The sequence below is a fragment of the Hyperolius riggenbachi genome, chromosome 2, assembly GCF_040937935.1.
Source record: "Hyperolius riggenbachi isolate aHypRig1 chromosome 2, aHypRig1.pri, whole genome shotgun sequence".
Lineage (NCBI taxonomy): Eukaryota > Metazoa > Chordata > Amphibia > Anura > Hyperoliidae > Hyperolius > Hyperolius riggenbachi.
In genome coordinates this window covers 300,834,594-300,978,772 of record NC_090647.1, presented here as the reverse complement: position 1 = coordinate 300,978,772, position 144,179 = coordinate 300,834,594, and the positions used below count along the sequence as shown (strand labels likewise).

Here is a 144,179-nt window from a genome sequence, read left to right as displayed (position 1 = left end):
GGTCTCCACGTGATAAGCACAATAGAGACAAGCACGCCTAACTAACCATTGACAGACAAACATGTAACAGAGGACACGAGCGCTTGCTTAACGGTTACCTCACCGAGCCTCCAGCAAGCGTTCGTAGCAGACAAGACAGACACACGAAAACAGGGACAAGCGAGAGATAGGATCCACAGCACTAGCGAAAGTGGCTAGCGCGATCCAGGAAGACAGAACAGAAGGATCCACAGCACTAGCGCTAGGCGAGTGCGATCCAGGCAGACAGAGTAGTAGAACAGAAGGATCCACAGCACTAGTGAAAGTGGCTAGTGCGATCCAGGTACACAGTAGCAGAACAGAAGCATCCACAGCACTAGCAGAAAGTGGCTAGTGCGATCCAAGGAGACAGAACAGAAGGATCCACAGCGCTAGCGCAAGATGCTAGTGCGATCCAAGTGAGACAGATCACAAGAGATAGCTGGTAGCAACCGCTGCACCAGCTATACTCCAAGAACAGAGATCAGAACCATTTCCTGTCGACCACCGCTGGGACAGGACAATAGCAACAGAACAAACAAACAGATAAGCAATCCTAACTGCACTAAGGAAACCTGCCTAGTGCAGTTTTCCAGGAATTACTCTAAGCTGATCTTCAAACAGAGAGTAAGGCTGACACCCCTCCAGGAGTGTTACACAGGACTAAATCCTTATGACCAGCCAAACATTGTGGGAAACACATAGTACCTATAGTACACGCCTCCAATGAATGTAGCCAGGCAATTTGCATGACAACGTATGCAAATTCCTTAGCAAGCACAAGCTGCAAAACTGACAGAAGCTCTCCTTTCCAGAGTCCTGCAGCATGCAAACCTAAACAATGGTCAAAAAGCTGCCTGCCTGCACAGGCAGCTGAGCAGATCATTACACCTGAGTAAATAAATCGTCTATCAAAGGCAATGGATAGCGATTTTTTTTTTACTGTGATTTTATTCAGGCCCCGGTAATCAATACACGGCCGAAGGCCTCCATCTTTTTTCTTAACAAAAAAGAAACCTGCTCCTGCAGGTGACCGGGAAGGGCGAATGAACCCCTTAGCTAAGTTCTCGCGGATATACTCCTGCATGGCCAATTTTTCCAGCCCAGATAAATTGTAGAGGTGACCTCTAGGGGGCATACAACCAGACCGGAGATCGATGGGACAATCAAAAGGGCGATGTGGAGGAAGTTTATCGGCTGATCTAGGACAAAACACGTCTGAGAATTCTGAATACTGAACTGGTACTCCCTCCACGTGAATCTTGGTCTGGCCCAAGGTTACCTTCGCCAAACAGTGATAAAAGCAATGGGACGACCAGCTCGTTAGCTGACCAGTGGCCCAATTTATCTGAGGTGAGTGGAGTTGTAACCAAGGCATGCCCAGAATGATCGTAGAGGTTGTCATGTGTAACACAAAAAAATGCAAATCTTCTCTATGCAACACCCCAATAGCGACTCCTACCTCTGGAGTCTGCGACAGTGGACTGTTACCCTGCAGTGGGGAGTCATCCACTGCAGTAACTTGAATCGGTGGTTTAACCGGTGTGAGTGGAATTCCCAATTTCTTATCAAATTCGTAATCCATAAAATTAGCCGCTGAGCCTGAGTCAATGAAGGCTTCAGTGACTTCAGACTTATCTTCCCATGAAATAGTACAAGGAAGAAGCAAACGTTTCTCATCTAGGGGTAAAAATTGTACGCCTAGGGTATTACCCCCAACTACACCTAGGCAGTAGCGTTTCCCGATTTCTTAGGGCAGTTCTGCACTCTATGACCCCTTTCTGCACAATACAGACAGAGCTGCTCTGATATTCTGCGTTTCCGCTCCACCTGAGACAATTTAGACCAACCAATCTGCATTGGTTCGCTGGGAGGTGATGCGGGGGGAATAGGAGTTACTGGGGGCACAGCATGGGACACCATTTTCACGTGGTTTTTTTTCCCCGGGTCTGCCTCTGATAGCACAGCCGACGATCTATTCTAATGGCTGATGAAATGGCCTCATCGATGGATTTGGGTTCAGGCTGACTTAACATAAGATCAGAGACCTCGTCTGACAACCCTGATAAAAAACAATCTAACAGGGCAAAAGTATCCCACCTGGCCGATACCGACCATCTCCTAAATTCAGCAGCATAATCTTCTACCAGACCCTTGCCTTGACGCAAAAGTTTGAGCTTCCGCTCAGAAGTCTAGGCAATGTCTGGGTCGTCGTAAATTACAGCCATAGCTTGAAAAAATTCTTCCACAGAGGCCAGGGCTGGGTGACCGATGGGTAGACTGTATGCCCAGGTCTGGGAATCGCCAGATAATAAAGTTTTGATAAATGTAACCCTTTGGGCCATAGTGCCTGAAGACTTAGGTCTTAACTCAAAGTATGATAACACTCTACTTCTAAAATTTCGGAAGTCAGATCTGTGACCAGAAAATCTTTCGGGTACAGGCATACGTATGTCTGTGGTAGGAGGAGATCGCACTTCATCCACAGCCGTCTGGAGGGTTTGTACAGATCCAGATAAGGCGTATATTAACGTCCGGTGGCTACCCAGCACTTGCTTGATGTTATCTAGTGTTGGGCGAACACCTAGATGTTCGGGTTCGACTAATGGAAGTCAATGGGGACCCGAACTTTCGTGCTTTGTAAAGCTTCCTTACATGCTACATACCCCAAATTAGCAGGGTATGTGCACCTTGGGAGTGGGTACAAGAGGAAAAAAAATATTTGAAAAAGAGCTTATAGTTTTTGAGAAAATTGATTGTAAAGTTTCAAAGGAAAAACTGTCTTTTAAATGTGGAAAATGTCATGTTTCTTTGCACAGGTAACATGCTTTTTTTCGCCATGCAGTCATAAATGTAATACAGAGAAGAGGTTCCAGGAAAAGGGACCGGTAACACTAACCCAGCACCAGCAGCAGCACACGTGATGGAACAGGAGGAGGCGCAGGAGGAGAAGGCCACGCTTTGAGACACAACAACCCAGGCCTTGCATGAGGACAAGAAGCGTGCGGATAGCATGCTTTGTACCGCCATGCAGTCATAAATGTAATAAAGATAAGTGGTTCAATAAACAGGGACCACGCGGCAACGCTAACCCAGCAGCAGCAGACGTGATGGAACAGGAGGAGGCGCAGGAGGAGAAGGCCACGCTTTGTGAGACACAACAACCCAGGCCTTGCATGAGGACAAGAAGCGTGCGGATAGCATGCTTTGTACCGCCATGCAGTCATAAATGTAATAAAGATAAGAGGTTCCATAAACAGGGACCGGCAACGCTAACCCAGCAGCAGCACACGTGATGGAACAGGAGGAGGCGCAGGAGGAGAAGGCCACACTTTGAGACACAACAACCCAGGCCTTGCATGAGGACAAGAAGCGTGCGGATAGCATGCTTTGTACCGCCATGCAGTCATAAATGTAATAAATATAAGTGGTTCAATAAACAGGGACCACGCGGCAACGCTAACCCAGCAGCAGCAGACGTGATGGAACAGGAGGAGGCGCAGGAGGAGAAGGCCACGCTTTGTGAGACACAACAACCCAGGCCTTGCATGAGGACAAGAAGCGTGCGGATAGCATGCTTTGTACCGCCATGCAGTCATAAATGTAATAAAGATAAGTGGTTCAATAAACAGGGACCACGCGGCAACGCTAACCCAGCAGCAGCAGACGTGATGGAACAGGAGAAGGCGCAGGAGGAGAAGGCCACGCTTTGTGAGACACAACAACCCAGGCCTTGCATGAGGACAAGAAGCGTGCGGATAGCATGCTTTGTACCGCCATGCAGTCATAAATGTAATAAAGATAAGTGGTTCAATAAACAGGGACCACGCGGCAACGCTAACCCAGCAGCAGCAGACGTGATGGAACAGGAGCAGGCGCAGGAGGAGAAGGCCATGCTTTTTGAGACACAACAACCCAGGCCTTGCATGAGGACAAAAAGCGTGCGGATATAGCAGCAATGCTTTTTGCCGCCATGCAGTCATAAATGTAATACAGATGAGAGGTTCAATAAACAGGGACCAGAAACGCTAAACCATCCCAGATGTTCATTGGTCATGTTACTTGGTTGGGGTCCTGGAGTGTTGCGTAGTCGTTTCCAATCCAGGATTGATTCATTTTAATTTGAGTCAGACGGTCTGCATTTTCTGTGGAGAGGCGGATACGCCGATCTGTGACGATGCCTCCGGCAGCACTGAAACAGCGTTCCGACATAACGCTGGCTGCCGGGCAAGCCAGCACCTCTATTGCGTACATTGCCAGTTCGTGCCAGGTGTCTAGCTTCATGCCCGGTTTCAGGTCCAGCGGTGCCAGCCACAAATCCGTCTGTTCCTTTATTCCCCTCCAAATTTCCTCCCCTGTGTGCTGCTTATCCCCAAGGCAGATCAGCTTCAGCAACGCTTGCTGACGCATGCCAACAGCTGTGCTGCACTGCTTCCACGATCCTACTGCTGCTGGTGCTGGGTTAGCGTTTCCGGATGAGGTACAGCTTTGAGATGCGTTGGAGGAGAAGGAGTCAGAGAGGTAGGTGCTGCTGTTGTTATCCAGTGGGAGGGACGGCGGTGCAGCTGTTTGCGGCATGGGCAACACCCACGCCGTAGCAGGTGAGGTATCACTGCCAGGCTCCACAAGGTTCACCCAGTGCGCGGTAAGGGAGATGTATCGACCCTGGCCGAACGCACTCGTCCAGGTGTCAGTGGTGAGGTGAACCTTGCAGGCAACGGCATTCTTCAAGCTTCGGGTTATTTTGCTGACCACGTGCTCATGCAACTCAGGCACTGCAGAGCGCGCAAAGTGGTAGCGGCTGGGAACCACGTAACGTGGGATGGCCACTGACATCATGCCCTTGAAGCTGTTTGTCTCCACCACTCGATATGGCAGCATTTCGCAGGCCAGAAGCTTGGCTATGCTGGCTGTTACTGCCACGGCCCGGGGGTCATTTGCTGGCAATTTCCTCTTGCGCTCAAACATCTCCGAGACAGACAACTGAACCGTAGGGCTGCACACCGAAGGGCTGTTGGTTGTTGTGTTTGATGAACACTGGGAGACCTCAAGAGCACTACTCCGGAAAGTGACAGTGTCAGCGTCGTCTGATGTTTGTGAATGTTGTGAACCACGCAATGTCTGGGCTACTGCTGCTGCTGAGGCGGGTCTGGTGGTGAGTCTGGTGAACCCAAGGGAGGCAGTGTTGCTGGTGGTACCCTGTCCTGCCGCGTTTGCCCACAGAGTGGGATGTTTGGATAGCATGTGGCGGCTCATGCTGGTGGTGGAGAGGTTGTTAATACTTTTCCCCCTGCTCACGCGGGTCTTGCACACCTTGCAAATCGCCATGGTAACATCCTCAGTGCAGTCTTCAAAGAAAGCCCAGACTTTGGAGCACCTGCCTTGCTGGCGATTTCTGTTTGCGCCTCTTTTGCCTCTCACTTGAACTTCCACGCTTGTGGTGCCTGAAATTGCGCGCCGCCTACCTTGTGGCACAAGGTGAACTCGTGCAGCAGTGGGTTCTTCAACAGACTCATCTGTGCTGCTGCTACGACGGCGATGTTCTCGTTCACAAACAAAATCTGGGTCTATGTCCACATTGTCCATACCCTCCTCTTCCATCTCCTCAAACTCGTCATATGTCATTGTGGGGGGCCGCCGCCGTGGAGTAGAGCTCCCCAGAACAACCTCTGCGCAGCTCACTCCAACGTCGTCTGGTTATCTGGCAGTTGTGTGCGTGGTGTCGCTGCCGGTTGTGTCAGCTTTGTGCCCACTGGCTCCTTGTAACTGGCTGAGGACTCGGACCTCGTGCGTGATGTGCTGGTGCTGCTTAACCCACTGCTGGACGCTTGAGAGGTCATCCAAGTAATTATCTGGTCCTGTTCTTTTGGATCTGTGAGGGTGGTTGTCCTGGACAACATGGGTGGTATTGAGTGGGTTTTCTTGGGTGCTCCCCTGTGGCCTGTACGTGAACCGTCAGGGGAAACACCTCTTCCCTTGCCCCTCCCTCTTTCACCGGATTTCTTCCTCATTTCACTTATCCTTAAAGTACACGCTGACTGGCAGCAGTACAGTGGCAGTACAGAAATGCTATACAGTGGTGGGTGAGCGGTGTACCACTATTGCCAGCAGTGACACAGAGCACAATGCTATACAGTGGCGGGTGAGCGCTGTACTACTGTTCCCAGCAGACACAGAGTGGCAGTAAACACAATGCTATATAGTGTGGCTGAGCCGTGTACACAGAGTGGCAGTAAACACAATGCTATATATGAAGGATAAGGAGTACCAGAGGCGCCAGATTAGTATAAAATGTTTAAAAACCGCTTAAAAGGAGGGGGGTTGGTAGTTACCGCCCTCAGGTAAAAAGTGACCAGCCAATGAGTCATGTATAAACGAAATTTATTTTAAAATCTCCAGGCAAGCAACGCGTTTCACGGGTACATCGCCCGCTTCATCAGGCAATTAATTTGGAGACATACAAAATCAGGTCATGAACCAGGTAGAGCGCCTCTGTGAAGCGGGCGATGTACCCGTGAAACGCGTTGCTTGCCTGGAGATTTTAAAATAAATTTCGTTTATACATGACTCATTGGCTGGTCACTTTTTACCTGAGGGCGGTAACTACCAACCCCCCTCCTTTTAAGCGGTTTTTAAACATTTTATACTAATCTGGCGCCTCTGGTACTCCTTATCCTTCATTGATCTAGTCCACCCTTGGTGGAGGGGTGTATCCCCGTTTTTCCTGTCTACAGAGAGCGACTTCTTAAACCTGAGTGGGGTCAGGTCATAATTCTCCCCACCTGCACCATCAGTGGTTGCCTTAGTGGTAACCCAGACTTGTGAGTATATCTCTTATTGTTACTCCAACTCTTTCCATTTAACAAAACATACTACACTATATTTGGCTCTCGGTTTTCTCCCTTGCATTTTTCAAACAATGCTATATAGTCTGCTATATAGTCACCCCGAACGGGGTGATGTTCTGCAGAACCCGAACAGTGGCGAACACTGTTCGCCCAACACTACTGGGAACGCAGATTTTAGTACCTAAACACACGATACAACATGTTTTCCGGGGTCGGACTCTGAGGCACATACAGATGGTCCCGATCATCATCCTCATCATACAACTCTTCTCCTGAGTCTGACCCACCCACCACCTCTGCCACCCCAACATCCCCAGACACAGACCCCTCATCGTCCTCAACATTAACTTGGGATGCTGGCCTGAGCCAGACCTCCTCCTCCACATCAGGCCCCATCATCTCCTCAATGGCAGCCCTCATTAATCGCTCTGGCGGCGGACCGATGGACACAACGTTCTCCTCCGGGGAGGGCTGCTGCTGACCACTGGCTGCTGGGGTGGATGTTATAGCTTGCGTGGGGCGTTGGCTGTTGCTGTTGTTGGGAGTGCTGCTCACAGCGGAGGTCTCTGAGGAACTCATGGTGAGCTCATATAGTGGTTGGCGGTGAGTGGAGTATTACTGATCCCAGCAATATACACACTGACTGGCAGAGTACGCAATGCTATATAGTGTGGCTGAGCGGTGTACACAGAGTGGCAGTAAACACAATGCTATATAGTCTGGCTGAGCGGTGTACACAGAGTGGCAGTACACACAATGCTATATAGTCTGGCTGAGCCGTGTACACAGAGTGGCAGTACACACAATGCTATATAGTGTGGCTGAGCGGTGTACACAGAGTGGCAGTAAACAATGCTATATAGTGTGGCTGAGCAGTGTACACAGAGTGGCAGTAAACAATGCTATATAGTGTGGCTGAGCGGTGTACACAGAGTGGCAGTAAACAATGCTATATAGTCTGGCTGAGCGGTGTACACAGAGTGGCAGTACACACAATGCTATATAGTCTGGCTGAGCGGTGTACACAGAGTGGCAGTAAACACAATGCTACATATAGCGTGGCTGAGCGAGGTACACAGTGGCAGTACACACAATGCTATATAGTCTGGCTGAGCGGTGTACACAGAGTGGCAGTAAACAATGCTATATATAGTGTGGCTGAGCGAGGTACACAGACACACAATGACTGGGGGGGACCCTGGCTAGCGTGGCTGGAGAGCGAACTACCCTGCCTGCCTACCCAAAGCTAAACCCACAGAGAAATGGCGGAGATATGACGTGGTTCGGGTATTTATTTACCCGAACCACGTGACCGTTCGGCCAATCAGAGCGCGTTCGGGTCCGTACCACGTGACCCGTTCGGCCAATCACAGCGCTAGCCGAACGTTCGGGGAACGTTCGGCCATGCGCTCTTAGTTCGGCCATGCGGCCGAACGGTGTGGCCGAGCACCATCAGGTGTTCGGCCGAACTCGAACATCACCCGAACAGGGTGATGTTCTGCAGAACCCGAACAGTGGCGAACACTGTTCGCCCAACACTAATGTTATCCACCGAGGTGGTAAGTGTGCCCAGACGGCTGGTGAGTGCGTCCATTTGTGTTTGGGTCTGCCGTTCGATCGGTGTAACACAGAGAGGATCTGATTACCGGTGATCTGCAGTATCACCGAGAATACAGATATATACCCGATTATTGATGATCTGCAGTATCACCGATAATCAGATATATCTCTACCCTCTGGACACCTGAGTAATATGAGTGTTTGGTGCAACAGTAATACTTTGAGGAGGGTCTCCGTAAAGGGGATACAAGGCAGTATGGGATACTGCCTGAAGGACAGGCTCCTTCCTCGGCCTGATGCTCCCAAAGGGGGGGAGTCAGGCTGAGTGAAGGAAGGACCAGAGTGTGAGTGTGTAATGATCCGCCCAGCTGGATGCACTGGCAGACAGCTGTTTGACCATTCCCCTAGTCTGTGGGCTGCAGGTCTCTGCAAGAGAGACCTGTTTTTCCATTACAAGTTTCTGGTCTGTTCTGCTGCTGGGGAATTTGCATACACTCATTATGCAAATCTCCTACCTGCCTCCTTTGATGACTGGCAGTATAAAGAGCTATGTGTCCCAGAGTCCTTTGCTGGTCATAAGAGTTAGTTCCTGTGTAACACTCGCCTGAAGTGTCAGCCTTGCTCTTTGTTGAAGATTAGCCTAGAGTAATTCCTGGAACTGCACTGGGCAGTTTCCCTAGTGCAGTTAGGATTGCATATCTGTTTTGTTTGTCTGTTGCGATTGTCCTGTCCCAGCGGTGGTCGACAGGAAATAGTTCGGTGTGTCTGGGTGCTAAACGGAACAGCGGTTGTTAGTGGTAGCCCCTTCTGATCTGTCTTCCTGGATCGCACTAGCCACTTTCGCTAGTGCTGTGGATCCTATCTCTCGCTTGTTCATGTTTTCGTGTATCTGTCTTTGTCTGCTACGAACGCTTGCTGAAGGCTCGGTGAGGTAACCGTTAAGCAAGCGCTCGCGTCCTCTGTTTTATGTTTGTCTGTCCGTGGTTAGTTAGGCGTGCTTGTCTCTGTTGTGATTAACACGTGGAGACCGCGCATAAACACGTGCACTGTTGCGAATGAGTGCGGTGTTCGCGTTTAGCTAGCGTTTGTTATTTTCCTTATCTCCTTATTGTATGATTTGCTGTGCCTTTGCTACACTCGTGCTCTGCCTTGCTGTAGCCTTGTGTCACCTCTGGCAATCGCCTCTCTCGCGATTGCGTTCCTGTTTCATGTCTGCTGCTGTGTGTGCACAGTCATGGGTGGGCGACTAGTTTGGTGCACACACATACAATCTGTCCCTGTGCTCTTTCTCTTCTGCAGTCGCTTCTCTTGCGATTGCGTTCTCACTTGGTTTCTTCTGTTGTGTGTCCACCGTCGCAGGTTGGCGGCTAGATTGGTGGACATATTCGGTCTTGTGTCACTGTTAGCAATCGCCATCCCTGGCGATTGCCTTCTCACTTTGTCTTCATGGTTGTGTGTTCATCGTCGCAGGGTGGCGACTAGTTTGGTGGACACACATACCCTCTGTCACTTTGATCTCTCTCTTTCAGGGCTATCTTGCCCTGCGTTTCTTCCCTTCGTGCAATTCCTGTCTGGCGTGTATGGTAGGGCAGAGGAGCAGTTCCTCTGCACTCCACAGCTCCATCTGTCGACAGGAATTTCCCTCTACAGGTGCATTGCACCTTTTGCTGGGTTCCCGCAAATTACACGCTTGTGGAGGATTTCCGCAGTATCAGCGCACGTCTTGTGCGCTGATCACGGAGAGAGTTCCACAATCGTTACAGAGTGACACCAAGGGTGGGGTGTCACTGACAGATCTGTGAACTATCTCTAAACAGAGGAGATAGTTCTCGAGGTCGGACTAGCCAGGTCGGCAACAGACAGACAGATAAGGTACAAAGACAGAAGGCTGATTCGGTATCCAAGACAGGCAGGGTTTGGCAACGTGATATAAGATATGCGTGGTACCGAATCAGAAAGCAGAGGGATGGTGAGGAAAGCAGAAGGTCATAACAGATAATATACAATGCCTAGTCTCGGTGTGAGCTCCGTGATCATCAACACCCTGGAACTAGTCTGATGTATAACAGGTTGGGAACACAAGTCCCTAATCTGGGTGTGAGGTCCGTGATCATCAACACCCTGGAACTAGTCTGAAGTATAACAGAGATATAACACAAGTCCCTAATCTGGGTGTGAGGCCCGTGATCATCAACACCCTGGAACTAGTCTGAAGTATAACAGAGATATAACACAGAATCTGACAAAAGGTCTGAGTGCTTCCACGTAATGATCGCAACGGCAGACAACCAGAGAATGACCAACACCCAATATATATAGCAAAGCGCTCTCCAGCGCCTCCCCTAAGTGCTGGACCAATGGGAACTGGTTGAATCGTCAGCTGACCGGCTTGGTCAGCTGACTCCCTTCTGGCTGTCATAAAAGTTCTGCCTCTCTGCGCGCGCATCTTTCTGAACCTGTGTGGACTATCAGTCCCAGCCACACCAGACATGTGTTGCAAATCGACTGCCGTGCTGGACGCGGAATCCACCGCACCGCTATCACGGCATGCGGTGGTTCCTCCGGGTTCGGCCATCTTACTGGATGTAGGCCTATGCGTGCAAACCGCCGCGTTGGACGCGGAATCAGCCGCCCCGTTCTGAGTACATGCGGCGGCTTTTCCACGTTTCCTCAGTTTTCTTTTCTTTTGTAATATTTTTTTTTACTTCATTTGTGGAAAAATGGTATTTTAATAACACCATAGTTATATATTTGTGTTGATGGCATAATAGGTAGGTAGTGGCACATTGCAAGCCACAGCGCCTTTTTCTGTGAACCCTGGCGGTGGTAAAACACAGACATCAGCAGGAGGAGGAAGTAGTTTCAGGCTTGCAGCTATTGTAGTGTGGTAATAGCTGCCGGTAGGAGAGTGAGTGGGCAGGTGGCAGCAGAAAATAGTTCTTCTTCTGTTCTCCCTGGCAGTGGTAGCAGCACACAGACAGCAGAAGCTCAATGCAGCTACAGGAGGAGGAGTAGTGCGTGTCAGGCAGTGTGATCTGTGATGTGACTGACATAATAGGCCCTGGTTCCTATCGGTGGTTCCAGGGCCATAAATAAACAGAATGAGGTTCCAGACAGCGGTCGTGAAGCCCACATTGTGTCCAATACACAATTGGGACAGCACAGTTTTCAACCCGGACACCTCTAAATTAATTAATTACAATTTTTTTTATTTTTTTTTCAAATGGATGCAGCTATTTTTGAGCGTAATAGCTGGTGGCGCATGGGCAGCAACACCTTGCAAGTGTAGAGAAGAGCCGGCACCATCTGAAGTAATATGTTCCCTGGCAGTGGAGACACAGACAGCAGGAGGAAATACAGCAGCAGGCAGCATGAGGAGGTTGAGTGTGTGGCAGACTGGCAGCAGGCAGGAGGGCAGGCAGCGCGACATAATAGGCCCTGGTTCCTAGCGGTGGTTCCAGGGCCGTAAATACACAGCATGAGGTTCCAGACAGCGGTCGTGAAGCCCACATTGTGTCCAATACACAATTGGGACAGCACAGTTTTCAACCCGGACACCTCTAAATTAATTAAAAAAAAATTTTTTCAAATTAATGCAGGCAGCTATTTTTGAGCGTAATAGCTGTTGGCGCATGGGCAGCAGCACCTTGTAATGTGTTCCCTGGCAGTGGAGACACAGACAGCAGGAGGAAATACAGCAGCAGGCAGGGTGAGGAGGTTGAGTGTGTGGCAGACTGGCAGCAGGCAGGAGGGCAGGCAGCGAGACATAATAGGCCCTGGTTCCTAGCGGTGGTTCCAGGGCCGTAAATAAACAAAATAATTTAATTTTTTTTTTTCCAAAATAAATAATGCAGGGCAGGCAGCTATTTTTGAGCGTAATAGCTGGTGGCGCATGGGCAGCAGCACCTTGTAATGTGTTCCCTGGCAGTGGAGACACAGACAGCAGGAAGAAATACAGCAGCAGCAGCAGGTGTAATGTGTGTGCGCCACTTCATGTCCCCCTCTCGCCGACAACAGGGGCCAGGAATTCGCCTTCCACCCAAGCCTGGTTCATTTTGAGAAACGTCAGTCTGTCCACAGACTTGTGAGACAGACGAGATCGCTTCTCAGTGACGACTCCACCGGTTGCACTGAAGCAACGCTCTGACAGTACGCTGGAAGGGGGTCAGGAGAGCACTTCCAGGGCGTACTGCGCAAGCTCGCTCCAGATCGGCAGGTGCTTGACCCAATACTCCATGGGATCAACAGGGGCCACGCTGTCAAGCCCGCTGAAGGACCCCATGTAGTCAGCCACCATGCGGGTCAAGCGCTGCCTGTGACTGGAGAAGGATGCTGCTGCAGGCACCTCCTCTCTAGTCCTTGGCAGCTCTACACTCATGTAGAGCTCTTGGGTCAGAGACAGCAAGTCTGTGGTGCGCGTGCGCTTGCTGCTGGTGGATGCAGGCACTTGCTGCTGCCTCTGTGCTGGCTGGACAGAGGGGGTGGATGTCTGAGGGAAGGCTTCCTCCAAGCGCTCAACAAGGGACAGCTGCAAATCCCTCATTTGTTGCGCACGGTCTCCTCCTGCAGGCAGGAACTGGCTGAGCTTCCCCTTCAGACGTGGATCCAGCATCATGCAGATCCAGATGTCCTCCCTCTGCTTCATCTGGATCACCCTTGGGTCCTTGCGCAGGCACCTCAGCATGTGCGCTGCCATTGGGAAGAGTCTGGCCACGTCTGTTGGCACATCATCGGCAGCCCCAGAGCCGACAGTGCTGTCCCCTTCCTCTGCCTCCTCCACCTCATCCTCTCTCCACCCCCGCACCACTCCAGCTGCGCTCTGCTGCTCCCCCTCATCAGCAGCAAGGTCAGGGACCTCCACCAACTCCAAGCCCTCCTCCTCAGAGGTGGCCTGTGAAGCTTCCTGCAGCTCCTGCTGGTCCAAGGCTGATGCTCCCTCTTCCAGCAGTGCATACAGGGCCCTGTCCAGCACACACACCAAGGGTACCCACTCGCACACCATTGCATGGTCCCTGCTTACCATGTTGGTGGCCTGCAGGAAGGGTGCCGGGACTGAGCACACCTGCTGCATGTGCCCCCAGCCCTCCATGGAGATGATGGATGGGAGGTTGGTGGCGGCATGCCCAGTTGCAGTAATGGAGGCAACTGTTGCTCGTGCAAGGTACTGGCTGACAGCCTGCCTCTGTTCAACCAGACGCTCCAACATCGCCAGGGTGGAGTTCCAGCGAGTTGGAACATCGATCATGAGCCGGTGCTGTGGCAGGTGCAGCTCCTTCTGCACCTCTTCCAGGCTCGCTATGGCTGCAGGCGAGAGCCGGAAATGACGCACAACCTTCCTTGCCACCTCAAGGAGTCGGTCCATACCCTGGTAGGTCCACAGGAACTTTTGGACTACCAGGTTCAGGACGTGCGCCAGGCAGGGGATGTGGGTCAGGTCTCCCCTGCTGATTGCAGCAACCAGGTTTGCCCCATTATCGGACACCACCTCTCTGACTCTGAGGCCTCTGGGGGTCAGCCAATTCCTCTCCTGCTCTCGGAGTTTGGCCAGGACATGGTTCGCCGTCAGTTTGGTCTTCCCCAGGCTGACCAATTCCAGCAGCGCTTGGCAGTGGCGGGGCTTCAAGCTGCTGCTGAGGCAGGGGGTTTGGGCTGGTGTGCCGGAGGATGGAAGCGGTTCAGAGGAACCTGCTGCAATTCCACTGACCCTGCATGGTGGCACCACCCACTGCATTGTTGGTGCTGCTGCTGCTCTGACAGTGCCCGATGCTGCTCCCCCATCCTCACCCCCTTCCACCAAGCTGACCCAATGCGCGGTGAAGGACAGATAGCGGCCTGTCCCAAACCGGCTGCTCCACGAGTCCATGGTGACGTGGACCCGTTGACCCACTGCGTGCTCCAGCCCTCTCCCGACATTGGCCATCACAGAGCGGTGAAGTGCAGGGATGGCCGTGTGTGAAAAAAAATGTCGGCTGGGGATTGGCCAATCGGGGGCTGCACACATCAGGAGCGCATGCATGTCACTCCCCTTCTGCACAAGGGAATAAGGCAGGAGTTGGGAGCACATGGCCCGTGCCAGCAAGCCGTTCAGCTGACGCACGCGACGGCTGCTGGGAGGCAGAACCCTGACCACCCCCTGGAAGGTGTCGCTGAGCAGGGTCTGGTGACGCCTTTTGCTGGCACGGGAATAACTGGAGGGAGCAGAGGAGGCCACTGAGGACTGGCTGCCAGAACAGGCCTCAGTGTCGGCGGCAGGAGTTGCAGAGGGAGGAGGAGCAGTGCTTTGCTGACGCACTCCTGCTGGTGCTGCTGGAGGAGGTGGAGGAGGGCGGGTGGCTGCTGCCGATGGCTTCGCAGTGGTGGTGGGTCTGCCACTGCCAGCTTCCTTCAACTTCACGAACTCCTCATGCTCATGAAAGGGTTTCCCTGCAAGATGGTTGACCAGAGAGGTGGTGCCAAACGCAGAGGGCTCCTTCCCTCTGCTGAGCTGCTTGCGGCACTGGTTGCAGGTGGCATACTTGCACTCCACATATGGCAGGGTGAAAAAATTCCATATTGGGAAGGTGCTGCTGCCGCTGGTCTCCCTGTGGTGGTTGGGGGGGGGTTCTTGGTGTGGCTAGTGGTGGCACTGGCAGAACTCGTCTCCGGATCAGCACGCTGTGTGGCCTGCATACCACGCCCACTTGTGATCCTGCCCATGCCTGCGATGCTGATCCTTCTAGCAAGGCCCACAGACGCATCCTCCTCCTCAGAGCTGATAACATCCCCACTCCCAGGACCTGGCACCCAGTCTCTGTCCTTCACCCTGTCATCATCATCCTCCCCCTCCGCAAACATGTCCTGCTGGGATCCCACAAACTCCCCTTCTGCATGCATGGGCGGATGGACAGTCACCACTAGTGGTGCTCGGATACCCCTTTTTATTATTCGCGTTCGGTCGAATATTCGAGTCGAATATTTTTTACTATTCGATTCGACCTCGGACTTCGAGCTCACTATTCGAGTCGGTATTCGAGCTCATTATTCAAGCTGACTATTCGAATTGGCCTTAAATAGCTTCCAACACTTGTTTTGAGGGTGAATGATGCAAGAAACATCTTTTTTTCCAAGCGACAACAGCAAGTGATTATGTGGGGATGTTCCTTTAAAAAAAAAAAGGTGGAAAGAGAAGTTGTGTCCAAAATTCTGTTCAGTACAGTGTAAATACTTCTTCTTCTTCTTCATCATCTTCTATATCTTCTTCTTCTTCTTCTTCTTCTTCTTCTTCTTCTTCTATATCTTCTTCTTCTATATCTTCTTCTTCTTCTTCTTCTATATCTTCTTCTTCTATATCTTCTTCTTCTTCTTCTTCTATATCTTCTTCATCTTCATCTTCATCTTCTTCATCTTCTTCATCATCTTCTTCTTCATCTTCTTCATCATCTTCTTCTTCTTCTATATCTTTTTCTATATCTTCTTCTTTTTCTATATCTTCTTCTATATCTTTTTCTATATCTTCTTCTTCTTTTTCTATATCTTCTCCTTCTTCTTCTTCTCCTTCTTCTTCTTCTTCTTCTTCTCCTTCTCCTTCTTCTTTTTCTATATCTTCTTCTTCTTCTATATCGTCTTCTTCTTCTTCACTTATTTCTCTTTTATTTTTATTTTTTTAAAGAAATGCAGCTATTTTTGAGCGTAATAAATAGCTGGTGGTGCACGCATGTTGGAAGCGCCATTGTGTGTGCTCCCTGGCAGTGGAAACACACAGACAGCAGGAGGTAAATTCAGAAGCAGCAGCAGGAGGAGGAGGATGATTGTGTGGCAGCAGGCAGTCAATGAGGCAGGCAGCGAGACATAATAGGCTGTGGCTAGCGGTGGTACCAGGCCGTAAATACACAGCATGAGGTTCCAGACAGCAGTCGTGAAGCCCACATCATGTCCAATACACAACTGGGACAACACAGTTTTCAACCCAGACACCTCTAAAAATAATATCACAAAGTATTAATAAAAAGTATATATATTTTTATCGTTTTTTTAAAGAAATGCAGCTATTTTTGAGCGTAACAAATAGCTGGTGGCGCATGGTGGAAGTGCCATTGTATGTGCTCCCTGGCAGTGGAAACACACAGACAGCAGGAGGTAAATTCAGCAGCAGGAGGAGGAGGATGAGTGTGTGGCAGCAGGCAGTCAATGAGGCAGGCAGCGTGCCATAATAGCCCTGGTACCTAGCGGTGATACCAGGGCATAAATAAACACAACAGGAGGTCCCAGACAGCGGTCGTGCAGCCCACATCATGTCCAATACACAACTGGGACATCACAGTTTTCAACCCGGGCACCTCAGAAAAATTAAACCTTTTTTTTTTAATGGTTTTTTTGTTTTGTTTTTATAGCAAATTACACAGATATAGCTATTGTTTGACGTAATAGCTGGTGGCAGAGTGGCAGCAGAAGGCAAATCTGTGTACCCTGACAGTGGGAAACACAGACAGACAGCAGCAGCAGCAGGAGGAGGAATGGAGGAGTAATGTGAGTAGCTATTGTTTGACGTAATAGCTGGTGGCAGAGTGGCAGCAGAAGGTAAATCTGTGTACCCTGGCAGTGGGAAACACAGACAGACAGCAGCAGCAGCAGCAGGAGGAATGGAGGAGTAATGTGAGTAGCTATTGTTTGACGTAATAGCTGGTGGCAGAGTGGCAGCAGAAGGTAAATCTGTGTACCCTTGGCAGTGGGAAACTCAGACAGACAGCAGCAGCAGCAGGAGGAATGGAGGAGTAGTGTGAGTGTGGCAGCAGGCAGGCAGCGTGACATAATAGCCCTGGTACCTAGCGGTGATACCAGGGCTGTAAATAAACACAGCAGGAGGTCCCAGACAGCGGTCGTGAAGCCCACATCGTGTCCAATACACAACTGGGACATCACAGTTTTCAACCCGGGCACCTCAGAAAAATTAAACCTTTTTTTTTTTTTTTTTTTTTTTTTTTTTAAAGGTAAATACAGGCAGCAGGGGCAGCTATTGTTTGACGTAATAGCTGGTGGCAGAGCGGCAGCAGAAGGTAAATCTGTGTACCCTGGCAGTGGGAAACACAGACAGACAGCAGAAGGGCAGTACACAGCAGCCCACTGTAGGTGTAAAATGTGTGGCTGCAGGCGACATAATAGTCAAAGTGAACCAGGCTGGCTTAGTGAGCAGGAGCCAGGAGGTGGTAAAGGGTGGTAAGGCACATTAACGATGGTTCTTCCGGCAGCCAGTTCATGTCCCCCTCTCGCAGACAACAGGGGCCAGGAACTCGCCTTCCACCCACGCTTGCTTCATCTTGAGAAACGTCAGTCTGTCCACAGACTTGTGAGACAGACGTGAACGTTTCTCGGTGACCATGCCACCAGCTGCACTGAAGCAGCGCTCGGACAGCACGCTGGAAGGGGGACAGGACAGCACTTCCAGGGCGTACTGCGCCAGCTCGCTCCAGATCTCCAGGCGCTTGACCCAATACTCCATGGGATCAACGGGGCATCGCTGTCAAGCCCGCTGTAAGACCCTATGTAGTCAGCCACCATGCGGGTCAGGCGCTGGCTGTGACCGGAGGAGGATGCTGCTGCATGCACCTCCTCTCTAGTCGCTGCTGCCGGAGCCTCTACAGTCCTGTAGAGCTCGTTGCTGAGAGACAGCAGGTCTGTGGGGCGCTTGCTGCTGGATGCAGGCACCAGTGGTGCTCAGCAGAGCTCGAATATTCGAGTAGCTCGAATATTCGAGCTCTTTTTCAGCTATTCGAGCTCGGTATTCGAGCTCCGAATAGCTGCAGCTATTCGAATGGGCTATTCGAGTAAACGCGAATAGCCCATTCACTATTCGAGCTATTCGAGCAAACGGCGCTATTCGAGCTCGAATACCGAGCTCGAATAGCGTCATAGCCCAGATTGATGTCCTTAGAGCCAATCAGAGGGCTCCCAGGCCCTCTGACGGCAGCCAATCACAGAGGGGGACCCTGGCCAGCCCCTACCCTATAAATAGCGGCCGCCATGTTCCGTTTCTCCGTCCTTGCCTGAGACTTGCATAGAGAGAGAGTTGCTCCTTTGTGCTTTGGCTTAGCAAGAGCTCTATTGTGGTCATTTACCTAGCGTTTTTGCTCACATACACCTCCTATACACACCTATATTGTTGTTAGTTAGATAGACATTGTATTTTAGTTAGTAGCTTTTGTGTTACATAGAGACAGGCCAGCTGCTGCAGGCAAGCTTACAGCTTTAGGCCTCAGGGCCTGCCTGTGTGGGCAGCTGTCCTCCTGTCCTCTGTTAGTTTATTTCTCATTAGTATTAGACAGTATTAGACAGTATTAGATAGTATTAGACAGTATTTCTGCTGTCCTTTACTACTTAGTGATTGTATTTTGTATTGTAGTTATATACTGTAACTGTACTAGGACACTCACTGTCACTGTTCATAGGCTACTAGCTCCTGCGTGTGCTTGTACTCACTGTCTGTGTACACACACTCTATTTCCTTCTGAATAGTTATATACTGTAACTGTACTAGGACACTCACTGACTGTCACTGTTCATAGGCTAGCTCCTGCGTGTGCGTGCACTCACTCACTGTCTGTGTACTGTACACACACTCTATTTCCTTCTGAATAGTTATATACTGTAACTGTACTAGGACACTCACTGACTGTCACTGTTCATAGGCTAGCTCCTGCGTGTGCGTGCACTCACTGTCTGTGTACTGTACACACACTCTATTTCCTTCTGAATAGTTATATACTGTAACTGTACTAGGACACTCACTGACTGTCAGTGTTCATAGGCTACTAGCTCCTGCGTGTGCGTGCACTCACTGTCTGTGTACTGTACACACACTCTATTTCCTTCTGAATAGTTATATACTGTAACTGTACTAGGACACTCACTGTCACTGTTCATAGGCTATTAGCTCCTGCGTGTGCGTGCACTCACTGTCTGTGTACTGTACACACACTCTATTTCCTTCTGAATAGTTATATACTGTAACTGTACTAGGACACTCACTGACTGTCACTGTTCATAGGCTATTAGCTCCTGCGTGTGCGTGCACTCACTGTCTGTGTACTGTACACACACTCTATTTCCTTCTGAATAGTTATATACTGTAACTGTACTAGGACACTCACTGTCACTGTTCATAGGCTACTAGCTCCTGCGTGTGCGTGCACTCACTGTCTGTGTACTGTAGTGTACACACACTCTATTTCCTTCTGAATAGTTATATACTGTAACTGTACTAGGACACTCACTGTCACTGTTCTTAGGCTACTAGCTCCTGCGTGTGTGTGCACTCACTGTCTGTGTACTGTACACACACTCTATTTCCTTCTGAATAGTTATATACTGTAACTGTACTAGGACACTCACTGTCACTGTTCATAGGCTACTAGCTCCTGCGTGTGTGTGTGCACTCACTGTCTGTGTACTGTACACACACTCTATTTCCTTCTGATTACTGATTGATTATTGTAAATTCTACTTCCTGACAGTTACTACTTACTTACTGTAGTAGGGACACTCACTCAGTCACTGTTCATAGGCTAGCTCCTGCACGTGTGTGCGCGTGCGTGCACTCACTGTCTGTAGTGTACACACACTCTATTTCCTTGTGATTACTACTGATTATTGTAACTGCTAGTTGTACTTCCTGACTGTTACTACTTACTTACTGTACTAGGGACACTCACTCCGTCACTGTTCATAGGCTAGCTCCTGCACGTGTGTGCGCGTGCGTGCACTCACTGTCTGTAGTGTACACACACTCTATTTCCTTGTGATTACTACTGATTATTGTAACTTCTAGTTGTACTTCCTGACTGTTACTACTTACTTACTGTACTAGGGACACTCACTCACTCTCTGTTCATAGGCCAGCTCCTGCGCGTGTTTGCGCGTGCGTGCACTCACTGTCTGTAGTGTACACACACTCTATTTCCTTGTGATTACTACTGATTATTGTAACTGCTAGTTGTACTTCCTGACTGTTACTACTTACTTACTGTACTAGGGAGTCGGGACACTCACTCAGTCACCTCACCCACCAACCCACTCCATTAAAGTACCCCACTTTTCACCCGCCCTTTTCAAAAACTTTTGTGTTTACGCCCAAAACATCGAAGATGTCTGGAAGTGGCAGCCAGCGCGGTTTGGGCAAGGGGAAGGGCAGCAAGTGAATCAGGAGGAGAGGGAGCAGCATTGTGGCAAGCCGCGGGCGCGGCCGCGCCACCATGCACAGTTCCGCAGCAGCAGCGTCAGTGGCTAACATTCCTCCACTGGCCGTGGACGCCTTGGGCTCCGCCCAGCAGGAGCATCTGCAACTCACGCTGCAGAGACACAGCAGCAGCAGCAGCGTGTAGCACCTGCTCCGATTTTCCTCCAGCCGGGTCGGAAACGTCCCATTGAGGAAAAGGATGCAGACACTGTGGTGCAACTGATGACGGAGGATGAGCAGCCCGCCATCAGCTCTGCATCCGAGGCCTCCACCCTCACCACCACCACCACCACCCCTGTTCGCAGCAGCCGCCCAGCAGGGCCTGGGGAGGAGGCCAGTTCACCGTCACAAGTTGGCGACCTGTCACTCAGTAGTATTTTTACCCCAGGCACCATCAGGGTATTGTCTGCTGTTGTTGGCGATTTGGAGGATAAGATGCTGATGGGCACTTTGGGGGATGAGGGATTGGACAGCAAGACTGTGGCGACAGTCAAGCAGCCCATCCATGCATCAGGAGAGGAGTTTGGGGGGTCATCATCCCAGCAGGACATGTTTCAGGAGGGGGAGGATGATGATGACACGGTGACAGACAGAGACTGGGTGCCACCAGCTCCAGGGGATGTCGTCATCAGCAGCTCTGAGGAGGAGGAGGAGGAGGATGCGCTTGTGGGCCTTGCAAGGAGGCGCATCATTGCAAGCATTGGCAGCAGTAGGCAGGTCCCACAGCCTGCTGGTGTCTCAGGCTCAGCAGCAGCAGCAGCATCTGCCAGTACCACCACCAGCCGCACCCAAGCCCCCCCCCCCCCAACCACCACAGGGAGACAGGCAGCAGCGGTTCCATGCCGTAGGGGGTTGTTTTTGTCACCAATCTGGCGCTTTTTCACCATGCCCACTGTGTACAGCAAGTACGCCACTTGCAACCACTGTCAGCGGAAGTTGAGCAGAGGTGCAGACCCCTTAAAGTTCAGCACCAGCTCGCTCATCAACCACCTTGCTGCGAAACATTTCCACCAGCATGAGGAGTTCCAGAGGCTGAAGGCATCTGGTGCTGGCAGTGGCACCACACCCATCACTGCACAGCCTTCAGCAGCAGCAGCAACAGCAGCCACCCGCCCTCCTGCTCCTCCAGCAGCACCAGCAGGAGTGCGGAAACGCACTGCTCCTCCCCCCTCTGCAACTCCTGCCGCCGACACTGAGGCCTGTTCTGGCAGCCAGTCCTCAGTGGCCTCCTCTGCTGTGTCTGCTGATTCCCGTGCCAGCAAAAGGCCACTCCAGAGCCTTTTGAGCGAGTCCTTCCAGGGGGTGGTTAGGGCTCTGCCTCCCAGCAGCCGTCGCGTGCGGCAGCTGAACGGCTTGCTGGCACGGGCCATGTGCTCCCAACTCCTGCCGTACACGCTTGTTGCCGAGGGGAGCGACATGCGTGCGCTGCTTGCTTGTGCAGCCCCAGACTGGCAGCTCCCCAGCAGACACTTCTTCGCCCGCAAGGCCATTCCTGCACTGCACCGCTTTGTGATGGCCAATGTGGAGCGAGGGCTGGAGCACACGTCACCATGGACTCCTGGAGCAGCCGCTTCGGGACAGGCCGCTACCTGTCTTTCACTGTCCACTGGGTCAGCTTGGTGGAAGGGGGTGAGGATGGGAGAGCAGCAGCGGGCACAGCAGCAGCAACACAGTGGGTGGTGCCCCCCCGCAGGGTCAGGGGAACTGCAGCAGGTTCCTCCGATCCTCTGCCATCCTCCGGCACACCTGGCCAAACCCCCCGCCTCAGCAGCAGCGTGAAGGCCCGCCACTGCCAAGCGCTGCTGCACTTGGTCAGCCTTGGGAAGACCAAGCTGACGGCAACCCATGTGTTGGCCAAACTCCAGGAGCAGGAGAGGATTTGGCTGACCCCCAGAGGCCTCAGAGTCGGAGAGGTGGTGGCCGACAATGGGGCCAATCTGGTTGCCGCAATAGACAGGGGAAACCTGACCCACATCCCCTGTCTTGCCCACGTGCTGAACCTGGTGGTGCAAAAGTTCTTGCGCACCTACCAGGGGATAGGCAAACTGCTGGAAACGGCAAGGAACGTTGTGCGTCACTTCCGGCGCTCGGCTGCAGCCTGTGCGAGCCTGGAAGACGTGCAAAAGGAGCTGGAGCTGCCACGCCATCGGCTGATCCTTGACGTTCCGACTCGCTGGAACTCCACCCTGGCGATGTTGGAGCGTCTGGTTGAACAGAAGCACGCTGTCAACCAGTACCTTGCCCAGGCCACTGTTTCCGCCGCTCAGAGAAGGGATAAGACTAGCAACATCCCGTCCATCGTCCCCGATGATGACTGGAGGCACATGCAGCAGGTGTGCTTAGTGCTGGCTCCCTTTCTGCAGGCCACTAACATGGTGAGAAGGGACCATGCTATGGTCTGCGAGTGGGTGCCCCTGGTTTGTCTGCTGAACAGGGCCCTCGATGCTTTGCTGGAACAGGGAGCGGCAGCCTTGGCCCAGCAGGAGCGGCAAGCAGCTGCACAGTTCACCTCTGAGGGGGAGGAGGAGGAGGACTTGGTGGAGGTCCCTGACCTTGCTGCTGATGAGGGGGATCAGCACAGCGCAGCTGAGTTGGTGCGGGGGTGGAGAGAGGATGAGGCGGCAGAGGAGGAGAATGAGGAGGACAGCACTGCCGTCGATGTGCCAGCACACGTGATCCACCTCTTCCCAATGGCAGCGCACATGCTGGCGTGCCTGCGCAAGGACCCCAGGGTGATCCAGATGAAGCAGAGGGAGGACATATGGATCAGCATGATGTTGGACCCACGCCTCAAGGGGAAGTTGAGCCAGTTCCTGCCGCCTGCAGGAGGAGACCCAGCGCAACAAATAAGGAGCTTGCAGCAGGCCCTTGTTGAGCGCTTGGAGGAAGCCTTCCCCCAGCCTTCCACCCCCACTGTCCAGCAGCCAGCACAGAGGCAGCAGCAGGTGCCTGCATCCAGCAGCAAGCGCCCCACAGACCTGCTGTCTCTCAGCCACGAGCTCTACAGGACTGTAGAGGCTCCGGCAGCAGTGACTAGAGAGGAGGTGCATGATGCAGCAGCATCCTCCTCCGGTCACAGCCAGCGCCTGACCCGCATGGTGGCTGACTACATGGGGTCCTACAGCGGGCTTGACAGCGATGCCCCTGTTGATCCCATGGAGTATTGGGTCAAGCGCCTGGAGATCTGGAGCGAGCTGGCGCAGTACGCCCTGGAAGTGCTGTCCTTCCCCCCTTCCAGCGTGCTGTCCGAGCGCTGCTTCAGTGCAGCTGGTGGCGTGGTCACCGAGAAACGCTCACGTCTGTCTCACAAGTCTGTGGACAGACTGACGTTTCTCAAGATGAACCAGGCGTGGGTGGAAGGCGAGTTCCTGGCCCCTGTTGTCGGCGAGAGGGGGACATGAACTGGCTAAGAACCATCGTTAATGTGCCTTACCACCCTTTACCACCTCCTGGCTCCTGCTCACTAAGCCAGCCTGGTTCAGTTTGACTATTACGTTGCCTGCAGCCACACATTTTACACCTACAGTGGGCTGCTGTGTACTGCCCTTCTGCTGTCTGTCTGTGTTTCCCACTGCCAGGGTACACAGAATTACATTCTGCTGCCACTCTGCCACCAGCTATTACGTCAAACAATAGCTATATATCTGTGTAATTGGTTTTACAAACAAAACCAAAAAACCATTAAAAAAAAAAAAAAAAAGGTTTAATTTTTCTGAGGTGCCCGGGTTGAAAACTGTGTTGTCCCAGTTGTGTATTGGACACGATGTGGGCTGCACGACCGCTGTCTGGGACCTCCTGTTGTGTTTATTTACAGCCCTGGTATCACCGCTAGGTACCAGGGCTATTATGTCACGCTGCCTGCCTGCTGCCACACTCACACTACTCCTCCATTCCTCCTGCTGCTGCTGTATGTCTGTGTTTCCCACTGCCAGGATACACAGAATTACCTTCTGCTGCCACTCTGCCACCAGCTATTACGTCAAACAATAGCTGCTCACATTACTCCTCCATTCCTCCTGCTGCTGCTGCTGTCGGTCTGTGTTTCCCACTGCCAGGGTACACAGAATTACATTCTGCTGCCACTCTGCCACCAGCTATTACGTCAAACAATAGCTATATATCTGTGTAATTGGTTTTACAAACAAAACCAAAAAACCATTAAAAAAAAAAAAAAGGTTTAATTTTTCTGAGGTGCCCGGGTTGAAAACTGTGTTGTCCCAGTTGTGTATTGGACACGATGTGGGCTGCACGACCACTGTCTGGGACCTCCTGTTGTGTTTATTTACAGCCCTGGTATCACCGCTAGGTACCAGGGCTATTATGTCACGCTGCCTGCCTGCTGCCACACTCACACTACTCCTCCATTCCTCCTGCTGCTGCTGTCTGTCTGTGTTTCCCACTGCCAGGGTACACAGAATTACCTTCTGCTGCCACTCTGCCACCAGCTATTACGTCAAACAATAGCTGCTCACATTACTCCTCCATTCCTCCTGCTGCTGCTGCTGTCGGTCTGTGTTTCCCACTGCCAGGGTACACAGAATTACATTCTGCTGCCACTCTGCCACCAGCTATTACGTCAAACAATAGCTATATATTTGTGTAATTGGTTGTACAAACAAAACCAAAAAACCATTAAAAAAAAAAAGGTTTAATTTTTCTGAGGTGCCCGGGTTGAAAACTGTGTTGTCCCAGTTGTGTATTGGACACGATGTGGGCTGCACGACCGCTGTCTGGGACCTCCTGCCTGCTGTGTTTATTTACAGCCCTGGTATCACCGCTAGGTACCAGGGCTATTATGTCACGCTGCCTGCCTCATTGACTGCCTGCTGCCACACACTCATCCTCCTCCTCCTGCTGCTAAATTTACCTCCTGCTGTCTGTGTGTTTCCACTGCCAGGGAGCACATACAATGGCGCTTTCAACATGCGTGCGCCACCAGCTATTTGTTACGCTCAAAAATAGCTGCATTTCTTTAAAAAAAAAATTGAAAAGAGAAATAAGTGAAGAAGAAGACGATATAGAAGAAGATGAAGAAGATGAAGAAGAAGAAGATGAAGAAGAAGAAGAAGGAGAAGAAGAAGAAGATGAAGAAGAAGAAAATGAAGAAGAAGAAGAACAAGAAGATGAAGAAGATGAAGAAGAAGAAGATGAAGAAGAAAAAGAAGAAGAAGGAGAAGAAGAAGAAGATGAAGAAGAAGAAGAAGAAGATGAAGAAGATGAAGAAGATGAAGAAGAAGATGATGATGAAGATGAAGAAGATTAAGAAGATGATGATGAAGAAGAAGAAGAAGAAGAAGAAGAAGAAGGAAGAAGAAGAAGAAGAAGAAGAAGAAGAAGAAGAAGAAGACAATATAGAAGAAGAAGAAGATATAGAAGAAGATATAGAAGAAGAAGATATAGAAGAAGAAGATATAGAAGAAGAAGAAGATAGAAGATAAAGAAGAAGAAGAAGAAGAAGTATATACAGTACTGAACAAAATTCTGGACACAACTTCTCTTTTCACCTTTTTTTTTTTAAAGGAACATCCCCACATAATCACTTGCTGTTGTTACTTGGAAAAAAAGATGTTTCTTGCATCATTCACCCTCAAAACAAGTGTTGAAAGCTATTTAAGGCCAATTCGAATAGTCAGCTCGAATAATGAGCTCGAATACCGACTCGAATAGTGAGCTCGAAGTCCGAGGTCGAATCGAATAGTAAAAATTATTCGACTCGAATATTCGACTGACCTCGAATAATTTACTATTCGAATTCGACCAAACTCGAATTTTAAAAAGGGGTATTTGAGCACCACTAGCAGGCACCTGCTGCTGCCTCTGTGCTGGCTGGACAGTGAGGGTGGAAGGCTGGGGGAAGGCTTCCTCCAAGCGCTCAACAAGGGCCTGCTGCAAGCTCCTTATTTGTTGCGCTGGGTCTCCTCCAGCAGGCGGCAGGAACTGGCTCAACTTCCCCTTGAGGCATGGGTCCAACATCATGCTGATCCAGATGTCCTCCCTCTGCTTCATCTGGATCACCCTGGGGTCCTTGCGCAGGCATGTCAGCACGTGCGCTGCCATTGGGAAGAGGCGGGCCACGTGTGATGGCACATCGACAGCACTGCTGTCCTCATCCTCCTCCTCTGCCTCCTCAGCCTCATCCTCTCTCCACCCCCGCACCAACTCAGCTGCGCTGTGCTGATCACCCTCATCAGCAGCAAGGTCAGGGACCTCCACCAAGTCCTCCTCCTCCCCCTCAGAGGTGGATTGTGCAGCTGCATGCCGCTCCTGCTGGGCCAAGGCTGCCGCTCCCTGTTCCAGCAAAGCATTGAGGGCCCTGTTCAGCAGACAAACTAGGGGCACCCACTCGCAGACCATAGCATGGTCCCTGCTCACCACGTTAGTGGCCTGCAGAAAGGGAGCCAGCACTAAGCACACCTGCTGCATGTGCCTCCAGTCATCATCGGGGATGATGGACGGGATGTTGCTGGTCTTGTCCCTTTTCTGAGCGGCGGAAACAGTGGCCAGGGCAAGGTACTGGTTGACAGCGTGCTTCTGTTCAACCAGACGCTCCAACATCGCCAGGGTGGAGTCCCAGCGAGTTGGAACGTCAAGGATCAGCCGATGGCGTGGCAGCTCCAGCTCCTTTTGCACGTCTTCCAGGCTCGCACAGGCTGCAGCCGAGCGCCGGAAGTGACGCACAACATTCCTTGCCATTTCCAGCAGTTCGCCCATCCCCTGGTAGGTGCGCAAGAACTTCTGCACCACCAGGTTCAGCACGTGGGCAAGACAGGGGATGTGAGTCAGGTTTCCCCTGTCAATTGCGGCAACCAGATTGGCCCCATTGTCGGCCACCACCTCTCCGACTCTGAGGCCTCTGGGGGTCAGCCAAATCCTCTCCTGCTCCTGGAGTTTGGCCAACACATGGGTTGCCGTCAGTTTGGTCTTCCCAAGGCTGACCAACTGCAGCAGCGCTTGGCAATGGCGGGCCTTCACGCTGCTGCTGAGGCGGGGGGTTTGGCCAGGTGTGCCGGAGGATGGCAGAGGATCGGAGGAACCTGCTGCAGTTCCCCTGACCCTGCGGGGTGGCACCACCCACTGTGTTGCTGCTGCTGCTGTGCCCGCTGCTGCTCTCCCATCCTCACCCCCTTCCACCAAGCTGACCCAGTGGACAGTGAAGGACAGGTAGCGGCCTGTCCCGAAGCGGCTGCTCCAGGAGTCCATGGTGACGTGGACCCTTTCACCAACCGCCTGCTCCAGCCCTCGCTCCACATTGGCCATCACAAAGTGGTGCAGTGCAGGAATGGCCTTGCGGGCAAAGTAGTGTCTGCTAGGGAGCTGCCAGTCTGGGGCTGCACAAGCAAGCAGCGCACGCATGTCGCTCCCCTCCTGCACGAGCGTGTACGGCAGGAGTTGGGAGCATATGGCCCGTGCCAGCAAGCCGTTCAGCTGACACACGCGACGGCTGCTGGGAGGCAGAGCCCTAACCACCCCCTGGAAGGACTCGCTCAAAAGACTCTGGCGTGGCCTTTTGCTAGCACGGGAATGAGCGGACACAGCAGAGGAGGCCACTGAGGACTGGCTGCCAGAACAGGCCTCAGTGTCGGCGGCAGGAGTTGCAGAGGGGGGAGGAGCAGTGCGTTTCCGCACTCCTGCTGGTGGTGCTGGAGGAGCAGGAGGGCGGGTGGCTGCTGTTGCTGCTGCTGCTGCTGAAGGCTATGCAGTCATGGGTGTGGTGCCACTGCCAGCACCAGATGCCTTCACCCTCTGGAACTCCTCATGCTGGTGGAAATGTTTAGCAGCAAGGTGGTTGATGAGCGAGCTGGTGCTGAACTTTAAGGGGTCTGCACCTCTGCTCAACTTCCGCTGACAGTGGTTGCAAGTGGCGTACTTGCTGAAAACTGTGGGCATTGTGAAAAATCGCCAGATTGGTGACAAGAACATCCCCCTACGGCCTGGAGCCGCTGCTGCCTGTCTCCCTGTGGTGGTTGGGGGGGGGGCTTGGGTGCGGCTGGTGGTGGTACTGGCAGATGCTGCTGCTGCTGCTGCTGAGCCTGAGACACCAGCAGGCTGTGGGACCTGCCTACTGCTGCCAATGCTTGCAATGATGCGCCTCCTTGCAAGGCCCACAAGCGCATCCTCCTCCTCCTCAGAGCTGCTGATGATGACATCCCCAGGTGCTGGTGGTGGCGGCACCCAGTCTTTGTCTGTCACCACGTCATCATCATCATCATCATCCTCCCCCTCCTGAAACATGTCCTGCTGGGATGATGACCCCCCAAACTCCTCTCCTGATGCATGGATGGGCTGCTTGACTGTCGCCACCGTCTTGCTGTCCAATCCCTCATCCCCCAAAGTGCCCATCAGCATCTCCTCCTCCAAATCGCCAACAACAGCAGACAATTGGCTCATGATGCCTGGGGTCAAAAGACTGCTGAATGACAGATCGCCAACTGACGGTGAACTGGCCTCCTCCCCAGGCCCTGCTGGGCGGCTGCTGCGAACAGGGGTGGTGGTGGTGGTGGTGAGGGTGGAGGCCTCGGATGCAGAGCTGATGGCGGGCTGCTCATCCTCCGTCATCAGTTGCACCACAGTGGCTGCATCCTTTTCCTCAATGGGACGTTTCCGACCCGGCTGGAGGAAAATAGGAGCAGGTACTACACGCTGCTGCTGCTGTGTCTCTGCAGCGTGAGTTGCTCCTGCTGGGCGGCGCCCAAGGCGTCCACGACCAGTGGCTATAGGCGGAATGTTAGCCACTGACGCAGCTGCGGAACTGTGCATGGTGGCGCGGCCGCGGCTTGCCACAATGCTGCTCCCTCTCCTCCTGATTCCCTTGCTGCCCTTCCCCTTGCCCAAACTGCGCTGGCTGCCACTTCCAGACATCTTAGATGTTTTGGGCGTAAACAAAAAAATTTTTTAAAAGGGCGGGTGAAAAAGTGGGGTACTTTAATGGAGTGGGTTGGTGGGTGAGGTGACACTAATCACTAAGTGATTAGATCGCTAAGTGATTACTAGTACAGTACTAATACAAAATACAATAATTCAGTAATCAGTAAGTGTGAACAGTGAACAGTGAGTGTGTCCCCTAGTACACTAACTAGAAAATACAATAATCAGTAGTAATCAGATTCAGTAGAAGGAAATAGAGTGTGTGTACTGTACAGACAGTGCACGCACCCACACACGCAGGAGCTAGCCTATGAACAGTGACTGAGTGTCCCTAGTACAGTAAGTAGTAACAGTAAGTAGTACAACTAGAAATTACAATAAGTAATCAGAAGGAAATAGAGTGTGTGTACTGTACAGACAGTGCACGCACACACACACGCAGGAGCTAGCCTATGAACAGTGACTGAGTGTCCCTCCCTAGTAGTAAGTAGTAACAGTAAGTACAACTAGAAATTACAATAATCAGTAGTAATCAGAAGGAAATAGAGTGTGTGTACTGCACGCACACACGCAGGAGCTATGAACAAACAGTGACAGTGAGTGTCCTAGTACAGTTACAGACTACAGTATAACTACAAAATACAATCACTCAGTAGTAAAGGACATCAGAAACACTGGTATAGATGAGAAATAAACTAACAGAGGACAGGAGGACAGCTGTGCCCACACAGGCAAGGCCCTGAGGCCTAAAGCTGTGTAAGCTTGCCTGCAGCAGCTGCCTGTCTCTATGTAACACACAAGCTACTAACTAAAATACAATGTCTATCTAACTAACAACAATATAGGTGTGTATAGGAGGTGTATGTGAGCAAAAAACGCTAGGTAATTGACCACTATAGAGCTCTTGCTAAGCCAAAGCACAAAGGAGCAGATCTCTCTCTGTAAAAAGTCAGGCAAGGACGGAAAAACCGAACATGGCGGCCGCTATTTATAGGGTAGGGGCTGGCCAGGGTCCCCCTCTGTGATTGGCTGCCGTCAGAGGGCCTGGGAGCCCTCTGATTGGCTCTAAGGACATCAATCTGGGCTATGACGCTATTCGAGCTCGAATAGCGCTGTTTGCTCGAATAGCTCGAATAGTGAGTGGGCTATTCGAGTTCACTCGAATAGCCAATTCGAATAGCTACAGCTATTCGAGCTCGGTATTCGACCTCGAATAGCTGAAAAAAAGCTCGAATATTCGAGCTCTGCTGAGCACCACTGGTCACCACTGTCTGACTGTCCAAAGCATCATCCCCCAAAGTGGCAATGAGCATTCCTTCCTCCTCCAATTCTGCCGCAACAGCATTCCATAACCCCACTGCGCTTGGGGATAAGAAGGTGCTGAGTGACATGGTGCTGGTGTCGCCCGCTGGGGCTGGAGAACTGCACTCCTCCTCCTCCTCCCCAGGCAGTGCTGGTCAGCTGCTGCTGCTCTTGCGAACAGGAGTGGTGGCGGGGGTGGAGGACTCGGTTCCAGAGCTAATGGTGGCCTGCTCATCCACCATCAGTTCCATCACAGAGTCTGCGTCCTTCTCCTCAATAGGACGGCTATGACCTGGCGGTGGGAGGAACATCTGCGCCACACGCTGCTGCTGTGTCTCTGCAGCGTGACTCCCAGCTGTTGGGCAGCCAAGGGGTCCACGGCCAGTGGCTAATGGCGGAAGAGCCACTGGTGCAGACGCAGAACTGCGCATGGTGGTGGGGGCTCGGCTGCCACGCCCACGACCTCCTCTCTTGGCGATGCCCTTGCTGCCCCTGCCCAAACCGCGGCTGCCAGTGCCAGACATCGTATATGTTTAGTATTATACAAATGAAAAAAAAAACTTTTGTATGTAAAGGCGGGTGGGACAAGTGGGGTACTTTAATGGGGTGGGACTGGTGGTGGTGGGTGTGTGGTGACGGACAGGTGTACTCTACAGCAGAGATCGGTGTAGCGCTAACGAGAGAGTGCACAGTGCGCACACAAAGACCCTAGCTGACGCTGACTGACGGTGTCTATATACTAGGGATGGGACGAATCCACAATTTCTTCGAATCCGAATCCGGATCCGAATCTAAAAAGGTTCTCGAATATCTCGAACCTTTCGAATCCCGAATCTAACGAATCCTGCACATAAAAATTGTGTGATCCGTGGTATAGTTGCCCGCAGTATAGGTACCCAGGCATAGGTAGCGAGGTAAAGGTGCCTTCAGTATAGCTAGCTAGGTATGGGTGCCTTCAATATTGGTAGCTTTCAGTATAGGTAGCATAGTATAGGGGCCTTCAGTATAGGTAGCAGGGTATATGGGCCTTCAGTATAGGTAGCAGGGTATATGGGCCTTCAGTATAGGTAGCAGGGTATATGGGCCTTCAGTATAGGTAGCAGGGTATATGGGCCTTCAGTATAGGTAGCAGGGTATATGGGCCTTCAGTATAGGTAGCAGGGTATATGGGCCTTCAGTATAGGTAGCAGGGTATATGGGCCTTCAGTATAGGTAGCAGGGTACATGTGCCTTCAGTATAGGTAGCAGGGTACATGTGCCTTCAGTATCGGTAGCAAGGTATAGGGGCCTTCAGTATAGATAGCACAGTACATGTGCTTTCAGTATTGGTAGGTAACTAGGTATAGGGGCCTTCAGTATAGGTAGCAGGGTATATGTGCCTTCAGTATAGGTAGGTAGCTAGGTATAGGGGCCTTCAGTATAGGTAGTAAGGTACATGTGCCTTCAGTGTAGGTAGGTAGGTAAAGGGACCTTCAGTATAGGTAGCAGGGTATAGGGCCTTAAGTATAGGTAGGTAGGTATGTAGGTAGGTAGGTATAGGGGCCTTTAGGTAGGTAGGTAAAGGGACCTTCAGTATAGGTAGCAGGGTATAGGGCCTTAAGTATAGGTAGGTAAGTATGTAGGTAGGCAGGTATAGGTGCCTTTAGGTAGGTAGGTACGTATAGGGGGCCTGTAGGTAGGTAGGTAGGTATTGAGGCCTGTAGGTAGGTATAGTGGCCTGTAGGTAGGTATAGGGGCCTTTAGGTAGGTAGGTAGGTATAGGGGCCTTTAGGTAGGTAGGTAGGTACGTATAGGGGGCCTTTAGGTAGGTATAGGGGGGCCTTTAGGTAGGTGGGTATAGCGGCCTGTAGGTAGGTAGGTAGGTAGGTATAGCAGCCTGTAGGTAGGTAAGGATAGTGGCCGGTAGGTAGGTAGGTATAGTGGCCTGTAGGTAGGTAGGTATAGCAGCCTGTAGGTAGGTAGGTAGGTATAGCAGCCTGTAGGTAGGTAAGGATAGTGGCCGGTAGGTAGGTAGGTAGGTAGGTATAGTGGCCTGTAGGTAGGTATAGTGTCCGGTAGGTAGGTATAGGTGCCTTTAGGTAGGTAGGTATGTATAGGGGGCCTGTAGGTAGGTGGGTAGGTAGGTATTGAGGCCTGTAGGTAGGTATAGTGGCCTGTAGGTAGGTAGGTATCTATAGGGGCCATTAGGTAGGTAGGTAGGTAGGTATAGGGGCCTTTAGGTAGGTAGGTATAGGGGCCTTTAGGTAGGCAGGTAGGTGCGTATAGGGGGCCTTTAGGTAGGTATAGGGGCCTGTAGGTAGGTAGGTATAGCGGCCTGTAGGTAGGTAGGGATAGTGGTAGGTAGGTAGGTAGATAGAACCCCCCTCCCCCGCCAACCCCCCCCCCCACAGCCCCCTCCGTCCCCCGTGCCTCCTCCGCTCACCCCTGCATAATCTACTCACCTTTCCCGTGGAGCGCAGAGCGGCAGACCTCTTCGTTACTTCCCTGTTCCCTCTAGTGTCCGGACCGGCTCTTACTAATGACGTCATTGTAAGAGCCGGTCACTAGGGGGAACCAGGAAGTCGGTGAGAGGTCTGCCGCTCTGCGCTCCGCTATGGATAGGTGAGTGGATGTGGGCAGGGGGGGCGAGCGGAGGAGGCGCGGGGGGGGGGGGGGGTCGGAGGAGGACGAGTGCGAGCGGCGGATGCGCGGTGTCGGGATTCGGCGGATTCGTATAGTGGAAAATGGCGTCGGGATTCGAATCCACGAATCTCGAATATTTCCTAATATTCGAGGGATTCGTGGATTCGCCGGATTCGTCGTCCCACCCCTACTATATACATAGACTACAGTACAAGTCAGCAAATACACAATAGAAGTAATAGAAACAAAACGAGAGGGTGCGGACAGCGCAGACGTGCACTGCGCACACAAAGACCCTAGGTAACGCGGTGACGGATGGTCCCTATGCGTACGTTAAAAAGGGGCGATGGGAAAAAAGGGCGCCGGGTTTTTAACGATAAACATGGATTACGTTTAAAAATGTATTTCGTTTAAAAGTAATGTTTTTAAACGTTATAAATCATTAAATAATGTGTATTAAATCGGCAATTGTAAAAACGTTAATCTTTCGTTTAAATAATGAAACGCATAATAACGTTTAAAAAAAAAATTACTAAGTAACCCTCCCTGTACCTACCCCTAACCCCTAGACCCCCCTGTTGATGCCTAAACCTAAGACCCCCCCTGTTGGTGCCTAAGTAACCCTCCCTGTACCTACCCCTAACCCCTAGACCCCCCTGTTGGTGCCTAAACCTAAGACCCCCCTGTTGGTGCCTAAACCTAAGACCCCCCTGTTGGTGCCTAAACCTAAGACCCCCCTGTAATTGTTTTCGTTTAAAAATAATGTAAAAAAAAAAAAAAAAAAAAAAAAAAAGTAATGTTTTTCGTTTAAAAATAATGTTTGGGAAAAATATTGTACTGGTTTTCGTTTAAAAATAATATTTAAACATGTATAAATCATTAAATAATGTGTAATCATGAGAAACAGTAATAAAACATTAAGTCTCCGGGCACCGCTTTTAAAACGTTAGTTTTCTCCGGCGCCCTTTTTTCCTACCGGGCGCCCATTAAACGATATTTATTATAGAAGTGAATGGCGGCGCCCGATTTGTCCACTAGCCTCAGGCGCCCGAATTTACTGTTTCCGGTCCCTATACACAGACTAGAGTACACTACAGTACTACTAACTAAACAATAGCAGAATCTAGCTAAATAATAGAACAGGTGTGACTAGATTACAGGATAGGTATAGCAGTAAAGCTGGGCCTTGCTAACTACAAAATAGTACAAATCTAACACAGAAGTAGTAGTACAGTAGAGTAGGAAAGGTGAGAGCACAGGTAACTAGAGACTAGAGCACAGAGCAGGGCAGGCTGCCTTGCCTAGGCACAGGGCCTAGCTGCTGGCTGCAGCTGCAGCAGTGGCAGTCTCCCTCCCTAGTCCCTAATCGCACAAACTAAACTGCCTAAAATACAATCTATCTACAATACAAAGCAATATAGTTGAAGATCAAGTGTTGGAGTGTAAAAACGCTTGGTTTAGAACAATATAAATGCACTTGCACACAGACAAAACGCACTGGAGCAGTCTCTCAGTACAGTTAGTCAGTAAGTCGCAAGCAGGACGAGTGAGGCAAGATGGCGTCCGCTATTTATAGAGGGGGGCTTGGTCAGGCTGGGAGCCCTCTGATTTGCTTGTGAGGACTCGGAGGTGACGTCAGACGTGACGTTATCCGAGCTGGTGACGCTATCCGAGCTCGGATAGCTAGGATATCTCCGGATATCTGCTTGCTATCCGAGTGCGCTCGGATAGCATAGCCCAGATAGCTAATACTTTTCGAGCTCGGTATTCGAGCTCGAATAGTGAAAAAAGAGCTAGGATATCCGAGTACCTCGGATATCCTAGCTCAGATGAGCACCAATAGTAGCCACACACATCAAGGCCTCCATCCCAGCAAATTTAGATCAACACCAGTTTGCTTACCGAACAAATAGATCGACTGAGGACGCCCTCTGTGTAGCTCTCCATGCTGCCCTCTCACACCTAGAAAAACCCAACTCCTATGTTAGGATGCTGTTTTTTGACTACAGCTCAGCATTTAACACCATCGTACCTAGCCAGCTGACCAACAAACTCCATGCACTAGGTCTTGCTCCCTCCATATGTACTTGGTTATTGGACTTCCTTACTAATCGCCCTCAAACTGTCAGACTAGAAAAACAGACATCCTCCACCCTTACCTTGAGCACTGGCGTGCCACAGGGCTGTGTATTAAGCCCTCTCCGCTATGCACTTTTCACCCATGAATGCCAGCCTATCCATACCTCAAACATGATTGTTAAGTTTGCAGATGACACGACTGTCATTGGACTTATATCAGACAATGAGGAAGCTGCATACAGAGGAGAAGTTAGGAACCTGACTGCATGGTGTGACATTAACAACCTGTTATTAAATGCAAAGAAGACCAAAAAAATTATTCTGGACTTTAGGACCACCAAAAAGACCACTCACCTACCGCTAATGATCAATGCAGAGGCTGTGGAGAGAGTTTCCAGCTTCAAATTTCTGGGAGTAACCATCGCTGATGTTACGGAACAATAAACAGGTATTGCAATGAATGACCACAGTTTGCAGAAACACTGATACTGAGACAGGAATGTGCAAAAAGGTGTTTTATTAAAAACCAAATCATGCAAATAACATACAACCATATGCAAACAATATATACAGTGAATCTCCCGCAAACCCAAACAAAACAGTGTGCACACATATAACCAAAACCCTGACTATCTATCTATCTACAAACGGCATGCAGGAGATATATATGTACAAGCAAATATATATACACAATAACGCGGTATCAAAGGGAGCGGGCAGAGACAGGTCAAAACGGAATAACAGAGTCAGCAACGGGTAATCAGATACAAGCAAGGTACAAAGGAATAGACAGAAGCAGAGTCAGGACTAGCAGAGGTTCAGCAGCAGGTAATCAGATCACAGAGCAGGTACAGGAAACCAGGTATCAAACAACAGAGGTGACCAGAGACTCAGACCTGTAGAAAGGAAGTTCTGGCAATGACTTGCAGGAAGAGGCAGACTTATATAGTCCATGTAATAGGAAGCATCTGGTGGTAATTGCTCAGAGACACATTAGAGGCCTCTGCAGGCCATACAAAGAACTGCAAGTCCTTAAATGTAATAAGCCACCTGCTGGTGGATAGTGGAAGTCCAGGGCAGTCCAACTCAATACCACCACCAGCAGGCAGGAGATGATACAATATGAATCGTAACAGCTGAGAACCTGTCCTGGGCTGACAATGCTTTAGCTCTAACTGGCAAAGCATAACAATGCCTCTACTTTTTGAGAAAACTAAGCAGCGCTAACCTCCCACAGAAGCTGCTGGTTAATTTCTACAGATGCACTATAGAAAGCGTTCTGACCAATTGCATGACGGCCTGGTACAACAGCTGCACCAAGGCTACCCGAGAAGCCCTGCAGCGAGTTGTTAAAACAGCAGAAGCCATTATTGGCACTGAACTACCATCACTGGAACTCTTGTATAATACTCACAGCGTTAGAAGGGCCAAAAACATTATCAAGGACAATACTCACCCTGGAAATGCCTTGTTTGAGCTCCTTCCATCAGGTAAACATTTTAAATCAATCTGCATCACACACAAACAGACTGAAAGACATCTTTTTTCCCATCCGCCATAAACTTGATGAACTCTGAATCCTCTCTGAAATAATTAACACTGTGTACAAATTGTTTAAATATCTGTAATACCTGGCATACTTGTATAATTTCTTCTCTTCCTTGTTACTATCACTATGTTCCCTATATCCACCGTGGGGTTGTCATGAAAAGTAATTTCGTTGTGTTACACAATGACAATAAAGTGAATTGAAATTTATGCACCTGCCTAATTTTGTTTAACTGCTTGCCATCCGCTCCACACCGTTTGTTGTGAACGCGGCGGCAGCCCCGGGACCTCTCCACGCCAGTTGGCGTGAACGGCCTTCTGTGGGGCTAGCAGGAGATCAGGCGTGCTGATGCGGCGATCGCCGCTCGGAGAATCTTAGACGGTGAAACCACTGTCTAATTACCCAGTACAGCGCTGCAATCTAAGGCAGCGCTGTACTGGGGACACGGTGGTTCCCTCCATAGGCTGGGGAGTGATCGGCTGGCAGGGGGAGGGAGGGAAGGGGCAATAAAAAATAAATAAAAAATAGGGACATTTATTAAAAAATAATAATAAAATGAATATTTATAAAAAAAAGAAACAACTGGGGAGCGATCAGACCCCACCAACAGAGAGCTCTGTTGGTGGGCTCTCTGTTGGTGGGGAGAAAGGGGGGGAATCGTTTGTGTGCTGAGTTGTGCGGCCCTGCAGCTAGGCCTTAAAGCTGCAGTGGCCATTTTAGTAAAATAATGTCCTGGTCACTAGGGGGGTTTAACACCGCAGTCCTCAAGAGTTTAAAGCGGATCCGAAATGAAAAACTAACTATAACAAGTAAGTTGTCTATATATCTTATTTAAAGTTTACACAGCAAATCTGGCTGCATACAGCTTCAACAGTTTAAGATGATTCATTCCTGTGATACAATGAGAGCGGCCATGTTCTGTTTGTCAACATTACACAGGTAATCTGCAAATGCATCTCCACCCCTCAGCTCACTCCCCTCTCCTCCTCCCCTCTGCCTTTGAAATCTCTGGCTAGTAACCTCCTCCTCCTCCTGCCCAGGCTGAGCTCCCATGAGCCCTTGCTACAGTGCCAAGGCTCTCTGAAAGGCTGTGGGCGAGGCTTGTTTAGTTTATAGGGAATTAGAGTATTAAAACAAAAACAAAAAAGTATTTGGCTTGAGGAATGCCCTATAACCTATATGTAAGGAACACACTTATGCAATGTATAAAACTTCATCTCGATCCACTTTAAACAGTTATTGCACACTTTCTATATATCCAATAAACTTAATTTCACTTCTCAAATATCACTGTGTGTGTCTCCTATATGATATATTTAACTAACATTTTTTATCGCAACAACCAACAATTTATACAGGAAAAACATGACGATTAACAAGGTTGTCCAAACTTTCGCATCACACTGTAGGTAGCCAGAGGTCCCATAAGTATAAGCCCTTCCCTAGGATTGGTGGCCATATGTGCCCCCAGTATAGGTAGGTATGTGGGTCCCAGTGTAAATAGCCAGGTATAGGTGATCCCACTATAGGTAGCCAGGTATAGGTGCCCCCACTATAGGTAACTAGGTACAGTTGCCCCCTGTATAGGTAGCCCGGTATAGGTGCCCCCAGTATAGACGCCAGGCCATCAGCTAGTACAAAATACAGGAATTCTGAGATAGACAAAGTGTATAGTGTATGTACCCGCACTGTGTGTAGTGGAAATGGGCCCGAAGTGTTTTTAATCCTATAATATAATCTGCCTGTGTCTCTGCGTCCTCCTGTGTCTGTGCGTTTAGGCCAGCTAGCATGTGCAGCACATGCACTGACTTAGACAGCACAGGAGGATGGGTGCAAGAGGCGGGCGTGTGTATGCGTGTTGCGGCATGCTTGTGCGTCGCAGTTGTTGTGTTGTGCAAGCTTGACTGGCCTCAATCCACGGAGCATTATCTAACGTTTATCAAACACTTTATCAAACTTTGATAATTTACCTCATGGGTAAAATCTCATTTTGAATTCACTAAGGTGTTATATATTTGTTGAACGTTTTATCGGTAAAACATTCGATAAATATATAACACCTTAGTGAATTTAAAATGAGATTTTACCCATGAGGTAAATTATCAAACGTTTGATAAAGTGTTAGATAAACGTTTGATAATGCTCCGTGAATTGAGGCCTATGTGTAGCGTACGCGTAGCGGCTGTGCACATGCACGCTGACAATGCGGGCGATGTTGCGCAGCGTTAATGGAGGCGACGGGGTAGGAGGTTGTGAGGGGCATATCGGCCAAAGCATAGCGCCATAATTATTTTGGATATATCTGAAGGTATACTTTGTTATTAACTATTACATTTTTTTATATTATACAATGTGGCGGACCTATGCATTTTATTTCTATGCATGTCAAATTTTTATTTCTATGCATGTCAAAAACAGAAAGGCAATACTTTACAGTAACAAAAAGACCTATGGTAACATCATTGGATTTGTAATTTTTTAAACCGCGGTGTCCTCCTTCGGATGAACTTCAGTTTCTGATGAAAGTCAGATGCATATGGAAAATATCTGTGACATTGTGCAATAGTCTCCTCCAGCAATGAACGAGTTACTGCTGCAGAGATTTACGAGCCAGGTACCAGTCTGGTCATTGTCACTCCCCACTGCCCGCCCCTGTCACATAGCAAACAGTGGGCTAGGCGGCGCTTGCCTATGTTAATCAGCCGTACCTTAGGAATTAGGGCTAGTCCTCTCTTCTTAGTCATTTCCTCTGTGAGTAACTGATCAGACTTCTGCAGTAGGTAGTGGATTTACACGCGTGTGTCTGGAGCTCCTTTACGTCCGTGTCATTTTTCTCACCCCCAGGAGATAGCGAGGCTGCTCTGTGATCACAAGACACCTAAAGATCAAAAGCAGAGGTAAGTCTCTTGAGGTCTAATCCCTGCAGCCACAAAGGATCGCGCATTATGTCCTTTGTTAGCCAAATGGGTCTCATTTTTCTGTTGAATTCCAAGAGTTCCAGAATCCGTTTGTGAAGTCATTTGTTTCTTCAGCTGCCCCACGCTCACATATGATGTTAACTCATTTTATGGTTTCTCCTTTTCCACTAGGTAGCGTGATCGCACGCAAAATCATGCTGCGATGCAATCGCGCAACCTTCCGTTTCTACTCGATTGCGCTGTAAACCGCCGGGAACACAGCAGGATCGCATCAAAAATCACGTAGACCGACGATTGCGAATTTGGAAGCATAGAAATACGCTAATGGAAAATGAGCACTGCGATTTACATGTAAATCGTGGTGCTGTTGCAATCGGAAAAAACGGCTGCAAATCACTTTTTGGAGTAAATCACAGCAAGTACAAAAAGGCCCTAAAGGGAACTTGTCCACAGGAAATGGGTTCATAGCTAATAGGAGGGGGAGCTGGCAGACAAAAGAAAATCAAAAAATAATTGTAAATTGTAGACACAGAGGCATCATTTTACCATATGGTACTTTAAAATGTCTATGAACGCTTTTGCAGCTGGGAAATAATGGACATCCATCCCTGGAAGAGATGCTTAGCTTTTTTCAAACTTTAGCATGAAGTTTCACGCAGGGGTCACCCTTGATAAAATCAAAATCGCATGTGGAAACGCTAGTAATGCTTTCCTATGTGGCTGCTGAGTTTTCAGGAGCCATCCGCACTTCTGTATACATTTTAAAAAGATACAACCTGCACCACTACATGTGATTCCCCATTGAAATTCACTGGCTACTGTAAAAAAAAGCCTGCGTTGAATCGCAGTCAAACATACATATTGTGCGGCAACACGATTGCTGGTATTCATCTGCATTTCCTGCAGACATAAGTGTGAACCTTTTCTTAAAAGACGACTACAGCAGCCTGACCATTCATAAAATAAGAAGGGATTATTCATTTTTAGAGCTGACAATATTCTGTCTGAGCTTAGTACAAAGCTTAGAATCACTCCTTAATATGCTGGTACCAGGTGCTATTCCATTTTTTAGGTATATTTTCTGTTTTAAGAACTTACTGTGTGGTTACGAGCAAACGATTAGACTAGTTGTCTGATGCAAGTGATGCTGTATCTTCCTCTAGGTAACATTACATATCATTCTAGCCAACAGCCTATAATTATTACAAATTGTTTTCATTATATCCTGAAATGGCACACCTTACCAATCTCTTCTCCTGCTTGATCCTGACCCCTGCTTCTATAGCCTCTGAGTGGAACAAGTAAGAAGAACAACCTCTTGATTCAAGATATTGGTTAGGAAAGAAAAAATAGAAAGAACTGGCACCAGTATGCGGCAGGGATGGAACGGCCACAAGTGGGCTTACCTGCAACGTGCACCGATATGCGACAGCGTCTTGAAGAAAGGAGAGAAGTGGGCACTGCTGCATAAAATCCCTTTATTGTGGCCGGGTTACAGAGTGGTTGCAGTGGGGGGAGAGGGTTGCCTGACAGCTGTTTCGCAGGTATGCAACCTGCTTCTTCAGAGGCCTCTGAAGAAGCAGGTTGCATACCTGCGAAACAGCTGTCAGGCAACCCTCTCCCCCCACTGCAACCACTCTGTAACCCGGCCACAATAAAGGGATTTTATGCAGCAGTGCCCGCTTCTCTCCTTTCTTCAAAACCTCTTGATTCAATTCTAAGGTGCCTATTTATAAAGCAATGAAAATAATCTAATTTCTGTATTTCGTTTAATACTGGTTTTCGTAGTTAAAAAAAATAAGTGGTAGCATTGCCATGACGTGGCTTATAATTGAATTTCTTTTTTGTGTTGTGTTATCCTCTGATAGAAAGTCTGGGTTTTCTGTACTGAAAACCTTGCCCTGGTATGTTGAAGATGTTTATATTAATGCAAATCAGTGGAAGATGCCTCACCCAACAATCCTCCTGTAAGTTATCACCACCGGGTATATTCACCAAAGTATGTTAAAATGTATGTGGGCAGGCAGGGCAAAAAAATGTCTATGGACATTACACAAATTACACACGTGTAACGCACGTTATGTAATTTGCACAACTCCCATTATACACAGGACACGTGTGTTTCTTGTGTAACCGGCGTTATGCACGTAGAGGAGTAAGCATTGTAGCACGTATTGGGCTCGATTCACTAAAGGCTAAGTGTTAGCACGGCAGTGAAAAGCCGCTTTGCACGTACAAACTACTTAGCACCCAAGTCTGCACGTGCAAACTACTTAGCACTCTAGTTTGCACTTGCAAAGCTTTTAGGCGTGATAACTGAGTTATCATGCTTTTGTGAATCAAGCCGATTGTATATAATGCACGTAATTTATGCAACATTCACTAAAATTTACAAGTGTTGTCTGTGCACATAAATTTTAATGTATTTTAATGAATACGCCTCCTAGTTAGGTATCGCTGAGTTATGGTAGACATATCATTGCTTGCATCCATTGTGACGCATATGAATAGCTATTTCACCCTCCTTTATTAGAGCATTTCCCTGCTCAATTGTTTCTAGGGTGTTAGGGTTTTATAAACAGAAGGATATAGGTGGCCATACATCAGGCGACATCACTGCATGCCCAATCGACAAAGCAACCAATTTTGTGCCTTATTGGTCGCAATCGGTCGGACAATGTAGGGCCGACTTGCTCGAATAGCAAGCGATAACGGGATGAGCGACGAAAGCGATGAAACCCCTAATGCTTTCTCCCCTAATGTGCAATGTAACCCTCCACCAGTGTACTATACATTACCTGTCCATGGCCGCTGCTGGCTCCGGGCGCTGTCTTTCATCCATACATGTGCCCCACATGGTTGACTGAGTAATACGGGTGCGTGTGTGACTTCACATACGTGCCTGCGTTACTCCGGCAACAACGTGGGGAGTGTGTGTGGACGAAAGACAACGCCTGGAGGCAGGGGAAGACAGCGGAGGATGAGCGCCCGCCACGGACAGGTAATTTATAGTGCACGGGAGACCACAAGGGTACATTGCACATTAGGGGGACAGTGGCGGTTACGGCACCACAAGATCGATTCCAGATCAATTTCAGCAAGAAATTGATCGGGAATCGGCCTGAGGTGTATGGGCAGCTGACAGATCTCTCTCTAATCAGATTCAATTAGAGATTCATCTCTTGGTCGAATATGCCCATCATCGCTAGATGTATAGATACCTTATATTCTGAGAAAAGGGCAGCAAGATCACAGTGAAAGGCAGAGGTAGGTCACCTATTATAGGTTTATAACTGTTTTAGGCCTCTTCCAGACGGGAGGTTGAACTGTGCGCTTGCCGAGAAGTTCAGAGTCCCATCTGTTGCCCGCCAGTGCAATTCAGGTGCAATTTAAATTGCAGCCAAATTGCAGTGGTTGTAATACCATGTGTGTCAAGCACTGACATGCACTGATGCTAGCCGACTGCAGAGGACCGCCACATGTCGCGTCTGAGCACGGCTGCACTCAGATGTGACTCCATGGGGGGCCGCCTGTCTAGTGCCAGTACTTGGTGCTTAGCGCTAGCATGAGCCCAGCCTCCTCAGGAAAGCAGCTGTCAGGCGGTGCCTGTCTGAAAGAGCCCTTATAAATATATGTGAGTTCTTTGTCTCCTGTTTCTCCATCGTATCTCTAAGAAGTCTGATAACTCCTCTAAAGGCTTGTACCCATGCTGGATTGATGTTGCCCGATGGGAACCAAGACCCAATCCCTCAGGCAACATTGCTGGGCCAAGGCTGTACAGACGCTGAGTCAGTTGTACAGCTGACAACACATTCTGTTGTAATGCGGGGAGGCAGAGAGCCGACAGAGCGACAGGGACATGACTGAGGCAGCCAATAACGAGTGATACTTTTATCAAATTGTATAAAAATCTGTGCTGCAAAAATTTTGAACCGAAATTGGTAAAATGTATAGATTGAGCAAGCTGGAAAATCGAAGTTGATGTGGTTGATCGGGTGTGCAGCAGTAATATTGCAATAAAATCTCACCTGTCCAACTGTCGTGACTCCCCCCCCCCCCCCCACTATCTCCCCATGTGGCACCAGGCATGTGTAAGTGTGATGATACTATGTGGTATATGCACCACCATTTAGTGGCTTTGTATGATGGCGGCACTCGGGGAAGACATCTGAAGAGACAGGAAGTCATGGCAGTCACTGCATAGGCACTGTGGGGGGACATTTACCTTTGGGGGTGACCAGGCAGACGGAATCGGCGGAGTTGTGAGGCTGATCCCCAGGGCTGGATTAACCGTAAGGCACGTGCCTACATGCGTCTGATGATGGAAAAGCTGCTCACTTCCTTCCTCACATGCCTCCTTCCCTATGCAGAGTTCTAAGCAGAGCATAAATTCCACTGAAGAGATCTCCCTTTAGTCAGGGGCAACTTAATATAAACGGTACCTCTTGCTACCTAATGCTAAGGGGCACCTGTAGCTACCTATGACGGGCAAGGAAAGTAAGGGAGAAGTGACTGCTAAACCAGCCAGCACACTTGCGGTGCAGTTCAGCGGAGGTTTGTTGGTTGATGGAGAGCCAAGTCTAGGGTGAAAGGACATCTGTGTCCATTTGTACCTGTGATGTAAATCCAGGCCTGCCAATTCCTGTTAGATTTTATGCTGAAATATAGTGGGAATCGGTCTGCGGTGTATGGGTAGCCAACAGATCTCCCTCTGAAAAGATTTGATCAGAGGAAGATCTGTATCTTGGATCTGCTCATACGTTCCTAGATATATGGGCAATTTAGTCAAAAAACACATCTTGTGCATTTTTTCATATGCATGAAAAAACGTTCAACCCTGCAGCATAATTTTGCACACCATGTGCACTTTCTCCTTAACATTCATTGGCTACTGTAGGAAAATGCACATGTTTAAATCCAGACTTGTGCACGTTAGCCTCCGAGGAAGCAAGGCTCACCCCATTGCGAAACGGTCGTAAGGCCGTGCACCCTCTGGCGCCCACAGTTGCCTCCCCATTCCAGTAGAGCACGATAAGTACCATCCATTTGCACAGACTCATGCATTTTGTACTTGCATTATGATTCACCTGTTGTACACCTGCTGTTTGCATTAAAGTTACAGTGCCAGACATCCATGCTTTTTTCTTTTTGAATTTTTGCAATGTGTAGCTCTGCTTTGTCTTGAGCACGTAACACCTGCTGGAATTACATTATAACAGTCGCCAGGCTCACTACATCCACAGGACTAGCTGAGTGCCTGCCTCCCCTCTCTCCCAGTTTCATAAATCCAGACTTATATGCATAGTATCTAGAAATTCACATTAGAAAAAATGTTTGCATCTTGCTCAAAAGGTTGAGCCCTCCCTTATGCTTGCTCAAACAAGCTTTATTTTCTACTAAAATGGAACATTCTAAAGTGACCTGCTCTGTTTATTTTATGTTTTTGATACAAACATACTAGCATGGGTATTTAATGGTTTTGGCTGGAGTTTTACTTCTGTCAGAGTACTGGATCTCAGATTTTACAAAGCCGTGATGGGAGTCTTGGCTTGGAGCTTACACGGAATACATATGGGATGCCCACAGGGGGAGCTCTCTTCAGTATGAATGCCTACATTTCCACCATGTATTCTGCCAAAACATTTCTTTAATGATTTATTTTCTTTAGCTTCCTTGTCACTACTGACAAGTATAAACATATCTCTCTTGGCTGACTAAGTTAATTTAACAAAGTGATCATACTAAATGCTATTTAACTATTAGTGCTCAATAGCAGCCTGTCCGTCAGGGCTGCTGCTGAATGCATTGCACTTGGAACACTCTTAAGGTCATCCTGTGTGGGCTAAAACTTAAAGGGATCCTGAAGTGAGAGAGGGATATGGGGACTGCCATATCCCATACCCTTTTTTCCTTTTAAACAGTACCAGTGGCCTGGCTGTTCTGCTGATCCTCTTTTAGCCACAGACCCTGCCTGAACAAGAACGCAGATCAGATGTTTCCGACTGAAGTCTGACTGGATTAGCTGTATGCTTGCTCAGGGTCTATGGCTAAAAGAGGATCAGCAGGACAGCCAAGCAACTAGTATTGTTTAAAGGAAATAAACATGGCAACCTCCATATCCCTCTCAGCTTGGGTGGCAATGTTCTACCCAGGCTCTTTTAGCCGGGTGCTGCACCCGGCTAGTTTTGGTAAGCACCCGACTGTCATTGGCTCACCTTCTTCTCTGCTGTAAGCAGAATTGTGCAGAGAAGCGCCGGCCCTGCATTCCTTTACTGTACTTTTTCATGCCACCCGGCAGGAAAAAAATTCTGGGGAGAACACTGGGTGTCTGTAACGATCGGTGTAGCACAGAGAGGATCTGATTACCGGTGATCTGCAGTATCACTGGAAATACAGATATATACCAGCTTATACATGATCTGCAGTATCACCAATAATCCGATATACAAGCTAACCTCTGGACACCTAAGCAGAGTGTTTGGTGCAAACAGTCGTAAAGAGAGGACTGAGCCTCAGAGCAGTAATGAGTACTGCCCAATTCCTTCTGGACTCTCCCGGAGGGAGGAGTCAGGCTGAGAGAAGGAACGACAGAACGAGAGTGACACTCAAGAGGGAGTGTCCCTATCAGGACTGGGAACCGCCTCTAACAGTAAGGTCTGTTCTCGAGGTCGGACAAGCCAGGTCGTAAACACATGGACAGATAAAGTACAGATTCAGAAGGCAGAGGCGAAAGTCTGAAGTACAGGCAGGGTTCGGCAACAGGGTATCAGAAATATCGAGGTACAAAATCAGAAGGCAGATGCAGAGTCTAAGGACGAGCCGGGATTTGAACAGAGTATCAGAAAGACAAAGTACAGGATCAGTATTCAGGAGAATGGTCAGGCAGGCAGAAGGTCATAACAGATAATCGCAATCAAACTAGTACTTTAAACTATCCACAAATCTAGCTAAGTGTAGGATTACAGCTCCAGCTGGTCCCGGCACACTTTCGGATCTGACTCAGGTCTGCGTGCTACCACGTAATGATCGCAACGCCAGACAACCAGCAACTGAACAGCCAGCAGTATATATACACAGCCACTCTCCAGCCCCTCCCTAAGTGCTGGACCAATGAGAGGGCTCAGAATTGTCAGCTGACCAGCTTGGTCAGCTGACCTACTTCTGGCTGCTATATAAGCTTTGCCTCAGTGCGCGCGCGCGTGTCACTCTGAATCTTGGAGGACTATCAGTCCCAGCCACACCAGTACTGCCTTGCAATGTATCCAGTGAATCGAGCGTGGGAGCCGCTTCCAATGCGGATTCCGCCGTTCCCAAGGCGGATTCCGCCGTTCCCAAGGCAGATTCCGCCGCTTTGCCTATGCGGCATGCGGCGGTTTTTCCGCGTTGTGACGTCATGCAGGACGTGGAAACAGCAGCCTCACCCTGAGAGACGGCGGCTTTTCCGCGTTTCCTCACAGTGTCCTTTAAAGCAGTGTTCCCCAACCCTGTCTTCAAGGCCCACCAACTGTGCATGTTTTGTAGAAATCCACAGATGTAGTTAATCAACTCTGCTGAGACACTAATTACCCCACCTGTGCATGTTGGTGGATTTCTGCAATACGGCTGCGCTTGTACAATAAGCCAGAGATGCTTGTCCATGAACGTCTCCATGCTACTGCGCAGGCCCGACATTACTCGCACAGGCGCAGTACAGCTGTGCTCATGCATGAAGGGGAGCATTGCCAAGGATGTAGGAAGCCTTTGGAATGCTTCCACTCTTTTTATGTAAGTATCTAACTTTTTGTATGGGATGGGGCCTCCAGTTTGCTTTAAATAAAAATATACCAACACATTTTACCTCAGTACCCGTGTTGCTCTTTAGCTTTTTGTCAAACTGTGTGAATAAGCTAGGGATTGCATCATATGGTCAGGAAATTAGCTGTTGCAGGAAGTGTACATGGACTGTCTGTGGTGTTTATCTACAAGAACAAGTGAAAGCAAGACTGGTGACTGTTCATTTCAATGAGAGGGCTGAAGTTTTAACTGAAAACATCTGTGTACATAAGACCAGCCACACTAGCTTGCTGGTATAGGACAGTAGCCATACCCTGTACACATGCTAGATGGTTTTCGGCTGAGGTGGCTCTGCCAAGAATCTAGCACTTCTACAGCATGCCTCCTCCCCCACCCCATCCCAAGGGATCAGGCAACATACCTCATACGTGTGTACAAGGCTTTACATCTTCTCCTATTGCCTCTGCAGTGTCATCTTTGGTTAGGTACCATGACTTTAAAGAGACTCTGTAACAAATTTTTCAGCCTTAGTTCTTCTATCCTATAAGTTCCTATGCCTGTTCTAATCTGCTCTGGCTTACTGCAGTCTTTCCTAACTGCACTGTCTCTGTAATAAATCAATGTATCTTTCCTCTGTCCTGTTTGTCGGGCTAAAGCTTGATTGTGTGGAATGTGCAGGGCTGCTTGTGATTGGTGGAAGCGATACACACCCTCTGCAGGCCCCCTGCATACTCTGAATGACTCATACACTATGCTTAGCTGAGCCTATTAGAAGCTGGTTAGTTTGTTTGTAAACACTGCCTAAAACTGTTAATTACAAGCCAGGATTGCAGCAGAGAGTGGCAGAAACAGCACAGAGGGGCACAGGAGAAAATAATGAATAGAATGGTATGCTTTTTATTGTAAGAATATTAGAGTACAGATTCTCTTTAAGGTTCTGGGTTGACAAATACTTTCAGCTGAGGAAAGTGTGTTTACCCATTATGTTTTAAAATAAATGTTTGAACTGATGAGTTTATCATATACCTAAAAAAGATAGTACACATGACTGTAATCACACATCTGCCAATTTACCAACCATTCACCAATCATCATCTGGTTGAAATGTGAACCAGGTGAGGGTTGAAATTGTTTACCACCAAGTATCAGATCATTTTTAAATCTCTACTCTAGGGTTGCTGGGTCACTTGTGCTCCTTATCAATGACTAGAGAGGGTTTACTAAAACTGGCTGTTTATGATTTCATTAAAAGATGATATACAACCTTTTTATTATAAGAGATGTTTGTGATACGACTGTGTTGTTAGCCCAGACCATTATTCCTCTGAATGTGACCCTCTCTCACGACCTGTTTTTCATGATGGGTAAGTTGCTATACTTTGAGGAAGTTGATAATAGCTGACTAGAGACCTTCATGAGGAAGACTTCATTATCTGCATTGTCCCATTTCCTTCTCTATCAGTGGTTGTGTTTGTGCAGCAATGTCCTGTTAAGTTGTGAACTTCCATACATTTCTTCATTCATCCTATCTATGTTTCAGCAAGGTCATCCAACCTCCAGACATGCTTTGGCCAAACATAAAAATATACATATCATGTTTTTCTTATTTTGAGTAATAGTCCATTCCATTGCACATAATTACTGGATTTTGTGCTACACATGCTTATGTGCCTTACTAAAACAAAAGGTAGACAAAGAGCCAGGGCCAGTTTAAGAGGCTCTGGGGGCCCTGGGCAAACTAAATCAGGGGCCCCTGACTAATACACCGCCTCCCCTTGCCCCGCCCCGCATTACCTTTTTTCTCTGCCCCGGGGCCCTTGTGTGAAGCCGCAACAGTAAGTAACCTATCCCGGCGGGCGGCGGCTACAAAGTCCGGGGCACTCTCTCTCCATACAGTCCTCCTCCTTCTCTATGACCCGGTGCATGTTATGTGTAAACATGCGCCGGGTCAAAGAGGAGGAGGAGGACTGCGTGGAGAGAGAGTGCCCCGGACTGTGTAGCCGCCACCGCCCACCAGGATAGGTTAATTACTGTTGCAGCTTCACACAAGGGCCCCGGGGAGCAGTGCGAGCTGGGGAAGCAGGCATAATTTAGCAGGGTCGGCAACGCGAGGCCCCTGTAGAGGTTGGGGGCCCCGGGGCAGTTGCCCCCTTTGCCTCTATTGTAGCGCCGGCCCTGCAAAGAGCATTGATGACATACATAGCAAAACTACAATAATCAGAAGTTGCATTTCATTTTACTAAAGCCAAACAGGTGAAATATGAATGCAACTGACTGCTGAGAGTTAAGGTGCGCATACATCAGATGATGTATGGGCAGATTGACCAAGAGACAGATCTCTCTCTCTGATTGAATCTGATCGGAGAGAGAGACCGGTTGTCTGCTCATACACAACAGGCCGGTTCTTAGCATGAAATGTCAGGGAATCAACAAAGTAACATCGCCTCAACACTTTCCTCTGTCCCCACCTAATGTAAAATATCCCCCCCTCCCCGGTGCCCGGGGCAGTATACTTTACCTGTCTATGTTCAGCACTGGCACCGTCTTCATACACATGCCCCGTGTGGGTGCCAGCATATACATGGGCGCATGTGTGACGTCACACACGCACTCACGTTTAGATGACAACCACGTGGGACGTGTGTATGAAAACAGAGCCAGCAGCGGACACGGACAGGTGAAGTATACTGCATCGGTCACCGTGGGAGAACATTTTACATTAGGGGGAACAGCACCAGGGGTTTCGCCATTACCACCGTGCACCCAATCGAGCAAGTCAGACCTACATCTTGCAGCACGTCCCACCGAGACATGCGATCAATTTTGTCCCAAAATCGGTTGCATCGTCGATCGGGCATGCTCCTGGTGGCACCGAATCAGATGGTCGGTCGTCCGCCAAATCACCTAAATGGATCATCAGGGATATGTGAGGGAGCAGGCTGGTGTTGTTCTTTGTTTTCTGGTTGAACTCGATGGACGTATGTCTTTTTTCATTCCCCAAAATAATAAACAAATAACTATTGCCAGCTTTAGGCTACTTGCACTCTGCGGCATTGCATTGCACATCCTAGAGAAAAGGGAAGGGGTGAAGATGACAGAAGGTGAATTTTAGTTAGAGATATTGGTTAGGATAAAGTATCATTTAGGAGTTTAGATCTAGAGTAGCAGGAGGCTAGTTCTATTAGACACTTGAGGAAGGCTCAGGTGACCCGTAACATGTATGTGTGTGTCCATGCTCGATTAAACCGCAAATGAAAGTTTGAAGCCTGTGGAGTGCCTTTTTCTACTGTGTTGGAGTTTCATGCTAGCAGAAGTGGTGGACCTGCAGGAAAAGTGCACCACCAAGCGCTGCCTAACCAAGGTAGACCTGACTGACCTCCAAGGTGGCTAGTGAATGGCTAGTTTTATTAGCCAGGGGTAGTAGGTAAGGTAGGAATAGGTTTGCATTTTAATAAATTCTAGTATGAACTTTGGTCACCACAAAAGTTTGTATTGGCTTCGAAAGCTTAATTCATTTTGTACTTCTCAGGTAATCTTTTAGCAAGTGATAGGGATAGATAGAGGATAGACCTGTGGAAATGGGCCCACGCACAATTATTGCTAGTGAAAGGTCATTTTATTTCATAAGCATAATCGCTATCGTTTGGAAGACACGCAAGTCCTGTTTCTTGGTTCAACAAACAGCAGTTTGCTGTTTGTTACACTAGGGAAGAGAACCCAAGTGTCCTTCCTTGAAACAATTATCTCTAAGGGCTCAAAGCCACTAGCAGCTTTTTCTAAGCGCTAGTGATTTGAAAAGCTCTTGCTAATGCAATGCTATGGCGGACTTTTATGAAATCACTAAGACCTAGAATCCACTAGCAGTGCTTTTCTAAGCGATTGTGATTTAAAAAACTCTTGCTAATGTAATGCTATTGGTTATTTTTATAAAAAGTCACATTGTTCAAGTGGGATCACAAGCATAGCATTACATTAGCAAGAGCTAATCTCAAGCACTTTGAAAAGCGCTACTAGTGGGTTTCAGGCCTTAGGGTGGATTCACACTTGTCTATGTTTTTTGCATGCATTTTTCTGCATGAATTTTCTTACAGTGCTGCATTGCTGTATGTAAAAAATGCATTTAAGTGTGAACTAGCCCAATGAATCACATTGATTCTCACTTTTCCTATGCAGAAAACATACAGAAAAATAGACAAGTGAGAATTCAACCTTAAGGCCTGGGACCCACTAGCAGGCTGTTACTAAGTAGTTACTAAGCAGTTGTGTTTTGAAAAGCTGATGCTAATGTAACGCTACTGGTGAACTCAGCGCTGGTATTCTCTGCTGAGGGGACGCGGCTGGCTTGACGTGCAGTCAGTCATGTGGGCGGTCATGTGGTGACGCCCACATGACGTATAACGGAGTATACAGAGCGGCAATGTGCCGCGAGAAGAGCTGTAATCCTGCGCAGCCGCAGTAACGGCTATGCAAATTGCACAGGCAGAGGATTTTTTAAAGCGGCGATTCTAATCGTCCTGAGATAAGGCAACCCTGGGCTGGGTTGGGGCCTCTAATAATAACTGGATTTAGAGAACAGAGCAGCTGGAAAGTACAAGGGAGCCGCAGATCGTCTGCCCTGAGGTCTGATATTGCAGTAAGATAATTAACTTTTTTTCTGTCATTCGCCTCGTAAGTCCTTTAAGGAATACCTGTTTCTAGAGGTTGTTGCAATTTATAAAGATAATACTGGCTAAGTGGCTCAATGGGTAACTACACCTTAGAGATGATATGGGACTGTGTGTGACTTTAAAACATATAGATCACAGATATTATTCCCTAAAATATTGTCACATCCCATCTGTGGCTTTGAACCTTTAAAAGATAAACCAGGAAGTTATAGAGGTTTCCCATCATGAAGGGAATGATGTAAATAGAAGAGAACGTAAAACAAGTAGGAATAAAAAGAAGCGTACTAAGTGAGGCCTAAGGTAGAAGGAAAGACTGGGAACTGGAGATGCAAAAGTCCTAAGATGATAAGTGGACCCTTTTATATTTTTTGCAAGGAATGAGAAGGAGATTTAATCTGCCCACTTTATTGGTCAGCCTGAGCAGTGAGCACTGGCTTGGAGAAGCCTGGTTGGTGCTGTCCCTTCTGGCACCATGCCATTGGCATTTAGCATTATGTGACTTGGCAGATTTGCCTTAAAGGAAACCTAAACCAAAATAACCTAATTGAGTTAATTACCTTTTCAAATTGCAAATCATTTTTCAATCCTATTCGGTGTGTTTTTGCCGCTCCCAATTGTCAGTTGCAGCTATATGGCTGAGGTTTTCTTTTTCATGGCTCTGTCAATATGGCGCCACATCCGCTCCGGTTCGCAGAACCGTTGGCTGAGCTCGAATACCCCTTTTCCTGCTCGTGCACTGTTCAACTTCAGTGCACGAGCGTCTTGATGACGGGTGCGTGGCGGCCGTTGTAGCAACAGCATGTGCAAAATTGAGAAGGGGCCTGGTAGAATGATGCGTGCGGTGATGGCCGCGGACTGTCACCGCTAGTTGATCATGTGTGCGCGCGCGTGCACATGACGTGAGAGATGACGTCCGCGCTGGAAAACAAGCTGCGCGTGTGCTGACAAAGAGAGGAGAACCATCGGCGCACAGACCGAGGAAGGTCTCGACGAAAGACCGTGACAGGCTCATCGACTGGCCAGTTGATGAGAAATGCCTAGGGGGTACAACGGAGGGAGAAAAATAGGATGGGGCAAAATTGAGAAGGGGCCTGGTAGAATGATGCGTGCAGTGATGGCCGCGGACTGTCACCGCTAGTTGATCATGTGTGCGCGCGCGTGCACATGACGTGAGAGATGACGTCCGCGCTGGAAAACAAGCTGCGCGTGTGCTGACAAAGAGAGGAGAACCATCGGCGCACAGACCGAGGAAGGTCTCGACGAAAGACCGTGACAGGCTCATCGACTGGCCAGTTGATGAGAAATGCCTAGGGGGTACAACGGAGGGAGAAACATAGGATGGGGCAAAACCGAATGTGCAGACACTACAGTAATTGTCTGCTATACTTATAAATTACATTTATTGACATTAATTCACTGGAACACATTGGTTAAAGTTTCCTTCAAAGCGGTATAGTCACCATAAAAATCAAATTTCAACAGCAACTGGTCTGAGTGTATTAAGTGATAAAGATGCTAAGCCTGCATTCAAAACTTTCAAAACTTTTTCTGCTGTTGATTTGGAGTTATCACATACTTAAAGAGAATCTGTACTCTAATATTCTTACACTAAAAAGCATACCATTCTATTCCTTATTTTCTCCTGTGCCCCTCTGTACTGTTTCTGCCACTCCCTGCTGCAATCCTGGCTTGTAATTAACAGTTTTAGGCAGTGTTTACAAACAAACTAGCCAGCTTGTAATAGGCTCACATAAACAGAGTGTGTGAGTCATACAGAGTGTGCAGGGGGCCTGCAGAGGGTGTGTATCGCTTCTAACCAATCACAAGCAGCCCTGCACATTCCACACACTCAAGCTTTAGCCCGACAGACACAACAGAGGAAAGTAGATAAGATTTATTACAGAGACAGTGCAATTAGGAAAAGCTGCAGTAAGCCAGAGCACATTAGAACAGGCATAGGAACTTATAGGATAGAAGAAATAAGACTGAAAAATTTGTTACAGAGTCTCTTTAAGGAACACTGGCCCTTTAGTAGTCGTGCCAAAGAATTGCATGCTGGGGGTTCTTTTTATCTATAATCTATTCTTCCTCTTCCCTTTATTTCCCTGCCAGCTTCTTATCTGAAACCTAATCCCCTACTCACCTGTGTTTACAAGCAAGGCTAAGGCGACTCAGCGATTGGAGGAGACAAGAAAAAAAAGAAAAGGGCAGAAATGACATCACGAGTTAGCCTTAACTGTGGGCAAAAGACATGGCCCCCACCAGGAACAGAATTCCCGTAATTTACTATTTAACATTCACTGAAAACAAAACGTGGACAGTATAATACATGTGTTATGTAAGTAGATCAAGTATTTATCTACTTATATATGTGTTTTTTTCCCTGGCATAGTATGGCTGATCCTACTGCTTTAAGTAAGCCTTGTGTTACCATTGTCTGGCTGCACCAGATATTCAGCAATCTGCTGAGTTGGTCCTTTCATGCTGCTGTAGTCTCCCTTTCCTTGCCCTTCTACCATGTTTGTTCTGCCCACTGTTCTTCCAATGCAGGTCTGATCTAATAGCTTTGTTCGCAGAGTTCAGCTCACAAGCATTTTGCTGCAGCCATGCCTTGTCTCATCCCTTCAGAATGGGTTTTTGTTTGCTACAGGGGTAGTAGTAAGAAGGCAAGGTTAGCGGGAAATTTATGGGTAGGGTTAGGCATCAGGACGGGTTTAACATTACTAAAGGAAAATTAGTATTAGAAAAGATGAAGAAGATTACTTTGGGACAGTTTAGGGCAAAGCTATGTACACACATTGATTCAACTCAGCCAAGGTGGCTGATAAATACCTCCTCGGGCGAGCATTGTGCAGGCACCTAGTGTGCGCACAGTGGCTTCTCAACATCATATAAACACCCAGCATTCCGGATATTTAATGATCAGCCCAATTGCATTGTTCTCACCACTCACACACCCCTCCCCATTATTCACCACCACTTTCAAGCCACTCCATTATGTTGTCCCTTGTGTGTAGCACAAGCCTTAGCTTAAGGCATTAGGAAAGGGTTAATGTTGGAGGAAGGTTGGACATCAGGTTAGAATCAATGGGAGATGTTAAGGGAAACCGGAGGTGAGAGGGATATGGAGGCTGCCATATTTATTTCCCTTGAAACAGTGCAGGTATCCTGGCTGTCCCCCTGATCCAATGTCAGCCATAAAACCCTGCACGATCAGGTGTTCTGACTCAAGTCTGACTGGATTAGCCACTTACTTGTTTCAGGGTTGTGACTTAGGGTACGTACAGACATACGATAACGATCGTTCGTTCTGAACGACGAACGATATTAAAGGAGGTATCGGCCGATGATCATTTGAAGAAAGGCTACTTTGAACATCGTTCGTGTACGAACGATCTTGGAATGAGCGTTGCGTGCGCAACATGATTTATAAACTGATTTCAAACACAAGTGTCAAAAAGAACTGTTTGAGCATGTGCAAAGCTTTGAGAACGAACGATCAACGACCGATCGTTGTACAGACATTACTTTTTGAACGATGGTCGTTGGAAAAGATCTGGCAGAATGGATCGTTCTTTACCAACGACATATCTCGTTGGTCGGTCGTTTTAACGATCGTTTGTGCACTTTTTACGAACGATCGTCGGGCAATGCCGTCGGTAACGATTGTTTTAAACGACTATAGTCGCATGTCTGTACGCACCCTAAGACTACTAATGCCAGGAGATCAAAGGGACTGCCAGGTAAACTTGTATTGTTTAAAAGGAATTAAATATGGCAGCCTCCATATCATGCTCACATCAGGTTCAATTTAAGGTTAACCTTTTTTTGCAAGAGGCATTTTTTCTAGGGATCAGTAATAAGCAGACAAATTATGGGAGACAAACTATGATGGTGGTATCACATTACAAACCATCACATTTTGTTTTGCTGTTTTTTGCTACTGTTCTTTGTGACAGCTTTATGCAGACCTTTTCATAAATTATGAAACGTGGCTGCCTTACTGCAAGGTTTACTGTGTATTACATAAATCAAATAACAACTTGTGTTGGATCATGTGAATTCTTTCATTGACCTCCATGAAATGGCACTTAAGAATATCATCACATTTTCTCAAATGGTCAATCAGTGTAATATATTTTCCCACTGAGAATAAGATTGGCTCGAGCACATAAATCAATATGCATTGCACGGTTACAGCTTTGAATGGAATGAAGACTGTGATTTTTCACTGGAGGTTTACTTTGTAGCTGATCCAGTGCACAGTGACCAGTTCCTATTTCAGTAATTTATATTGATTAATTTGCCTTTATTCTCAAAAGTTTCAACACAGGCAGGCACATCTTTATAAGCGCCTTTGTTTATGATGAACCAGCTAGAGGAATTTGACAGATAAAAATAAATATTCAAATACATATACCGGTATATACATTGTATATGTATAGAGAGAGAGAGAAAGAGAGTGTGCAAGTGAGCATTAACCCAGCTCTAGTGGTAAGTTTTTTATTTGGTATTGCAAAATGTACAAAGGAATTATGATTGGCTCACGCTGTGAGCGATTGCGCTCAATTTGCCAGAGATCAGCAAAGCGACACAGCTGTTTCACCCTATGAGGGTGTTCTCACTGCAGTACTTGGATTTTGAGAAGATCAAAAACATGCTGCCTGTACCATTTTTACAGTGATTTTTCTTAAAGGAATGTGCAGAAACATACATTTCTTTAAAAATTACTCTGAAAATCGTTTTTCAACATCACAATCACTAAGTGTAGCAACTGTGATTGTGTTTTGTAGTGTGAACTAGGCCTCTAGGTTGTTTTCTGCTGAATCTGTAAGCATCCCCTTCACTTCCTGTGCTGAAAGGGGACAGATAGAGTAGTGGTTAAAAATAATTTTGCTGAGTAGAAAAGATTTAGAACCTTGGTCTATTTTTTATTTATTGTTTTTATGGTATTTCACCTCCTGTCCCCTGGAACACATTACAACTGGAGGTTAGAGGGACAAGTGAGGGAAATATTCACTCCATGGACATAGAAGCAGAAATAACTTTTACCCAATATCCACAGTTAAGACCTTTCCACACATAACTGAATTTGTGTGTGATTTGCATTTTTGCGAATTTGCTTTTGCCCCACATCTAATGCAAGTCAATGGCATGACATTTAGGATGCGATTTTTCTGAAGAAAAAAATACAGCAGACATGTTTAATTGTTTCCGCATTTGACACGCAATTAGGGCATCTGTGTAAGGCAATGGAAATACAGAAAAATTGTGTTTTTTACTTAAAAATCACATCCAATTTCAAAGTTAATTAGACACATTCTCATCTCATGTAAATTGACTACATTAGTCTGTATGGGGAAATCATATTAAAAAAAATGCATCAAAAACACAAATAAAAGCAGATTTGGTACCAAAAAACTGCAAACCGCAGAATCGAAAAAGTGAAAAAACGCAGCCAGAATGCACAGGGGTGTAAAAGCTGCCTTAAAGAGACACTGAAGCAAAAAAAATATGATATAATGAATTGGTTGTGTACTATGAATAATTACTAGAAGTTTAGCAGCAAAGAAAATATTCTTATATTTTTATTTTCAGGTATATAGTGTTTTTTCTAACATTGCATCATTCTATAATATGTGCAGATTACACAACACTCAGCATTCAAAATGATTCTTTCAGAGCAGTCTGTGAACTAATGACCTCTCCTCTGGCAGAGAAAAAGTAAATAGTTCAATAACACTTGAGATAATAAAAGTCAGATAACAGCCCTCTCCACGACTTTGAAAGTCACAGAGCTTAATTGCTTTTTTGCATAGAGATAACAACTGGAGTTTCTTAACTCTTCCTGTACTGGAAACAATTAGACTGATGTATCTGATCTTAATGTTTTATTTCTTAGCTGTACTACTCATACAAATCATAATATCATAATTTTTTTTTCGCTTCAGTGTCTCTTTAAAGCGGACCTGAGCTCAGAACTTCCCCTCTGCTTTAAAGGTGCACAACGGCATAAAAACCTTTGGAGAAAAACCTTTATTTGTTACAGCTGATACAAATCCTGCAATAAATCTGCAGTGTGTCTACTTCCTGCTTTCAAGGAAACAGACTTCGGGTTAACATCCTGTGTTTACAAATTAGCAGCTCTGCTGTGATAGAGAAGATTGCTGAGCTGACACAGCTGAAACGATCAAATTACAGATGGGATTAGTCACAGGTGAATGGGAATAAGACAGGCTAAACTCGCTTAATACAGGGTGCATTTCTCTATGTTTTCCTTCTGTCCTGTGCAAGAGTTCAGGTCTACTTTAAAAGAATTCCCTCTTAAGTGTTAAAATTGTTGAAAGCATAGATCAGTAATGTGCTAGTCTTTTTCCAGTTTAAAGCAAACCTGTTATGAGGAAAAGCATGCCACAAGCATTTGTTTGTATTGCAGTGCATATATATGCATTGTAATGCATGCAGCTACTTATTACAATGCATAGAAATGCTTGTGGTGTCCAGAAAAAACACACTTGGACACCACGGGCTCTAATGGAATCAGCCTTAGACCGTGAACCCACTACAAATTGATATCGCTAATCACAATCGCTAGCATTTTGAAAGCGATTTCATGAGCATTTTCTGGCAATTTTGGTAGTGATTTTAAAAAGTGTAAGCGTTTTGCCAGCGATTGTGTAGCAATTAGCGTTTTTAATTCTGATTTGTCCTTTCAATTAATTTTAATTTTTTTTACAGTGTGCAGTAATTAAAAAATGCTAGCAAAATCGCTCTGTGCAGGTTTTGACGAGCAATTACGCCAGCGTTTATATACTTTACATTGTAGAAACGCTAACCGTTAAAAATGCTGCATGTTCTGTATTTGCGATTTTGGTAATCACAATCACTCCAGTTGAATTTGGCCCATCCATTAACATTATCTGAGCGTTTAGGGAAATCGCAAGCTTTTTGATTCGCTTCCTAAATGCTCACAAAATCGCTCTAGCCCTAGGGGTGGGAAACGGGACCAAAAGAATACGTTTTTCCAAAAAAAGGAAGAGCTGGGAGCCATGTATTAAGTTTAACCCTAAAGATCTGGAATTATATGGCTCTGATGAAATTTCTTTGAAATGATTGGACTAGATAGGTCTTGCTGTTTGCTCGCAGTTGATATGTCTATTTCACACAACGAGACAGAAAATGGATTTGTTTTCATGAGGCCATGAATACATTCACTGTGTGACACTTCCAGGAAACTGGACTGCAGGAACTCTTGATAGAGTAGACAAAAGATCTTTTTGATAAGTTACGCACATTTTCAATTTGTTATGGTGTAGTGTAGCTTATACAGGATTAACCAGTTTTTCAGCTAATCAGCAGCGATGTGATCCTTATTTGTTAGTGTAACTTTTTCTTGCTCCGGGAATAAAAGAAATATGATATTGCACTCGCCTATTAACCTACAAAATGACTATTCAGCATTAATTCTTTTTTTTTTTTTTTTGCCAGTGTTCCTACACTCCCCTCCCATGGTCTGCTGCATGTTGCTCTTATGCTGGGTACGCACTATGAGATTTTATGGTCGATTTACTGTCAGATCGATTTTTTCCAACACGTCCGATTTGCTTTCCGATCGATTTCCGAGCATTTTCCGATCGATTTCATATTAAAGTTAGTGGAAATCGATCGGAAAGCAAATCGAACATGTTAGAAATAATCAATCTGATAGTAAATCGACCATAAAATCTCATAGTGTGTACCTAGCATTATTCTTCCCATGATAGCAGTGACAAATCCCACCTCTCTGGGCCCCACGCTGCACAGCATGTGACAGGAGCGACATGCATTAACATCCATGGATTCAATGCCATATGGCTTGTTGTCATGCAGACAGCATTGGATATGAAGATGCAGCTGTATGTCTCCTGTCATATGATGTGTGGAGATCTGTCCCAGCTGGGATGAGGAGAGCAGAAGAGGTGGGCAGCAATCTAGGGGGGGGGGGGGGGTGGACAAGAAGCAACAGGGCCTAGGAGTTGCATCTCGTTGTGTCTCATTTGCTGAAATGGGACACAACGCAACGCATTAAGTGTAAAAGGGCCCTTAGACGGACTCAGAGCTGAACGATAAAAAAAGATTTATACATACCTGTGTCTTCCTCCAGCACCACGCTGCCACCCTCCGCTGTCTACAGCTTCGGGAACCGGGTCCCGTCACTTCCATCAGTCAGCTCCAGTCTAAGCACAAGAAGTGCGCCTCTACGTATCTCTCCAGCAGGAAGCCCTAGGTATGTATACATTTTTTTTTATCGTTCAGCTCTGGTACACTTTAGGGCCCATTTCCTTTGCAGCAGAAATCGGGCCGAATCCGCATAGTTTCCCCACAAGCAAATAGCGCAGGGAAACTCTGCCATAGGGGATAATGCTGCCGCCGTCTGAATCGCTTGCCTAAGCGATTCGGATGACATTGCAGCATTTTTTAGTGCGGGAAGCAGCGAATCCCATAGGGATAGGAGAGGGATAAGGTGTGAACACTGAAGAGTGCATCAAAGCTTTGCTGGGGAGGGCATGATTTGTAGTTACACCCCGCTGGTGTTTATTCAGAGAACGCACCGTCTAAGGGCCCGTTCTCACTAGGGCAATTAGCGGGTGATTCCCGCTAATCGCCGAAGCGCTAGCGTAATATAAACCTAATGTCAGTGATCTCACTGCCGTGATTGCCGCCGATCGCAGTTAACGGCAATCGCATAATGTTACCTGCAGCATTTTGTCGCGATTCTCGAGCGATCGCTGTACAGTGATTAAACAAGCACTGGTCGTGATCGTCGGGAATCACGGGAGTGTACAGTGATTTTACCACGCTAATCGCAGTAAATTCACCCGCGCAAAATGTTTTGCTACTTTGTAGTGTGAATGGGCCCTTAAGCTGGGAGCCTCACAGAACTGTATTATCAGTGCAGCTTCTGGCTATGCAAGCCTCACTTGATGCTCTCTTGTTTTTAAATCTAATAAAGATTCTGATAGCAGAGTTTCTACTGTTTCCACCAGTCTGTATTGCACTGCAGTGCTAAAAATGCTCACCAACACTGATAGGTGGACCTTTGACTCTCAGGGCTAAAGAATGTGCACAGAGTTTTTTTGCATGCTAGATAAATTAAATTAGCCTGGACATTTATCAACTTCACAGAAAAATGTAATATTTACCAAATGACATTTACTGTGTTGTCTCAGAGGCGTTTGACTAGTTTTTGTGTTTGCTTTTCACTACAACGAAAACTGTAATTGTTAAGATGCTTTGAAATAAATCTTCACTCACCAGAATCTAGGCACCTAACTGTCAGTGTTACTGTATGCACAAATAGAATGTAAATCTTGGTCTTTCTTGATTTATTAACCAGAGTTTTTTAGTACATTTTTTTCAGTTGCTTCACTTCTTCTCGTGAAATAGTTGACTCATTTGTTTATAAAGGAGAAACTGGGTAAAGGAAACCTGAGCCAGGAGAAGATGTTGGCTGCCTGTCTTTTCCTTTTTTTAAAAAAGCCATTTGGCTGCTTGCTCCTCCTGGGTCAGTGATTCAGAAGTATTACCAGTGGAGAATCACCATGAATGCCAGATAGAAAAGGTTTAGGCTTTTTTTAGTTCTTTTTAAAGCAATACTGCAGCGAGATAAAAAAAAAACGATCTTATAGATTCTCTCTATCCCCTCACCACAGGACCTCCATTGAAGACTTTTGACCACTGTGGTTGAACTTCCTAGGCAGCCTTCAGAAGTCCTTCCATCCCCGAATACTTCTGGAGAGCAGCAGATCCTTGCAGGCTCACACATACGCAGTATTGATCCTTGGAAACATTCGGAGATATCAGTACTTCTAAAGCCTGCCCAGGAGTCCCGTCCCGTAAGTGTGGAAATTCAATGGGAGACAACGGTAGAATGAGGGTATGCAGACAGGACCAGAAGGGCTCATTGGGCTCCAAAGCCTTCCCTCTCCATAGGTGATTATCTAGCTCATTCTCTCATTTCAGTATGGCTTTAAAAGAGCCTGCTACAGCCCTTTCTAAAGATTCCTTTCAGATCACAAAAGTGTGAACCGCAGGGCTGTGGTATCAGTACCAAGATCATCCAACTCCAGTTTATGAGACCTCTGCTCCTGGTACCCAAAAATTGCTCTGACTCCACAGCCGTGGGTAATCATGAGCTGCATAAGATGAGGACTCCCAAGAATTTACAGCTGCATTTTTTCCCATGAGGCTACAGGAGCATAAGGTTTTTTCGTAAAGAATATTTTTATTAGTCTTTTTACACAGAAAAACATTATACACATTTAAAGAGGAACTCCAGTGAAAATAATGTAGTAAAAAAAGTGCTTCATTTTTTACCATAATTATGTATAAATAATTTAGTCAGTGTTTGCTCATTGTAAAATCTTTCCTCTCCCCGATTTACATTCTGACATTTATTACATGGTGACATTTTACTGTGGGCAGGTTATGTAGCTGCTCCTAGCTGTTTTGGCTGTTAGAGACAGCTGTAAACAGCTATTTCCTGTCTGTGAACATTGCTACATTGTGGCAGTTTGCCCAGAGTACATCGGTCCCAGAGCTTCTTGTGGAAGGGGTTTCAGCACAAAATCAGTCATACAGCGCCCCCTGATGGTCTGTTTGTGAAAAGCATTATATTTCTCATGTAAAAGGGGGTATCAGCTACTTATTGGCATAAAGTTAAATTCCAGGTTGGAGTTTCTCTTTATAAGTTCAAAGAGAAGTGACAGTACCTGGCACCAAATGCAGCAGGGCAGACACACCAGGACTGGGACCAGGACACAGAGCGTGCTCATCCAGAATCCTTGTAATCCAATCGAGTTGAAGAAAAAAGCGGGGCACCACTCCTTTAAAAGTCCCTTTATTCCGGTGGGGGAGACAGCAGGTACATGCAGTGGGGGTATCAAGTGCCTGACAGCTGTTTCGCTGGGTTAAACCAGCTTCTTCAGAGGCAGTATGTCTGGTTTAACCCAGCGAAACAGCTGTCAGGCACTTGATACCCCCACTGCATGTACCTGCTGTCTCCCCCACCGGAATAAAGGGACTTTTAAAGGAGTGGTGCTCCGCTTTTTTCGTCAACTCGATTGGAGTTTCTCTTTAAGCGGCAGACAACAGCACCACAGCATTGCTCACACTCCATATAGCGGTCCGACACCACAGCATGATACAATCCAGGCGAACTAGTGTAAACATACAGCCACAGTCCGGAGTTGCCCCCCCCCCCCCATCATAGCCACCCCCCAGAGATCCACTTCAAGTAGGCTGCTATAACCACAGTGTTAAAAGCTAATCGCTTAGTTTTCGTTTATAAAATGAGATCCAATGCCCCCGAACCATCTTGAACTTTTTTTGCATGTATGCTTCTTATATACATGTTTCAGCCAAACCAGTGGACATATGATATCCAGTCTCTTTTCAGAGGGGGTGTGCCCTAATTACATTTTAAAATAATTGTTTTCCAGGCATAGGCTACTACTGACCCGACAGCCTCCATCCTGGAAGAGGCGAGTGCATCATCATTCAGGTGGCTAAGAAATAGGGCTGCAGGGGTTAAAGGGACAGTCATTCTGATCACTTTTTGTAGCCTGAACCAAGGACTAGTAACGCTGTACCACTGGACATTTTCTGACCACATGAATAAAGTCTGTGCCAGGCTGAGCACCTATTACACAGACCTTCTATCGTGATTGCTCCAACCAACCAACACTCAACAATACAACTGGCATGTTGCTAGAAGAGTTAGGGGTATGCAATCATCTAGCCATTGAAGCAATATTGACACAGAATGTCCCTTAGGTCAGCAGCCCCAGCACCCATTTGCCCACTTTGCTGACACTGTTGTAACGTGTTTCTAGCATCTGTAATACAGTCATGTCCTTGATAGAGCTGTGAATCTTGCTGTAACGTCCATTAAAGTGGTCTGAAAGTCAGCAGTTATATTTTTTTTTATCGAATGTTATGTCAGAGTTTCAGACCACTTTAAAGGACAACTGAAGGGATTTGAAGGCTGCCACATTTATTTCCTTTTAACCAATACCAGCTGCCTGGATATCCTGCTCATCCTATAATACTTTTAACCATAGCCCCTGAAGAAGCATATGCTGATCCAGTGTTTCTGACATTATTGTCAGATCTGAAAAGATTAGTTGCATGCTTGTATCTGGTGTTATTCAGACACTACTGCAGCCAAATAGACCAGTAGGGTGGCAAGGCATCTAGTTTTGTTTAAAAGGAAATAAATATGGCAGCCTCCATATCACTCTCATTACACTTGTCCTTTAATGCTTTGGATGTGTATGGGATGTGCTCCATGTATGGGAGATCAGGGTTCAACTCCTGGCTAGGGTCAGTACCTATTCTGTAAGTAGTCCTTGGGAAAGACTTCCTAACAATTCCTACTGTAAAGGGTGGCCCCTTGAGAGTGCCCTTAGTGGCTGTAGCTCTTGAGAGCTTTGAGTCCAACAGGAGACGAGCGCTGTACAAATATTAGCATTAATATTAGTAATATTACATGCTGCCTGTAAATGCTGTCCATAATGTTGTGCCTTTTCATATTAGTGAGTATCCTTTTAAATAAGTTGTTTTACAACTCCCTTGTGTTTAGCAAATAAGGTCTGAATTTCCTCCAGCAATCCATGTTAATATTCAAAGATAGGTGATTTGGCAAGAAGGCTTATGGTCCCCCACAGAGCCATGCCCAAACTGAGGTCTCCCAAGTACTGTATTCAGCTGTAATGTCGGGGCAGATTCTTCACTGTCAGCACTGCATTTTTAAACTCCTGAAGCAAGAAAAAGTCTTTGGAGCTACATTTCTACTGTAAATAAATGTAAATATTTTGTACTGCCTTCCTCACGTCCCCTTAGCACTGAAACATATCACATTCTTTTGTACTGTGTACACTGTGCTGGTGCCCTGCATGCTATAAAACTGACTTTTATATGAGGTGTAGGTGGAAAAATGACTTCTACTCTACAAAATGTTATGCCTTGGGAGCCAGAGTAGAATATGCAAATGTAAACTTAACTTCACTCTCCCTTGAGATTGGAAACTAGTAACCAAGTGCATAGTATAGTCAAAGTATAGTATAGTCAAAGGTTTATGGCATGTGTTTGAAACAAGACTGAATTGGTAGTATGTTTTATTAATGTGTTTGACAGTAATACACGTATATAGGTATGTTACCAAGGGCCAAGGCGCTCCAATCTGCACAGAATCAGCCAGCCGCATTTCCCCACCAGTGAGTCGCACAGGGAAACACTGTCTATACTTTCAATTGTTTGCTGTCCGAAGTGTAGTGGGATTCTGGAAGGCATGCACAGATTTTTGCATCATACACCCAAATCCCTATAGCCATCCATTGCACAGCTAAGCGATCTGGATTCATGCTGTCATTACTTCAAGTGCCAACATGCTTCCTGCAAGATGCACCCCAGCCAGTGGAAACTTTGGTCAACAGTATCATGTCAGTGAGTTACTTGTAGCTGTTAGGGGAGTTATCAGGATAGTTTCTCAGACAGCTTAGCAAAGCTTTTTCAACCACAATTGTTTCTCTCTTGATGAGCTAGCAGTGTTGCACCTTACTCACTTTCTTAATTCATAGCAGTGACAAAATAGCTCATCATAACTTCTAAGCCAGGGAAGAACGGAGTGGAGGGGCACATTCTCCCTGGGCCACAGGCTTTTTTTTTTATTTTAAAAAGTGCTGTTTAGTGATGCTCGGATACCCCTTTTTATTATTCGAGTTTGGTCGAATTCGAATAGTAAATTATTCGCGTTCGGTCGAATATTCGAATCAAATTTTTTTTACTATTCGATTCGACCTCGGACTTCGAGCTCACTATTCGAGTCGGTATTCGAGCTCATTATTCGAGCTGACTATTCGAATTGGCCTTAAATAGCTTCCAACACTTGTTTTGAGGGTGAATGATGCAAGAAACATCTTTTTTTCCAAGTGACAACAGCAAGTGATTATGTGGGGATGTTCCTTTAAAAAAAAAAAGGTGGAAAGAGAAGTTGTGTCCAAAATGTTGTTCAGTACTGTATATACTTCTTCTTCTTCTTTATCTTCTATATCTTCTTCTTCTTCTTCTATATCTTCTTCTTCTATATCTTCTTCTATATCTTCTTCTTCTTCTATATCGTCTTCTTCTTCTTCTTCTTCATCTTCTTCATCATCATCTTCTTCTTCATCATCATCTTCTTCTTCTTCATCTTCTTCATCTTCTTCTTCTTCATCTTCTTCATCTTCTTCTTCTTCATCTTCTTCATCATCATCTTCTTCTTCTTCATCTTCTTCATCTTCTTCTTCTTCATCTTCTTCATCTTCTTCATCTTCTTCTTCTTCATCTTCTTCATCTTCTTCATCATCTTCTTCTTCATCTTCTTCATCTTCTTCTTCTTCATCTTCTTCTTCTCCTTCTTCTTCTTCTTCTTCTTCTTCTCCTTCTTCTTCTTCTTCTATATCGTCTTCTTCTTCTTCACTTATTTCTCTTTTATATTTTTTTTTTAAAGAAATGCAGCTATTTTTGAACGTAATAAATAGCTGGTTGCGCACGCATGTTGGAAGCGCCATTGTATGTGCTCCCTGGCAGTGGAAACACACAGACAGCAGGAGGTAAATTCAGCAGCAGGAGGAGGAGGATGATTGTGTGGCAGCAGGCAGTCAATGAGGCAGGCAGCGAGACGAGACATAATAGGCTATGGTACCTAGCGGTGGTACCAGGCCGTAAATACACAGCATGAGGTTCCAGACAGCGGTCGTGAAGCCCACATCATGTCCAATACACACCTGGGACAACACAGTTTTCAACCCGGACACCTCTAAAAATAATATCACACAGTATTAATAAAAAGTATATATAATTTTTTGTTTTTTTTAAAGAAATGCAGCTATTTTTGAGCGTAACAAATAGCTGGTGGCGCACGCATGTTGGAAGCGCCATTGTATGTGCTCCCTGGCAGTGGAAACACACAGACAGCAGGAGGTAAATTCAGCAGCAGGAGGAGGAGGATGAGTGTGTGGCAGCAGGCAATCAATGAGGCAGGCAGCGTGACATAATAGCCCTGGTACCTAGCGGTGATACCAGGGCTGTAAATAAACACAGCAGGAGGTCCCAGACAGCGGTCGTGCAGCCCACATCGTGCCCAATACACAACTGGGACAACACAGTTTTCAACCCGGGCACCTCAGAAAAATTAAACCTTTTTTTTTTTTTTTTTATGGTTTATTTGTTTTGTTTTTACAACAAATTACACAGACAGATATAGCTATTGTTTGACGTAATAGCTGGTGGCAGAGTGGCAGCAGAAGGTAATTCTGTGTACCCTGGCAGTGGGAAACACAGACAGACAGCAGCAGCAGCAGGAGGAATGGAGGAGTAATGTGAGCAACTATTGTTTGACGTAATAGCTGGTGGCAGAGTGGCAGCAGAAGGAAATTCTGTCTGTGTACCCTGGCATTGGGAAACACAGACATACAGCAGCAGCAGCAGGAGGAATGGAGGAGTAGTGTGAGTGTGGCAGCAGGCCAGGCAGGCAGCGTGACATAATAGCCCTGGTACATAGCGGTGATACCAGGGCTGTAAATAAACACAGCAGGAGGTCCCAGACAGCGGTCGTGCAGCTCACATCGTGTCCAATACACAAATGGGACAACACAGTTTTCAACCCGGGCACCTCAGAAAAATTAAACCTTTTTTTTTTTTTTATGGTTTATTTGTTTTGTTTTTACAACAAATTACACAGACAGATATAGCTATTGTTTGACGTAATAGCTGGTGGCAGAGTGGCAGCAGAAGGTAATTCTGTGTACCCTGGCAGTGGGAAACACAGACAGACAGCAGCAGCAGCAGGAGGAATGGAGGAGTAATGTGAGCAACTATTGTTTGACGTAATAGCTGGTGGCAGAGTGGCAGCAGAAGGAAATTCTGTGTACCCTGGCAGTGGGAAACACAGACATACAGCAGCAGCAGCAGGAGGAATGGAGGAGTAGTGTGAGTGTGGCAGCAGGCCAGGCAGGCAGCGTGACATAATAGCCCTGGTACCTAGCGGTGATACCAGGGCTGTAAATAAACACAGCAGGAGGTCCCAGACAGCGGTCGTGCAGCCCACATCATGTCCAATACACAACTGGGACAACACAGTTTTCAACCCGGGCACCTCAGAAAAATTAAACCCTTTTTTTTTATGGTTTATTTGTTTTGTTTTTACAACAAATTACACAGACAGATATAGCTATTGTTTGACGTAATAGCTGGTGGCAGAGTGGCAGCAGAAGGTAATTCTGTGTACGCTGGCAGTGGGAAACACAGACAGACAGCAGCAGCAGCAGGAGGAATGGAGGAGTAATGTGAGCAACTATTGTTTGACGTAATAGCTGGTGGCAGAGTGGCAGCAGAAGGTAATTCTGTGTACCCTGGCAGTGGGAAACACAGACAGACAGCAGCAGCAGCAGGAGGAATGGAGGAGTAATGTGAGCAACTATTGTTTGACGTAATAGCTGGTGGCAGAGTGGCAGCAGAAGGAAATTCTGTCTGTGTACCCTGGCATTGGGAAACACAGACATACAGCAGCAGCAGCAGGAGGAATGGAGGAGTAGTGTGAGTGTGGCAGCAGGCCAGGCAGGCAGCGTGACATAATAGCCCTGGTACATAGCGGTGATACCAGGGCTGTAAATAAACACAGCACGAGGTCCCAGACAGCGGTCGTGCAGCTCACATCGTGTCCAATACACAAATGGGACAACACAGTTTTCAACCCGGGCACCTCAGAAAAATTAAACCTTTTTTTTTTTTTATGGTTTATTTGTTTTGTTTTTACAACAAATTACACAGACAGATATAGCTATTGTTTGACGTAATAGCTGGTGGCAGAGTGGCAGCAGAAGGTAATTCTGTGTACCCTGGCAGTGGGAAACACAGACAGACAGCAGCAGCAGCAGGAGGAATGGAGGAGTAATGTGAGCAACTATTGTTTGACGTAATAGCTGGTGGCAGAGTGGCAGCAGAAGGAAATTCTGTGTACCCTGGCAGTGGGAAACACAGACATACAGCAGCAGCAGCAGGAGGAATGGAGGAGTAGTGTGAGTGTGGCAGCAGGCCAGGCAGGCAGCGTGACATAATAGCCCTGGTACCTAGCGGTGATACCAGGGCTGTAAATAAACACAGCAGGAGGTCCCAGACAGCGGTCGTGCAGCCCACATCATGTCCAATACACAACTGGGACAACACAGTTTTCAACCCGGGCACCTCAGAAAAATTAAACCCTTTTTTTTTTTTTATGGTTTATTTGTTTTGTTTTTACAACAAATTACACAGACAGATATAGCTATTGTTTGACGTAATAGCTGGTGGCAGAGTGGCAGCAGAAGGTAATTCTGTGTACGCTGGCAGTGGGAAACACAGACAGACAGCAGCAGCAGCAGGAGGAATGGAGGAGTAATGTGAGCAACTATTGTTTGACGTAATAGCTGGTGGCAGAGTGGCAGCAGAAGGAAATTCTGTGTACCCTGGCAGTGGGAAACACAGACATACAGCAGCAGCAGCAGGAGGAATGGAGAAGTAGTGTGAGTGTGGCAGCAGGCCAGGCAGGCAGCGTGACATAATAGCCCTGGTACCTAGCGGTGATACCAGGGCTGTAAATAAACACAGCAGGAGGTCCCAGACAGCGGTCGCGCAGCCCACATCGTGTCCAATACACAACTGGGACAACACAGTTTTCAACCCGGGCACCTCAGAAATATTAAACCTTTTTTTTTTATGGTTTATTTGTTTTGTTTTTTTACAGAAAATTAGACAGATATAGCTATTGTTTGACGTAATAGCTGGTGGCAGAGTGGCAGCAGAAGGTAAATCTGTGTGCCCTGGCAGTGGGAAACACAGACAGACAGCAGAAGGGCAGTACACAGCAGCCCACTGTAGGTGTAAAATGTGTGGCTGCAGGCGACGTAATAGTCAAAGTGAACCAGGCTGGCTTAGTGAGCAGGAGCCAGGAGGTGGTAAAGGGTGGTAAGGCACATTAACGATGGTTCTTCCGGTAGCCAGTTCATGTCCCCCTCTCGCCGACAACAGGGGCCAGGAACTCGCCTTCCACCCACGCCTGGTTCATCTTGAGAAACGTCAGTCTGTCCACAGACTTGTGAGACAGACGTGAGCGTTTCTCGGTGACCACACCACCAGCTGCACTGAAGCAGCGCTCGGACAGCACGCTGGAAGGGGGACAGGACAGCACTTCCAGGGCGTACTGCGCCAGCTCGCTCCAGATCTCCAGGCGCTTGACCCAATACTCCATGGGATCAACAGGGGCATCGCTGTCAAGCCCGCTGTAGGACCCCATGTAGTCAGCCACCATTCGGGTCAGGCGCTGGCTGTGACCGGAGGAGGATGCTGCTGCATGCACCTCCTCTCTAGTCACTGCTGCCGGAGCCTCTACAGTCCTGTAGAGCTCGTTGCTGAGAGACAGCAGGTCTGTGGGGCGCTTGCTGCTGGATGCAGGCACCTGCTGCTGCCTCTGTGCTGGCTGGACAGTGGGGGTGGAAGGCTGGGGGAAGGCTTCCTCCAAGCGCTCAACAAGGGCCTGCTGCAAGCTCCTTATTTGTTGCGCTGGGTCTCCTCCTGCAGGCGGCAGGAACTGGCTCAACTTCCCCTTGAGGCGTGGGTCCAACATCATGCTGATCCAGATGTCCTCCCTCTGCTTCATCTGGATCACCCTGGGGTCCTTGCGCAGGCACGTCAGCATGTGCGCTGCCATTGGGAAGAGGCGGGCCACGTGTGCTGGCACATCGACGGCAGTGCTGTCCTCATCCTCCTCCTCTGCCTCCTCAGCCTCATCCTCTCTCCACCCCCGCACCAACTCAGCTGCGCTGTGCTGATCCCCCTCATCAGCAGCAAGGTCAGGGACCTCCACCAAGTCCTCCTCCCCCTCAGAGGTGGACTGTGCAGCTGCATGACGCTCCTGCTGGTCCAAGGCTGCCGCTCCCTGTTCCAGCAAAGCATCGAGGGCCCTGTTCAGCAGACAAACCAGGGGCACCCACTCGCAGACCATAGCATGGTGCCTGCTCACCATGTTAGTGGCCTGCAGAAAGGGAGCCAGCACTAAGCACACCTGCTGCATGTGCCTCCAGTCATCATCGGGGACGATGGACGGGATGTTGCTGGTCCTGTCCCTTCTCTGAGCGGCGGACACAGTGGCCAGGGCAAGGTACTGGTTGACAGCGTGCTTCTGTTCAACCAGACGCTCCAACATCGCCAGGGTGGAGTTCCAGCGAGTCGGAACGTCAAGGATCAGCCGATGGCGTGGCAGCTCCAGCTCCTTTTGCACGTCTTCCAGGCTCGCACAGGCTGCAGCCGAGCGCCGGAAGTGACGCACAACGTTCCTTGCCGTTTCCAGCAGTTCGCCATTCCCCTGGTAGGTGCGCAAAAACTTCTGCACCACCAGGTTAAGCACGTGGGCAAGACAGGGGATGTGGGTCAGGTTTCCCCTGTCTATTGCGGCAACCAGATTGGCCCCATTGTCAGCCACCACCTCTCCGACTCTGAGGCCTCTGGGGGTCAGCCAAATCCTCTCCTGCTCCTGGAGTTTGGCCAACACATGGGTTGCCGTCAGTTTGGTCTTCCCAAGGCTGACCAAGTGCAGCAGCGCTTGGCAGTGGCGGGCCTTCACGCTGCTGCTGAGGCGGGGGGTTTGGCCAGGTGTGCCGGAGGATGGCAGAGGATCGGAGGAACCTGCTGCAGTTCCCCTGACCCTGCGGGGTGGCACCACCCACTGTGTTGCTGCTGCTGCTGTGCCCGCTGCTGCTCTCCCATCCTCACCCCCTTCCACCAAGCTGACCCAGTGGACAGTGAAGGACAGGTAGCGGCCTGTCCCGAAGCGGCTGCTCCAGGAGTCCATGGTGACGTGGACCCTTTCACCAACCGCGTGCTCCAGCCCTCGCTCCACATTGGCCATCACAAAGCGGTGCAGTGCAGGAATGGCCTTGCGGGCGAAGAAGTGTCTGCTGGGGAGCTGCCAGTCTGGGGCTGCACAAGCAAGCAGCGCACGCATGTCGCTCCCCTCCTGCACGAGCGTGTACGGCAGGAGTTGGGAGCACATGGCCCGTGCCAGCAAGCCGTTCAGCTGCCGCACGCGACGGCTGCTGGGAGGCAGAGCCCTAACCACCCCCTGGAAGGACTCGCTCAAAAGGCTCTGGCATGGCCTTTTGCTTGCACGGGAATCAGCAGACACAGCAGAGGAGGCCACTGAGGACTGGCTGCCAGAACAGGCCTCAGTGTCGGCGGCAGGAGTTGCAGAGGGGGGAGGAGAAGTGCGTTTCCGCACTCCTGCTGGTGCTGCTGGAGGAGCAGGAGGGCGGGTGGCTGCTGTTGCTGCTGCTGCTGCTGAAGGCTGTGCAGTGATGGGTGTGGTGCCACTGCCAGCACCAGATGCCTTCAGCCTCTGGAACTCCTCATGCTGGTGGAAATGTTTCGCAGCAAGGTGGTTGATGAGCGAGCTGGTGCTGAACTTTAAGGGGTCTGCACCTCTGCTCAACTTCCGCTGACAGTGGTTGCAAGTGGCGTACTTGCTGTACACTGTGGGCATGGTGAAAAATCACCAGATTGGTGACAAAAACAACCCCCTACGGCCTGGAGCCGCTGCTGCCTGTCTCCCTGTGGTGGTTGGGGCGGGGGCTTGGGTGCAGCTGGTGGTGGTACTGACAGATGCTGCTGCTGCTGCTGCTGAGCCTGAGACACCAGCAGGCTGTGGGACCTGCCTACTGCTGCCAATGCTTGCAATGATGCGCCTCCTTGCAAGGCCCACAAGCGCATCCTCCTCAGAGCTGCTGATGATGACATCCCCTGGAGCTGGTGGCACCCCGTCTTTGTCTGTCACCATGTCATCATCATCCTCCCCCTCCTGAAACATGTCCTGCTGGGATGATAACCCCCAAACTCCTCTCCTGATGCATGGATGGGCTGCTTGACTGTCGCCACAGTCTTGCTGTCCAATCCCTCCTCCCCCAAAGTGCCCATCAGCATCTCCTCCTCAAAATCGCCAACAACAGCAGACAATACCCTGATGGTGCCTGGGGTCAAAAGACTGCTGAGTGACAGGTCGGCGACTGACGGTGAACTGGCCTCCTCCCCAGGCCCTGCTGGGTGGCTGCTGCGAACAGGGGTGGTGGTGGTGGTGGTGGTGAGGGTGGAGGCCTCGGATGCAGAGCTGATGGCGGGCTGCTCATTCTCCGTCATCAGTTGCACCACAGTGGCTGCATCCTTTTCCTCAATGGGACGTTTCCGACCCGGCTGGAGGAAAATCGGAGCAGGTGCTACACGCTGCTGCTGCTGTGTCTCTGCAGCGTGAGTTGCAGATGCTCCTGCTGGGCGACGCCCAAGGCGTCCACGGCCAGTGGCTATAGGAGGAATGTTAGCCACTGACGCTGCTGCTGCTGCTGCGGAACTGTGCATGGTGGCGCGGCCGCGGCTTGCCACAATGCTGCTCCCTCTCCTCCTGATTCCCTTGCTGCCCTTCCCCTTGCCCAAACCGCGCTGGCTGCCACTTTAATGGAGTGGGTTGGTGGGTGAGGTGACACTAATCATTAAGTGATTAGATCGCTAACTGATTAGTACAGTACAAATACAAAATACAATAATCGGTAATCAGTAAGTGTGAACAGTGAACAGTGAGTGTGTCCCCTAGTACACCAACTAGAAAATACAATAATCAGTAGTAATCACTCAGATTCAGTAGAAGGAAATAGAGTGTGTGTACACTACAGACAGTGAGTGCACGCACGCGCACACACGCGCAGGAGCTAGCCTATGAACAGTGACTGAGTGAGTGTCCCTAGTACAGTAAGTAAGTAGTAACAGTCAGGAAGTACAACTAGAAATTACAATAATCAGAAGTAATCACAAGGAAATAGAGTGTGTGTACACTACAGACAGTGAGTGCACGCATGCGCACACACGCGCAGGAGCTAGCCTATGAACAGTGACTGAGTGAGTGTCCCTAGTACAGTAAGTAAGTAGTAACAGTCAGGAAGTACAACTAGAAATTACAATAATCAGTAGTAATCACAAGGAAATAGAGTGTGTGTACACTACAGACAGTGAGTGCACGCACGCGCACACACGCGCAGGAGCTAGCCTATGAACAGTGACTGAGTGAGTGTCCCTAGTACAGTAAGTAAGTAGTAACAGTCAGGAAGTACAACTAGAAATTACAATAATCAGTAGTAATCACAAGGAAATAGAGTGTGTGTACACTACAGACAGTGAGTGCACGCACGCGCACACACGCGCAGGAGCTAGCCTATGAACAGTGACTGAGTGAGTGTCCCTAGTACAGTAAGTAAGTAGTAACAGTCAGGAAGTACAACTAGAAATTACAATAATCAGTAGTAATCACAAGGAAATAGAGTGTGTGTACACTACAGACAGTGAGTGCACGCACGCGCACACACGCGCAGGAGCTAGCCTATGAACAGTGACTGAGTGAGTGTCCCTACCCTAGTACAGTAAGTAAGTAGTAACAGTCAGGAAGTACAACTAGAAATTACAATAATCAGATTCAGTAGTAATCAGAAGGAAATAGAGTGTGTGTACACTACAGACAGTGCACGCGCACACACACGCAGGAGCTAGCCTATGAACAGTGACTGAGTGTCCCTCCCTAGTACAGTAAGTAGTAACAGTAAGTACAACTAGAAATTACAATAATCAGTAATCAGAAGGAAATAGAGTGTGTGTACACTACAGACAGTGCACGCACACACACACGGTCACACGCAGGAGCTATGAACAAACAGTGACAGTGAGTGTCCTAGTACAGTTATATAACTACAATACAAAATACAATCACTCAGTACTAGTAAAGGACAGCAGAAATACTGGTATAGATGAGAAATAAACTAACAGAGGACAGGAGAGAACAGCTGAGCTGCCCACACAGGCAAGGCCCTGAGGCCTAAAGTTGTGTAAGCTTGCCTGCAGCAGCTGGCTCTCTAGTAACACACAAGCTACTAACTAAAATACAATGTCTATCTAACTAACAACAATATAGGTGTATATAGGAGGTGTATGTGAGCAAAAACGCTAGGTGAATGACCACAATAAAGCTCTTGCTAAGCCAAAGCACAAAGGAGCAGATCTCTCTCTGTACAAAGTCAGGCAAGGACGGAAAAACCTAACATGGCGGCCGCTATTTATAGGGTAGGGGCTGGCCAGGGTCCCCCTCTGTGATTGGCTGCCGTCGGAGGGCCTGGGAGCCCTCTGATTGGCTCTGAGGACATCAATCTGGGCTATGACGCTATTCGAGCTCGGTATTCGAGCTCGAATAGCGCTGTTAGCTCGAATAGCGCGAATAGTGAATGTGCTATTCGAGTTTACTCGAATAGCCCATTCGAATATCTCCAGCTATTCGGAGCTCGAATACCAAGCTCGAATAGCTGAAAAAGAGCTCGAATATTCGAGCTACTCGAATATTCGAGCTCTGTTGAGCACCACTGGTGCTGTTTGAGGGCCATCTGCAGTTAGGCCACCCTGTAATGCTGGGAATACAGCATGAGTTTTTTTCTCAGGTAGATGGCTCAATAGATCATTTCCAACAGGTCCGGTCTGATTTCGATATTTTTTCTGATAGATTTTCTCATAGAAGTGAATGAAAATCAATCGGAAAAGTAAATCTGGCCAGTAAATCTGCTGAAAAAAACTCATAATGTATTCCCAGCATTACTAATGCAGCCATCAGTTCCATGTGGCTGTATCTTTGCTGAGCTGCATCTCCAAAGAATGCATGTTCCTTAGCCTTTCTTCCATCTTAGTGATTGGACAAGATTCTGGGGGAGGGGAGGGAGGAGGAGGGCTGTGAATTTCACATTCTCAAGAAGAGCATCTCAGACAGGGAGCAACACAGGAGCTATTGCCAGGTAAAGCAACCACAGAACATTTATATCGCTCTTTTCTCCCAGCGGACTCAAAGCGCCAGAGCTGCAGCCACAAGGACTTGCTCTATAGGCAGTAGCAGTGTTAGGGAGTCTTGCCCAAGGTGTCCTACTGAAAAGGTGCTGGTTTACTGAACAGACAGAGCTGAGATTTGAACCCTGGTCTCCTGTGTCAGAGCCCTTAAAGAGAACCCGAGGTGTGTTTAAAGAATGTTATCTGCATACAGAGGCTGGATCTGCCTATACAGCCCAGCCTCTGTTGCTATCCCAAACCCCACTAAGGTCCCCCTGCACTCTGCAATCCCTCGTAAATCACAGCCGTGCTGTGAGGCTGTGTTTACATCTGTAGTGTCAGTCTCAGCTGCTCCCCCGCCTCCTGCATAGCTCCGGTCCCTGCCCCCGTCCCTTCCCTCCAATCAGCAGGGAGGGAAGGGATGCAGGCGGGGACTGGAGTTCTGCAGGAGGCAGGGAGAGCAGCAGACTGACACTATAGAGATAAACACAGCCAGCTCTGACAAGCTGTTTGTCAGCAGCGTGGCTGTGATTTATGAGGAATTGCAGAGTGCAGGGGGACCTTAGGGGGGTTTGGGATAGCAACAGAGGCTGGGCTGTATAGGCAGATCCAGCCTCTGTATGCAGATAATATTCTTCAAACCCACCTCGGGTTCTCTTTAACCATTACACTATCCAGCCGAATCAGTGAAAAACGGCGCCTAGCGCCAATGGTATAAAAACAGCGCCTCATAGACCTTTATTATAAAACGATATTTAACGTTTTTATGATTAAATAACGGCGCAGGATGTCTGTATGACATTTTTCGTTTTAAACCTCTTCTTCTTGTTTATATTAACGTTATTTATAGTTTAAATTGTCATCGTCACATGCCATTGTAAACGTTTTGTTTTATTTAATAATAGTGTTATACCTAATAGCCCTAACTAAACCGCCGCATTCCCGACGCTCTAATCTAACTAATTGCCCCCAAACTCCCCGGGGGGCAGTCCGGGCTTCGTTTCCCAGTAAGGCGGGGCTATGAGCAGCAGCCCCGCCTCACATGCGTCTGTCAGCGCCGGATCTCCGCCTCCACCCGCCCCTCTCAGTCTTCCTTCATTGAGAGGGGCGGGCGGAGGCGGAGATCCGCCACTGACAGATGCATGTGAGGCGGGGCTGCTGCTCATAGCCCCGCCTCACTGGGAAACGAAGCCCGGATTGCCCACCGCAGAGTTTGGGGGCAATTAGTTAGATTAGAGCGTCGGGAATGCGGCGGTTTAGTTAGGGCTATTAGGTATAACACTATTATTAAATAAAACAAAACTTTTATAATGGCATGTGACGATGACAATTGAAATTATAAATAATGTTTTATAAACAAGAAGAAGAGGTTTAAAATGAAAAACGATTAATATCGTTTTTAAACAAAATATCGTTCATAAAATGGCGCCGTTATTCGGCCGGCACCATTTTTAACTGTACCCTACCCAGCCACTGTAAGTGACAATGTAATTGACAACAATCCTCCTCTGTTGTGTCACTCCCTCCAGTACCCCAGTACTCCACTGTTCTATAATTTCTGAGCCACAAACTAGCAACACTGTTTCTTATTCCATAGTGTCAGGCGTACTCCTAAGGAAGAAAGTATATACTTGTAAGATTTAAATGGCAACATAAAAGGTGAATACATAAGTGTGGGTTCCCTACTTTCTTTATACTGCAGTAAGCAGTACAGAGCTAGTACTAACACTGTGTGTTTGGTTGGCTTTAGTCTCCTCAAAAACAGCCATATTGAGAGGTAGTTGTATGAATAGTAGTGAAATGGTTAATCTTCTTTGACCTTCCATTCAGCACACATGCAGGGCAGTTGGAAGGTGCAGAATAGAGCATTAAACATGAAAACAATCACAGTAGGGATATTCTGTCAAGACACTGTTTAATTACAGCGTTTCACTTAATTATACATGTTAGTATAGACAGGCACTTTACTCAGCACCCAAATCCTATTTGCTTCAGGCTGCATTTTTCACAGGCCAGTCAACAGCTATAATAGACTGCCTACATTCTGCCAATTAACTGTGTCCCTCCCTTGCAGGAGCAATGCTTCATAGAGTTTCATTAACTATAATGCTAGGTACACACAAAGCAATTTTCTGCCAGATTTACTGTTGGATCGATTATTTCAAACATGTCCAATCTGATTTCTGATCAATTTTTCAATAGTTTTTTTCCGTTCACTTCTATGGAAAATTGTTTGAAAAAATCGACCAAAAATCAGATTGGACATGTTGGAAATAATCAAATCAACAGTAAATCTGTCAGATAATTGCATTGTGTGTACCTAGCATTAAGACCAGGATATGAGTGGCCTATTGAGTCCTCTCATCTCATGGGAACTGTCCTGAACACAGCCCAAAGAAAGTGTAACTTAGGTTCTGGGTTTCATATAAGCATCAGTCTAATACAGACTTACAGAATGCCCAGCAAGCTCATGGTGAACAGAACTCCTAGGGGTGTGTTATGCATTAAAATGACCCAAAAAGCCCTTTCACTAAAAACGCTATGCAAAACACAAATTTGCCTTCCTACTACAGAAGGCATTTGCGATTATTAAGGTTAGAATGAGTATATAAGTTCTCCCACAATGCATCATTGCCGTATCTGCAAATTGTCCCTTTGTTGTCCCTGAAAGCCAAACAGAACTGCTGGAATGCAATGATGTGTCAGCATGTTAATATTACAGAACCACACTAATCCAACATGTATACAGACTGTTTCAGACTGATTGGTGCTCATCAGTGCATGGCATAGATTAATAAGGCTCTAAGAGGATCCCAAGTAACAGATTGCCCAGCAAACTCATGATAAACCAGGAGGAGTGTGTAAATGTTTTTTCTAATAAATAATTAAAAGGGAATCTAATACCCCCTGGTACTCAGCCATACCCTTAATCTACAGGCTGTAGCAAATACTAAGCCTCCTGTTCCTGAATACTGCATAATAATAATAATTTTACACTCTTGTTCTTGGTTCTCTTACCAACACATGGAGGAGGATTGAGGAAACTGCTGTACACAAGTTAAATTTTCGGCTGGGGCAGCCCCATTCAGCTGCCTCAACCAAGAACTATCTGACGTGTACAAAGCTTTGGAGTGCTCCACAAAGACTAGCCCCCCTACTACTCTGATCATGCATGTAGTTTAGTAAAAATCATTTATTTAGATTATATAACTTCAATTTGATGAGTGGTCATCTTGATAAAATATGAGCTAGATGCTACCAAAGGCCAGCCTGCATAAGGCTTTGTATGCCTGCTGACCTTTGCTGATGAGTACTATCGCTCCTGATGGTTTAGAGTGACAGTCTTACATGCATACAGGTGCCCCTCAATGGGCTCTATTCATAAAAGGTTACCGCAAGTTTTCCGCTCAAAACAGCGGATTTTCCCATCCATTTAGCAAAGTGGGCATTCATAAAAGCTGTTCCCGCATGAAAATCTACAATCCCCCAGCAGAGCGAGAAATTTCCGCCTTCTCCAGTGTTTTTCTAGATTTATCTAGAAAAAAGTAACAAAATGGCCATTCATAAAGTTTAGAGGAAGCGGTATGTGGACGGGAAATACCGCTTCCTCTGATTTTGCGGATTACATACAAGTGAATGGGACAGACCTCCCAGAGAGAGCAGTGCACGGAGGGACTCTGCCGGCTAAAGTGTTTCCGCATGCCTTCCGGCAGCTTACCGCCAGCTTTCAGCGGGAGATCTCCGCTCTGCTATCGCAGCTGGCAAGATTTTTATGAATGACCACCCAGAAGTCTAAAATACCGCTGCGGTATTTTCCCTCCAGGAGTTTTTTTGCCACAAATTTTTTATGAATAGAGCCCAATGTCAGCAGCCTCTTCAGTGATCTGATATTGTATTTGCTACTGCAAGTTGCTCTTACGTGTGTCCTTGGCACTTCCTTCTCCATAGGACTGAACATCATTCTCATTTGTCTAACCAGTAAACCTCTAATTCTCAATAGAATTGCACACTACAACCACTACAGAGCCCCTGCCACACAAAGCAAAAGTGCACGCCACTGCCCCCCGAAGACTGTACCTGCACCACATCCACCATACTAAGCCACTAACATGCATACAGACATTAAACCATGCCATGCACTGATGACAACCAGTCAGAAACAGTCTGTATGCATGTTAGATTATTGTGGCTCTGTACAATTAACAAGCTGACACATCATTACATTACAGCGGTTCTGGAGGTGTGGTTAACTTACAGGACAACAATGGATGATTTACATATTCAGCAGTGATGCATTGTGGGACACCCCATATACCTATACTCACTCCAACCTAAATAATTGCACATACCTTCTGTTTTAAGAAGGTGAATTTCTGTTATGCATAGCATTTTAGTAAGAGGACATTTTTGGTCCTTTTCTCAAGGTTCTGGTTCACCTTGAGAAAATGTATGACCCAGAAGTTAACACTGCTTTGGTAGAATGCTTGTTATCCTTGATAAGTTGGTATCATTTTCTTTGTCTTTGCTTGTAACATTGTAATTGCATACGTCAGCTTTCCGTACTGTACCAGATCAATAGCATAAGTTAATGTCTGTTTACTGGAAAAGAAATAGAGGTTACAGTTTCAAAATGAGTAAACTTGATGTCTTCAAACAGATGGTAGCATCTCTTGTGGTCTGTTAGTCACAGAAATAGAGAATAGCATCACAGAGGTTAAACAAGGGCAGACGTTCCTTGTTTATAGAGTATATTGTAACAAGGCAGTGAAGTCATATGTCTTTGTCTGGCAAACAGTTAAGTTGACCATACATAGAAAAGTGAAAATCAAACAATTGTACTCAAAATGAAAGTTTGTTTCTGTCGGGATGTGTGTGTTATGTCTAGCAATATATTACATGCAACTCTACCTGTTGTACATCTTTGGACAGAAATGTAGTATCGTGCCACCCAAATTTAGGCTTTAGTTGTTTTTGTACAATGGTTATATGTAAGTTTATAGCCTGATCATGACGTAGGACAAAACACCCATGTGCATGCACTAGCATAGAGTGTTTCAGTCAGGGTGGCTATGTCACAATTTTGTGTTGGTTACTTGGCTGTTTCTTTACACATCAGATGATAAACTCGCATGATGTCATCTTTAGTCAGTGGTACAATTGCTTGTCTAACAATCTGATAAATTATTCATGTGATCAAGCTAATAAACTGTCATTAGATTTTAACAGTGATGTGTTGAATTAGCAGCTAGATGACCACTACCAGTCCACTGTCTCACAGTGATACAGGAGTGCAGAACAAGACACCCCCCCCCCCCCCCCCCCCATCCTCCTGCAAGGGTTAGTGGCAAAACATCTCATGTGTGAGTCACCATGACTCTTTACTTTACAAGTCATGTGACTGCATTTTTACAACAAATTACAGAGTAATTTTATTTTTATATAGTGGCAGGCAAGTAGTGGCTAGGGGTGGGGTTAATGTGGTGTTACATTTTTATTTGAACCAGGTTTGGACTTTACCCATGTAAGCCCTCATTTGTATTATTATTTTTTTAATGGTTAGGTAATTTAGTACAAACATACAGGATCATACATGTTACTATTTATCTAAAAGAGTTTTTATAGACAACAAAGGTGTGTTATGTTTAGCATGTCTGAATAAGACAGTGCATCAGGTTCCACCTATTGTTCCATTATGAAAACGCTTGTCTGCAGAATTAATGTACGCCTACAAGTGTCTTATGTAGCAGATCTATTGTAATGTTTTTCATAGCCGCAGAGCTTCTTTTAATTGACTTTCATGTTCACTCCTTAGGTTCATAATGAATTAACCGAGAGTCGCACCACAAAAAGATGGCCTATTTGTAGCAGCAGCTTTCATTCAGTGTTATGGGTACTAAGCTTACAGTGCACATAGAATGACAATTTTATATTTAAATAATATATTGTATATATATTTAGATGCCCTGGGTTTGATTCATATGACTTTTCTCATGTATTATCTCACCTTAGAGCCCGATTAAACCCCCAACGTAGCCAGCATTATGTACTGGTTATTGTTGAACTACTTTGTAGGCTTTTTTCTCTTCCTGAATCCTTTCATCTGATTTCATCAGTGTATAGTGCTGGTGGATCTCTGCGGTGAACGGGTTTCAATCTTCTCCTAGCAGTTCCATCTGTTCATTTCTCTCTTCTTTTCTTCCTTTTTTCTGTTTTCCTTGTTATAAATAATTGCAGAGTCACCTGCCACTTAATGATCCCTCTCACAACCCTGCAATAAAATAAATACTTCATAAAAATATATTGTTGAAAAAAAAAAATCAAAGTACATATCAGAACTCTCAGCAGTTTATTCCCCAGACACGTATCTGCTACACGACTCAACTCACAGCAAACAAAAAATTCATTTTGCTGCACCTGATCAATGCTGCAAGAGCCATGATGCCCTTTGGAAGTCTGTGAAAGATCCCTCGGTAAAAATGTGGTTACAGAGGGTAAATAAGATCAAAGTCCTTGAGGAGCTTGTCTGGGTTGCCCACAATCTTATTGATAGGCTGCCCAAAACCTGGGCAGTTTCAGATCACCCAGAAATACAGTGATATAATGACCTAAAATGTGGGGATTAGGGGTGCCCACTGTTAAGTATTGAGTTGTGATTTGCTGCACACCTAAGGGCTGTATACAGATTCACAAGCCTCTGCTTTCACCTCAGTACAGGGGTCAAAGAATAGTTGATGGATAGTTAATTGTTGTTATATGTCTCCCTCAGTGGATTCTTATTATTGTTCCCTTTCTTTTTTTCTGTTTCTTATTCTCTCCTTATTGCATTGAGCATCATATGGGCTTGGCTTGCAAGGCAAAAACTGTTGTGCAGACCACAGGCCTAAAGGCCCATACTCACGGGCAACTTTTTGGCCTGTCGCCAGCACACGTGAGCGTGTGCGCGACAGGCCCGCGACAGCTCGTCGCCAGGTCCCTTCGCATACACACGGCGGAGGGACCTGGCAACTGATGCGGCGGAAGCTATCGCTGTTGCGCCTCCCCCCGCCGGAAGCCCAATGTATAACTTATCTTGTTGCTGTCGATAGTCCGCGTACTCACGCGGACTAGCGACAGTTGCGGCAGCGACTGTCGCCAGGCGATTAAGCGGTTCAATCGCCCGGCGACATCAGCAACGAGCGACAGTTCAGGGTGCGCGCCCGTGCAACGGCGCATACTCACGGGCGACCTGTCGCTACAACACGCGCGCCGCGTGTTGCGGCGACATTTGTAGCCCGTGAGTATGGGCCATAAGGCATTGGGGCCTTTTTCATTCAAGGTTTTATATATGCTTACTAAGACATTATCTGTTCTTGATGTTTTGATACTCTTTCTTCATTTATTTACTGATTTATCAGGCAGAAATGTAAAGTAATACTGCTTTTGTGGCTAAGGCCGATTTGACTGAAGCACTATTAATCTAAATGAGGGTTGAGTTTACCTTGTGTATTTACCTTGCTCTTCAACAATATTACACTAATCTTTAAAATAAAAAAGTGGCCTGTTCAAATCGGTGAAGACCAAAATCAAATAATATATTCATTATAGTTAACACTGTTTTAAAACCTACTAATTGGAAAAGCCAGTCAACTAAGCTGATGCAGCATTTCTTAGTGGGACATTTTGTCTGTGGTGGCCAATGCATTGAATTACAAACTGCCTGTTTACATCTCCCAGGACACTTTGCTCCACTAGCCACTTGTTTTTCTATAACATACATAGAAATTACTTCAGTCAGAGTCAAATATGTAGTGGCCTCAGGAAATAGGTTTATGCCCAAATCTTGCCCTAGGATAAAATACATTTTGTGGGGAGTTTTTTTTGTACTTTTTACGTTATTTATAAGTTATATTAATGTAAAAATTGTATAACAAATTTGATTTATTTTTATTATTTTTAAGCAGAAAACAAGTATATATACTCTTTTCTTGGATGTAGTCAATGGTCTTCCAACAGATTCAGCAATTGCATGGGCACCTGTCCTCTAGAAGTGAGTGAAGTATGCAGGTGTATCCTGTTTGTAGCAGCCATGGAAATATTATCAGTATGGCCATAACATGCCTGCAGACAAGGACTTCCTAAAATAACATGAGACAGCAGGTGGATGAAACTATTATTGCTACAAGCACAATGACCTCAGGAAATCCCTAGCTCCCCTCTCTCACGTCTGCACTATATTAACATTTTCTTATATGTGTGACTAGTTACTACACTAGACTAGACTGCAATTGTTTCAGCACAAGCTGTGTAGTGCTTCCAAAATAATTCTGAAACAGCAGACAGCGATAGAAGCACTAGATGACTTTGGTGTGGCATCAGAGAATGGAAATATCTTATTGCGGATAGGTAAGTACCACTCTTTCCAGGAGTCAGGTCAGATCAGGTAAGGGTTTGGGGAGGGCTGGTGTGAGTGTTTTACTGATGTTAGGATCAGATTTAGGATTATATAGAGCTATCATGTAGAGGTTAGGATGGACTATTGGCTAACTATAACAATCCATTTTAATAGTTAAGGTTAGCGTTGTTTTGAGATACAATATCATATTTACTGTTAGGATCTCATCAATAAAAGTTATTTTTAGAGTAGATATAAAATTATCTCTTAGAAGAAAACTCAGGAGAAAAAGTAGACTGTATATGGGCCCTATGCTGGATCCACACCATACAAGTTTTTGGCAGATTTACCTGCCAAATTGATTATTTATTTCTAGCATGTCCTATCTGAGAATCGTTCGATTTGCTTGAGCAATTTTCTGACCGATTTCCGTTCGTTTCTACGGAAATCGGTCAGAAAATCGCTCAAAAAATTTATAGATTCATTCCTAGATCGGACATGCTGGCAATAGTCGATCTGGCAGGTAAATCTGCCAAAAAATTGTATGGTGTGGATACAGCATAAGTGTGTGAGTTTAAGACAGTTTAGGAATGCCAGGGGTAAAAGTTTAGGAATGCCAGGGGTAATTAAGACAGTTTAGGAATGCCAGGGGTAATTAAGACAGTTTAGGAATGCCAGGGGTAATTAAGACAGTTTAGGAATGCCAGGGGTAATTAAGACAGTTTAGGAATGGCAGGGTTAATTGTCAGTGCTGATAAGTAACCCTGTTCTAGAATGTATACAGTGTTAAGATATCAGAGCCAAAAATGCCACAAGATGCTATGATAAATGCAAGTTTACTCTAAATGTTTTTTCTCACCTGTATCAAAATGATTCATGTCACACTTTATTTTATTTAAAGCTGAGTTTTACCAGAAATTTGCATATTTTTCTGCTTGCTGTACACTAAAATCCTGTTGTACTGACAAGGTAAAAAACACAGCTGATTGGGCATGAAATGGTTTGAGGCTCTTTGCCACTGGTCGCTTTTCAATCCGAGCATCAGATCACACGCACTTTGCCAATCCCAAGGGCACCGTGATCATAAATGTAATCTCAGTACCCAGTTTCCATTGGTGTGATTTGCTTTTTATGCAACAGGAAGGATTGCTGCATTTTTCCTGTGTTAGTGTTTGGGCTAAAGTCAGTGGGAGCACAAGAAAAATCACACACCAAACATGGCGCTTTGCGATTTTCCTTTGATGCAAATGCAATGACAACGAGAAATGAAGTATCACACGAAAATTGCGCTAAAATGCACTGGCAACCGCTTGTCGTAAAGGGCAAAAATTTATGATTGCATTTGCGATCATAATTTTCAGTGGAAGGGAGAGCCCTCACTGTATCAGGGTCCATGGCTGCAAATTTCTCAGATGACTTAGACCTGGCCATACATCGTACGTACGTCTCTATATGTGGGTACGTTTTACAGAAGTATTGTCTTTTGGCATGATTTTTGGAAGTTTTGTAGGAAGTTTTTTTTTTTTATATACCGGTACCTTTTCCCTTATTGATATCTATGAGTTATATTAATATAAAATGTGTGTAACAAATGTGATATATTGTTATTTGTAAGCAGAAAACAAGCATGTATAATTTTCTCTTGTATATTATTAACCAGATCATTTGGAAGAACGATAGCTTCATAATCCTGTTTTACAGCAGCTAACACCCATTAACCACAAAGATTTAAAGGGGCGGATAAAAAATATTTCTAATGAGTTAATAAATCTTTCTCAGCCTGCAAATGAATATCAGTTAATTCTATGGGCTTATTTCGGCAATGTAGAATAAGCATTCTTGAGAACTGTAAATTCAAGTTTAGTAGTTCTGCCTTATTATACTATAATTGCTTAGCATAAAAGCTAATTGTTTAACTAGTGATGTAAATATTGTCTCATAACATTTGGGTCAGGCTGAAGGAATTTGTTTTAATTATTAGAGTTAGACTATGCTTGTAAATCTTTATTTCCCAGGCCTCAGTTTTATGGAGAACATGAAGTATTTAGTTAAGGTAGGTAAACACTATGAGAATTTCTTAATAGACGAGACGCCATATTTAATGAAAACATTAAATATAATGAAAATCTATTAAACCCTGAGAATGCCCTTTCTTTATGGGATCGATGCCGGCAATAGCGGTGGAGATCTCCGTCTTGATCCATGCTGCCTTCTCCATCCGATGCATTATGTTTTGTGTAAATAACATAGCTGGGCATACAGAGGATGCAGGCAGTGTGGCTGAAGATACAGATTGGAAAGGAGCAGCCGTCAGGAGTTACTACAAGGCAGCTCAGCTCCGGGACATGCAGGGGCTATGGGAAGCTGTCAGTGGGAGACGACCGGAGGGGGGGTCTGGCAGAGCAGAACGGCCCTGGAGTGGTCATGGCTCTGGGGCAATTGCCCCCTTTGCCTCAATGACAGCACCGGCCCTGTGCTTCACTTCGAGACATTTGGACACACTGAGCTCAGGGTACTGGCTAAACTCAAAGTCAATATCCATTAACCATTTCATCCCATGGGCGGAAAGGAACTAATGTGCATGGGTACCAATTTGCTGTAAAAGTGCACAGATAGGACATTTATGAATGTCTATTTTGCAGGAAGTGGTTAAAGTAAATGGGCAACTTGAGAGTGTTAAATGGTGGTTTTTTTTACATGGCTACCCCTTCACCAGGTTAACGCCCCCTTCCTTCTTCCACCCTCTTCTCTAATGTTGAATGTTCAACTTAAAACCTTCCTCTAGAATAAGGTTACCATGTTTAGTTACAAAATGATCTTTGTAGCAAAGAAATGTGTTACATAACTTTCTACAAATTGGCATTACCGTTTGAAAAATGGACCTTCCTTTCTATTAAAAAAAAAAAAAAAGTATAGCGCATGAGAGGCAGCCACCAGGGACTGCTCAACAGGCAATAGCAGTGTTAGGGAGTCTCGCCCAAGAACTCCTTACTGAATAGGTACTGGCTTACTGAATAGGAAGAGCCAAGATTTTAATCCAGGTCTCCCTATGTCTGAGGCAGTGCACTTAACTATTACACTATCCAGCCACAATTTACAGCCCTCAGAATACAGACAGCCCTCTACTTACCATCAACTCGAGTTTCAACATTTCAGGGATACAAAGTTGTCATCATCTACAAAATATACAATAATGATTTTTTTATTACATATTTTTCTTGTTATATGTAGTATATCGTATTCTATAAACTGTTAAAACTTAAAAAGCACATTGAAAACCACTGAATAACATTTTCTACTATATGTTCAATATCCAGATTGTCCAAAAGTAAATCAATTATCCACATTTCGCCATGTTTAGCCCAAGACAACTTACAAACAATCTCCTAGTAAAAGACCTGTTTGTAAGTGTGTGGCTGCCTGTATTGAGAATATACATTCAATTTTCTTCACTTGTTTTTTCATTACTAAAGAAAAAAAGTAATTGTTGTTCACAGTCAGTCATTTGCCGTACAGGACAAAGGAAATCTCATAGTAGTTATAAGCCTATTTATATTCTGTATTCTTTGTGATAAGAAGCATGCATTTCCTTGCATATATGTTTCTATCTCTGCTGGGATTTCTGCTTCCTTTGGTGTCTCCTCTTCTCCTTCTTCCAAGCAGAGGGGAAATCCTTTGGTCATTGGGGGATATGCTTGGCTGTAATTGAAAGCAAATGTACAGCATTGTCAGGCAAGTGCTAAATTTAGATTTTGCTTATTGATAGTTGTCATGGTCTGTGGGGAAGAGACTGACCATTAATAGTACTTATTTACCTTCACAAGTGCTTTCATGTCATTCAAAGTAACACAAAGATGGGAAAGTGTAACGTGCAAGCTGGGATGGCTTTAAAGAGTTGTTCTACTGAGGATGGGTTAACATAAGACATAGGGCCATATTCTATTGCTGAACTCGCCAGCGAGTTCTTAACTTAGGCGATGGGGGCATCGCCTAATCTAATTAAACTTTAGACCCCCCCCAGGCGGAAAAGAACTCGCTTGGGCGATGTAATCGCCCAGCGAGTTCTTAACACGGAATCCAATTACCCTTATCATGTCTCCGGGAAGCGATGCTTCCCGGCAGACATGAGCGTTAGCTTAGACCTGCAAAAAGCAGGTCTAAACTAGCTAACGCACGTCGTCGCTGCAGCATCTGGGGGTCTCCTTTAATAAGGAGACCCCCAGAGCTCCCCGTCGGGTCGCCGCACAGTTTAGAAGCCAGCGCGCAGCTCTGCCCGGCTCCTCTGTCATACGTACCGCCGCCGATCACCCGCCGCCTCTCGCCGCAAAATCCGTCACGTAATTACAGTGTATCTAACACTGTAATTACTGTGCGCATAGAAGGAGCCCGGGCAAAGCATCTTTGAATCTGCAGCCGGGCTCCCCATTGGTCTGCTGTGTGAGCCATTTTATTGGTTCAGACAGCAGACCAATGGGGAGCCCGGCTGCAGATTCAAAGATGCTTTGCCCGGGCTCCTTCTATGCGCACAGTAATTACAGTGTTAGATACACTGTAATTACGTGACGGATTTTGCGGCGAGAGGCGGCGGGTGATCGGCGGCGGTACGTATGAGAGGGGAGCCCGGCAGAGCTGCGCGCTGGCTTCTAAACTGTGCGGCGACCCGACGGGGAGCTCTGGGGGTCTCCTTATTAAAGGAGACCCCCAGATGCTGCGGCGGAAGATGTCGGCGATGTTCGGCGGACGAGTGCGCATGTGTGGGGAGTGAGGCCGTGGTGCTGATGGACAGCACCACAGCGTAAACCTCACTCCCCATCGCTCGGTAATAGGGAGCATCGCTCAGGCTTTCGCCTGAGTAATGCTCCCTAACGATCGGCCATCGCGTGAAGGATATGGGCAATAGGATTTGCCAGTAAACCTCGCGCGATGGCAAGGTGATAAGTAGCTCGCATCTGCAAGCTACTTATCACCTTGAATAGGATATGGCCCATAGTGTGAAAAAGTAGCGTTTTATGTCATGTTTTATGTTAATATCATTAGGGGTTTTTTTGCGTTTTTGCTGCGTTTGTGTTTTTTTAACGCAGATGCGTTTTTCATGCGTTTTGCGTGCGTTTTGTATGCGTTTTTATATTTACATTTATGCAAATCACTAGGAAGACAACAGGAAGCGGAAATACTTCAGAAATCTTAACTTTGTTTTATAAAACGCATTATAAAACACATACAAAATGCAATCCATTGCGTTTCCATTGACTTTCATTATGTGCGTTTTGGCACCAATCCTGCATAATATGCAGCAAAACCAGCGTTTGCAAAACGCATACTGTAAATCACTGGTCTCCACGTTTTTTCCTGAGTCTCATTGACTAACATTGCTGCATAAAATGCAGCATTTTGCGCAACGCTGGCGTTTCTGCTATGCGTGCACCAAGCCTTAGAATGTTCAGCTTTTTCTGGATACTGGAGAAATCTAAGAACATAACTCACTTACGGTCATTGGTACCTTTTACCTTTTCAGGAGTCTGATGGTGCTTTATGCAGGGGCCACACTTGTTTTTCAGTTTTCTGCATGTGTTTTCTGCAAGACATGTGCTTTTGCAGAAAAATGTGGGCATTTTTTCACAGCAGCTAAAGTAATCGCTAGAGAAAACACACACAAAGTGCAGGATGCTTTTTCTGCATGCAAAAAAAAAAACGCATTCAAATGTGAACTAGCCCTTTGATTAACATGAGTTCCCAGTTTAAATGCGTTTTTCAGAAAACACGCACAAAAATAGGCAAGTGTAAATCCTGCCTTAGTGTATATCTTCCATAGTAACGACAAGCAATTCACAGAGCAGCATATAGGTCTTTTTCTCCAGTCAGATTATTATTATATTCCCCTCCATAGGTGACAGTAGGAAGAAGGTAGTAGGTGTGTGCACTTTACCTTGTTCCAGAACGAACTGCAGGTGGTTGGCGCACAGTTATGATGTGGCAGCTGTGCTGGTAGTCCAAAGCACCAGCAAGGCATCTTTGCTGGATCCTTAAAGGACAACTGAAGTTAGAGGTATATGGAGGCTGCCATATATATTTCCTTTTAAGCAATCTGTCTTGCTGCTCCTTTGCCTCTAATACTTTTAGCTATACACCCTAAACAAGCATGCAGTAGGTCAGGTGTTTCAGACATTATTGTCAGATCTGGCAAGATTAGCTGCATGCTTGTTTCTGGTGTTATTTAGACACTATAGCAGCCAAATAGATCAACAGGGCTGGCAGGGAACTGGTATTGTTAAACAGGAAACAAATATAGCAGCCTCCATATACCTCTCACTTCAGTTGTCCTTTAAAGGAGAAGTATATGGAGGCTGCCATATTTATTTCCTTTTAAATAATACCAGTTGCCTGGCAGCCCTGCTGGTTTATTTTGCTGCAGTAGTGTCTGAATAACACCAGAAACAAACATGTAGATAATCTTGTCAGATCTGACAATAATTCAGAAACACCTGATCAGCTGAATGCTTGTTCAGGGTCTATGGCTAAAAAGTATTAGGCAGGGAACACACTTGACTGTTTTTGTGTGCGTTTTCTGCACAGAAAAACTGAGAACTCATGTTAATCAATGGGCTAGTCCACACTTAATATGTTGTTCGCGTGCAGAAAAAAAACTGACATTCTGCATCCTGATTCTGCACATTTTGTCAGTTTTCTCCATCAATTACATCAGCTGCTGTAAAAAAACGCCCGCGTTTTCCTGCATCGAAACACACTTGGTGTGCAGAAAAAGTATGCAGGAAAACGCGCGCAGAAAACTGAAAGACAAGTGTGTTCCCTGCCTTAGAGGCAGAGGATAAGCAAGACAGCCAGGAAACTGGTATTACTTTACAGGAAATAAATATAGCAGCCTCCACATCACTCTCGCTTCATTTGTCCTTTAATAATATTTAAGCATGAATAATTGAAAGGAAAGGGGGAAAGGAGACCTTAGTTTATTCCTCCCATTTGATGAACATGTTGATTTTGGCAGTATCTCCCTGCTGTGTTGGCCACACACAATGCAGTCTTTAGGCAATTTTACCACCTTTGGGTTACAGGAGCGCCAAAAATAAAACAACAATTTACCTGAACTGTTGACTCAAATTATAAGTAAACCTTTTGTTGCTAATACTAAGAAGTTGTTGGTACAACTGCGCACAGATTATTGCATCAGGCTGTCATGTTTGAATTCAGCCTGGTAGTTGTAGCCTAGCTACAGAGCCATGGTCCTTGGTATGACTCTCACACAAAGCCACCACTCTAAACTCTTACCTCCAGGAAATTCATGATACAGGCTGACAAACCCTGCCTTGTAAGGAAAGCCACAGCTTGAGAAAGGTGTAAACAGATGAAGACAAGAACAGTATGTTAATAATTACTATGACTCAAAGCAGCAATGGAAAATTCAGTGGCTAAAAGATGTCCCTAGGGGGGCCCTCTGGACCATTGGCCTTGGTGCAGTTGCAACCTCTGCATCCCTGTTTGTTGAGCCAATGATTGGTGGACAAATTAATATGGGATTCAGGAGCCAGTCTGTCCACTGCTGGAGACAGCAGTAAATTTTATGGGGCTAGCGGCACTGACAAAGGAAAACATTAAATGGCAGCTGTACATTTTAAGCCTCATACACATGAGGCACAGATGTCTCACAAGAGACAAAAAAAAAAGCAGCGACAGTTCGTCGCCAGGTCCCTCTGTGCAGCAGCCGTACACACGGCGCACAGAGGGACAGAGATGGGCGGAAGCTGTCGCCGAAGGTTCCTCCCCCCCGCCGGAAGCTCCGTGCATAGTGGATGGGTTGCTGTCGCTAGTCCACATACACACGCAGTACGCGTGGCGGACTAGCGACAGTTGCGGCGACAGCTGTTGCCGGCGATTGGCCACGACAATCGCCTGGCGACAGCTCTGACTGGCGATGGTTCGTGGCGCGCGCCTCATACACACGGGGACCTGCCGCCGCAACATGCGCGTGCCACGTGTTTGTGGCGACAGTTGTGCCCCGTGTGTATGAGCCAAAACACCCAGCTCCTAGGGTTTGTTTAGCCGTATCACGAGATTTATCTGTACATCATTAACTGTGTTAAGCTCAGGAAACACTTTACATATTTGTTACTGAAAATATTAGAATGATTTGATTGTGAGGCCCTCTGAGTGACAGTTACATCACAAGACTATATACTCTGTACAGCTGCGTAATATGTCGGCGCTATATAAATACTAAATAATAATAAATAACCCTGATCATTTTGGGTGGCAGTTTTGGATTAATTGCTGCACAGACCTGTTGTAAGGTGTTCTGCTCTATGGAAAGGAAAGGGCATGCCCCCGTCGCATTCCCATAGCTAGGAGCGTTCTGTGCCATGTTCACACATAAAAGGTGTACATTTCCTGTCCAGTCTGTCAGTTTTGTATGTGTTACTATGGCTGTGTTTACACATAAAAGGTGTACATTTCCAGTCCAGTCTGTCAGTTTTGTATGTATTACTATGGCTGTGTTCACACATAAAAGGTGTACATTTCTGGTCCAGTCGGGTAAAACTAATTACTAAACGCTAAACTGAGAGGACTGTGCAGATTTATGTGTGAACCAAGCCTTACTGCACAGGAATGTGTAGGGGCTAAACTGCCAATTATTTAACCAGCAGTTGATGAAATTACAGTTAGTTGATTGGCAGTTCATGGTTCCCATTAGTCTCTGCACATTGCTGCTTCCTGATGCACTGAAATATTCTAATCCTTTTGCACTTTATCCAAAGCTAATACAAATGTTCTGGCTGTAGAAAGCCTTGAAAATGTTTTTTTTCCTTGCTTTACATGTTAGTCTTTCTGTTCAGTGCAAGGCTAGCCAAAATATTTCTTCACAGCTGTAGTAAAATCAAAATGTCCATCAGTGCCGCTCCAGCATAAAGCATTGAATCTCATGGAGATAAGCATCTCTACTGCAAAAAATGTAGGTTGACAAATTTCACACTGCACCTTTGAAGCTTCCTTGTGATTTGTTAATCACATGCACTTCTTGTGATTTGTTAATCACATGCACTTCTTGTGATTTGTTAATCACATGCACTTCCCATTGATTGCAAACTGAACAACCTCACATTTCACAGAAGCCTGTGAAGGGAAGCATTGGCAAGATTACCTCACCCTACAAAAATGCTTTGTACTAGGGAAAGTGGAAACTGAGGTTTGAGGTTTAAATTGCTCATGTTGTACTCCCTTTCGCCAGAACCAGGGTATGGCAGCAACATAGCTGTAGCCTTCCCTCCCTTTTTCCTACACCCTTCCCTTACCTGGCTACTGGCAATGAGTGTGATGACATGAGTGGGGCAGGGCTAACTGCATTACCTGTAGCAGCCATGTCTCCTTTAGGCCTGGTTCACACTCAGATTACAAAATGCAATCCAAAGTGAAATTTTAGTGATTTTTTTGGTGACTGTGATTTGCAATTCCCATTCAAAAGAACGAGAATTGCATTGCGATTGCCAAAATGCTGCATGCAGTGTGCATTTGCACTGTATGCAAATTGCAAGCACTGCAGTGAAAATGATCCCATACGGATACATTTGTCAGAGTGCTTTACTGATCGCCAGTGCTGAAACAGTCCCCAAAACGCACCCCAGTGTGAACCAGCCCTTAGTAATTACCAGCAATACTGCTTCAATTTGCCAGTATTACAGTATAGTCATGCCACCAGTTTTGGCAGAAGGACGTGAATGTTAATCTGTATACCCAGATGAGCACAGTGCGCACGCTAGCACCCACCTGTGCTCATCAGCCCAGGCAACATTTAGGGGACTAACCAGGGTACTTTTCACTCAGCAGCAAGCACAAGTATCTCCCACTCAAGTGTTTGACCAGCTGTTTGTAACTGAAGTGAGAGACAGTTCTTTCTCATCGGTTAACCAAGTGCCATGATGATGATAGCAAGCAACATATTTGTAACGGGAAAGGCTGGCCAAAGTGATCTAGAATTACTCTTATTGCCAATGTCTTTCGAAGACATAATACAAAAAACAAAAGTTGGTTAGGTGATACCTTTAATGACTAACTGTACAAGATTTCTTTGCAAGCTTTCGAAACTTTAAGTTTCTTCTTCAGGGATTATACAGAACTGGATCAGAACCATGCAAAGTACTGTCACATACAGAGGCTTTATATATGATTTTGTAGGGTAGCAATCTGACCTCATGTTACAGCCTTCCTCTTTTCTTGAAAGGATCTCATCAAAGCTTAGATCCATTCACTCTAATGCTGGGTACACACGATATGTTTTTCTGCTCAATTTTCCAGCCAATCGTTTTTTCCGCTCGATTCTCTTATCTTCCGCTCTTTTCTCTTATCTTTTTCCATTCACTTCTATGAGAAATCGAGCCAAAAAACAATCAGAATGAACATCGGACATGTCAGAAATTATCTATCGAGCCCCTTCTATCGAGCGGTAAAACGTATGGTGTATTCCCTGCATAAAGGCTCTTTACAATAGGTAGAGACACACATACACATTCATCAAATTAGCTAATTGTCAGCACCTAACCACAGGTATACACAAACTCTAATCAAATTAGCTGTTTGGATCTTCACAGCTCTTCACTGTTCTCCTGAAACTAACCCCTATAAGTAAAGGTTACATTATATGTAGCCATAAAATCATGCAAATATAGATAATGACTGGCAACTTGTTATATAAATGAATGTGGAAACTTACAACAAGTCACACTTCTTTTTAGCTGATCTTTGAACATTCTTGCCTTTTGCTGTGACATGATGCCTAGAGTTTGGGAAATTGCATGTACCATACATTTGGGTGTGCAAGGTCTGTAATTAGATGAATCTTTAGGGTGTGAGAGGGCGTCTGGGTTCTGTCTGATGCTAGACTTGTACAACCTAAAGTTGGTATTTAGTCTGGCTGCATCTTGTGGTCACTGATGTCATTGGGCTCATCCTGACAGACAAAGCTGGAACAGCAAGCAGAAGTACTCAGACTGCTTTTTCCAAGAATCCTATTAACTCACAGTTAAACAGCTTTAAATGACAAGAATCATATAAGAAAACAGGCAAGTATGTGCATAATAATACAGTATTGTAAACTAATGCAGCAATAGAACATGTTTTAAATTAATACTAAGATTAAATCATAGAATATATATATAACATTTACATATACTGTATGTCTTACATGTCAAACGATTTGTAATTCTCTTGAGCCTTCCTTGGCTTTGCGCTCACCCACTCCATTGGTATTACCTGCTCATCAGTGGTTCTGTGCAGTGGCAATGCAATGATCTTTCTAACAGGCAGCACCCCAGGATAGTGTACTGGTTAAGGGCACCGCCTTTGACATGGGAGACCAGTGTTCGAATCCTGGTAAGGGTCAGTACCTATTCAGTAAGGAGTTCAAGGCAAGACTCCCTAACACTGCAGGGTGGCCTCTTGAGCGCGTCCCAGTGGCTGCAGCTCTTGAGCGCTTTGAGTCCAACAGAAGAAAAGCGCTATACAAATGTTCGGATTATTATTATAACAAGACAAGACACAGAACATTTATACTCCTGGCAGGCTCAAAGTGCAAGAGATGCAGCCACTTAGGGCAAGATCCATGGGATCATTAGGGAGTCTTGCCCAAAGATTCCTTACTGTTTCACATAGTGGCTTGAACCGTGTCAAACCCTGCTCAAAGGCTCAAATCCGGCTGACCTGGGACCCGGAAACCGGCCACAGCTGATAACAGTCATGCTATGTCTAACTGAAGGATGTCATAACTGTTACTCAAGCTTAAAGGGGCACTATGGCGAAAAAGTGTCAAATATAAAGTACATGTAAACATATACAAATAAGAAGTACATTTTTCCCAGAGTAAAATGAGACATGAATTACTTTTTTACTATGTTGCTGTCACTTACTGTACAGTAGGTTGTAGAAATCTGACAGAACTGAGAGGTTTTGGACTAGTCCATCTCTTCATGGGGGATTCTCAAGATTTACTTTATTTTCAAAAGCACTTAGTAAATGGCCGTTGCTCAATCCAACTGCTAAAAAACTGTGCAGAGAGCAGGGAGGATGGCTAGCATATTTGTATAAATCCTTTTCAGGTAATGTCTTTCTAAAGAATTAAGGCCATGCTGAGAATCCCCCATGAGGAGATGGGCTAGTCCAAAACCTGTCAGTAATGTCAGATTTCTACTACCTACTAAAAGTGCCAGCAACATAGGAGAAAAGTAATTTATGTCTAAATTTACTCTGGGAAAAATGTACTTCTTATTTGTATATGTTTACATATACTTTAAATTTTACATTTTATCGCCATAGTGCTCCCTGTCCTTGAGTTTTCAATTGTGAAGGAGCTGCTGCACTTATCTGCTGATCACAAAAGAGTTTTCAGGGTTTTCTAAGTATACTGTGCAGACATGGCAACCAGCCCAGTTTTAAGTTCTTCCACTGTGGTGTTCTCCATTACTGTGCCTCTTAATACTGTATTTTTGCCTATTACAGTACCCTCTTTTATAATGTCCCCTATTATGTGCTCTGCTTTATAGTGCCCCCTGTGAAAGCACTCCCCTTTACAGATCCCCTGTCATGCCATAGCATACTTTTTTATAGTACCCCTACTACAGTATTGTGCATTTCTTTTTTTACTCTAAGGGCCCATTCACACTTGTGAGTGGCAAAATGGTAGCTCTTTGCGCGAGTGATTTTACCGCAATTAATGCGGTAAAATCACTGTGCAATGTCACGATTCAGAGTGATCGCGATCAGTGCTTTTATAAGCACTGTATCATGATCGCGAAAAAATGCTGCAGGTAACATGTTTTGTTATTGCCGTTAGTGATCAGCCGCAATGGCGGCTGTGAGATCACTGCCATACTGTTACAATTGCGCTAGCACTTTAAAAAAAAAAGAGTAGGCGCTTTAAAAAGCGCTAGCACTTCGGCGATTAGCAGGAATCACCCACTAATCGCCCTAGTGTGAATGGGCCCTGAATCATTTTTATTGAAAAATGCCCTAGTTGCTTAAGCTCCAGTGCTCAAGTCCACCAGGAGAAAAGCACAATATAAATATTAGTTGTCTTGTCTAATTGCATTACAAAGTCATTGTAAAGAAGATACATACAAACACAACTATGAGGTAAACCATGTTTGTAACATCTTAAAAACATAGTCCACATTGACCAAAGTAATGCTTCTTCAGGACAAAGATATTCAACATGAGTTGGGGAGGGAACATTTCAAAATACACAGTAGTAACTGAACTTAAATGTATTCAAAACATTAACTATCAGAATGTCAATGCGGTGATAGTAGTAAACCTGTTTTGAGGTGTGGGTAATTTAGCTGGGAGCCAAGACTCTTACTTAGTTTTGGTTTGTGGGGCTGTGGGCTGAGAGAGTATTCAGGAACGTAAGTTGATATGTTTTGCATTGTTTGATGACAACCAGGTGGTGTATAAAAGAAACTGGTATCTTCTTTAGTGAACAAATGTTCAATCTTTGTAAAAACCTCCAACTCAGATCCCAGGTCAACCATAAATGAGCTATGTGGTTCCTGCAGGCCATGTATTGTGCATTTCTTAATAGTGTTACTTGCTACAGTGCTGTTCTTTATAAAGCACCCCATTATAGTGCTCTGCTTAATAATTTCCTCCTTATATTTAAAAACTCCCTACATATAAATTCAATAAACAAAAAAATCACAACCTTTTGTGTTACCTATGTTGTGTTCTGTTTGAGGTTTGCAAACTGTAAAGGACCTTTAGCACAGAAAAACCTTCACTAGATCAATCTCAATACTTTCTCTCCTGCTGGAGGCAGCCCCCTTTCCCAACATGAAGTAGGCAATGCAAGGACAGATTAAGATTCTTAACCAGCTTTATTATATGCATTTGAGATTTTAGCAAGAAGGTAACATAAATTATAACTTTTTTCCTTAAAGAATACTGTGAGCGGGTCAGTGAGTCAACCTGGAAAATCTTTTGCTCGTCTCCAAGGATCGTGTTGCATACCATCCAGCCAATGTTGCAAGGCAGGAAAATACGTCAAGTACTCAGTGTACTTCAATGGTTTTTTAACTGAGTGATTTCATTGAACAAAGAATAAAGATGCTTCTTTGTCATTTCTGCTGTCAACAGCATCTGGTGTAGGACATTGCCTATATTGTGTTGAAATCACAGTAAATATTGTTTTTGTGTGCTTGTCTTTCTTTGCCTTATGGACACCAGCCTGCATGCAGTTTCTCTCCCCTGTTTTCTCTCTGCTGTTTCATCTGGTCATGCATGTGTCATGTGTTCTCTGATCTACCAGGCCAGCTCATAGCTGGTTACCATCTGACCAGTCAGTTTATTACCACATGTCTCTTCCCCAGGCTGACCTCTTCCAGCTGCACAGCTGTACTGTCAGTGTGGTATTTACAAAGTGGGGGTAGGGAATCAGCGTTGGCCCCACCTGCCATAAATAAGTCTGACAAGTGATTCATCTATGGTTAGCATGCAAAAGCTCTCTTTTAAGATCTTTTATTTCCTGTTTCCATCTGCTCTTTTATTTTCCATTTTAGTAATCATAATTCTCTACAGTGACTTCATGACAAGATGAATTGGGAATTACTTATGGCAACTCTTGTGCAACGTTCACTTTTTTTAACTCATTCCATGCAAATGACTGCCAAAAATTAAAAAAAAAAGGTTTAAGTTGTCCAGTCATAAAGAAAACATTTTTACTTCATGTTTAAAATGCTTCTTGTCTACTTTATACAGTTAAGTTAATTAAATTCCTCACAGATTTGTACTATGATAGACATACGACTGTGGTAGGGATTAGATTGTGAGCCCCTCTGAGGGGCAGTTGGTGACAATACTATATACTCTGTAACGTGCTGCAGAAGATGACAAATATAAATTATTATTACTTAGCATTTTTATGGTGCCAACATCTTCTGCAGCGCTGTACAGAGTATTTTGTCTTGTCACTTAACTGGCCCTCAGGATATCTTTAATGTTCAACCTAATTCATAAAAATTGCAAATACTAACCCATGTAATCAAGGTAAATAGCAAAGTAAAAAGTACATTCCAGTGGACTCATAGTTTGCTTAAACACTTCAGTGCCTTCTCTTAGCTATATTATCTCCTCCATAGGTCATCTGTGTTTCCTTCAAGTTGTACAGTGATTAGTTAGGACAGTTTGGAGGAAGTCCCTGCAGTATTGGGTTGTGAATGGTTGTGCTTTTTGCCCCAGGCTGTTTTCAAGCCTGTGTGAGACATTCCTGAGTGGCTACACTTTGCCAGTAATGTAGTTAGCACATAATAATGCTATTTTCACCTTTGCTTCTACAAAGAGACAAACAATCCTAGCATGTTCTTGTGTCACAGAGGCATCTGTCACTTATACATAACCAGAGGACAGGATAGTAGTATAAGACGGTAACATAGATCACTGATTACTGTACACACGGCTGACTAATGCTTTCTTTACTACTCCTCAGTAGATGGAAGAAGCGAATAGCTTTTGAAAAAGTTTCTCAAAGGGTTTTTATTTCAAAGGAAACTGATGCAGCAGAGATTGCTATACTAGACATTTGATATATATATATATATATATATATATATATATATATATATATATATATATATGTGTGTGTGTGTGTATATATATATATATATAATTTTTTTTTTAACAGAAGGCACCTGGACTGTACCTGTATACCGTTCAGTATCTTTATTGCCCTTATATGCATGTTGTCAGCACATTATTCTAATTAACTTTACAGAGGAACTGTAGCCAAAATAACATCATGAATAAAATTGCTTATTGTTCTACAGTATTCATTTATAACTTGTTTAGTCAGTGTTTGCTCTTTGTAAAATGTTCCCTCTCCTTGATTTACTTTCTGAAATTGATCACAAGCGGCAACAGCTTAACTACTGGTGGTGATGTCTGTGGAATGTTTATTTACTGAAAGTTTTAAAGCCAGTAGAAAAGATCTCTGGTCCCCCAGAATGCTTTAAGGAGTTTACATAACACATAATAAACAGCCTAAGCTAAGCCTCAGTGGGAGTGCTGAGTTACATATTATACAGCAATATAGAGAGCTATGGGAAGTGTTTCTGATGTTAAAACCAGGATATTTAATGTAAAAGTGGGTATCCTGAATAATTTACTACATTCTACTTTATGTTTTTACAGTTCCTCTTTTAACGACCAGCTAACGCCGATAGGCGGCGGCTGGTCGTTTGTGGTTTTACATGGAAACGGCCGCCCATGTCAGTTCACGGAGGGTGTCTCCGTGATCAGCCTGCGAGCCTCCGATCACGGCTCGCAGGCTGATTGTAAACACGCGGGGAAGAAATCCCCGCTGTTTACATCAATACGGCGCTGTGTAAAGGAGATCGACGATCCCCGGCCTCTGATTGCCCGGGGATCGCCGCTGTGTGATAGGCTGAAGTATATCAGAGGCGGATGCATCGCCGTCCTTTGCCGCCCATGGAGCGAAGGGGAGGGAGGGAGGAATCGCGCTGCTGCGTGGCCACACGGATTGGCGGTGATCAGACCCCTCCAGCAGGTCATCCCGTTAGTGGGTAAAAAAGGGGGGAAGTCTGATCGCCCTGCCTTTTACACGATCTGTGCTGCAGGCTGGAGAGCCCATGCAGCACAGAGCATTCAAAACAGCCCTGGTCCTTAAGTGGTTAAAATGGACCTGAATTCTTGCACATGACAGAAGGAACTCATAGAGAAATGCACACTGTATGTCTTTAGAGAGTTTAGCCTGTCTAATCCCCCTCATCTGTGTCTAATCACAAGTTGTAATTTGAGCTGACTGGCACGGCAGAGCAGCAACTTGGTACATGCAGGATGTTAACAATATGTCTGCTTCCATGAAAGCAGGAAGTAGATACACTGTAGATGTATTGCAGGATTTGTATCAGCTGCAACAAATAAATGCATTTTTTAAAGGTTAGTACGTTGTTGCTTATCTTTTAGAGCAGAGAGGAAGTCCTGGGTTCAGGTCCGCTTTAAGTAGACAAGTTATCTTTACATTGTCTAATGTTAAGTGAACAAAGGGTCATATAAAGATGAGATATATGGCAAGCAGTGAACCAGTTAACATAATTATCTACTGCTAGACCTGGAAGCTTCAAAGAGTTCCAAGTAAAATATTATGTTGGCAATTAACCAGAGTGTACTTCACTAGTTTAGAACCACGAAGACGTCATCTGTGCTTACAAACTATGGGAATTCTCTGAGAGAAAACAGTTGTGCAACTCCTTCTCTCTATATATTGCTATCTCCTGCTGCCTTGTCACGTTGCATTGCTGTATCAAATTTATGGAACAAGAATCTGCTAATGTGTACAGTATACAGGTCTCTGTCTGCATTTACTCATAGCATTAAAGTTTAAAAAAAGGTTGTAGAAGATGGAGGTTACGCTATTGCTCCCAGGAGGCTATTTAGTGATTTACAGGTCTCATCTCAGCACTCAGACAGCTGAACATTGTGTGAAGTCTGAAGGCCTGTACAGACATTAATCCTTCATTGCCAAAACAATAATTCATGATCATGTAGTCCAGTCTGTCAACCCAGCAGCCTGTGACAGCCATGCGAGCAAGTAAACCGAACTTACCGATGCAGGTGGGAACAAAGCTCTGGGCTAAATGTAGCCTAGGTAATCACTACTCACCACCGTTACATTAAAGTGGCACTGAAGCAAAAAAAACTTGTGATATAATGAATTGGTTGTGAAGTACGGATAATTAATAGAACATTAGCAGCAAAGAAAATAGTGTTGTATTTTTATTTTCAGGTATATAGCTTTTTTTTATAACATTGCATCATTCTCTAATAATTGCAGTTTCCACAATACACGCAACCTTTGAACTTTTCTCTGCAGAAAAACCATAAACAAAGAAGAAACAATGAGAGACAGTTGAGATAAGTGCTTCAAAAGACAGTGCTGTCCACGACTTTATAAAGACGCAGAGCTCACAGAAGCTCTTTTTCATAGATAACAACTGAAGTTTCTTAACTCTTCTTGTAGTGAAAACAATATAAGACACATTATATCATAAGTTTATTTTCACTTCAGAGTCCCTTTAAGCATAGATGCTATCAGACTGTCAGCCAAAATGAACATGTACAGTTGATTTGACCATTCAAAATCAAATGTGTTTATAGAGCTTAGGGAGGGATCTCACTTGCAGTGCATATGTTCATATGTATGTGCATATGTTCCTGCACACTGTGAGTGTTGTCTCTGTGCGCACGCTATGATACAATACACAATGGTTTCCAAGGAGACAGTGCATGCGGTGTGTGAAAAAATGCAGCTATCCCAAATGTTTTTCCTGCATGGATTACTGGGGTTAGTTAAGAATTTCATAAACTTTTCGCATGTGCAAACATTTTGTAAATTGAGCCCTCAGAGCTGACATTCATCAAGTCTGGTTCGTATTCACAAATATAGTGTAAAGGTTCATACACACCTACCAACTATCTGTCCAACTATCTGCCAAACTTGTCTGTTAAGCCCCATTCACATGCTCAACAGCGGTCTTTTATGCAGCACAATTGTCAACGAGCTTTTGTTGTGAAACAAGTTGAAACAACTAAAAAAAGTATTTTGCTATTGTTCACACAACTGATAAGACTGATAAGACGTCAATCCAACAGTTGGATTGACTTCTTATCAGTCTTATCAGCTGTTTGAACAATAGAAGAAAACTTTTTTACCTGTTTCAACTTGTTTCACAACAAAAGTTGTATGGGGCTTAACAGACAAGTTTGTCAGATAGTTGGATAGTTGGTAGGTGTGTATGAACCTTAAGAAACAATGTTATCATCAATGAACACTCCTCACAAGCTGAGACATCATATTGAGCACTCAGGAACTACTGCAGATTTAGCCTGCAAATACAAGCCACCTTTTCTTTTATCTGTCACTGAATCGATGTGAGCATTTCAGTATTTGTTGATTGGTGTAACTGTGCGATCATACACCTTTGCTGTAGCTCCATTTCAAGGACTACTGGAGCAGGCAGAGAAGTTGACCCTGTGTATAAAGTACAAAATAATTGTAGAAAGAATATTTTCAGCCTTTTCAAATGATAGGTCTACTGTTTTGTGGCATTGAACTGGGAATCATTTTGTACCAGTAGCACTGCCAATGATAACAACTTTCTGACTGCAGCCTAACAATTAAGTACTGAGCAATGAACAGACGTCTCAGCAGTCTTTTAATGTCTATTCTGCTTGCGTAAAGATACATGCTGACGTTTCTTCTAACTCATAGTTTGTACATAACTGGTTAGCCTCCTAAAGCAGATCCCCAGGAATTTACCAAAAGCTGTTCCCCTATCCTTTCCTTAAAGTACTCCTCAGTCATTGTGGCATTTTGTGCTCTGGTCGAACGAAACAAAAATAGAATTGTATGTATGAAGGTAAAAGGGTGAATATTTTAAGATGAAGATCACCTTTCCAACTGTGAAGTATGGAGAAGGCAACATCCTAATGTGGGGATGTTTTGTTTGAAAGGGGTTTGGTGCACTCTACATGTATCATATTTCAGTACGTTGGCACTTTTTCTCCTAAGTTTTCTTCTAGGAGATACCTTTTCATTTTCTGTTTAAAATAACTTTTACCACTCTGCAACTCAATACCAAAAAGTAGGTGAAGAAGTACTATCAAAAGTATTAAGACAATTTTCTTGCTCGCTGGTGGCTTAAAGGCACTGGCCCATATGCAATTAACTTTTTTCCTGAGTTATCTCCAATGAGATCATTTTTATTTTCTCTTTAAAACACATTTTCAGCATTTTACATTTGAAAGACAACCCAAAAGTAAGTAAAAAGGACTATCAAAACTATTTTAAGTATTTTCTTGCTTGCTGGTGGTTTAAAATGCATTTTATTGACAATGTGTAAAATATCACCTAGGAGAAAACTCAGGACAAAAAGGTTATTGCTTATGGGCCATTTATATATGAAATAATTCTATATAAGGTTGTTAGCTTACGAATTGATTGATTTTATTGCAGTATCCCCATTGAAAAGTGTACAGAAACTGAGGGAGGAGAAAATCACCCAAGCAGCAATAATATCTAGATGGTGCATGTTGAAAGTTAAAAAAAAATATTAGGTAACAATAACTCAATTTGCTGTTTTTTTAAGGTTACATAGAAAATATTTAAATTCACCATCCTTCATTCTTTGTGGTGGACCTGACTGATCATGTTAAGTTTATTACTTCATAGTCGGTTTTAGAAGAGACTTGTATGTTAAAGCTTTTCCTGCAGCATGTATGTTATGCCTACTGATAATCTTCTAACAACTGTCTCGTTAGACAGGCTGTTCTCCTGTCTAGAATTATTAATCAGTAAAAGGTGATCTCATACGCTACTTCCATCATGTCTGGAAAAACTAGACGTGGCTAGGCAATATACTTTTATGAATAGGGACAGCCAAGGTGAGTTCTTGCATTTCAGCTTAGCATTACTTGCATCACTTTCATTCTCAGGCTACAGTTAGCATTCTTCTAACATCCATCTATGATTTATTTCAAGACCTCTGAATAGCCTTCACTGATTAGAAGTGTAATATTAATCACTATGTCAACTCTTGTACTATAAGTAAGTCCCTGGCAACACCTTGTGTGCAATGCAGGATTGCTGTATGTGCAGCAATCACGACTAAATACAGTATGTGCTGCCATGTAAGGCCTTGTAGCTCTATACAAGTTGATTTAGTACTGCTCAGCATGGCATCACTCCAAGGACTCCTGGTATTTTGTGCCCTTGTGATTGTTTCCAGTAAGAAGGATTTATTTTTTTTCCACTGGAGGTTACAAGCATACAAACTGCTGCGGCACATTGTGGTGTGTGTCTCTTTTCACCCCTTAATAGACAGAGAAAAACAGGTTTTAATGGCAAAGATTTGTTTGGTTAAATTATTTTGTCAGGTTGGCATAGTCAGATGTTGGCATGTTTGGAACTACTAGAATGGATTAAGTTCTTAAAGCAAAACTGAAGTGAAAAAAAAATGGAGAGGGAAGACTCTGGATCCTAGAGAGTCTTCCCTGCCCCCACTCAGTTCCCTCGTTCCAGCGCTGTCACCGTCGTTAGAGCTATTTGACCAACTTGTTGAATACACCTCTGTGAGCCCTCGTAAAGGCTTCGGGAGCACTCATGTTCCCAAGCGCTCCTGAAGACGGGTGGCTCCGCACTGGGCATGTGCGAGCGTGCTCGAGTGTACACTTGTGAGTGCTCCCGAAGTCTTACGCGGACTCCCGGAGGCAGCAAATTCAAACAGGGTGACAGCGCTGGAACCAGGACACTGAAGGAGGACTAGGAAGGCTCTTTAGAAGCCAGAGCCATCCCTGTGCATAGGTAAGTATCTGACTACAGATTTGCTTTAAAGCAAACCTGACTTTAAAATAACCTGATGAGACAATCAATTGTATCTATAGTCCTAATCTATAATAGGAATTTCCTGGACTCCCATAATCTTATTTTGTATATTTTTTAAAACATTGTGTTCATTTCTCATAAGTCATACACAAGATTCTTTTCATATGGCCAGGAGTGATCATTCCTGCCTGGCACTAATGATATTATTGATTAGTATTATTTATTATAATCAGTATTATTTTTAATGATAATATATATAGACTATCACTTGATTGGAACTGATCCAGGCCCAAGGTCTTCAATTAGAATTTAAACCCCGTTAAAATGGACCTTGAGGTTTCAAGTATATCTACCCGCCTGGTTACTGGTGGCCATTAAAACTGTGGTGCACAGCAGGAAAACCAGTGGTGCAGAAAAAATGGTTCAGGGTTGTGTGAATATTCTTACTACAGATCCAAAATAGGTATAGACTTGCCAGTATATGTCTTTTCAGGCTTGTAGGAGACTGTCTCCTGTAGGACAGGGTGTACTGACACTATGCAGTTTGAAGGTCTGCATGAATTCCAACTGCTAGGACATCTTGGAAGACATATTATATACATAAGTGGCTTTTCTCTATATATCCTGAGAGTAAATATTTATACATATTTCTCCATACACAGAGACGGCCCCATGTCAGTTTACTACTATCCATGTAAAAATGTCAGTGACATTACGCCTGTGCATATTTTAAGTTCTTTTAAAGAAAACAAGCAGTTGTGTCAGATTAGTCTACTTGATGGGAGCTGTAAAATGTTATTGGTTTGTGCGTGTTTATTCGTAAATCTTTGACTCCTTACATAGAACCTGATATTTGATATTGTGAATCTACCAGAGCTGCACCTAGTATGTGTACTCTGATAAGGTAGAGTTATACAGCATTAGGTTTGGCAAGTATATTTCTGTAGAACTCTCTCCCAGCCTCTTCTGTAAATAACACCCAGAGTGATAAAGCGGCAATGAATCAGGCCAGTTACTGAAAGCTGGCAAGTGGTGTAGGTAGAAGGTCACCTGTGGCAGCTATTTGTAGTAATGTATTACTTTATTGTGTACAGGAACAGGATACAGGTCAAATATGTCATTAAACATATTTTGTAAGGTCTTTGTTTGCTGTAAAGCATTGCTTTCAAAAGTGTGGCTTTAGCACAGTGGGGTTAGTCTTAGTTCTGTTGTCATGTGGGCGATTTCCCATTTAGTGACCTGACTACCAGTTAGGAATCAGTCAGGTATACTTCCAATATTCAACATTATGTCACTAGCTACAGAATAATGGACTGCTCTGTTGGTAGCAACTAAATGTCAGAAGTGTTCACCTTCTGATGGCATCACTCTATTGCTAATGACATGTAGGCAATTCCAGTCCTGTAGTTGAGTGGAGAACCAATTTTGTGATATTGACTTTATTGAGATGCCCTCTGAAAATCTCAGGAATCAGCAGATATACAAGACAAATAACATTTATATTGTGCTTTTCTCCTGGCTCACTCAAAGCGCTTGAGCTGCAACCACAAGGACACGCTTAGTAGGCAGTAGCAATGTTAGGGAGTCTAGCCCAAGGTCTCCTTGCTGAATAGGTGCTGGCGCACTGAACAGGAAGAGTCAAGCTTTGAACCCAAGTCTCATGTTTGAGTCCTTAACCATTATACTATCCAGTCACAGATGTATGTATGTTACCAGCCCATGGAAGAATGGAAGAGTATGCTTGTATCCATGAATATTTTGTAATGGTCTCCTTTGTGTACCACTGGTTGTTTTAGAGAGCATAGTGTTCTGAATAGACACTGGCAGGCTTAAAGATTGGGTGTGAATTTGGCACATTAATGAACTGCTACCTGACATTTCCAATGTGCCAAGCAAAGTAGCTTTTCTACTAAGGCTCCTTGCTGCTGTGATGGAGCAGTGCAAGCAAACTGATTTACTGTATGTGAAGCATTACGCAATGCTTTATAGATGTTTGTATTGGGCTGATCATTACTTTTTTACAGGACAGTCATTTGCTTTCCATAGTGATAACAAATTTGCTCTCCTATTATAATTCTACAGACTTATCTATTAAAACATACTTCATTAATAGAAATCATAAACTCTTATTCATTCTTTTTGTGCTGGACTGACCTTAGCAAACCCCAGAACGGTAGATTATTGCTGATTATGACAACATATTTTAGGCATAACATTAATTTATGAACACTTAATAGCCCTCGAAATACAAGTGTCAATATTTGTCCTTCCAGGTTCTGCATAAACCATGAGTGAACCATTTGACTGCGATAGTTGCAAGGAATCCCTCTATGGCCGGAAGTACATTCAGATGGAAGAGGGACCCTATTGTATACCATGCTACGACAACCTGTTTGCCAACACATGCGATGAATGCAAAGAGCTGATTGGCCATGATTCAAGGGTAAGAATCTTACATGGATTAATTGCCTTTTACTTCTGCAATATTCCATGAAATGCAAGCATTTGTATTTTATATTTGTAAAGTTTTACAGGCAGGAGATTCTCTGTGTTTAGGTAAGAGAAACTGTCTAAATCATTCTCGTGATGTTTCTGTACCTGTCAGGGCCGGCCCGCTCATGAGGCGGGGTGAAACTTTTGCCTCAGGCGGCAAATTTCCAGGGGCGGCACCCGCCCGTCCGTGGGTGCGGGGAGCCGGCCGCCGAGCTGGAGGGGTAGCTGGCAGGACGGGGGTATTGGGCCAGCGGCGTGGAGGGGGCAGCCGCTATGTGTAAGAGGAACGGGCGGGGAGGACTCACCTCTTCCTCGTTCCAGCGTGCGCTCCACTGACGTCACTTCCTGCAACGCTGCAGGAAGTGACGTCAGTGGAGCGCACGCTGGGAAGAGGTGAGTGTCCTCCCCGCCCGTTCCTCTTACACATCACATAGCGGCTGCTTCTATTTAAGGCTGGAGGGGAGCGGAGGACGGGGGGACCCAGGCGAGGGAGGGGGGGGTCCGACCCCCCTCCCCGCCGCTGGCCCAATACCCCCGTCCTTCCAGCTACCCCTCCAGCTCGGCGGCCCCCCCACGGGGGGGGGGGGGGGGGCGGCGGCGGCAATTCTTTAAAAATTTGCCTCAGGCGGCAAAAAGTCTAGGGCCGGCCCTGGTACCTGTGCATTCTCTTGCTGACTGTTTCTGTACCTGTGCATTCTCTTGCTTGGGGCCTGTTTCTACTACACGAAGATTGGATGCAGAAAAACAGATGAATCCAATCCAATGAATCCCTATGGGCCTGTTTCCACTAAACGCGATTTTTCTGATGCAGATTTCCCATAGGCATTCATTGAAGTCAGTTTTCTGCATCCAGAATCCATGTGTAGTGGAAATAGGCCCTACTGTTTCTGTACATGTGCATTCTCTTGCTGACTGTTTCTGTACCTGTGCATTCTCTTGCTGATGGTTTCTGTACATGTGCATTCTCTTGCTGACTGTTTCTGTACCTGTGCATTCTCTTGCTGACAGTTTCTGTACATGTGCATTCTCTTGCTGACTATTTCTGTACCTGTGCATTCTCTTTCTGATGGTTTCTGTACCTATGCATTCTCTTGCTGATGGTTTCTGTACCTATGCATTCTCTTGCTGACTGTTTCTGTACATGTGCATTCTCTTGCGCTCTGTTTCTGTACATGTGCATTCTCTTGCTCTCTGTTTCTGTACATGTTCATGTCACCAGTCATAGTCTTATGGTCATGGTTGGGGGAATGCAAGCATTCATGCACCTTTGCATCCAACCTTGTGCACATAGGTGAGAGACTAGGAGTACAATTATGTGCATGCATGTAGGTTCCTGCATGTCAGGACGTGAAGGTGCCAAAGCTAGGTCCTCCTCCTGGCAGTATTCAGTGTTTTTGATCAGTATGTTTCTGTATTGATTTGGTTTGTCTGACTACTCTTGATCTCCTGCTACGGTGTTTCACTGAGCTTGTTGACAATATCTGCTCCCTGCTTATGTATTTGACTCAACCCACCTGACCTTTCACAATGTCCTGCCTGTTGCTGTTTTCACTTTGTTATACCAGCCAAACTGGCCTACCACCAGCCTTGATCTCTGTCGTTTATACCAACCAAACTTGCCTGACAACAGTTACATCCCTTCATGCTGACCATGACTGTCTGCTGCCAGGGCAAATCTCACTTCATCTCATTGACCCAGTTTATCTGCTACCTTGGCAGACCATAGCCCTAGTCATCTTTGCACCAAGCCTTCTACAAACTAAGTATCACCTGTTATGCCGATTGGGTAAGGCTAATAGGCAGCAATGTGGAAGTCTTCAGTAGCAAAGACTGTGATGCCCACTAAGAGTACTACTCAATAATCCCTTGAGGTATACTCTGGTGAGGATGGGGATCCTTGGACCTCATGCACTGAGAGAGCCTGGGCTACCTACTCACCAACATCCATGCAGAAAGCACAACATCTATCAGAAAGCACCACATCTATTGCAACGTCTTTTTAAATAACAAACCCTAAGCAACATCAGGCATAAGGATACAGAAAAGCCATAATGACAAAAAATGTACTTCATTCCACACCCTGTACTGTAAAGCTGCATCACAGAAAGTAAAACTGTCATATTTGACAGGTAATAAAGCTAACATGAAAAATTAAAACTAATTCCCACCAGGTGTGTGCATGTACTTTTTTATGTTCTGAGGTATAACTAAAGCCATGATCACTACTTTATGGGTACAAAATCGATATTTGGGTATTATTAATTGCGGCAGTTATGTACTACATATACCGGTTTGGGGAGGTCATTTTGAAAACCATCCATGCATTTCAAGCACTCAACCCCATGATTGATATTAATGTTTGTGTGTAGATACCAGTTGATTAGATCTATGGCAAAGGTGTAAATGTTTTGAATACATAGAAGTGTAGCCAACCTTCAGGCCCATACCCACCAAACAATTTTCACAGGAGATTTTGCACGACGAACAATTTTTTCCATCATATCGCGCAACATCGTTAAATGAAAATTTGATTAACGATGTTTTGCAATGCACAAAACCAACAGTGATCATTTGTTTTTGAACCGCCGACATGTCCGATGAGGTCGTTGAGGATCAGAACGATCCTCATTGACTTGTGTAGGTTTTACCATGGTCATGAAAATTATTGTAATCTCTGATGCTGCACACGCCGCTTACGGATTCAGCCAGATGGATCGCAGAACAATAGTTCGGTGGTGGAGATTCCTGATCCATCTGGTCCTGATCTGCCGGTGTTTATTCCGCATTACAAGCAATGGTGTGCGGGAGCTGCTGCAAATCATGTAAGGGGATTGCACTTATATTTACAATCTGCAACCTGCAACACGCTTTCATCCCCTTATACAGACATAGAGACAGGTAGACACTCACAGACATTCCCAATGAAAGTTGTTTTTTTAAGACATGCCAATGATGATCTACTACCAGGAGGTTTATGTGCATTACTCTTCATATCTTCTGTAAAGGAGAAGAAAGAATGATCCCCAGAGAATATAAAGCATGGATGGACAAATTAAGGAAGAGTTCAAGAGTCAAACTGTTCAGTCCAAGAACGAATTACTAAATTAACGAGCTAAGCCACTGACAAAAAATAGGAAAAACTTTAAAAGTTAGGGGCCAGCAGTGTTATTTTAGGTTGAATTGGCTGCCTGGTTGATGACATTTTCCAACTTTCACAGAGATTTCTATAAAATGTCACTGGAGGTGTTTTGCATGAAGGAATGTGCAGAAAAGAGAACACTATTCTGTGCACACTTTCAACATCCCCATACCCTTATTCAATTCATGTTTTTTTTCCCCGAAGGAAGATAATTTTTCATCCTCTGTTTAAAATAGCGGTTCAGCACTCTGCAATTGGAAGAGTACCAAAAAGTGGTAAAAATACGCTATCAAAGTATTTTCTGACTTGCTGTTGACTTTAAAAAAGGCTTTTTAATGACCGTATAACGGGCTTGATTCACTAAACTGTGATAACTCATATCACGGCATGCTAGCGTTTGCGTGCAATCGCAAATTTTCGCATGCAATCGCAAATTTTTATGCGCTATTGCATGCAAAAATTTGCGATTGCACGCAAAATGCAAAAACACATGCTATGAGTTATCACGGTTTAGTGAATCAAGCCCAAGGTGTGAAAATATCATCTAGGAGAAGAATTGAATAAGGGCCGCAGTCTTGTGCAGAGAGGTTTCTGTTTTCTTTTCTGCACATGATTGGATGTTTGAAGCAATTTCTGGTCCACTCTGCCGTTCTTCACAGCACATCTCCTTTAGTAAACCACACACCTCGTTTTGTTACTTTTTTATGTGCTGTTTTGCTGTGTGCTGTGTGTTAGAAATATGGTCAGATATTGTTCTTTATTTGTAGGAGCTGTATTATGAGGATCGCCATTACCATGAGAACTGCTTCCGATGCTACCGGTGTGAGAGGTCTCTGGCTGATGAGCCCTTCACTTGTCAGGACGAGGAACTTCTCTGCAACGACTGTTACTGCAATCAGTTCTCCTCCAAATGCATCAGTTGTGAAAAGACAGTCATGCCAGGTAACCACGGGCAAGCAAAATGTTTCCTCAACAATTGTGTAGAATGTATTTGGTATTTGTTTTCATTATATGTGTTAGCATAAGCCAGGGAATCTCTCAAACCATCATAACTGGCCAGAAAAAATATATGCAAGTATTAAGGCAAATGGAACAGAATGAAGCCCAACTGTAATTACACGTGTTAGAGGAGTCATCATAGCATTTCTGCCACCCATTGAAGGTATCTGTGATATGACTTCCCTTCAGTAGTGTGAGTCTGAGATGTTGCTGTTTTGCAGCTGATCTCACAGACTATTTATGTTGTCACAGTGATATAGTATACACCTGGGGAGTGTCACATCATCATTTGGCTTTGTAATGGTCACAGAAGTTAAGTGTAACTCAATACTGTGGTGTGGATATCTCTCCAGCAGAATTCCAGAGATGAAAAAAGGCCAGAATGTGATTCATCTTGCCATTAACCACTCAGAACATCAGAGCAGGCCCAGTTTTTTGTATGCATTAAAAGAACACTAAGGGCCTTTTCAAACCAAATGCGTTTCAACATGCTTATTGATTCCCATACGTCTTGACAATAGGAAATGCTGTAATTATTTCACACCGGTGCATTCTTATTCCTATCTAAATGCAAAAGCTGTATTTTTTTCTGCATGTGAGTTTGTATGTAACTGATAGGAGCAGGAAAAAAATTGCAAACACAAAAAAACATACTCCTAAAAGTCAAAAGTGCAGCCACATACCATTGTGTTTGTGTTCGGCCAATTTTTGGAGCGAAAGCCTCTTATTTAAATAAGTTATTGATTATGTGTGTGTGTGGGGGGGGGGGGGGGGGGGTGTTACATGAGACCCTTCTCCAGTCCCTTTTTACACTTAGCCCACATTAGCTTTCTATTGATGCTGTAGTGGTAATGATCACTTCCATATTTACTTTGATTAGTGGTAATCATGACAAGCCATTTTTTCCTCTGATTACATCTCTTACAATGCGGCTGTCCTTTGAAAGCTGGTGATCTGTCATGGAATTATTATTCCTCCAGTGCTGGGGGGTGCAGCCCATTGTACCATTTACACTGGGGCCCGTGGCACTGTAGCTATATCACTGGATACAGCTTATAGACATAGGAAATAGTGCCGACAGTCTTTACAGTCTGGTGGAGTTGTCTGAATAAGATAAAACTGGCTGAATAAATTGAGAGATCTATTTGGAAGGTAACACAGGTTACGTATTTCCAGTATGTATTCCACTTGTGTAATTACCGGTAGGTGTATTTCAAGACAACTGAACCAGATTGCAGCCAGATGTTTGATAGAATGTGAGGATGCAGCAGAAGTTGCCTTTTATGACCTAGGATTCATTTTAATATACTAATGACAGCTGAATAGTGCATACACATCATTATTTTTATTACGTATAGTCAACACATTCCATAGCATGTTACAGAGAACACAGAGTTACTTACAATAGTATCAGTACTGCAACAGCTTACAATTTTAAATCTTAAAGGACCACCACAGCAAAAAACGAAAGCAGTTCAAATTTGACAAAACCAACAGTTTTTTGTGACTAGTCAATTTCCTCATGGGGGATTCTCAGGATCTTCTTTGTTTTCAAAAAAGCATTTTCCGAATGGCAGTTGCTAAGTCTTTCTGCCAAAATAGTGTGTAGGGAAGCTGATTGGTATCTTACTATTTTGGCTGTTTGACTTAGCAACTTAGACTTAGAAAACTCAGAGAATCCACATGAGGAGATGGACTACTCCAAAACCTGTTGATTCTGTCAAGTTTTAACTGTTTTTAACTTTTTTCCCGCTGTAGTGGTAAAATCTTCAAAGCTAATCATAGGCAAACACATGGGGGATTACAGATGCCCAGAATCCCCCCTCAGACCAGGGCTGGTGCAGTGTCTGCGGACAGGCACAAGCTGAGACACCAGAATATCTGCAGGTATCCTGCAACTCACAACACTGCCTCCTTTCTTTCCCTGCTACAGCTGACTTTGGATGGAGCCAGGGTTGCCAACTCATCCCTTTAAATACCAAAACATGTAAGTTATACAGGGGCACAACTAAGTTATACAGGTTCTGGGGCTACTCACACATAATCTGTGCATAAACTGCATCTAACTAGCTACAAGACATGTATAAAATGTATATGTGCCAGTATTTAAAGGGATGAGGAGGCAACCCTGGATGGATAGCAGCATGTGTACAGAGCATGGAGCACCCCTGTGCATTACTGGGTGAATGCTTCACTTTCCCCTTAATTAGCAATGTCGGCTATCCTCATTATCTTCTGTATCCAAACTGCTCCTGATTGATCCCATTGTTGATCAGGAGCAGATCAGACAAGTCGGAAATAATCTAAATATCCGGTCAGTCGGATGGGAAATTGTATTATGTGTGCCCACACTGCCCAGCATGATGTCCTACCATATTATTATACTGTATTGTGCGTGGCTGCGGGGGACCTTTCAGGAATCCCCCCCGTTGAAAATCCTGGGTTTGCCCCTGCTAATATCACTAATGCGGTGTGCTAGCATGGATCCAATGATAAATCTCAACAATACCTGATAGGTGACTTTCTTCCAAAATCTAGAGCTTAATTTGATCTTTCTGTCTAGAAATACAATTTTGCAGATCTCCTATAAATGTCAATATATAATTTTACATAAAGTCTCTATTCCATTAATGCGTTTTGTCAGTAGACATCACTTTTATTTATTTATTGTATTTATAAAGTGCCAACTTATTACGCAGGGCTGGACATTAGTTAAGGTTACAGACAGTATTTAGGGGTGTCATACAGCAAGAAGACAATACAGGAATACATGCAAACCAGATCATGCAGCACAGTATGAGTACAAGGTAATGCTTAGTCAATCACTGGATGGGAGCATGGAGATTAGGCAAGTCGGGTTCACTCAAGAGTTCACTCAGATCCATTAGGATGGGTGTACAGTAATGGAGGTGCATGAACAGGTAGGAGACATAAGGAGGAGGACCCTGCCCAAGGGCTTACAATCATAAGGGAGAGGTAGGGACACGAAAGGTAGTGGACCAGAGTTCAGCTGCGGGTTTAGAGCACTAGTGAGGGAGGTAGGCCAGAGTGAAAAGGTGAGTTTTGAGGGCCTTCTTGAAGATGGTGAAGGAGAGGGAAACCCTTCTGGGGGCAGTAGGGGGTTCCATAGTGCTGGAGCAGCTCTTGAGAAGTCCTGGAGGCGTGCATGGGACTGGGTGATGCGGGGTGGGGGAAGGGGCGGCAGTCAGACGAAGTTCATTGGAGGAGCAGCTAGGTGTGTACCTCTGGGTAAGATTGGAAATGTAGGTTGGGCAGGTTTTGTGGACAGATTTGTAGGCCAGACACAGTATCTTGAATCTGATTCTGGACTGGATAGGAAGCCAGTGGAGAGATTCACAAAGGGGAGCTGCCGTGGTCAAGGACCACAGGGAAGATTATAGCATTAGACATCTGGGTAGTCATTGAGCAAGCATTCTTGAGCAATGAAAACCGTAGCTGTGCTGAAAACAAATCTTCCAGGATGTTGGAAAATGTCTGCCACTTGACATCCTGGGGCCTCTGACATCATTCCTGTAAAGAACAGACATATGAGTCATTGAAAGGATCCTTTCATTGCCTCAGGCATTTGACAGTAAACACACTGATAAGATTTTAAATATGTCTACCCAGAAAACTGTCACAAAAGCAATTCCAGATGTTGAGAGTATATCACTGTCACCATAGCACGCTGGCTTTCACCCAAATGGTCCTTAGTGGTTGTGTCTGGGTGGCTTATGTGTCAGCATTAAGTCCATCTACAGAGGGCCTCCTGTGATTAATAGTAGTTGTGAGGTCTCTTTATCATCCTGACCACCGGGGCCCTATATGCTGATTCATACCTTTAATTATTTCCCCATCCTATTTAGCTAACGTAATCTTTTTATGTAGATAGCGCTCCACAGTATTGATGATTAGGAGATAGAAAAAGCCCCCTTTGGGACCGCACTCACCCTCTTAGGTGGACCACTATTAGATTGGTCATTAGCGTCTCAGCAATCATCCAGGTGGAAATTGATGAAGCCCTCTGTTCGTTGTCTGGATAAGGATGTTGGGATCCCCAATGTAGTTAGATGTCTCCACTTCTGGTTAGACCTCCGCACTCCTCACAGAGGATACTGAACTTCAAGATACCTCACAGAGGAATAAAGTGGACCATAGCGTAATTCCGTATAAAATATGACAATTTATTTTTTAAAAACATACTCACAAACGTGAATTGGGTACAGGCGTTTAGAGTTAGTAACGGGCTCTCCCCCGTGCCTCCCGGGTAAGGCCTAAAGAGGTGGTCCGTTCCGCTCGGTATCCGCTAGCTGATCCCACTCTAAGGTGTTCTTTCCTGGTTGTCCTGTGGCTCCACCCGACGCGTTTCGAGGACACGGGCAGCGGTGCAGAAGGCTTCTCCAGAAGCCTTCTGCACCGCTGCCCGTGTCCTCGAAACGCGTCGAGGACACGGGCAGTGCAGGCGGTGCAGAAGCCTTCTGCACCGCTGCCCGTGTCCTCGAAACGCGTCGGGTGGAGCCACAGGACAACCAGGAAAGAACACCTTAGAGTGGGATCAGCTAGCGGATACCGAGCGGAACGGACCACCTCTTTAGGCCTTACCCGGGAGGCACGGGGGAGAGCCCGTTACTAACTCTAAACGCCTGTACCCAATTCACGTTTGTGAGTATGTTTTTAAAAAATAAATTGTCATATTTTATACGGAATTACGCTATGGTCCACTTTATTCCTCTGTGAGGTATCTTGAAGTTCAGTATCCTCTGTGAGGAGTGCGGAGGTCTAACCAGAAGTGGAGACATCTAACTACATTGGGGATCCCAACATCCTTATCCAGACAACGAACAGAGGGCTTCATCAATTTCCACCTGGATGATTGCTGAGACGCTAATGACCAATTTAATAGTGGTCCACCTAAGAGGGTGAGTGCGGTCCCAAAGGGGGCTTTTTCTATCTCCTAATCATCAATACTGTGGAGCGCTATCTACATAAAAAGATTTCACAGAAGGGACTTTCTACACCCCATAGAAAAGCGCACACCCAGAGACTATTTACCAGGATTGCACCATTTACTAGGATTGAACTGTTCGGGTTATTGGTGTAATTTTGAACTGTATACATTTGATAATTGCAGCGCTATTTTGATAAATTGATATTTAGCTAACGTGCATTAGCACTGGTAGTGCCAGCTGGGTGCCCATGCCTAGCAGAATAGATGTTCCAGCACACTGAGAATTTCAGCACCCACTTCTGTGAAATCCAAGCATTAGATAACATCTGGCTGTAAAAAACACAATCCAGCAGTTACCTTTTAGTGTGCACAGATTTCTTGGGAAAATATGCATATTAAGCATGTGAAACAGACTGTCAATAGGCACCCTGAGAGGTGAAAATATCTGGAATGATAAAATAGATACAGCTAGAGTCAGTGAGGGCACGAAGTGTCCATTCTGCTAATACTGTTCCACCCAGAAGCACCTGCAGAGTATTAGCGCAGCGGAGAGAAGTCACACTCATTTATCCAGTCAGCACACTTCCTACTGCGTTCTCTTCTGATCTCCCAGGTCACCGGGTACAGACACTGCAGTGTGTGGTAGCAATAGATCCCTCTCCGATCAGATGTCAGAGAGATATCTACAGTATCTTTTGGGCAAGTCAGGAGAAAGTCTGCCAGTGTATGAAAGGCTTAAAGCAAACCCGAGGCAAACCTCCAGGTGAAAAATCAAATACTTACCTAAGGATAGGGAAGCCTTTGGATCCTCCAGAGGCTTTCCACGCAGTCCTCTTGTCCTCCACCACTCCCTGGGAACCTCCAGAACATTGGGGCCATGCTCCTCCTCTGGCACGAGCATGACCTTGCTGAACCCACATGAGCACTGCTGCACTTGTGAGGTAACTCAGAGGCGCTCATGCGTGAGCGGCTCCAGCTTAGTGTGAAGGCACGGCCGTACCCTTGGTTGGAATTCTTTGAGGGGATTCACTTGACAACGAGCGACCAGAGGACGGCGTGGGAAACCTCTATAGTAGAGTTCCCCAACCCTGTCCTCAAGGCCCACCAACAGTACGTTTTGCAGGAAACCACAAACATTCACAGGTGGAGTCATTAGTGTTGCAGCAGAGCTGATTAATTACCTCTGTGGAATTATACAAAACATGCACTGTTGGTGGACCTTGAGGACAGAGTTGAGGAACACTGCTTTAGAAGTTTCTGTCTTCTTAGGTAAGGATGTGTTTTTGTACCTGAGGTTTGCCCTGGTACACTTTAAGACCAATGTTTGCCACAATGAACTTTATATTCTTTTGCCTTTAATAAAAATAATTTTAAAACAAACATGTTGTATTCTATTCCGAGCTATGGTAAAGGTTGTACACATATTAGCTGTTTATCAGTGCCTGAAAAGCTTAAATATAGTCTGCACTGTTTACTTCTGGGATGTAGATAAATGTTCCCTCTGTGAAGACCATATTGTGGGACAAGTAAGATTTCGATCTTCATGTTATAGTTTACTATTCTGTATTTAAAGCGATTAGAATACAAATTAGGAGAGGATGGGCTGTATTGCCAGATAATTAAGTCATGCTCTGTGTTGTCCTCTGGTTCCTATCAAAGCTGTGTTACTCTTCTGTGGATTTAAGTGAAGCAATGTTCAGTTTCTGTCTTGGCTCTGCAACTGATTTAAATTAGTGAAAAGTCTTCTTGGGACAAGAGCATTAGGATTAAAGGATTCTTCAGGCTATAAATATTTAAAATACCTAAAGCTCTTGTAGACTTTTCCTAGAAAAGAGATAATTTTGTTCTCCTGAACAGAGAGTTCACAGAAGATGGAGAAAGTTTGCTAAAACAGGAAACGAGGAACGATAAACTTTTATCTGCTGTTCAGAATGGGCCTATTGTTGATGAGGTTATGCAGGGTGGGGTACCAAAACACTGGAACACTTAGGTAACGCTTTCTGCATTATGTCACAAGACTTGTAGCTGCAGATTATGATGCTATAGTGAAATAATGATGCATATAAAAGTGCATGATGTAATGTTGGAAAAATCTGTAAGGCAAAACTGAAATGAAGAAATTATCTCTGCATCATTGCTTTTTGTATGTGACTCCAATCTAGAGCTTATATAAACAGAAGAGTGTCTGAGATTCCTTTTCTGTGAATGTAGATTTATGCTTTCCAATTACTGGACAGTGTTATAAGCAGCTACAATCAGTGCCGTAGCTAAGGAGCTATGGGCCCCAGTGCAGGTTTTACATTGGGCCCCCCCAAGCATTCTATACATAACACTTGATACGGCGCACCAAAGCCTGCCAATAGCAACTACAGTGTCAGAGGTGCAAGAAGGGGATGTGGAACTGTTTGTTAATGATAACTACTATTCAAAACATCTATAAAAGTGATTATTATTAGCACAGGATCAATAGAGAGCTAATACTGCTGTTGAGGGAGGGCCCCCTCAGGCCCCTCTAGCCCAACCTCTGCATCACCTATTGCTACGCCACTGGTTACAATAACTTCAAGAGCACTAAAGAGTGGAAAGTACCAGTGTGATCTAACAAACATGGACTAAAATCATTAAACATTAACCAATACAAGGGATGGATTTACAACCCTCACTTGTGCCATATATCAAATTATAGTGAGTATTGCTGAAGGTAAGTGAAACATCACATGTGCACGACTACCATGTTTTCTACAGAATCCAGGACAGCTTGGATTTATTACAAAAAATTCTCACTGATGACTTCACTAACCTTTTATCAAACCTTACTATGTTTTGATATCACCCATGATTGATGGATTTAATAAATCCAGTTTAGGCTTGCTGGATCACACTGACTCCCTGCTACTCTCCTACCTTAGTTAATCAGGAGAATGATCATTTATCAAGAAGAAATATAATAGTGATTTTTAACTTTTGGATTGCCTGGTTAGCAGCCTTATTACTTGTTTACTAGATAAAAATAAAGAATTGATTTTTGATTTTATGCCCGACAGTTACACTTTAAAGGGAATTTTATCGATAAGATGTGTAAGTATCACCAAGGAGAACATTGGGTAAAAAAAGTGAATTGGATTGGGCCCAAAGTGAATTGAATAAGGGACAGTATGTCGATAAAGCCACTTTAGTTGCTGAGCAAAGCTTGCAGGTTAGCAGCTGGGAGATATTTGTGCACAATAACGGGATAAGGTATTCATGACATTTTATTGGGCCATTTGTGAGTTACGTCTTTAATCCAGCAAATGTATTTAACCACTTTACCCCCGCCCGTACGAATTTCTCCGTCCCTTTTTCCATCCTTTAACCCCCAGGGACGGAGAAATCCGTACTTTCCGCTGCCCGCGCTCCCGCTCGTAAACACGCCGCCGGCCGCTCGTAAACACGCCGCTCGCCGGGAGATCAATGAACGGGAAAATCCATTCCCGTTCGTTGATCTAAGCCCCGCAATGATCCGCTGCTCTCCGATGAGCAGCGCGATCATTGTGAAAAAACAAAACACTTACCCAGCCTCCTAGTACTTCCTCCAAGAGTCCGGAAGGACGCTTGGAGGTCGCATTAAACAAAAAGTTACTGTGGCCATCTTGTGGCCAAATAGTAAAACTACACCCTAAACATTTTTCACATACAAATAAATTACTTTTACACAAAATATTAACTCATTACCTCCCACACTCCCATTTTTTTTTTTTGTAATTAAAAAAAAATTAAAAAATTTACAATTAAAAAAATACATAAATAGTTACCTTAGGGACTGCACTTTTTAAATATTTATGTCAGGAGGGTACAACACTGATACATTAGAAACTATGTGCTTGTAATTAGGGATGGACGCAAAACTGAAAAAATGCACCTTTATTTCCAAATAAAATATTGGCACCAAACATTGTGATAGGGACATAATTTAAACGGTTTTATAACTGGGACAAAAGGCCAAATACATTTCATGGGTTTTAATTACAGTAGCATGCATTATTTAAAAACTATAATGGCCGAAAACTGAAAAATAATGAATTTTTTCCCACATTTTTCCTATTTTCCCATTAAAACACATTTAGAATAAAATAATTCTTGGCATAATGTCCCACCTAAAGAAAGCCTAATTGGTGGTGGTAAAAACAAGATATAGTTTGTTTAATTGTGATAAGTAATGATAAAGTTATAGACAAATGAATGGAAGGAGCGCTGAAAGGTGAAAATTGCTCTGGTGGTCAGGGGGTAAAACCCCTCAGTGGTGAAGTGGTTAATTGGTCACACTGACACATTGGGCATTGTTTTCTTGTTGTAGGCTCTCGCAAATTGGAATACAATGGACAGACCTGGCATGAACATTGCTTCATCTGTAACAGCTGCAAGCAGCCAATCGGATCTCGCTCTTTCATACCAGATAACCAGGAAAATTACTGCATCCCCTGCTATGAGAACAAGTTTGCACCACGATGCACACATTGTAAAAAGGTACGTGAAGAAAATTGACATTTTTTGTTTCTGTAAGTCACCAAATAATTTTCCATCCAGCAAGTTGTGGACTTTTACCATGGATTTAGAAGTATAATTTGATGTATTTAGATATTCATACCCGGCTGTAGCCATGACTGAAAAGATGACTATAATAACTTTAAATTAGATAAAAGCTTTGTATTTCAAAGAAATTGACAGTGTCAACTGACCTTAACTTAAACTTTCATGTGAGTGGGCTTTTGGGGGCATCAAGACTGGGAGCCAGATTATATAGTTTCCAGTAAGGGGATGCCTTGTGGAATATCACTAAAGCCTGGTACACACTTTCAATTATAATTGGCCAATCACTGACCAATTTTACCGCCTCCATGAAGTATGAGGGTTTACCTTAACAATCTGCTAAAAGTATTCAATATCTTTTGACCCCCATACTACTTGAAGTTGGTAAAATTGGTCAGTGATTGGCTAATCATAATTGTAAGTGTGTACCAGGCTTTGGTTCTTAAGAGTAAAACACCTGATATTAAACCTTTTTAATATAAAATTCATCCTTGCAGACTCTGAACAAAGGTGGAGTGACGTATCGGGATGAGCCGTGGCACAAAGAATGTTTCGTCTGCACGGGTTGCAAGACCCAGCTAGCCGGGACTCAGTTCACCTCTCAGGATGAGAAGCCGTACTGCATCAAGTGCTTTGGGAACCTATATGCCAAGAAGTGTTTTGGTTGTACTAAACCTATCACAGGTAATTATCACTTCAGTGGCTATAGAAATCACCTGATTTTTGAAGACGTAATACTATTATCCAAACAGTGACTCCCTTTTTCAATAGATTTTTATTCACATTTTCCACAAAGACAATAATCATCGTTGATTTAATGACAGCAGTGTTAACATATTCATCAAGAGTATTAAGCCCCTTCAACAGTAACTCTCCATGTCCTGCGGTTGCTGGTTCTCTTCTGACAGTCTTCTGGCTTCATTTGGAGAGGCTCTGGGATTAACCACTCTATAGACCTTCTGCTTCTGATAGTTGCAATTCAGGAGCCATATTTCATCATCCAACCTTTACCAGAAAAATGACATGTTGCCATTGATACATTTTTCTTTAGTTTCTAGAAATCTGTCATGTTGCATCCAGATTATTTATACTTTCTGTAAGCACTTCACTACTGAGGGGGTTTTCATCTACTGTACCAGAGCAATTTTCACCTTTCAGTGCTCCTTCCATTCATTTGCCTATAACTTTATTACTACTTATCACAACAACACGTTCTATATCTTGTTTTTTCATCACCAATTAGGATTTATTTGGGTAGTGCATTTTGCTAAGAATTATTTTATTCCAAATGCATTTTAACAGGAAAAATAAGAAAAAAATGGAAAATATTCATTTTTTCTCAGTTTTCGTCCATTATAATTAAAAAAAAACATGCTACTGTAATTAAAACCCACACATTTTATTTTCCCATTTGTTCCGGTTATTGTAACATTTAAAATATTTCTCTACTACAATGTATGGCGCCAATATTTTATTTGGAAATAAAAGTGCATTTTCTTTCAGCTTTTTTGTCCATCACTATTTACAAGCTCATATTTTCAAAATTAACAGTAAAATACCCTCTTGACATACAGTACAGACCAAAAGTTTGGCCACGCCTTCTCATTCAAAGAGTTTTCTTTATTTTCATGACTATAAACACGTCCTCCTCCATGCTTCACGGTGGGAACCAGGCATGTAGAGACCATTTGGACTCATCAGACCAAAGTACAGATTTCCACTGGTCTAATGTCCATTACTTGTGTTCTTTAGCCCAAACAAATCTCTTCTGCTTGTTGCCTGTCCTTAGCAGTTGTTTCCTAGCAGAAATTCTACCATGAATGCCTGATTCACACAGTCTCCACTTAGCAGTTGTTCTAAAGATGTGTCTGCTGCTAGAACTCTGTGTGGCATTGACCTGGTCTCTAATCTGAGCTGCTGTTAACCTGCGATTTCTGAGGCTGGTGACTCGGATGAACTTATCCTCCGCAGCAGATGTGACTCTTGGTCTTCCTTTCCTGGGGCGGTACGCATGTGAGCCAGTTTCTTTGTAGCGTTTGATGGTTTTTGAGACTGCACTTAGGGACACTTTCAAAGTTTTCCCAATTTTTCGGGCTGACTGACCTTCATTTCTTAAAATAATGATGGTCACTCGTTTTCCTTTACTTAGCTGCTTTTTTTCTTTCCATAATACAAATTCTAACAGTCTATTCAGTAGGACTATCAGCTGTGTATCCTACTGACTTCTCCACAACGCAACTGATGGTCCCAACCCCATTTATAAGGCAAGAAATCCCACTTATTAAACCTGACAGGGCACACCTGTGAAGTGAAAACCATTTCAGGTGACTACCTCTTGAAGCTCATCAAGAGAATGCCAAGAGTCTGCAAAGCAGTAATCAAAGCAAAAGGTGGCTACTTCGAAGAACTTAGAATATGACATATTTTCAGCTGTTTCACACTTTTTGGTTATGTACTATACTTCCACATGTGTTAATTAATAGTTTGGATGCCTTCAGTGTGAATCTACAATGTTCATAGGTAGTCATAAAAATAAAGAACTCTTTGAATGAGAAGGTGTGTCCAAACTTTTGGTCTGTACTGTACATATTAAAAAAGTTCAGGCCCTAAGGTAACTATTTATGTGTTTTTTTAATGCAAAATTTTAAATTTGCATAATTATCGAATAGCATGGGAAGGTAAGGTATTAATTTGAAATTGTGTGTGTGTTTTTATTAAAATAGTGTGGGTCTTTTTATTAAAATAAATGTATGTAGGTGTAATTTTTTTCCTGTTAGCGTACTATAAGTACGCAAACAGGAAGCAAAAGGTTAACGCATGATGTGCCAGAATTAGCGATAGTCAGTAACATCCAAATATTCCAAAGTTCATACAGTTTTGAATTCAGCCAAACAAAGCTGGATCTATAGCATTTCTTTGGCAGACTTCCAAAGAGCATGCAAACCTGCAAAAAATTCAATCTCATTGAAAATCTCTGGCTTATGTTCTGGCACTTTATCAGATTTGTATAGATAAACCAATTCGATTCCATGAGGTGTTTATAAATCATCGACGTACAGACTTCACTCTTCAGTTAACAACAGGGACATGTACATGTTTCTCTGATCTCCTACCAAAACACAAGTTCAAATTTATCTCCACTCACATCTCCACATGAGAAAACTTGCCAGATCAATGTCCACGTCCTTCAGCTGAGATCTGCTGAATGTGTTGAGCGCTCTCTCATGTTGTCCCCATGGCTGTCCAATGTTCTAGTGTCTTTAATAGTTATCGCTTACACGTAAGAACGTCATTTCATCCATCTACATAGTTTCACAAACGAGATTAGCAGAGAGAATTACCGTACCTAGCACTGGTCTCTGGAGGAGCTAGAGTCTATTTCAGATGGCTTACATGGACATGACAGAACAGAGGCAAAAGACAACCAAGTTGTATCTGCAGTTGTTATCCCTATTCTGTCATTTTTAATTGATTGGTTGCTTAAAGTATACCAACTCATCTGTAAGAAAAGTCACTTCCCTGTGATGACTCTTCTCAGATTCCTTTACTTAAAAGACACTGAAATGGAAGAAAATAAGTTAAATGACTTTTTAATGTACAAGACCTCATTACAGCAGCTGGGGTAGTTGCTATAAAATGTATATCACACTCAATGGCATAACTATAACCCCCCAGCCCCCCCCCCCCCCCCCCCCCACCACCACCACCACCACACACAAACACACACCCATCCCCCATGCTATAGCTAGCACCAATCATCTAGAGCATGGGGGATGGTGAGACAGGACATGTCTCACCAATATAAATTCACATTTCAAACCAGGGGTACCTGTGTTTTTAATAGACTTTTTTTTACTTGATTCTTATATCAAGGCTTGTGAGACAGAAAAAGTCAGCTTTGTTAGATGGCTTTAAAATATTGAGGTACGGGTACATGTGTTTGAATTGTTGCCCAGAGTTCAGCTTGAATAGAAAAATGGGTGGTGAACAGACAGACAAATAACTCAAAGTCTAGTACTGAGATCAAGATGCAGCTCTCAAGCCATTGGGTGGATCTTCTGTACTGTGGGTTTGCTTGTCTAGCATTTTCCTGGCCTGGCGATCCTAGGAGAGTGCGAGGGATACTGTATTCTTTGTCTGGATTTTTTGGAACGTTTTACGTGGTGAAGGTCTGCAAATGTCACCCTGGTCATATTGGACATGTGAGTGAATTGCTGAAAGGTTGGTTAAGCAGCTGACATACAAATTGACAAAAAATAACAATTCATTTTTAGTACATCTTAATAAGGTTTTGTAGTATTATTTATGTTATTCAGCCCTGGACAACCTCAGTAAATTAAGACTTCTGAGTCATTCATAGAGATATAGATTACCAGTAATTCTGTTTTGTTTTTCTCTCAGGTTTTGGAGGCGGAAAGTATGTGTCATTTGAAGACAGACACTGGCATCACAGCTGCTTCAACTGCTCCCGTTGCTCGTGTTCATTGGTGGGGAAGGGCTTTATTCCAGACAATGATGATATTCTGTGTCGTGACTGCAACAGCGATCTTTAAACCCCCATTTACCAGAGTCCTGTGTTATCAGGGTCCTGCATAACCCCGTGAAGCAATGTAGACTTCAGAACAGCTGAAAAGAAAATCCTGTACAGGCTTCTAAACTATGCACAATCTTTTCATGTACTATGCATTGCGGTTTTTTTTTATTATTTTTTTTATTCTGTTTTGCATTTGTGTGTTGCCTGTTGCTGCCTGGACTTTATAGGAGTATCTGTTTTGTACGGTGCAATGAATGATTGTTGTTTTCCGGTAAGCATGCAGAATGTAATGTATTATCTAGTGATTCAAAAACCAAGCTGTTTTTGTTGGGGGGAAAAAAAGACTAACGCATTTTCACCTCTATTTCAAGTGGCAAAAAAATCCTACATCTATATATATATAAAATGGCATGTGGTTACATGCCTGTGCTGTATTCAGATTTTTTTTTCTGTTTTAAAAATATATCTAAAAAACATACCATTTAAGAAAATCTGTTCATTTAATATCCCACCATAATGCCTGCATATCCTAAAATACACTCACTTTTACCTCTAAGCATTTTGCATGTTCCTTTGCTTACATATTCTGCATGTTACAGATACCATCATAGTCCCACAATGCTTCTTTTTCAGTGTCAATGATTACAATCTTAGCCTAGGCAAAGTACCCTGATAGAAGCTGCTGGCATCTTGGCAATAAAACTTACTTCGCAAGAACATATAGTTAGCGTGTTATTGTGCTAACGTTTTATAAAGGCAAACTTGGAATGTATGTGATTGGAGGACTGATCACTAGCCAAAAACTTTATATAGAAAATTCATTCATGTGCCCAACAGTTATAAAAACACAGTGCAGACGCTCTATTGAAGCCAAATATAAAGTGCTGAATATAGTATCAGTCACTGAAAGTATCCAGTTGTTACACTGATGAGCTTCACTGTCATCACCACATGATTGATATGACTACTTCTGCCTTATCAACAGTAGCAGTGAACATACTTCTAAACAGATAAATAAAAATGGCTACACTGACTAGCCAATAAACTCTGCATGTAAAAATAGTTATACCTACAGTATGTGAAAAGTTTTATCCAAGTGTCATAATTAATCTTGTGGATTAATTCAAAATAGTGGTGAATGTATTTGCACTGCTGTTCCAAAAGTCTGTCAGATTACTGTGAGGTCAGCGAGTCTTCATGCTTCTCTCAGAGGTATTTATAGTCAGACATGCTTATTTAAATGCTGCCAGCTTCAAACAGACTCAGTCTCCTACTGTGTTTGGGGTGCTGATGTCAGTGGATATTAATACTTTCAGCCAACCCTTGCAAAGTTACGCACTTTGATGCTTTACAGAGGATGTTTAACCAATCAAAGCATTCAATTAAATGCACTAATAGTTTAATATACCTATGGAGAACCCATCTATACCAAGTATACCTATACCACCCATACCACATACTGTATATGTATAAGAATACAAAACTACAACTTGTCCCAGTGTACTATATATGTGATAATGTCAACAAAAGCAAAAATATATAGCTGAAATGGATTCCAGTGGATTATGTATGCTGCCATATGCAGTAAGTTATACAAATAACAGCCTTATATAACTGATTGCATCTGAAAGCATGACATGATCAGAAATTATAGGCACCTTTGATAAAATATTGGTTCATAAATGTTAACATTCAGGTTCAATGTGTTGTGCAGAGAAAATAAAGAAGGTATATTCTGCCAGTAAACAAGCCATATACGTGCATATATCTAATGTCCTGACTTGGGAATTAAGAAGCAGAACATTGTGGGTGACTCTTTAAAAATTCTTGGGAAGCAGGAAGAAAAACTTTTTTCTTTAACAAACAAACCCTCGCATGCTTATTTTTTGCTAGGATGCTTGGATTTAAATCCCAGAGCATTTGTTTTTTAACTAATAAATCCCAGTTGCAGAAAAAAATAATGATCTAGTTTAGGATAGTGTGGTAAGAGGTTAGAACTGTGTGCTTGTATTGCTTTCCATCATTTCCTGTTTAGACAGGAAGTGGAAAATCTTTCCTAGAGTGAGAAGTGACAGCCTCAAATAAAACATTTTTATATATTGGGGCAGTGGGGAAGTCTTATAATCTTTAACCAGATGCTTTTTTTCCTTTACTCTTTACTAATATTATACATAACTTTTCATGTCATACTTTTTGAGGTTGAAGTCAAAGATAAGTAGAAAAGTAAAGTGAATGACAGCTTTCACATTACTTGTCTATTTGTCTCTGCCTTGACCCATTGCGGCTGCCTCTGCCGAGAATCTAGGGTTTGCACAACGGCCTCGACCACCCTCGGTGCCTTGGCTACTGATTAGCCTGGCATATAGTCTTGGAAAAGCACTGGCTGAAGGCATTGTTTTTCCCACTCACCCCACCTGCTTTATACCGTTCCACCAGCCCTCCTCCCCTTCCATAGCAACAGAATGCATTACTCACTATCCTAACATGCCGCCTATTGTTATCAGCTACCACAGGTCTCTGGAACTCATGTGGTAAACCAAGTTAAAGGTGATAGACTGTAGCTGGTTGCACTGACATTCATGATGTTTTAACATCACTTTTGCTATTCCTTAGGAGTCCATCATCAGAGGCCCACTCATGAATCCTGTACCAATACTCACAGCAAGAGCAGAGATTTGTTTGTATAATAGTGGTTGCTAGCGGGTTCAGCGAAGAAAGGGAATGACCACTCATAGCAGAGTAAAGATTCTGCAGCACCTTGATATGCCATTGAATTTTTAAGGTCTGGCCCCTTCTCCACTGGAACACAAAGAAAATTAGAAGTGTGATTCCAATGAACGGAAACCGCAATGCGTTTGAGTATTTTCATCAACAGCCATTTGTTAGGATTCTGCGGTTAATCACAACCAATGGTTAGGGACATCAGATAGAGCAGTCTACGCACTTCTGATGTCCCAGCGGATCGCGTCGCCTCGCATTGTGTCAAATGGTGGCAAAAAGCGAGAGTGTGGGGAAGTGGCCTAAACCAAAAAGAGAATGATTATTTGATGTACACCAACAACTGTTTTTAAATTAATTGCAATACTTTTTAAGAATGAAAGCACAGAAAGAATTCCAGTATTATGAAATGAACCAATCAAACTGAATTAACTGATACAATGACACCGTGCTTTTCTTCTGTATCCTGTGCCATAGTTTTAATATTGCTGCATGTAGCCACAATACATTTGGTATGCACTTTTGATTTGCTCTCACAATGTTATATCCTGTAATATACACATGTAAGCTTTACCTAGTAACCTAATTATTATATTGACCCTTAAGCCTTGTTCACACTTTCCGTGCTGTGTTATACCGCTACACATTGATGTATACCAACACAGGTATTTACATTGTAGATGAATGTGTTTTTCCAACATGCTGTCACCTTAACACTTTTGGACAACGTGTGCAATGCATTGTTCTAACACATGTATCTAAGAAGGTGTACCGTAAACAAGACAACTTTTTACACCGTAAGTAGAAGTCATGAAGTATTGTAGAGCAATGCTTAGGGCCTCTACCATAGCAAGGGCCCTCAAGTCTCCACAATTAATACTATGCATGTTTAGTTTGTTTTCTTATAGCATGTGTCTGTATTTTGTCATAGGAACTTTGATGCAGGCTTATCAGAGTTTTCAGAGTTTTGAAAAGAGCAATAATCAAAGTTTTTGTGTACGTTTTTTTTTTTGTATAATATTTTTAGGAAGATCTTTATATTTCTTTAAATTGTATGTAATAAAGAATTTCAGCTGAGTTTACCAAACAAGATATCCTGTGATATTTTTTTCAGCAATTTTCCACATGGTAGCACTCTGTCTTCTTTTACTGGTTACTTTACCACTTCCATAGGCAATGCCAGACATCACAGTCATAGAATAAGCTTTAATAAAGACACTCAACAGGGTAAAAAGCCAAAAGAACGTTACATAAAAGTAACTCTGCTTTGTACTGTTTAAAGAGACACTGAAGCGAAAAAAAAATGATGATATTATGATTTGTATGTGTAGCACAGCTAAGAAATAAAACATTAAGATCAGATACATCAGTCTAATTGTTTCTAGTACAGGAAGAGTTGAGAAACTCCAGTTGTTATCTCTATGCAAACAAGCCATTAAGCTCTCCGACTAAGTTAGTCGTGGAGAGGGCTGTTATCTGACTTTTATTATCTCAACTGTTCCTGGACTATTTACTTTTCCTCTGCTAGAGGAGAGGTCATTAGTTCACAGACTGCTCTGAAAGACTCATTTTGAATGCTGAGTGTTGTGTAATCTGCACATATTATAGAATGATGCAATGTTAGAAAAAACACTATATACCTGAAAATAAAAGTATGAGAATATTTTCTTTGCTGCTAATCTTCTAGTAATTATTCATAGTACACAACCAATTCACTATATCATATTTTTTTTTCCGCTTCAGTGTCTCTTTAAATAAGACCACCCAGAGAGAAATGATGATACAGAATGGCTATTTCCATAAAGAGATATATACTGTACTTTGCATCAGCACAGGTTTACTTTAAAGTGAACCAGTGTCAAACTTAGAGTATTATTGTAATTTTATTGAAGTTTTAAAAAAAAAATAATTTCCCATTTTAAATCTATATATATAAAATCGGATGTGGGTATGTGTGTGTGTATATGTGTATGTGCCGCGATCACTCGAAAACGGCTTGACCGATTTGAACGAAACTTGGTACACAGATCCCTTACTACCTGGGATGATAGGTTCTGGGGATCTCGCTTTCCCCCTGCACACCTGGGCGAAACTACAAACAGCAAATCAGATTTCACCCATTCAAGTCAATGGAAAAAATGTAAAAGGCTGCCATTCTCACAGTAAATAAAGCCACAGTCCCCACACTTGGCACAGGTGGTCACTTGGTGACCGAGGTTACAAATCCAGGAAAAGTGGGCGGCGCATAAAACAGCCAATCAAATTTCAGCCGTTTATTTTAAATGGGAAAATGTAAACTGCAGCCATTCTTAGACTGTTAATCGCAGGGTTCTCAAACTTGACACAGTTGGTCACTGGGTGAATGCGATTAAGATTCAAGAAAATGGGTGGAGCCTACAACAGCCAATCAAAATTCACCTATTGATTTTCAAGAGGAATATTTAAACTGCTGCCATTCTTACACTGTTAATGGCAGAGGCTTCAAACTTGCTACAGTCGTCATTGGGTAACTGGGGTCCAAATTCACTAAAGGGGCGGGGCAACATACAGCCAATCAGATTTCCTTGGTGGATAAACTGCTTCCATTCACGCATTTTTGATGCCAGGAACCTGAAAGCTCACAAACGTGGTCATTGAGTGACTGTGTGTCAAGGTCACAAAAAGTGGACAGAGCCAAAAACAGCTTTTACTGGGAAAATATAAACTGCAGCCATTCTTACATCGTTAATGGCAGGGTTCTCAAACTTTGCACAGTTGGTCATTGGGTAACTGAGATTAAGATTTTGGAAGGTGGGTGGAGCCTACAACAGCCAATAAAAATTCACCTTTTGATTTTCAAAGGGAATGTTTAAGGTGCTACCATTCTCTTATACTGTTAAAAGCAGATGCCTCAAACCTGGTACAGTTGGTCACTGGGTGACTAGGGCCCAAACTCAGAAAGGGGGCAGAGCCACAAACAGCCAATAAGATTTGTTTATTTTTAAATGGGAATATACAAAGTATTGATACCAAGGACCCCAAAGTTGATAAACTTGATAATTGAGTGACTGTATGTCAAGGTTAGAAAAAGTGGGCGGTGCCAACAACTAAATTTTAACATGGCAGGGTTCCCAAACTTTACACAATTGGCCACTGGATGACTGGGATGAATATTCAGAAATGTGGGTGGAGCCTACAACAGCCAATCAAAATGTACCTATTGATTTTAAAGGGGAATATTCACATTGCTACCATTCTTACACTGTTAATGGCAGAGGCCTCAAACCTGATACAGTCAGTCATTGGGTGACTGGGTCCACATTCACTAAAGGGGTGGAGCCAGAAACAGACAATCAGATTTGTTAGATTGATTTCAGCCATTCTGTTATTGGCAGGGTTCTCAAACGTGACACAATTGGTCACTGGGTGACTGGGACTAATATTCAGGGAAGTGGGTGGAGCCTACAGCAGCCAATCAAAATTCACTTTTTGATTTTCAAGGGGAATATTGAAACTGCAGCCATTCTTACACTGTTAATGGCAGAGGACTCAAACATGCTACAGTCGGTCGTTAAGTGTCTGGGGTTCCAATTCAGTAAAGGGGCGCAGCCAAAAACAGCCAGATTTCTTTGCTTAATAAACTGCTTCCATTACCATAATTTTGATGCCAGGAACCCAAAAGCTCACAAACTTGGTCATTGTGTAGTGACTGTGTGTCCAGGTTACAAAAAGTGGGTGGAGTTAAAACAGATTTTTCTGGGAAATTGTAAACTGCAGCCCTTCTTCACTGTTAATGGAAGGGTTCTCAAACTTAGCATAGCTGGTTACTGGGTGACTGGGATTAATGTTCAGAGAAGTGGGTGGAACCTAAAAATGCCAATCAAAAATCACATGTCGCTTTTCAAGGAGAATATTACAATTGCTGCCATTCTTGCACTGTTAATGGCACAAGCCTCACACCTGGTACAGTTGGTCATTGGGTCACTGGGGATCAAATTCAGAAAAGGGGACAGAGCCACAAACAGTGAATCAGATTTGTTTCATTTCATGGGAAAATACAAATTATTGATGCCAAGGACCCCAAAGTTCACAAACTTGGTCATGGAGTAGTGCCTTTGTGTCCAGGTTACAAAAAGTGGTCGGAGCCAAAAACAAATTTCACTGGGAAAGTGTAAATTGCAGCCCTTCTTACACTGTTAACGGCAGGGTTGTCAAACTTTGCCTAGATGGTCACTGAGTGACTGAGATTAATATTCAGGGAAGTGGGTGGAGCCTATAATAGCCAATCAAAATTCACCTGTTGATTTTCAAGTGGAATATTTAAATTGCTGCCATTTTTCCACTTTTAATAGCAGATGCCTCAAACCTGCTACAGTTGGTCATTGGGTGACTGGGGTTCAAATGCTGGAGAGGGGGTGAAGCCACAAACAGCCATTCTGATTTGTTTAATTTCTATGGGAATATACAAATTATTGATGCCAAGGACCCCAAAGCTTACAAACTTGATCATTGAGTGTTTGTGCGTTAGGGTTAGAAAGTGGGCGGAGCTAACACCAGCCAAATACATACACGGGCAATGCCGGGTCATCAATGGGTGGAGACAAATACAAATTTCACTGGGAAAATGTAAACTGCAGCCATTCTTACACTGTTAATGGCAGGGTTTTTAAACTTTGCACAGTTGGTCAATGGGTGACTGGGATTAATATTCAGAAAAGTGGGTGGAGCCTACAAAAGTGAATCAAACTTCACCTATTGCTTTTCAAGGGGAATATTTAATTGCTGCCATTCTTGCACTGTTAATGGCACAGGCCTCAAACCTAATACAGTTGGTTATTGGGTGACTGGGTTTCAAATTCAGAAAAGGGTGTGGAGCCACAAACAGCCAATCAGATTTTTTCATTTCAATGCAAATTATTGATACCAAAGACCGCAAAGCTCACAAACTTGGTCAGTGAGTAATTGTTTGTTAGGGTTAGAAAAAGTATGCAGAGCCAACATTAGCCAAATACATACCCGGGCAACGCCGGGCAATCCGCTAGTATAGTATATATTTACGCCTTCATTTAAGCCTCAGAGATGTAAACGTACATCTATATACGTAATTAGCATGTGGCACATGCTGACTCACACCCATGTTGATTATCCCCAGGCATCTTAAGAGGAGAATTGAAGGTGAATAAAAAAAAAACAGTTTTTACTTACCTGGGGCTTCTTCCAGCCCCTACAAGTCACGTGTGTCCCTTGCTGCAGCTCCCACCTTCCTGCTGGCAGCCTCTGAAGATCGCCAACCCAAGATCGCAAAAGAAATGTCTGATGCGCATGCACAGTACTGTGCAGTACACTCCTGGTGATGCGGGCCCACGCATATGCAGAAAATGCCAACCCATCCGGGGGTCGGTGATCTTCAGAGGCTTCCAGCAGGAGACGGAGAGAGACCGGAGCTGCAGCGAGAGACATGTCACTTGTAGGGGCTGAAAGAAGCCCCAGGTAAGTAGAAATATTTTTTTAATTCATCTCATGAGTCCTTTAAAGAGAAACCGTAACCAAGAATTGAACTTCATCCCAATCAATAGCTGATACCCCCTTTCCCATGAGAAATCTATTCCTTTTCACAAACGGATCATCAGGGGGCCCTGTATAGCTGATATTGTAGTAAAACCCTCCCACAGTGTGATTTCAGCACCACACAGCTCTGAGGTCATGACATCACCTGCCAGCAGAAAAGATGTCACCATTTGATAAATGTCAGAATGTACATCAGGGAGAGGAAAGATTTTACAATGAGCAAACACTGAGTAAATCATTTATACATAGTTATTGTAAAAATTAAGCACTTTTTTTATTACATTATTTTCACTGGAGTTCATCTTTAAGGGAAGCCCTCCATGATGTAAGCTCATTTGCTGTTCTTCTTTGGCAGAGATCAGCAGGTGCTGGGCAGAGCCGGATCATCCATAAGGCAATCCTAGGCAGTTGCCTAGGGCCTATACATAGTCTAGGGACCTGGTGGTTGCTAGCCGCAACCAAATCTTAATAAAATAAAAGCCAGGTGATGATCAGCGATGGGCACAAACTGCTTTCTTTCCTAGGGCCCCATTTAATCTTAAACTTTTTCTGGTGCTGGGGGAAGTATTTTAGTCAACTGTCCCTATGTCAGAAATGACCTTGGTGCTCCCATACCCTGTACTACAACCAGCCTCTCCTGTCTGCCAGTCCTGACCTACTGATTTAATCAGGCTAACGCTTTTGATATTTTTATTTTGGTTGATAGGATCTACAGTAAATCTATGCCAGAAAAGCCTAGAAAACAATATTTAAAATAAGAGTTAAGTATTCAATCGGAAGAACAGATGAATATCCGCAATCCACGGCCACCAGGAGCACCTCAAATGGAAACAAAAAATTGCATAGGGTAGCACTGTTGATCATCAATATTCCCTCCGCCATCCACCTGTGCAGATATACTCCCAACGATCCAAAACACCACCTTGTGAGTGACAGGCACCCCCCACTTAGCCCGCACTCACCCAGGCTACCTCTGAAAAAAGAGGTATAGATATCGCTTTTGGGGGTATGGACCATTCACAGATAGTATGATCTCCTTAGAACAGCCGCACAGGGGAAGGCAGATTCCCTCACCGACCATAGTTCAGTCAGCCACTAGGACTCAAAAGGGGCAATCATAGTAAAGTCCCATTTATTGAAAGATTAAAACTTCAGCCTAACTGGACGAAAATTTCCGTCTCTTCAGACGCTGCGCCTTTTCTGAGATCAAAAAGTTCCCATCTTCATACTTCTTCCTGGGAGCGAGATCGATCGCTCCCAGGACTTTTAGACTTTTAGACATCTTGTGGCCAAATAGCAAATTACACCAAAAAAACACTATGAATTGAATAAATACATTTTAAAACATTTAAAATCCCCTGTTTACCTCCCACACCAAAAAATACCCACATACAAGTTTTAATAAAAAATAAAATGAAAAATTACAATAATAAAAGAAAAAAACATAAATAGTTACCTAAGGGTCTGAACTTTTTAAATATTCATGTCAAACGAGTATATCAATATGATTTATTAAATTATGGGCTTCTGTAACGATTGGTGTCAGCGACAGCTATTCTGATTACTGGTGATCTGCAGTATCACCACTAATACAGATGCTATATCTGATTATATGGTGATCTGCAGAATCACCAATAATGCTGATATAGCACCCCCAAGGTACCTGATAAGTGTAGGGTGTTTGGTGCAACAGTAATACAAAGAGCACAGGCAATAGATCAGGATCTCCTGAGGAGCAGGAGAGTCTGACTGCATCACAAGTAATGATTCAGATACTACTGCAGCCGAGGAGCTTCTAGCTGGGAGATCACGGTCTGCAAGGAAACAGAATCACCTGAGAGTGAGAGGTGATTCAGACAGTACTGCGGGCGAATATTCCCGAGGAACGGGAATAACAAGAACCCCTCAGCCTAGGCTAGACCTAGTGCTGAGGGTAGAGTAGTCAGACAGGCAGATTCGGCAACACACGGATAGACGCAGTACAAAAGCAAGAGGCAAGATCAGAGTGGTGTCACAGGCAGAGTTCGGCAACGAGATCAGATAGGCAACGGCACAGAATCAGAAGACAAGAGAATAGTCAGGCAAGCAAGAGGTCATAACAAATAATACAGTTCAATAGTACTTTAAGCTATCAAGGAATCTGGCTAAGGTCTGAGAGCTAATACATATAGCATTCGCAACAGCAGACAAAGATCGACTGACAGGCAGGGTCTATATATGCCTGGAGCGCTCCTAAGTTCCACCCCATTCACTAGCCAATCAGAAGTGCGACAAGAGTCAGCTGACCAGCAGGTCAGCTGACTGCCCTTCTTCCTGCACAAAGGTCCTGTTGCCTTGCGCGCGCACGCGTGACCCTCAGCCTCTCTGTGTCAGAGAGGCCATGCGAAAAGGTTGCCGGCTGGGTTGTGGGGAACCGCCGCCGGCCGGGGCGTGGGTGTCCCTGCTGTTCAGCGGCACAGGTGAACTGCCTGCGCGGCGGAAACCGCCGGCTGAGATGCAGAGACCGCCGCCCTGTCGCCCAACGCGGCGGCGGCACTTCTGCTAGCCCTCACAGCTTCTAAATAGTGATGGACGCAAATTGAAAAAATGCACCTTTATTTCCAAATTAAATATCTGCGGCATACATTGTGATAGGGACATAATTTAAATGGTGTAATAAGCGGGACAAATTGGTAAATAAAGTACATAGGTTTTAATTATGGTGGCATGTATTAATTTCAAACTATAATGGCCAAAAGCTGAGCAATAATTTTTTTTCCCATTTCTTTCTTAATATTCCTGTTAAAATGGATTTAGAATAAATTAATTCTCAGCAAAATGTATCACCCACAGAAAGCCTAATTGGTGGCAGAAAAAACAAGATATAGATCAATTCATTGTGATGAGTAGTACTAAAGTTATTGGCAAATGAATGGGAGGTGAAAGTTGTTCAGATGTAAACAAATCTCAACCCTGTAGGCTGAAGTGGTTAAAGAATTGCACTTACAGACTGCTGGAAGTAACAAGCATATGGTAAAAGGTGTTCCCGGGACACCGCTCCCATTCAATCAGCCTTCACAGTCTCATAGGAAGCCACTCCATTACACCATTCAATCCTGCTGCCTTGCACCACCAAACAGGCTCCGCCCAATATGTTTAGTCACAGTAGACTCATCAGGGGCTGCTTTTTGTTTCCATTTGAGGTGTCTGCTCCTGGTGGCCGTGGATTGTGCATATTAATCTGATCTGCCGATTGAATATCGTTGCATCTATTGGGACTGTGAGCTTGTAGCATGATTTTTCTCTCTTCTTTCAGGTTTACAGTGACTTTTAAATATTGCGCTCCACTGATTTTGAGAAATGTATTGCTTATTAGCTGATTCTTCCTTAGCGCAGTATTATCTTTGATTTTATAAGAGTTAAGTATTGCACTTACCTCTCAAATGTTATCTAAGTCAAATTTATTGATTGAAATCTATTGGCATGTAGCAACGGGTTTTGCAGGTCTGGCTCACTTCAACAGGTATTGTGCCGGCTTGGCTATACTCTCACAGTGTCTTTATGACAAATCATTTTTGAGAGGTAAGTGCAATACTTACCTCTTATTTAAAAAAATATTATCTGGGTACTTCTGGCTTAGCTTCCCTCCCCTTCTCCCCCAACTACTGACCCCATCTTTCAGATTTGGAGTGTGACCAGAGTACCTTAAGACCTGAGTGGAGTTTCTCCAGAAGCAGAAATCCAGTAGCAGTTGGGCAACCACCCAATGTGAGTAGTATTGAATTTAGGTGTTCACTGAAGACTCCTATACATATTATTACACTTAAAAGACCCCCCCCCCCCCCCTTTATTTTTTCTTTCCTCTTTGAGTTTTCTCAGAATCGGTTGATAGAAGACTGCTTGGCGAACAGGCACTGAAGCACTGTAGTCAACCCTGGGGACTATACAACTCTCCCCAGCAAAACTGTTGACTTTCTAGGATGGCAAGCCTCGAATCTTAGGTTGAGCATCCTGCTCCTCCGTTCTTGGCCACCCGGTTAGAGTTATGCCCAATGCGGGTGAGCTTATACATTGGTTGACATTAGCAGGGTATTTATGTAATTCAGGTGGGCCTGTAGTTTGACCGTTGCTTTTTTCTGTCAATCCGTGAAATTTAAAACTGCTGTACTGAGGGCCTGAGCCCACTGCTGCATTTAAAAAAAACGCATAAAAACGTGTGTGTTCTTCAAGCATTTTTTAAACCTGCTTGATCCGCTTTAACACATTTAAGTGTGTTTTCATGCATTAGAATGCATGAAAATGTATTAAAACACCTGAAAACACATTTCTAAAACGCATGCATTTTTAAAAACGCAGCAGTGGGCTCAGGCCCTAACCAAATATGCCTTTTGTGATCTACACGGAAAAAAAGATATTGACATTTAATTTTAAAAAGTCATGGCTCCTTTTATATACCGGTATGTACAAGAGATTCAGCCTTTGATGAATCAGCCCTACTTTTTGTTTATTGAGTTGCAAAAGGTATGTGTGGCCTTTTTTTAATGTCATAACTACACGCAAAGTTTTTATAGTTACATATTTTTAATCTATCTCTAAAATGTTTTAACTTTATTCGTGCCACTCAGCTGAAACACGGTTTTCTTTTTTTTTTTTTGTCTGATACCCACTGTTCATCTGCTGATCTCTGCAGGTGGTAAACCACTAGACCACAAGAGCCCAATTGGAAGCTCTATGAGTGGAAACACTTCACAGGGAGCTCTAAAAATGGAAACCTGTATATAAGGGGTACAATATAATTGGAGGAACCATAATGAGGGGGTACTATAAGGAGAGTCACTATGTTTGGTGCACTATAATTTGGAGATAAAAATGGGGATCCAGGTCTTTATTCCATCTCACAGCATTTATCTCCATAAATTAACAAAAAAGGTAGAAAAACCTTAGAAAAAGATTAATATCTGTGACAGAGAATTATTGGCAATTAAGTCTAAGCTTGAAGAAGCTTGAAGTACAGGAGTAACTATTTATCTTTACCTACCTGGCGCATCTTCCAGCCCCTAGAAGTCATTTCAGTCTCTCGCTGCAGCTCTGGCCCTCCTGGCCTCTTGTAAAGATGGCCGACCCGATAGCGGGTTGGCGCTTCTGCATACGCGTTGGCGCGTGAGAGCACCGGTCACTATATGACATGGGCACAGTTGCACGTGTAGAAGTGACGACCCGTCGATGGGTCGGCGCTCTTTAAGGGTAGCCAGCGGGACACCGAGGAAGACCGGAGCTGCAGCAAGGGACCAAAATGAATTCTAGGGGATAGAATAAGCCCCAGGTAAGTAAAGATGAATCTGTTCGCCTCGGGGGTCCTTAGAAAAAAAAGTATTTGCTATGATTTAGTTTTAAGTGAGCAAGAAAGATCTTCCATCATGCATTACTGGTGAATATACATATCCTCTCTTTGCGGCCCTGAAAGCAAGACACACATCCAGAACCACTGGTATACACTGAGCCTATAGTTTATAAATGTTACAGAGCCACACCAATATCCAACTTGCATACAGCTATTTTGGAGTTTCTGCTCCTTACCAGTGCATGGCATGAATTGATATGGCTCTATTGGATAGAGCTTGGACCAGTACTATGGGATATTCAGATAGCTCATGGTCACCTAGAACCACTAGGAAAGTATAAGAGGCTTAAAGAGACTAAAAAGCCCTCTTCCTTAAAACATTATGCTTAGCGGCAATATATTACGCAATGCTGCACAATAGATAGGGTTACATACAATGTAAACATGGAGTGACAGACAGAGAGGTAGCATATGGTTATATAACATAACACAAGGTTATACATGCAATCAGGGTATAAGATGCATGATCATGTGATTTAACAGAGACCCAGCTGTCTGTGCAAAAACTGTCTAATAAAAACTGTATGCCATGCCAGTATTTATTTGTGAAACCATAATGCTTTCTGTAAATAGTGAACAGAGGAGCCAGAAGAATAAAATATGCTAAAATTGTTAAAATACTGTATGCTGAGGAGGCAGTGGTTTTCAAAAACACATATATATTGACATACTACAAAATAGTGTTGCAACGCGTTTCACGGGCATAAATCTGCGTCATCTGGCAGTAAACAGTATGGGGTCAAGATAACACCAAGCTCCTCCGTGCAGAAATCCAGCCTGAGATAGTAGCCTTGCTTTATCACCTTGGATTATAAACTGAAAAGGACAAGGCTCTATCCTAGTGTTTCCAGAACTGATGTATACAATTCTTTATTCCACCTCTTCAGGGAGTTGTACGTAATTTATTTTGACTTTTATTCAGTTCTATACATTTGAGTGAGCAAGTTTTTATTATATTTCTTAAAAGCAATGCAGAAAGAAGTGATAGTGTACTTTTGTTTCATGCTGATCTGAAAAGTACGTACTTCCTAATACAACATACTGCAGCACTTCTCATCTCATTCATTGTTTTAATTCTGAAATAATGAGCTTGAAACAACGTTTCATTTTTCTATCCCAATATTATTGTAATCCCCCTAACAATGAGTTAAAGTCTTCTCTGTAACAGTGCAGTGCTTATTACTAACAGGCCACAGGGTGCTTCAGAAAAGTTGCGTGATTTTAGCCAAAAAAGGAAATGAAAAAAGGATTTGTGTAGGGCTGAGTTTGGGGGAGGAGGGAGCATGGGACACATCTGGATTTTATCCTTGTCATGGGTATTCACGGCACCATGTCTCCTCTGTGGAAGGACTCCCAGCAGGCAGCAGCTCTCCTGGATGCATGAATTTTAACTCCTTCTAGCCAAGAAATACAACAATAGAAGTTATATAGCGTATGTGAACTGACTTTTAGGTTTTATGCTGAGTCTGCTACATCTGCTACATTAACTTTATGTTACTTTGTACACACACACGGCCAAATCCAATAAACTTTTGCAACCTTTTTCTGATAGGCTGCTGTTTGTGATTACTGGGGGGTATTAATGACTCAGCAATGTATTACTACTTTTAGCTGACATAGACATTGAGCCTCCTGGGAAAAGGCAACTTTGCTAAGTGTTCAAAATTTTATGCAAATCCATTGAAAATGTGGGTAGTAAACATGATAATAAAAACACTTAAAGAGAAACTTAACTGAACATAAATTCATTAATAATTGGCTTATTTTTTGCAATATTCATTTATAAATTGTTTAGTCATTGTTTGCCTAATACAAAATCTTTCCTTACCCCGATTTACATTCTTACATTTATCATAGGTGAGCACATCTTTGCTGCTGGCAAAGTGCGTCACTGTGCAATGTTTGTTGCTTGTTACGAAGTGAGCAGAAACAGCACCTGGTACCCCAGAATGCACTGGGAGCAGAAGGCTGCATTTAAGTAGCATAGGCTAAACATCGCTGGGAGGGCAGGGTTACATACTAATATACATAGCAAATCTAGATACAGAAATTGTTTCTAATGCTGAAACCAGGATAATTAACATAAAATGCATATCCTGAATAATTTACTACATTCTACTATATGTCGTTGTGGAGCCTCTTTTAACAACTTTAAGCCGTGGCGGCTCGTCCAGGAACATCTAACGGCGATCGTAAAGTCCTAGGGAAGTGTGTTGCAGGGGATCGCGCACCTGTGTGCGCGCATCCCCGCTTGGATGACGGAGCTCCGCTTTTATGGCTGTACAGCGCTGTGATCCAGAGGCTTAGGGGTGATCGGCTGTCCTAGGCTGAAGCCTAGGACAGCCGATCACAGCGATTGGCTGGCGGGGGGAGGGAGGTAGCTAGGGGGGGAAAAAACACATTTTATTACAAAAATAATAATAAAAATATTTACAATAAAATAAACAAACATCCTGGAAGCAATCTTTGCCTACCAACAGAAAGCTTTATTGGTGGGCAGAAAAGGGGGGGGCACACTTGTGTGCTGAGTTGTGCGGCCCTGCAGCGATGGGTTAAAGCTGCAGTGGCCCATTTACAGAAAAATGGCCTGATCTTTAGGGGGGGTTTAACACTGTGGTCCTCAAGTGGTTAACAAACTTACAGTTGGCATAGCATACAATTAAAAAAAAAAATTTTTCCACTACTTTTCATTAACATTACAGGTATCCTAATGGCTTTTGTTGCAAAGTAATGTTATCTGTATCCAAATTCCAGATCCCCAAAGCCTAGAATGTATCAGAATTGGGAGCTGCCATTGTTAACTCTGTACAGCAGCATAGAAATTGATGTCACACTATAAATCCATAATAATAATAATATTAATAATAATACAGTAATAACATGCTGCATAGGTTAAGGAAGTGTAGCTCATTAAAAAGTACCTACAGCATGTAACCTAAGTTCAATTACTTAGATGATAAGCCCATTTTTGGGGGCCTCAGTCTCTTCTGTGGCACGCTGCATGTCCTGCAGACTTGCCTCATTGTTGCAGCCCAGGGGCATCCCAGATTTTTTGTGATGCAGAAATGCTGGTACTGGAAATACTGTACATTTATCATCTCCATAGAGTTACCCTCCTTGTACTTAATTTACTGTTTAGTAAGTTACTGATTTTGATCCAGAACAGCCATCAAGCCTGTGAAGACAGCATAACGCTCCCTCATGCTTACTCATTGCCAGTGGTTGAAAAATGAATGACAGTTATAATCATTATTATGTATTTATATAGTTAATTATTTATATAGTGCCATTATCTTCCATGGCGCTGTACAGATTAAGAAAAACGTCAGCACATAAAAATACAGACATTGAGATACAAAAAAATTCAGACATTGGTTCATAGTATAGACGTGGTAGACAATACAACAGTGATAGTGAACAAAATGTACCGCAGCTTACAGAACACAAAAGGGATCGAGCCCTGCCCTTTGTGAACTTACACTCTAAAGAAATAAGGAGAAAAGAAGAGGTAGGACAATAGATAAGGTTATCAACTTGGGTGTTGTGTCATTAGAATACATTCAGGAGCAGCTTGGCCAGAGGCTGAAAGTGGAATATAGTGCTGATCTTGTCTGCAGTACTTTATAGTCCCTGGTCATGTTACTAACTGTTCCTCTGACAAGATCACCAAATTGTAAGGCTCGGTTCTCATTTGCGACAGATTAAAAGGGCCTGTTCAGAGCGTAGCGGACCAGT

At 44.7% G+C, this 144,179-nt stretch overlaps 1 protein-coding gene across 4 annotated transcripts; it reads left to right on the top strand.

Annotated features, from left to right (window-relative positions):
* The first annotated feature begins 39,793 nt into the window (after positions 1 to 39,793).
* On the top strand, positions 39,794 to 130,581 carry FHL3 (four and a half LIM domains 3). 4 transcript variants are annotated; one of them, XM_068269036.1, is made up of 7 exons: positions 39,794 to 39,948; positions 60,553 to 60,675; positions 108,394 to 108,563; positions 112,520 to 112,694; positions 122,033 to 122,202; positions 122,763 to 122,949; positions 126,667 to 130,581. In XM_068269036.1, exons 3-7 carry the CDS (start codon positions 108,408 to 108,410, stop codon positions 126,816 to 126,818), a joined length of 840 nt encoding a protein of 279 aa, XP_068125137.1. In that variant the 5' UTR covers positions 39,794 to 39,948; positions 60,553 to 60,675; positions 108,394 to 108,407; the 3' UTR covers positions 126,819 to 130,581. The 4 variants fall into 4 exon arrangements, with proteins under 4 accessions (XP_068125137.1, XP_068125138.1, XP_068125136.1 ...); XM_068269037.1 differs by lacking the exon at positions 60,553 to 60,675 and adding an exon at positions 54,522 to 54,747; XM_068269035.1 differs by lacking the exon at positions 60,553 to 60,675.
* Positions 130,582 to 144,179: the final 13,598 nt, after the last annotated feature.

Bases quoted from the DNA above. Each gene is read 5' to 3' on its own strand.
- FHL3 (XM_068269035.1), top strand. From the start codon at position 108,408: ATGAGTGAACCATTTGACTGCGATAGTTGCAAGGAATCCCTCTATGGC. The intron at 112,695-122,032 runs GTAACCACGGGC...TTCTTGTTGTAG, and splicing joins TGAAAAGACAGTCATGCCAG to GCTCTCGCAAATTGGAATAC. The intron at 122,203-122,762 runs GTACGTGAAGAA...TCATCCTTGCAG, and splicing joins GATGCACACATTGTAAAAAG to ACTCTGAACAAAGGTGGAGT.